Source organism: Magnolia sinica, chromosome 8 (genome assembly GCF_029962835.1).
Source record: "Magnolia sinica isolate HGM2019 chromosome 8, MsV1, whole genome shotgun sequence".
Lineage (NCBI taxonomy): Eukaryota > Viridiplantae > Streptophyta > Magnoliopsida > Magnoliales > Magnoliaceae > Magnolia > Magnolia sinica.
The window spans coordinates 24060995-24205173 of NC_080580.1; the positions used below are offsets into that span (position 1 = coordinate 24060995).

General features: G+C 39.7%; 2 protein-coding genes, 1 long non-coding RNA gene and 1 other non-coding gene across 8 annotated transcripts; 2 read left to right on the forward strand and 2 right to left on the reverse strand.

Annotated features, from left to right (window-relative positions):
* Positions 1–20875: 20875 nt before the first annotated feature.
* On the forward strand, positions 20876–53934 carry LOC131253107 (protein GAMETOPHYTE DEFECTIVE 1). Of its 5 annotated transcripts, none has more exons than XM_058253933.1 (7): positions 20876–21406; positions 30423–30500; positions 30661–30741; positions 31554–31708; positions 32184–33057; positions 33148–33523; positions 53717–53934. In XM_058253933.1, exons 1-7 carry the CDS (start codon positions 20975–20977, stop codon positions 53815–53817), a joined length of 2097 nt encoding a protein of 698 aa, XP_058109916.1. In that variant the 5' UTR covers positions 20876–20974; the 3' UTR covers positions 53818–53934. The 5 variants fall into 5 exon arrangements, with proteins under 5 accessions (XP_058109916.1, XP_058109917.1, XP_058109915.1 ...); XM_058253934.1 differs by having other exon boundaries at positions 32184–32329; positions 32420–33523; XM_058253937.1 differs by adding an exon at positions 31383–31443 and having other exon boundaries at positions 21343–21406; positions 32184–33523.
* On the forward strand, positions 41685–45664 carry LOC131253108 (uncharacterized). Its single transcript, XR_009174920.1, has 2 exons — positions 41685–43301; positions 45207–45664. It is a non-coding gene; the product is annotated as an uncharacterized LOC131253108 (long non-coding RNA).
* A 14031-nt stretch (positions 53935–67965) lies between the features above and the next one.
* LOC131254404 (small nucleolar RNA R71) lies at positions 67966–68072 on the reverse strand. Its single transcript, XR_009175520.1, has one exon. It is a non-coding gene; the product is annotated as a small nucleolar RNA R71 (small nucleolar RNA).
* Positions 68073–90193: 22121 nt separating this feature from the next.
* Positions 90194–91527, reverse strand: LOC131253909 (two-component response regulator-like APRR5). The gene is made up of 3 exons (XM_058255019.1): positions 91184–91527; positions 90736–90906; positions 90194–90591 (listed from the first exon to the last, which is right to left on the reverse strand). The coding sequence occupies exons 1-3, from the start codon at positions 91511–91513 to the stop codon at positions 90409–90411; spliced, it is 684 nt and encodes a 227-aa protein (XP_058111002.1). The 5' UTR covers positions 91514–91527; the 3' UTR covers positions 90194–90408.
* Between the last annotated feature and the right edge of the window lie 52652 nt (positions 91528–144179).

Here is a 144179-nt window from a genome sequence, read left to right on the forward strand (position 1 = left end):
CTACCATAAAACAAAGGTCTAGATGACCATAGAAGGGCTGAGATTATGAAATACATTATAATGGGGTCCATGGAGAATGGCCCCGTCATGGAGTGACACATGCATGAAGGATGGCCAATGGCCTCATCCAAGGGGTTAGATGGGGCCCTCCACCATGGATTGGTGGGTCCCACATGTCCGAAGCATGAAGAAACAAAAGAAATAAGAGAGACAAAGGAGATCAGCAATTGTAGGAACACCCACCTTAAGATCACTTCTTCCTTCTTCAAGGACTAACTCCAAAGCTTCAAGGGAAGGCCCCTAATGGTGGTGATAAGGATTGGAAGATGGGATTGGGAGAGAGAAGAGGGAGAAGTTGCTGGAAAATGGGGAAGATGGTGGACGTCCCACCTTGCAAGAGAGGGAAATGAGAGAAATGAAAAAGGAGAGAGAGGGAGAGAGAGTTGTAGAGGGGTAATCATGAGCTCTCTTGCCTTGGGTAGGAAAACTCATCATGGCAAGTAGGGTGATATAAATAAAGTTGTAGACTTATAGGTTGGGTGGTATCTAGAATGGGTGGTGTTTGTTCCATAGAATTTGTAGTGTGTGAGTGGTGTGCATGGGAACTTGTGCCATGGGGGTGATCCATATGCTTTTATACAAAAAGTGGGCCACATGATGAAATGCTCATAACTTTTGATCTATAAGTCGAATAAACACACAAGATGTGTCGTTAGAACCGCAACAATGATACGAACGAGATGACATAAGTCTAGAGTCGATCCGAGTTGGGTCCACGTGACCCGACTCAAGGATGACCGCAAACACAATCCGAGGGTCGCGGGTCGCCGAAATTTGACCGGTAGGACCACAGGACCAAAATGAACAAGATGCATACTTACACACACACACATGCACACATGGGAACTAGGATCGGGTCTCACACCCTTTTTATCATAAATTTTTTCTCTATTCTTCTTGAAGAACCTCATAAATTCTTTAGTGATTGAGGTCATTTCTTCATCTTCATATTCATCTTCATCATCACTATCATTTTTAGATTCTTTTTCTGTGCCTATGTGAAGATTTTAGGATAATGTTTCTGTTCTTAAATGGGGTCTTAAAGTGTAGTTCAAAGTACATAGGAAATTTACAAGTCCTTCTACTTTCATGCTATTTATATCCCTACACTCTTCAAATGGATGTTATTTTGGAGGTGAATCTCTCCTGTAGAGACCTAAGGATTTTCTAAAAAATATGGCTCTTTGGGACTCGTTTTCCTAAACTTCATATGGAATTGCAAATGTCATTCAGTTTAGAATAAAACTCCATACAAAATTCATCCTCCTCCATCTTAATATTTTCAAATTATGTGGTTAAGAGCTGAAGCTTAAAATGTTTAATTGTGCTTGTTCCCTTATGGGTAGTTTTTAAAATATTCCATGCTTGCTTACTAGTTTTACATGTACATATTCTTTTAAATTCATCTTATGAAACTGCACAATATATAACATTGAGAGCTTTTGACATCATGGTCATATTTATTTCTCTCATCAACACTCCATTTAGATTTCTTTGGGAGTCATAATGGTGACACCATTTACCACTACTTGTTCCACCGATATATGCCAACCTTGGTTTATGATCTTCCCAACCATAGGGTTAAGGGATCTCAAAAATATCCTCAGTCTTGCCTTCCAATAAGTTAGACGCATCAAAATACTGTGGCCGTAAGATGGAACTCCCCTCATTGTTAGAGATCATTGTAAAGATCTTACATATCACACTCTAGAAAGTTAAGTCCTTAAAGAGTAACCCTCTCTGATACCAATTTAAATTGCGCGGAAGCTTCGGGAGCTTAGAATTATGGCTAAGTTCTAGAGGGGGTGAATAAGACCACTTAAAATTATTTACCAATTAAGTCAATTAAGCACAATTATATGTGAAAGGTGTTGGAATATTTGGTTGAATTAAATAGACTATTAAAATTGAGAAAAAAAAAAAGAAAAAAATTTGAGAAAGAAGAACTTATTGAATTGAGTCGAGGCGTGACTGAGTCACTCGGCTTGAAATCGAATTCGCTCCCCTTGGACAGCGTCCCAAGTACAACAGGTTTCCAGAACAATCGACCTTCGGCATACAGCGACTATGACCCGGTCCCAGAGGTGCATTCACTATACGCGGGCTCGAACCACTTGCAGTTTAACCCAAAAGTGCTGAGTTGACTCAGCGATGAACTCAGTAAAATTCTTAAAACCATGTCAGAGAGAGTTTTATAAGAGAGATAATATTTTTGTATTTTTAAAACTGGAATGGTAGTCTTTATATAGACTCCGAAGTGGTGCATAAGAACCCTAAATAAAAGATTAGGTCCATTGGGTTTAAACCCAACAAGTGCGACCAACTGAAAGGGATGCATCTCTCTGGTTTAAAACGAAAAGGCGCAAGTGCGAGTACACTCTCGCAAATAAAGTCCTACGAGTACTCATACACACACACACCCATGCGAGTACACTCACACCACACCCACATCCGCGCCCACGCCCAGCCCAGCTCATCGCGTCCCGCACGCCCGCACGTACTCAGACTTAGACTCGGACTCGGCTTGGCTCGGCGCGCGCGCGCGTGTGTGGTCAATGGCATAGATTAGAGTTTTGGCATAGCGCCCCCCCCCCCCCAATAGGACCAAATTCACATGCCTCCTAAATGGGGCTCAAGCCCAAGGTAAAAAGACTATCTTATATACAAGATAGTTTTCTTTGTCAAATCCGATGTGGGACAAAACCCACACCTCAAAAACACCAATATTTAAAGGTGGAGGGAAACCACCGAAAATTTGAAAAATCAAATTTTAATATTATTTTAAAACAAAATATAACAAAAGGTAGCATATGATGTGGGACCGAGATATCAAGTGTGTGCGCACTAAACTAAACACCTAGTATACAATCTTTTCATGCATTCATATACATTGAAAGAATCAAATCATAAGCATAATATAGAAATGCATACATATCAACAATTGCAAACACAATGATGTATAGTGGTTCAGTTAAATCCCTACTCCACTCTCAGATGACGAACTCAAACTCGAGTTTTTCAAATTTTATTATCTCAATGATTTTTTATAGGTTAACCATTAGCCTTTACAATAGTTTTGTATACGTTCACCACTAACATTTGCCATCTTACACAAGGATCCACATACACTCCTACCGGAGGCTTGCACAAAGACTACGTACACTCCTGTCGGAGACTCATACAAAGACTAACAAAGGTGTTCTACAGGCTCACCAATAACTTTTACGTACACACCGTTACTCACTCACACAAAGACTTAGTTGATTTGGGGTTTCAAACTCTATACTCAAATTTATACAAGACTTGACTATAGTTAGATGAACCTCGTTGATAGTGTCTTTCTTAAGATGCTTCTTCACACCTGTATTAGCTTCTCTTCAGTTCCCCCAATCTTCGAAGTGAATCTTCTTCATCTCCTTCGATTGGCTACCTTGCGATGATCTTACTTTTGATAGTGCCAATATAATAGGAGAGGGGGATGGTGGAATCTCCTACAACTAATGGGATAGTTGGTTCCAATTAGGGATTCACCTAGATAAGCATTTTAGACGATGAGAGAAAAATGATTTACCTATAGGATTAGTATCTAACTTCTAAAGAATGCAATAGAACATGTACATCTTCAAATGGAGCTTGGAATGCTCATTAGAGTGATGAATCATAAGGAAGATAATATGAACTTTTTTGTTTAGAGTCTAAATGTAGTGGAAAGGAGTTGTAAGCATAGAGGCTCTAAAACCATGAAAAATCCATCTGATTTACCAAGGTTCGAGTGTCAAATTTATAAGAAAAAGGCCCCAATGGATATTTAATGGCTAATTGTTCGATTGGACTTAAGAAGGTTCGGTTCGACCAAAAATAGCCAAGGTGAGTCCAGTAAGTTGCTAGAGCAAAATCAACCCTTTCAGTTGGACAGAATGGATATTTCGGTTGGAACGAATCAAGCTAAAGGTTCAACCATTTGGACTGAAAATGCCGAATTTTCTAATTGCTTGTTAGACTCTTTCTTCATTTACGGCTAGACCGAAATTGTCCAGGTCAAATTAAAAAACCCCAAAATACCTCTCCTAGCCTAATGAACTTGTGCAATTTTGGTTCTAAGGTTTTAATTATCAATCAAGTGTTTTCTTATTAAATCAAATTGTCTAAAAGTATGTTGTTTTGGAACTAAAGGGAGGCTAATTTCACTAAGGCACTTCAATTTACCTGTATCTTCAAGCCTTGATGTTGTAAGTCTTTAAGTTTTCAATTGTCTTTGTCTTCCAATGAGGCTCAACTGACTCAAGACATAAACACATGCTATTGAAAAACCAAGGCACATACAGAAATATGTGGTATATAGTGATGCGTTGAAAACTGGATTGGGTTGTGTGTTGATGCAGAATGAGAAAGTGACTGCCTATGTTTCAAGGTAGTTAAAGAAACACGAGGATAATTATCAGACACACGATCTAGGGCACACCGTATTGATCTTCTCATTAACAATCTAGATACACTACTTATATGGAGAGGATTTGAGATGTTCTGGGACCATAAAAGCCTAAAAAATATCTGAACATGCGTTAGTGTTGGTAAAGACTTCCATTTTGAAGTGTCTTACCATTCGAGAAAGGAAAATCTTATAGCCGACGTCTTGAGTTGCAAGAAGAAACATGAGATGATGATCCATCTTATAATTAAGGAATGGGAAATGATGGAGTTCATTCAGGACTTCAATATTCAACTAACGTTAGATGAACCAAATACATTTCTGGCCCTGTTGAAAGTAGAGCCAACCTTGGTACGTCATATTCTCACCGTGCAAGATTATGATAAATGGCTCAAGAAGATGAAAGATAAAGTCAAGAATGGTGATGCACCCGATTGGTGAGTCGACATTGATGGCAGATTTATATACCAGGGTTGTGTATACATACCTAATATTCCAAAGTTGAGGCAAGTTGTTATGGTCGAGGCGCACCACTCCAAGCTTGTTATTCAGCTAGGCAATATGAAGATGTATCGAGATATAAGGCGCCGGTATTGGTGGAATAATATGAAGTGAGATATAACCACTTTCGTGGCGAAGTATATAGTATGTCAATAGGTAAAGGCAGAGCATCGCAAGCCTCTACACCTTCTTCATCCCTTGTCACTAGCCGATTGGAAGTGGGATAACATTTCCATGGATGTCTATAAGTTGTCTTATCTGTAACACACATAAGTTGTCAAATTTTGTAGACAAAGATACCGGTTAGATTGCAAGCACACTTCAGTCTTCTATGACATCTCATGAAGATCGGCTCAACATCTCAAAACTTAAAGACAACACACAGTTTCAACATTAAGATCTCTATATATGCCAACCACCAGGTGGAATAACCCTAGAAAGACCTTAGGTTAGGTCCTTTCAAAAAATGGTTTAAATGATTAATATATAGTGTAAGTTCACTGAAGTTCGGCCGGCCCAACTTACTTCGGCTAACCTAACTTAGTTTCGGCCAAGTTTTCAGATTTAAAAGTTTCAAAAATAGGGACCTTCTCTCATTATATTCTCCAACGAAATTCAGTGATAAATCTTCTACAAGTTAGAGAGACTGAGGTCCTCCCCAAGCTATCTGTGTGGTAATTATTATTTATGTTTAGCTTATTCAATTTCCTTTATCAAGTTAATATTAAATGCAATTACAGAGTAATCTATGCTCTACTTTAAAAATAGATAATCGAATCTGTAGCATTAGGGTTTATATTCCTTGAAATATATTAGATCTCTATATTCTTTCTTGTTGAGCATATACCACCTCTTCGACACTTAAGAAAGAAGAACGCTACTTCAAGCCTCGCTACATCTTCAAATCGTCATTTGAACATAAGTTTAAATTGTCAATTATTATTTCCTTATTTGGGTTTGTCTGAGATAACCTGAAAATCTCTGTGGGTTAATTTGTGATAGTCCGTGAAAATCACAAATGAGATTTTTGTTATGATAGCCCGTGAAAATCACAAGAATTGTAAAGAGGTTATTAAGGTAAACCTATGAAAACCTTGAAATAGTGAAAGACAAAATTACGAGAGTAATTATTTTGGAACTGGAGTAGGTGTGGGTTTAAGCACCAAACCAATATAACATATTGTGCCTATGTGGTGATTGTTTATTTCACTATTTGTTGTGAATGTTGTATTTATTTCATTGTCTCTTGCTAGTTTGAAAGTTTGACTTCAAAGACACTGTGATATAAGCTTGTCCTGCGTAAAATACTAGGTGAAGGTTGTTTTTTGTTCTACAAATTATTTTAAATCAAGGTTTCAATACTTTGTACGATTGAGATTGTTTATTCTGCTTTATTTCAAAGAATTTGGTATTGTCGTATTCACCCCCCCTGGGACATTTATAATTCATCTTTCGATATTAAAGTGAGGTTGCTCTTTTTGGAATTTACCTCCTAGAACTAGATCCATAGCCATAAGATGTTAAATTTTGAAAGTTAATCCATTACCAATCCACCTCTCTTTGATGGATCAAACTATTCATATTAGAAAGTCAGGATGATGATTTTCCTCAAATCTATTTATGAGAGTGTGTGGCAAGCCACTATAACTCAATAAATCTCTCCTATGAGGAAAATATTAGCTGAGAATGGAACCACATCCATGAAAGAAACTGCTTATACTTTTTGGACGACTATTCAGAAAAGTGAAAGTAGTGTTAATGTTAAAGCCTTAAATGCAATAACTTGTGATCTATCAGTAAATGAATTCAAAAGAATAATTTCGTGATACAACTAAACAAGCATAGGATATACTTTAAATGACACTTGAATGAACTAACATTGTGAAAAAGTCTAAGATCCAAATCCTCAGAACAAAATTTTAAGAAATTCGTATGGAAGAAAATGAGTCATTTATAGATTTCTATACAAAACTAAATAGATATAGTCAATTCTATGTGGGGTCTTGAAGATAGAATCCCTGAAAGTAAGGTCTATGCAAAAATACTGCGATCACTTCCTGATAGGTTTAATTCAAAAGTTACTAGTATACAAGAATGGAATGATACTGATACTATAAAAGTTGAAGAGTTAGTTGAATCTCTTCATCCTTATGAGCTGAATTTCAAGGCTCCTAAGAACAAGTCAATTGCCCTCAAATCTTTTAAATCTAAATCAAAGGATTCTAATGTAAATTCAGATACTAACGAAAATGAGAACGATAAGACTATGTTGGCAAAGAAATTCTATAAAAATTTCAAAAATAAGAAAAGAACAAATTTTAAAAAACTATTTAACAAAAGAAAAGAAAAATCAAACTTTGGAAATCTAAAACTAAAGACACCCAATGCCTCAATTGTTCTGAATATGAGCATCTCATTTCTAAATGTCTTTAAAATGATAAATTGAGAAGAAAAGGCATGATTGCTACTTGGGATGAATCATCAGAATCTGAAACTAATTTAGAAACTAACGAATTAGACCAGGAAACTGTAAATGATCTGAAAGCCTTTATGACTATAGCCAGAATCACTTCCTCATATGATTATGAAACATCTGATTATGAAAATTCAGGAAGTGACTTTAAAAATGAAGATGATCTTCAAGTTGCACATGTGCCCTATACGAAGAAAGTTATATGATTGTGGACAAATTAAAAATTCAAAAATAAAAATGTGCAAAATTACAATTAGAACTTAAAATGGCTATTTTAGAAAAGTCTTATTTTTCTGATTGTTTTGAAAAAGCTAAATTAGATTTAAGTCTGAAAAATTCTAAATTGCAAAATCTTACATCTGAAAATGAGATATTATAAATTGAAGTTTCCTCCTGTAAGAGTTCAAAGGATACTTGGAAATATACCCAAGGTGACTAGAAACTTGAAAATTTATTAACCTCATCTCGCTGATGTGGTGACAAATATGGACTAAGTTATATTAAAAATAACATTTAAAAATTTAAGGATTCCGCTCCTACTTTTGTAAAAGGAAAATCCTCAAACTCTAAAGCAAAAACTTTTAAAAAGTTAAATATAAAAAAAATAACTTCAAACTTGCAAAATCCTTTCAAGAAGCCTCTAATGTAAAAATATATGCCAACTACCACAAATATCAAAGGAGAGATAATAGAAATCCTCCTCTAGCTAATAAAATTGTGGACTTACTCAAAGAGTTGTTGAAATCCAACTCTAGTAAGAACAAAGTAAACAAAAACAAAAAAATTCCTAATTCTCAGACATAATAAAAGGTTAGAGACCCTCCTAAACCTAGAACCATAATGAAATAAGTTCCAAAGGTTGAGTGTCTTATTATCCACACAGCTTTTAAACAAATAGTCATTCAAGATGGTACATGGATAGTGGATGTTTTAGACATATGACAGGTGATGAAGTTATTCTATCAAACATCAACCAAATCAATGGCGGCTCAGTTACATTCGGAGATGGTAGCAACTGTAAGATTGTATTATGCAACCTCCCAACTTACCTATCTTCGAAAATGTTTTATTTGTTGAAGGCTTAAAACGTAATTTTCTTAGCATATTTCAAATTTGTGATAATAAACATAGTGTGAAATTTTTAGATTACAGATGTGAGATAATTAATAATAAAGGACATGTGATATTAAATGGTCGCAGAACGTCTGAAAATTGTTATATAATTGATGACTCTTACTCAACAAATCATTCATGCTACATGGTCCAAACAAACGAGACTGAATTATGGCATCAACATCTTGAACATATAAACTATAAAGATTTATATAAATTGAGCAAAAGAGATCACTTGCATGGTTTACCTAAATTGAAAAAAAAAAAAAACAAATAGGCAAGCAATTAGGAGTAGTCACAAGAAAGTGAACCTTTAACCACTACAAGATCTCTAGAACTACTCCACATGGATTTAGTATGGCCAACTAGAATGGAGAGTAGAGGTGGAAAGAAATATTTCCTGGTTATGGTTGATGACTACGCTGGATATTTATGGGTAGCCTTTTTAAGAGAAAAGTCTAATGTTCTTGATGAAGTCAAAAAACTTATAAAACGCATCCATATTGAAAAGGAATTATCCGTGATAAGAATTAGAAGTGATCATGGAACTGAATTTGAAAGTAGCAATTTTGAGAAATATTATAATGACCATGGCATATTACATGAATTTTCTACTCAAAAAACACCTCAGCAAAATGGGGTTGCTAAAAGAAAAAAATAGAATTTTATAATAAATGGCTAGCATAATGCTAAATAGTATGAAATTGCTTAGAAATTTATGGGCCGAAGTTATGAGTACTACATGCTATATAATTAATCATGTTTACATAAGAGCAACTAGAAATAAAACACTTATGAATTATGGTTTGACAAAAAGCCTACTATTAAATATTCTCACTTTTAGAAGTAAATGCTATATTTTACGTGATTGAGAAAATTTGGACAAATTTGAAACTAAAAGCAATGAGGGAATATTTTTAGGATATACTTATAGTTGAGCATATCAGATTTTAAATAAAAGAACCGAGGTTATACAAGAATCTATAAACGTTGTAATTAGTGATCAACTGATCATTCCCAATCTTGATTAAGATGATGGCGATAATGATGTCATTTTGATTTATTAAGCAAAATCATCATCTAAATCAGATAATATCGAGTTAAGGTTAGTCACAGATCATCCGATTGATCAAATACTTAGTAACCCTCATATTGGTGTTCAAACTAGACCTCAGCTTGAAAATGTATACAATCATGTTTGCTTCACTTCCCAGATTGAACCAGCTAATGTAAATGAAGCACTGGATGATGAAAGTTGGATCATGACCATGCAAGATAAATGGACACCAATTTGTGAGAAACGATATATGGTATCTTGTTTTCAGACCATTTGATAAACATGTAATTGGAACCAAATGGATCTTCGAAAATAAATCTGTTTAACTTGGACACATTATCAGAAACAAGGCACGGTTGGTTGTATAAGGTTATACTCAAATTGAAAGTATTAATTATGATAAAACCTTTGCCCTAGTTGCGCATATTGAATTTATCAAATTATTTATTTCCATTGCTTGTTACAAAATTTTCAAAATATATCAAATAGATGTTAAGAATACTTTTCTAAATAGTGATTTAAATGAGGAAGTTTACGTTAAACAACCAAAGGGTTTTGAAGATCCCAAACTTACTGATTATGTATACCGTCTTAAAAAAGACATTATATGGTTTAAAACAAGTCCTTAGAGCATGGTACGAAAAATCGACTTAACTTCTTCTTAGTCATAATTAATTTCTTCTTAGTCATAATTTTCTGATGGGTAGTGTTGACAAAACTCTGTTTGTCAAAAAAATATAATGATGATATCTTAATTGTTCAAATATATATTGATGATATTATATATAGATCTACTTGAGTTGATCTTTCTTCAAAGTTTACAGATCTTATGAAATTTGAATTTGAAATGAGTTTGGTAAGCAAACTAAATTACTTTCTTGGACTACAAGTAAAACAGCCCGAAGATGGAATATTCATCTCCCATACCGAATATGCATTGACTTTAGTAAAGATGTTTAGATTTGAAAAGGGTAGAAAGTTTAATACTCCTATGAGTACAACGTTGAGATTATCAAAAGATGAATTAGGTAAAAGTGTTGATTCTCAACTTTATCATAACATTTACGGTAGTCTACTTTCCTTAACTGCCAACAGACCTGATATTTCTTTTAGTGTCGGCATATATGACAGATATCAATTTGACCCTAAAGAATCTTATTTATTCGTTGTCAAATGGATAATCAGATATGTTGTGAATACTGTTAACTTAAGTTTGTGGTATCCACATGATACTTCTGTACAAGTCATAGGATACACTGGTGTAGACTGGGCAGGTAATATCGATGATTGAAAATCTACAAGTTGTGGATGTTTCTATATTGAAAATTGTCTTGTATCATGGATGAGCAACAAGTAAAATTTTGTATCATTATTTACTGCAGAAGTAGAATACACTGCTGCAGGGAATGTTTGCACTTAGCTTATGTGGATGAAACGTATGTTAGCTAATTATAGAATTACACAAAATATGATCAATCTATATTACGATAACATAAGTGCGATAAATATATCAAAAAATTCAATTCATCATTCTTATACAAAATACATTGACATAAGATATAATTACATACGAGAGTTAGTTGAAGATAAGACTATCATGCTGAATACATTCAAACAGAGAAGCAGCTTGCAGATATCCTAACTAAGCTGCATGACAGTGTCAAATTCTATAGTTTAAAGCAAGATATTAGATTATGTGTTATTAAATGATGATAATATTATTTTTGCATTTCTTTTTGCGTGAAAATAATTTGTAAATGAAAAGAAAAATAAAAAAATAAAAAAAAATAGATTTTTCAACCAGCCCAGTGCTGATCGAGTTTTTCCCAACTGAGTAAATATTAGGGCTAGCCGAATCGGGCGTGGAGTGATTCAAAAGTTGGAAAAACCCCATTTTCACGATTTTCACTTCTTTGGTCCGCCAGTACTCCATTCGACCAACCCATCTCTCTAACTTTATTATAAGTTGATTTTAAGCATTTTCCTTCTAGATTTAAGTTCCCAGTTGCATTATTATATATATTTTATCATTTTTCTTGAATCTAAAAACCCTTTTGCTAGTGGATTCTGTAATAGCCAGAAATTTCACGGCTAGAGTTTATACTCATGCCCGAGAAAACCGGGTGTTAATAATGTATAAATTGGATGTTTTGAAATCACATCCTATTTTTTTCGTTTAGATTACATCCAGATATATTCATGAAGGTACTCATTCACGAGAACAAATTAACTGTATTGATTATATTCCATCAGAGTAAAAAGAATAATCAAATGCCCTCTCAATGGGAGCTTATTACATTTGTCAAGTTCGCAGCGGATGTATAAAGCTTAAGTAAATAAACTATCTTCGTATTCTTTCGATGTAGCCTTCTATGGGAAACTAATCCTCTAAGTCTTCAATTTGTACGTCACCTACAACATCTGTACAGTTGGGAGAGGGTCAACGCCCGACTCATAGTGATGGTTATCCTTTAAGATTAATAATAATTCAAGAGATTCATAAAAGCAATGTAAATGTTCTAATATGTCAAGTACTTCACACTACAAGAGGTATCAATGCACAAGCAATCTATATGAGATGCATGCATAGTAAAGTATATGTGATGTATTACACTTAGTGATTGCCACAATGTGGAATGTGATTATAGTTATCCGACTCGCCCCGCATCCCATACTACGGAGATTCGCCGGTGTGTCCCACGTTTAACATAGATTTATGCGGTTATCCCAAGACGAACACCACACATGACCAGGTGAATCTCGCAACCCGAATTGGAACGATTAATTGTGACAACCAACCCCTAAAAGATCAAAAATTGAGCGACTAAATGCGACATCCAATTCCCCCAAAAGAAAAGACCGGATTGGAGCGACTAAATGCGACATCCAACCCCTAAAAGAAAGAATTGATGTGTCATGTGTATAGAACGATTTACACACACCAGCTGCTGCACCATCACCCGTGAAACATGGAATTACGTGTCGCCCCAAGGCCGCTACCGAAAACGCATTACGTCCATGATATTTAATCGATCCCTAGAGGAGGTATTCCCAACATGGTACTTGCATTAAAGAGCAACCTTAATTTATGAAAGGTTAAGAATATCAAGACACATGTCGAGCCCTTAAGGAAAAAGAGGTGAGTGACAATAACCAACTTGAATAAGAAGCGAGTGACGAAGGTCAACTCGAATATGAGGAGAGAGGTTAAAGCCAACTCAATAAATAGAAGAGCGGCAACGACCAATTCTTTAATAAGGATGGTGCCAATGACCAACTCCATAAGTAGAAGAGCGACCACCATCGATTCTTAGATACGGAGAGTGGCAGAGCCAAATCAATGGTAAGGCAAGAGCAGGACTTGTATCCATAGCCTCTCATGAATTTGGGAAAGCTACTTACAACAGATATTAGGTAAAAACTCAAAATGGCCAATAATTGATGATAACAATTTAAAATGAAAACAGAGGGAAAGTAATGAAAATATGAGGACAGATAAAAGGCAGGTACAGGACAAGTGTAAAGGAAAGATAAAATGCATCAACTCAATTAAGACAAATGGTACGTAAAAGGCGCGATAAAATAGCATGAAGGCATGAAATATATCAACTTAAATTAACGTAAGCTTAAAGGATAAAACCCTCACCTGACCTCGACTCGAACTCGGCGAGTCGACTTGGTTTTCTTCCTCTTTTTCTTTCTTCCTTTCTTTCTTTCTTCCTTCCTTTCTTTCTTTCTTGTTGACACGTCCAACAGGGGATGGCCTGCTCTCTCTCTTTCCTTTTTGTTTTCTCTTCCTTTCTCCTCTCCCACCATTGGATTTTCTTTCTCTCTCTTGCTTTCATTTTTTTTGCAAATGGAGGGCTCCTCTTTTATAGGTTGTTTGACTGACATTACGTAGTAAGGCGGTGCGTAAAACCTTACGCAAAATCATCTGCACAACCGAATGATTTCAGTTCTCTCCCTCTTTCTTCCGGCTGATCACACCGCTTGGGGAATGTTTTCAGTGGCAGTTGTTAGATGGACATCTCTGATTGCCTCTTGAATGGATGTCCATGGTCCCACTGAAATCCACGACCTAGCTGCGTCTGGGTAGGATGCGCAACAGAGTTCCGCGAATTCATTCCCAACATGAGAATCAGTGGAGATCTTCGTCCGATCCTTGTTTCTTTCTCTTTAGAGAGCTTAGCTGTGATCGGACGTGGTTTCCCCTAATTTTGGATGGTCCAGCTCACACCACGTCTTCCGTCCCAGGTTCTCTTATGCTGTGGAACGTAATCTCATCGTTGCCTTCTTTTCCTTCTCTTGTGGACGGAAATCAGAAAAGAATCAGTTGGCTTTGTGTGTTAGATGGATCGTAAAAGGGCTAGAGATTGATCAGCTTTCTTCCCTAATCATGATGGATGGTGTTGATCCTCCATCTGATAGTCGAAGTGGGCCATCATGCCTTCCAGCGGACACTATTCGTTTGTGCATCCGATGCAGTCAAATCCCGATCTCCCTAAAGTGGCCTTGGGGTTCTAATCAAAGGTGGAGATTGCATGGGTCCTAACGGATTTTCCTTTTGGAGGCTTTGGACGGTTTAGATCATCCATATGGACTGTGATTCAGGGCCACAACGTTACCAACGGACGGTCGTCTGATTCTCCTGCGAACACGGGAGAGAGTTCTTTCCCAGTTTCAAATTTCTGTCAGGTCAAACTAGGTTTGACTCGACTCTTGATTTGGTGCACCACTGATGCACGTGAGTGGTGTACACGCACTATAAGTGGGGCCCCCCGTGATGTTTTCAAATGAATCCACACCGTTCACTGGTGTTGTCCCTCAGATTTAAGGGTTGAGGCGAAAATGTAAGCATATCCAAAGATCAGGTGGCCCAAACCGACGTTTAACGACTGATCTGTCCATCGGGTCCTTTCTTCAATGATCTAAGGGCTGAATTTCGACATGTACGGTATAGTTATGGTATAAGATTTCTCACTGACCGGATTATAGGAACTATGTGATCTAGTATTTAGGGGTCTAGGGTGATGGCGTTTTCATAATTAGTTATGATATAGGAGTTTTGGGAGATCCAACGGTTCCGCATGATTGTAGACATGTTTCTAAGCAATTTTTATAAAAGAACTTACATCTAAATCCTTATGGATAAGGAGTTATTCATTTAAAGGAAGGTACACACGTCAAATTACATGATGGATGGTCTTGTCACAAAATCAACGGTCAGATGGCTTGATCTATGAATAGAGGTCATCCCCAATGGTTAGGTTAGTGTCAAGGCAAGGATGTGAGGCTAGAATAGTTGGATTGGTAACATACATGCGTATATGTTATGTTGAATCTTATGGTAACGCTCGAGGACTTTCGATGCTCGAGTATCGAAAAGTTTGGGGCGTTACAGGTTCTCTCCAAAATCTGATCTACATTGTTCTAGCCATCTATTTATGATTTTTTCTTTGTTCTAAAGTTTGAAATCAAGATCTAAACGTACTGTACGCAAGGTTCAAGCGGGTTCCTCATCTTGTTCAGGTCCTCGTGATGTGCAGTCCCTACGCGTACCGGAGGATGACCCAAAAATATATGGATTTTAAAATAAGAAGTATATCATAGAACGCTCAGTTAATGTTAATCATATTGCTCAATTTGGTATAGTTGAACTCTTTTCCGAGGTAGGATGAAAGAAAGTTTTACAATGGGGCAGGACGGCTTACTAGTCCATTGTACAAGGCATGTATACATCTATATCTGAAGTTTCTTTAGATGTTTTATTTTTTAAAGTTAATTTGTTGGAAGAAACTGTCACCATAACACCTTCCACCACATCTATGCTGATAGAAATAGAAATGGCAGAAGATGAGATTCCTATTTTCACTCTTTCAAATAAAATAAACAATTCTGAGAAAGAGGCTATTACCTACGTTTTATGTGGCTTTAATGCTGAATGGAGGTCTGGTAACACCCTACCCACTAGTCAGTTATTTCCTAAATATCGCGTCCTTCATCGAATTTTTACTTCAAACGTTTATCCAAGGGAAAGAAATAAAACTGATCTTACTCCCTTCATGGTTAGAGTTGTTTATGCTATTGCCAAAGGTGTTCGTTTTTGTCTTCCTTCCTTGATTAGTTATATGATCATTCAGTATAGAATGTATCCTAAACATGGTATGATTCCATTTGCTCATCTTATTTCTTCCCTTGCTTTACAATATCGCGCTCAAATTCCTTGGTTTGAAGCACCGAAATTTGAACTACCATTTAATAATGCTAATCTTAACATGATGTGGTTATCTCCTCTTCCTGAGCAAAGAGGCAATCAGGAAAAAACACAGGAAGAAGACATTAATATGGATGATATTTTTGATAACTTGGAAGATTCAAAATATGCTACAGACTCTGACTACCAATCCCTCCCAATTTCATGAGAGGTTATTAGCCTTACAAAAGAAAATGGATGCTTTGCAAGTGTCCCAAGAATCATTAGCTCATATTTAGAAAAAGAACATGAAGTACATTAAAAAGTACTTTCATCGATTTAATAGGAGTTTGAAGATTAATGATCCTGAGATGCCTGCTCCATCCTCTTTTGAGTCAGAGTGATATTTGCTTTAGTTTAATTTGTAATAACTTTATATTTTGATGGTTTGGTGTGACTTTATACACTCTTTGAAGCACTATTTACTACAATTAATGTTTACTATTCCTTATTTTGAGATAAACTACACTTAACTTATGGTTATTTTACTTATGCTTCATTCATCTGTCATATGATAATGTTCTTTTTTATCAATTCTTCCTTTGTCAACTTGTGATAAAAAGGGAGAGAAGGTGATGATATAAACATTGCGATATGATGATTATATGTGATGCATGTGATGGTTAAATGAGATGCATGTGATGTTAAATGATGCTAACTTCGTAACATTTTCATTTTTCATGATACATCTTGTGAATGTATTTATATGAGAGTCAACCTAGTATATTTCTTAGGTGGAGCTATTGGTGTACAGATGATTTTCAATCTACAGGTAATTACAAAATGATTGTTAAATCGGAGCTTCATTTTAGATGATTGGGATCATGAGTTGTGGTTGATTGATGTATATGTATGGTTGATGTGATGTGTATGTTGTATATGTATTTTGTTATGAAATTGACAAATGAGGATATTGTAAGTGCTCTTATTTGTAATACACATGAGTTGTCAAATTTCGTAGACAAAAATAATGGTCAAATCGCAAGTACAATTCAGTCTTCTACGACATCTCATGAAGATCCGCTCAACATGTCAAGACTTAAAGACGTCGCATGGTTTTAGGATTAAGATCTTTGTATATGCCAACCATCATGAGGAATGACCTAAGAAAGACCTTAGGTTAGGTCCTTTCAAAAAATGGTTAAAACAATTAATGCATAGTGTAAGTTCACTGAAGTTTGGTCAACTGAACTACTTCAGCTAACCTAACTCTAGTTTCGACCAATTTTTCAGATTTAAAAGTTAGAAAAATCTGTTATAAATTTGGTCAGCCTAATTTTGAGTTCAGCCAGCCTTACTTGAAGTTCGGTCAGCCTGAAGCAGTTTCCAACAATGAATTCTTGGATTTTCAAAGGGATTTGGCCAACCGAATTTCAGCTTAAGCCAACCAAATTTTTGATAAATCTTATCCCGGGCAATTTAATAGCCATTGGAATGGAATTGTTAGAATCCAACCAGCCGAACCGATTTTTAACCTAACCGAATTTTCAAATCCTTTGGCTATAAATAAGGGGATTCTCTCATTTTATTATACAACGAAATTCATTGATAAATCTTCTGCAAGTTAGAGAGAAAATCAGGTCCTTTTTAAGTTACCTGTGTGGTAATTATTATTTATGTTTAGCTTATTCAATTCTCTTTCTCAAGTTAATGTTAAATGTAATTATAGAATAATCTATACTCTATTTGAAAAATAGAGGATCGAATTTATAACATTAAGGTTTATATTCCTTCAAATACATTAGATCCCTATATTCTTTTTGGTTGAGCATATACTACCTCTTTGACACTCAAGAAAGAAGAACCTGCTTCAAGCCTCAAGTATATCTTTGAATCGTCATTTAAAGATAAGTACAAATTGTCAATTATTATTTTCTTAGGTTTTTTCTGAGATAGCTTGGAAATCTCTGTGGGTTGATTTATGATAGCCCGTGAAAATCATAAAAGGAATTTTCGTTGTGATAGCCTGTGAAAATCACAAAAAATTGTAAGAGGTTGTTAAGGTGAACCTATGAAAATCTTAAAATAGTGAAAGCCAATATTACGAGGCTAGTAATTTTGGGAGTGGAGTAGGTGTGGGTTCAAGTATCGAACCACTATAACCCCTTCGGCCTATGTGGTGATTATTTATTTCATTATTTGTGGTAAATGTTATATTTATTTCATTATTTGTGGTGAATGTTGCATTTATTTCAGTGTCTCTTGTTAGTTTGAAAGTTTGATTTCAAAGACATTGTTATATAAAGACGCCTAAAGTACTAGGTGAATGTTGTCCTATGAATTATTTGGAATTAATATTTCAATACTTTGTGCGATTGGGATTGCGTATTCTGCTTTATTTCGAAGAATTTGGTATTATCCTATTCACCCCCCCTCTAGGACATCTATAGTTCATCTTTCAATTTCATATATAGACTTCTCAAAACTTAAAAGAAGCAGACACAATTTGGGTTATAGTTGACCAATTGACTAAAATGACATGATTTTCGCCAATTTGTATAACCGCCTCTGTGGATGAGTTAGATCTGTTGTATTTCAAAGAGATTGTGTACTTGCATGCATGGGTTGCCATTGTAAATTATCTCTGATCGCGACTCTCGTTTCACTTCTGCATTCTAGAGGAGGTTGAAAGAAGAATTGGGCACCATGCTCAACTAGAGCATGACATTCCACCCTTAGACCAATGGGCAGGCTGAAAGAGTCAATCAAATTCTGAAAAGACATGTTGAGAGTGTCTATACTTGACTTCAAGGGGAACTGGGATGATCACCTTGCTCTTGCTGAAATTGTCTATAATAACAATTGTCAGTCAAGCATATGCATGACTCCATATGAGATGCTTTACGTTCGTCGATGTCATGCTTTGCAATGTTGGGCAGAGGTCGGTGAGAGAAGTCCATTAGGACATGAGCTTGTGTAATTTACATTCAAGAGAATTGAGGTCATTTGCAAGTGTTTTCGTTTTGCGCAAAGCAGGTAGAAAAGCTATGCAGACAATAGAAGACGGTATCTTGAGTTTGTCGAGGGGATCACATATTTATGAAAATCTTTCCCATGAAGGGCATGTTGAGATTTGGGAAGAAAGGGAAACTTGCGTCTTGTTACATTGGTCCCTTTGAGATTTTGGACCGGGTTAGACTGGTGACGGATTGCCGCTGGGCTTAGTGAATATCCAGAAGTTTTTCACATTTCCATGCTTAAGAAGTATGAGCCCGGTGCTTCTCATATTGTCTATTGGGAGTTGATTGAGTTGAGCGATGACGGATCTTATGTTGAGCATCCGTTTCACATTTTGGATTGTAAAGAGCAAAATCCTTCATACCAAAATGATCCCATTAGTTAAAGTTGTATGGTCGCAACGCGGAGAATATGGGGCTACATGGGAGCATGAAGCAGAGATGAAAGAAAACTATCATCATCTATTTGATGACTATTCAACTAATTTCGAGAACAAAAATTATTTTCCCTAGGGGGGTAAACTGTAACACCCCAGCCCTCCAATACTCGGGTATTGAATGTCCCCCAATTAGCGCATGCATGTTTCTTATCCCCTAATCGGCACATACATGTAGTTTACACATTGCTTCGTGCATAGCAAGTTTGTGAGGTTTTGTTTGTTATAAGGATCTGCCAACCGCATTCGAGCGCTCGATCTAGGGCCTAGTTAGGTCAATCCCTATCCAGCTCAAATTGAGTTAAACTCTCAAGGGTATGTGATCTTCTAGAGTCATAATCCAAATTGATAATTTCAAATCCTACATGGGAAATTAATTTCCTTTAATCTCTTTTTTAGGTCCATCGTGTTGAACAAAAAGTTGGACCTAGTTTGAAGATTGAGTTGAGTCAACTTCGATCTTGAGGTGAGTAAAGCACTAAACCTCCAAATTGAGCTCCAATTGGGGTTTGAATTAAAGATTTACTTAAGTTTTAGTTGATTTGATTTGGATACACGAGCTTTAGTTGTTCTTAATATCCACACAATAGGTGCATCCTATTTAAGAGAAATCTCATCTTTAAGGTGAAGATCTATCCATCGAGCTTTCCTCAACATGTTTAGTTTGGTATTGGTTTTCATATATGCAAACAACAAATGATTCAAAAGTAGCACGTGATGATAGCAAGCTTGAGGGCACTCTCATAGAGCCTAGTGCGGAGCACTGTACTTTTTATATGACATCCAATATGTTAATTAGATCATAAATACCCATATGAAGGGAAAAAATAAATATTAACTTGATGCGAAACTTTTATGGCTTCCCGCGGGTTTTTAAAAGTCCAAGTTCATTCAACACTTGTTTCCTGCAATGTGGTCCACTTGAAATTGGGATGCACCATAAAATGATCTCAAAAAATAGGTGGACGGCAAGGATGAAACACATACACCCACAGAACACTGTCCACCAGCCATTGGCCGGTGGCGGGGGGAGTAGCCAATCATGGCTGCATCTTTTTAGGCCCCAACGGTTACTTATCTTGTGATGACTCAAATCATCCATTGTTTTATATGGCTCGGTTCAGTTGATGTGTAACGGTTGGATCACATAATAGCAAACATAATCGGGCAAACCATAGAAAGCAATGGACAGAAAACTTTGGTTCCAGTGGTGGCCCACGTTACCTTGATTTGGCAGATTTTTGACCGTCCCAAATTTACGGTGAGGCAACCCAAATGCCTTAAAATCGTGAAGCTGGCCCCAAACAGTCGATGAAGTGTAGCCCAAAGATTGCACCTACGAGGCGATGGTCATCATCTGGTTTTCCCATGGAATCTAGACCACTCTCTATCGTACTTTCAATCTCCACTTGGTAGCTATCAATCGAACGGTCAGGATGACTTTAATTTTACAGATACGATCCATCCAAACGGTCTCTCGAGTGCCACGTGTGAGGAGCATGCGCCAACACCACTTTAAAAATGGTGGACTACCACAGGAGTCCACGCAGCTCGAACAAATAAAGTCCCCCAAAAAACCCTTCCCTCTTCGCTTCCTTCGGAACAGTGGAACCCTCTCTCAAACCCTCTCCTCTTCTCTCCCTTGAGAGTTAAGAATAACAGAACTCTCTCTCTCTCTCTCTGTCTCTACAACAATGCTCTTCTTCGACCTCAACATCCCTTTCCTGCCGGAAGAATCCAACGAATCTTCCAAGACCGCGCGAAAGAACGCGAGGCTAAAGGTTGTCGTCAAGAGCATGGAATTAGGTTACACCGGCATTGCCTACAATCGTTCGATCAAAGGAGTCATGTCCGATTCCGACCGTTGCACGATCCCTCTCCTCCCCCTTTCTTCTCTCCTCAAGCTTGCCCCCACTCTCTCTACCACTGTTCGATTCCACAGGGAGCTCTTGGGGGTCCCATTGGACTCTCCCTTCCGGCAATACACGCGGCTGACGGTCGCCGTCGATAGCGCGGCCCATGCTGCTGCCCTTAATTCTGGAAACCCAGTTCTCAAGACGTACGATTTGGTCGCTGTCCGACCGTTGAATCAGGTTGCGTTCGACCAGGTTTGCAAAGTTTCCGAGGTATGTAATTTCGATTTCGTTTATTTTCTTCTCGAAGTTATAGAGTTTTTTTTTTTCTTTGAAATTGTTGTGTTAGTTGTTGGAACTCTGTGGCGGTCACGATGAAGCGTTGGGTTTGAAGAATTAATTGGGATGAATGATCGCATGCAGCCAACTACACTGTGTAGCGATTCATGTGTGGGGCCCACTCAGTTGGACTGGGTCTCTACACCATGAAGATTAGGTGCCCTGAAAAATCAGGCTGATCCAATCATTGGCTGGGCCCCACATGTACTTCCGAGGGCTTTTGGGAGGTCATGCATTGTTTTAAATTGTGTGACCAACCTGATGATTGGATTCGCCTGGCTTTCGCACCGGGTAGCCTTTGTAGTAGGGCTCACCTGTTGGATGGGTTGGACACATGAGGCGGGCCCCACTAACAGTTGACTACAGGGTAATTTATCATTCAGACGACTGCAATTTGTATTAGAGATTTACTTAAGTTCAAGGGTAGTTGATTTGATTTGGATATACCAGCTTTAGACGACTGCAATTTGTAATTACTCATTAATTCTCACTTACTTACAATGCGCCATTTTGTATTTCATTCTGAATTTCTGATTCTATAAGCAACATTGGTAAGGCTGTGTTTGGATGCACTATCGAATTGGAGTGCAATAACTAGTTCAATGGGAATGACCAAATAGTTATCATGGAGAACCTTGAGCCTGAGGATATGCACAATATGTCTGAGCCTTGAGTTTGGACAAGTAGTTCCCATGGAGATGAATTATGGGATCAATGATGCTTTGTACAGAATGGTCCAGCCAAGTTGACTTGGCAGAGCCGTCCTACACAGGTTCTCTGTTCTGACAAGTGGGCCCACGTTTTGGTAAATTAGATGTTTGGTTTGTTTTGTCCCGCCATGGAGATCTCCTCGATAGGACATTCTTAACCTCCCAATTCATGCCGTTGGAATAAACCAGGAAGAAGAGAAATACATAAAAAGAAAGAAAAGAAAAGAAAAAGAAGAGAAACATAACAGAAGTCCACATCTAACTGAAAAAAAGGTACAAGATTGGCAGTTAGGATCTTCCAATGTGGGACATTTTGGAGCATGGTTTGTCCATGGTGGGACATAAAACAGGTGAATGGTCTAGATTTCCCATAAAGTCTTGGTGGTTAGATAAAGGCATACACCATATATGAAACAGGAGGATTAGAAGGGATATAGGAAGTGAGGAGTTAAAAAGCCAACCTATACAAATCTTATGTTTGGGAGTCTATATGGTTCCCACCAATAGTAGTAGAAAAAGACATCTCAATTTCCAATTTCAAACAACAAGTGAAACATATTAAACAAGGCTTTTACCAGTCCTACATTCAATTGGCTATTTGTCACTCTCTCTCTCTCTCTCTCTCTCTCTCTCTCTTTCTCTTCTTTTCATTTAAAAAAAAAAGTCGATTATTCATTATCAGTGTTTAAATTATCGGCTATATTATCGAATTATCGCCGATAATTTCGGTATCGCTGGAGTTTCGACACCGAAACTCCCTTTTTTCGTTTCTCTTCCTAATATCATCGATTTTTGAGCGATTTTATCGATTTTTTGCGAAAGTCCAGTTGTTAGTGAGAAATCGCGGGATAACTGTAGCAAACAACCCATTTTCAACGATAAAAGGACCGATAACATAGGAGCGTTGCGTAAATACGCAAAATATCCCAAAAAAAAAGGAAAAAAAATGAGGAAACTTGCAGATTTCCGTACCTGTAGAAGAGGAGGGCTAATCGCAGAAGAGGATGGGTGAACGGAAATTGCGGTGGGCCAATTGATTGATCGGTGTGCCATAAGTGCCATTCAATCTTTACTTTCCACTTTTTTTCTTCGAATACTCAAAAATTCCAAACCGTAAGATGATTTTGGTGAAGAATCTGTTGAAGATTAGGGATTTGGAGAGACTTTCTTTCGAAAATTTAGGGTTTCGAGGGATCCCTTCTGAAACCCTCTTCCGTTTCGAAAACCCCCTTTCGTTTCGAAAACAGCCTCGGTTTTTACAGGCGCTGATTGGCTACTGACAGGTTGAGCAGCGAGACTGCTACTGAAGTGACATCACCAAGTTCTTTGGGCCCCACCATGATGTATGTTTTGTATCCACGCCGTCCATCCATCTGGAGAGATCATTTTAGCATAAGATCTAGAGAATGAGTCACATCCAAAGCTCCAGTGGACCCCACCACAGAAAATAGTGGGGAGAGTGACACCATTAAAAACTTCCAAAGGCCACAAAAGTTTTCGATCAAGCTGATATTTGTGTTTTCCCTTCTTTAATGTCTTTGTTAACTTTTAAACAGGTTGGATTTTGATAAAACATCATGGTGGGCCTTAGGAAGGTTTCAACGGGGTACATCAATCTTCCCGCTGTTTTCTGTGGTGGGGTCCACTAAAGCTTTGGATCTGCCTCGTTCTTCTGGTAATGCCTTAAAATAATATCTCCAAATGAATGGACGTTGTGGATACAACACGTTCATCATAGTGGGGTCTACAGAACTTGGTGACGTGTAGCGAGTTTTGCTACTCAACCGGTCAACATCTAATCCACGTCTGGGAAATCAGATTGCTTATTGAGTTACTCAGTATGATAAGCTCTGTTAGGCCCACCATCAATGTATCTGGTCTATCCACGCCGTCCATCCATTTTTCCATCTTATTTTAGGAGTTGAGACCAAAATTTAAGCATACCCAAGGATCAAGTGGACCATACCATTGGAAACAGTTGGAATAAGAACTTCCACCGTTGAAACATTTCTTGGGCCCACAGTGATGTTTATTTCTCATCCAACCTGTTCATAAGATCACATAGCCATGGATGAAGGGAAAACAGAAATACAAGCTTGATCCAAAACTTCTGTGGCCCCCAAGAAATTTTCAATGGTAGATGTTCAATTCACACTGTTTTCCATTGTGTGTTCCACTTGAGGTTTGGATATACTTCATTTTTAGGCTCAAGCCCAAAAATTATTTATTAAAATGGATGGACGGAGTGGATAAAATACATAAATCACGATGGGCCCCACAGAATTTACTCAGTATGCTTAGCCTCGGTACGCAATCCGCTTCCTTTCATGTGGTGTGCGGGTGCGAACTTCAGTGGCGGCTGGATGTCACCAAGTTCTGTGGACCCCATCATGATGTATGTGTTATATCCACATTGTCCATCCAATTAGCGAGATCATTTTAGGTAGTGAACCCAAAAATGAGGCAGATCCAAAGTTAGGGTGGACCACACCGCTAAGGCAGTGGGGACAATGATTCTTACTGTTGAAACCTTCCTAGGCACTATGGCCCACAGTGGTGTTTATTTGTCATCCAAGTTGTTCATAAGATCACACGGAGATGGATGAAGGTAAAATACAAAAATGACATGGACCCAAAACATTTGTGGCCCCTGATGATTTTTCAATGGTAGGCATGTTCAATTCACATTGTTTCCTGTGGTGTGGTCCATTTGAGCATTGGATATGCTTCATCTTTGGGATCAAGCCTTAAAATTATCTTGTAAAATGGATGGATGGGGTGGATAAAATACATAAATCACAATGGGCCCCACACAATTGACTTAGTACGATAAGTGTACTGATTTATACGGCGCGCATGCGTCACTTGTTTGTATCCGTGGATTGATGGGTCGATGTTATGTGGGCCCATCATAATGATAAATATTTTATCAATGTCGTCCATTTATTTTGATAGATAATTTTAAGGCATGAGTCCAAAATGAGACAGATCTGCATGACTGCATCTCAGGTGGACCATATTAAGGGAAGCAATGGTAATTAAATGGCCACCATTAAAAACTTCATAAGGCTATTGTAATGGTTTTTTTTTTTTGCCATCCAACCTCTTGAGTAGGTCACACAGATCTTGATGAAGCGAAAACACGGTTTAGATTATGTTAGAATTTGCCACATGTACCATTTTCAAATGCTAGGTATCAAGTGTCATACGTAGCCAGAGTATCAAATACCACACTGGTTGGATAATCCAATCCATCCTTGATTTGACATCTTTAAGTTCATTTACTTTTACATGTCTTAATTACTGTATGCCAGCTGTATTTGTATTATATAAACTCATTTTGGTTACTATTTGAGTGATTTTTTATGACAACGCATGCCTTTTGGCCCCCATTAAATGGAAACTTCTACTTTAATGCATTCTTTTTGCAATTTTTTCATTCCTGAATATGTAAATATGTGTATTTAGGCATGTCCTGAAGTTTCACTAAAAAATTCTACCATTTTCTCCATGTTTCCCCCTTTTCCCTGCATTTCCGGTTATCGGCGATAACGATATTACATCTTTATCTCTGGCCAGCGAAACTTGTAGCGATACCGACAACTCAACTCAAACACCGTTCATTATAAAGTATAAACCTTCCAATATGATCTTCTTTACTCGCCTGTGCGGCTTTTCAATAAAATTGTTGTTCTCTCTAAAAAAAGAAGCTTACAATATGATTAGACCCTCATTTAAGCGACCCTTTGCAGTCCAATCTAATGAGATTACAAAAACTAGATCTCCTAGAGTCTTTGTGATTTGCCACAAAACTTATCAATTTCCCACAAGATCTACCATTGAACAACCTTTGAGCTCCGACTTTGCTAAAGCCCTCTATAACCATTTGAAAAATGTTCCTTTGGGAAGCTTCGACTGACGACATGGAATGGGCTGCCCAATCATTCCATCACCATGTTCCTTATTGAGGAATTGAATGCCTATGTCACCCCAAAACGAGATAGGAAGAAGCTCCACACCGCCCTCACTGTAGGGCAATGAAGGAATAAGTGATCAACTGACTCTTCTTCCCTTCTACGCATGGCACACATGTTTGGAAGGGCCATATTCCGCTTCTTCAAATCATCTATTTTGAGGATTTTGGCTGTGGCTGTCCATGCAAACACTTAGACCCTTGGGATACTTTTGAGCATAATGGAGAATGGCTGAGAACTGACCATTTGCTAGCCATCTCCACGCTTTGTTATCATCTTTTGATTGATTGATGTGCACCACCCACGGTTTTCTAAGAATAATCCTGTACATGTTTAATTCCTCTCGAGATAAATTTCTTCTTAATCTCATGTTCCACGCCAAAGAATCCCCAATATGTCATAGTTGTCTTTGATCTTTGCCTCCTCGTCTATGGCCAATTGAAATAGATCTTGAAACTATGATTCCAAAGTTACATCATCTAATCAAGCATCTTTATAGAAACATGCTTGCTCTCCTTTCCCAATCAAGAATCAAACTTGTTTCCCTAACACTTTGGCCATGGTTTTGGACATGCACCCCATTTGCTCCTCATTGCATTTCCCCACTCTACTTATCTCACTCCAAATTTGAGAACCACTTGAGCTGCTCCCTCCTCTTGGAAACCATTCTCCCTCTGCCACCCCATATTACGCTGCTATGAAATCCCTATGTAATGCCTCCAGTTCTTCCCCAAACCTTCACCACCATTTACTCAACAAGGCCCAATTTCTCTCTCTGACCTTGCCAACTCCAAATGCTCCTTTCCTCACGGTCTTTTGAACTTCTAATTTTCAAGATGATTTTTTTCCCCCTATTCATTTCCTTCCTATGGGAAGTTCCTTTGCAGTTCTTTATTTTTATACCACTACCTTTGGCGTTTTGAAGAGACATGAATTATACAGGTAGGATTGAGATTTGAGAGGGCGGCTTTGATAAGAGTCATTCTTGCTCCAAGATTTTTATTTTTATTTTTATTTTATTTTATTTTATTTTTTATTTTTTTTAAGTTCTGTAACTGGATACCAAAAAGATGCACTATTCGACTAGCCACCAAGAGGATTAATTACAACATTTCCAACTCATGTGATAAACTTAAAATTCCTACTTGATTGGCTACTTAATTCAGACCTCCCCTTCCTATGGGTTTCTGTATAGTGGGACTCACATGACTAATAGGACTGAGTACACGGCTTCTAACTTGTGTGTTAGTTCCTAGTCTTTGCATAAAACCCTAAAACAATAGGTGACCAAGAGCTAGACTCCCTAAAATAGGTATGGACAACCAGCTAATCTTTAGTTGCCTAAAAACCAGTCAATTTATGCTTTTAAAGACTCTTAACCCCGACTAACTTCACTAAACACACTTATGACCCCTTACTAAGTACTTATTAAAACTAGTTGAGCCAATGTTTTAAATAGCGTGCAGCGTTTGACCCTCTATAGCGTGTAGTGTATATTACATGATACTTAATATATATATATTTTTAATTAAAATAATAGAAAATATGATAAAATTTACAAAATGCATAATTCCCATGAGTTCTTGACTGCGAATCTGGATTGTCAACCACATATTTCCATGCAAAATTTCTCTGCCATTTTGCCTTCATTGCCTTTTTCCCTTCAAACATCTCTAAGTGTGACTTTTTATTTATTTATTGAAACATCACAAATTCACGATATGGACCACACTTTGGATGGTTTGGATTGATCTAAGTACTCTATCCACGATATAGACCACAATTTGGATGGTCCATATTGATCTAATGTGGTGCCACATGTGATGGGGATGAGTCACCACCATTTAAAAATAGGTGTTAAATTAACATAGAAGAAACACTAAAAGAAGAAGATTTTAGGTTGCGTACTGTCACACCCCCAAATCCATAACTAGGGTTAGGACTAACCATAGCCTCGAGTTTAGAGTCGTGACTGGGGTTAAGTTACAAAATAACCATTCATCACACATACACATCCAAATCACAAATATAAAAGATAATTACTACTGATATAATTCAATCATACCCAATAATCATCATCCACATTGTTTCAATCATCCAACCCAACTGTAATATCCAAAATTTAAAGACAATGAATCAAAGTTCCTCAACCTCCACTATTCTAAATTCAATATTCATGAAAAGTAAATGATCTATGATGTCGATCTCATCCGACCAACTCTTGAGCATTGCAACCTACTCCTTAGTCTGTGGTTTTTTCATCAATGAAAGTATGAGCAAAAATAGCCCAGTAAATGGTTTTGAATACAAGAGATCAACAATCTTGCAATTGTCGAAATTCAAGGAAAAACGTAGAGAAATAATCATGATTTATGGAGATCTGTAATTGCAGCAAAGTATGGGCCAGACATAGGTGACTGGAAAACTAATTATTTGCCTTGTTATAGAGCTTCCTTTCTATGGAAAGGAATTGCTAAACTGTTCCCAAAAGTTATCTCAAAGCTTAGTTTTGCTTTAGGAAAGGGAGATCGAATCAGATTTTGGTAAGGTCCCTGGTGTGTTCCTTTCCCCCCTCAATTCCTCCTTCTCACCATAGCTTCCTTAAGCTCAGTTAAAGAAATTTCTGTGAAAAGTGTTTTCTCGGGGCTTGCTGAAAATGGTGTTTGGGCTCCTCCGCTCTGTAGGAACCTTTCTGATGAGGAGTTCTTAGCATTTACGTCTCTCCTATCTCTGTTGTAGGGTATTCCCCCTTCTCCTGGTGAAGAAGATTCCCTCTCTTGGAACCTGTCGAGCTCCGGCAAATTCTCGGTGAAGTCATTTTATCTTCATCTAGCCTTTTTCGACTCATTGGGAGTTGATAGCCATACGGGGACGGTTTGGTCCTATGGTGCTTCTCTTAAGGTGGCAGCCTTTGCTGGGCTTCTTGTCAGGAACCAAATTCTGTGGACAATCTGAGGAAAAGGGGTATGGTCCTGCTTAATGCTTGTACCGTAGTCATTGTCTCGAGGACGAAGAATCAATCAATCACCTTTTCATCCATTGCTGCTATTGTACGGAGATCTAGCATCGAGTGTTGTAGAAGGTTGGATTGTCCTGGGTTATGCTAGAAGAAGTCGAAGGCCTCTTTCAATTGTGCCATGCTGAAGGAGGTCTTCTGGGCAGAAAGAAGTGGCACATCTTGTTCCTTGCTTCCCTCTGGTCAATCTGGTTGAAGAGGAACGACCGTTTCTTCTGTAACCTGAGTATTTCTTCGGCAGGGGTCTTTAATAGAGTCTTGAGCCCTTCAAGGATTGGGCTCCTTAGCTTTTGGTTTTCTGGGGGCAGCCAGCTTTGGAGCTGGGGGTTGTATACTTTTTTTTCTTTCCTTTCGTTTTCTTTTGTTTTCTCTGCTCTTCTTTTTCTGTTCTGTTTGCTTTTTCTTCTGTTTTATTATTATTATTATTATTATTATTATTATTATTATTATTATTATTTTTTAGTTAGAAAGTTCATCATTATATTAAAAAAAAGGCTAAAGAATGCTCAACACAAACATTTAAACGTAAAAGTAGGCAAGAATTGGGTAATTGTTTCCAATTCTTGCAAGATTTGAAGAATAATGACCTCTTTCCCAAATGTTCTTGCATCATCCCTCCAGCTGGCCCTTTATTTTTGACATTTGGATTGTCTATTGATGAAAAATATTTGATTTAATAGATTAGAAAACGGAGGATGGTTGTGTCAGCACTAAGAGCAAAGTTTAAAAAATCCAAAAGAGTCAGCAACATGCTATTCGAAAACAGTTTCTGTAACGGCCGTAAGTAACAGTTAAATGGCTAGGATAAAAATTAGAATGTTGGAATAGTTAATGGTTGTGGTTAGAAGTTAGGGTTCTTTTCAGCCTTATATAAGATGTAAGAATAAGAAGAAAGACACTTATGATTTTAATTGAAATTAGGCGTTTTGGGGCTTTCGTCTATTGCCCTTGTAAGATATTTTACCAAGTTTCCCTCTTAGAAACCTAGGAACTTTTGAGGATTGGTATTTTTATCCCTTGTTTCATCCCCTGCTGATTTTGCTGCATGACCAAGAATGTATGCATCCTGTATCATGTCCCTTGCTCCATATGCAATTATGCATTCATCTTCTCTAGGCCTTTAGATTCTGCAGTAGTTCATAAAGTTCTGCGTTTTATTTTCCTCAGTAACTGTCATCGCTATGGCATAAACAGAGGCCACCATGCTTCATGGTCAACCACTCTAAACTTGAAATATTGTACTTGTGCAGGTAGATTTAATTGCAATAGATTTCTCCCAGAAGCTACCATTTCGTTTAAAGCTTCCCATGGTCAAGGCTGCAATTGAGGTATCTTTGAGAGCCATACACCATCATCTCCCCTTTCATATGTTTCCAAGGGCTTGCATCATCAACTTGAAGAGTGCATTCTCTTGGGGAGATAACTGACCTGTAACTTGGGATAAATTGTGGTTGTTCTTAATTCCACTTTCACACAAAATGTATGCAGCGTGGTGTTTATTTTGAGATCACATACTCTCCGCTTATATCCGATATTCATGCCAGGAGACAAATGCTTCCAGGTGCCAAGGTGAGAGTACCTACTCATCACAAGTATTCTGATTGTACCACCCACCCAAATAGTAAGTTGTATTGTCATGCTCTTGGAAACTGTAATTTATATTGATGAGAATAAAATTGCATGATAAATTTGATGTTTTCAGCATGTATTTTAGGGTTTATGGAAGTTACATTACCTAAATTGATTATTGATACAAAAAAAAAAAGAAAAAAGAAAGAAAAAAAGAAAACAGAAGAAGCACAATGGCCATACTCTCAAATGGCAAGTGAGCTCGTTTCTTAAAATCAATTTAACAAGTTTGATGGACTTCCTCCATTTTGCTCAGTGCATAATGGGCTTCCACACTTTCCAAACAAGATGTTATTTTCGATTTAAAGTGGGTGCTGTTCACATTGGCACCATTGCAATTTGCACCCTCCCTTTCCCACATGGTGCCTCAGTTTGTTGACAATAATTGAACAAAATGAGCACACACTTGCCACTTGGATCCAGTTTGATGGACTTTCTCCATTATGGGGAGTGGGGTTTCTGCACTTTCCAAACAAGGCACTGATCTAATTTAAAGTGGGTGCATCTACTATGAATCAAGATGATGCAGTTGCCATTTGTGCCCCTCTCCTAATGGTGCCTTACTGTCTTGACAATAATAGAGTTTTTCTGAAGCCGGAGAGAATGGAATCAAGATCTGTTACTTTTGTGCAACATCAATATGTATCGGTGTAAAATTCTTATGAGTTCAGATATTTCCATTTTTGGGATGCTATTTGTGTAGATCAGGTGCCAAATTTGCAATCTAAGCGGCATAGCACTTGAATTTGCAGTTACTAGTGGATTGGACACGAGGGAAAAATCTAATTTTCTCAAGTGCTGCCCCTACTGCAAATGAACTTAGAGGGCCATGTGATGTTGCAAATTTATCATCTTTGCTTGGACTCTCTATGGAGCGAGCTAAAGCAGCTATTTCCAAGAACTGCAGGTATGCAAACATCTGCGGTTACCTATGTTACTGTTGCCTTAAGCTTTTGAAAAGGATCTGGTGCTAAATGCTCTTATTCAAGCACTCTGTCTCTGTGCATGTGGCACACATGTACGAGATCCAGAGTGTTCATCTATCAGCTCTTTTTGTGGATGGGAAATCACAACAGTCAGACAATCATTGCTTTCCATTGAACATCAATGGTTGTTCGGGCCTTTCTGAACATCTGTAATCATCAAAAGTGTTCCAATTGGTGATTAGGGTCATGTGTGCTGTGTTTTCTGGGGTATTTTTTGTTCATGGTAAGGCATAGCAAATGAAGTCTGACAATTTGTACATCTGTACCACATATAGAGATGAGATGCTTGATAACTAAACTAGATATCGGTGATTGCACTAGTTCCTTTCTCATAAGATATTGAGACTGATGAATCGGGGTAGTATGGTTCATTTACTCTATTTCATTGCCATCCAGGTCTCTGATAGCGAGTGCTCTGAGGAAAAAGCAGTGTTATAAGGAGGTCATCAGAATTGAAAGAATTTCAGATGATGAACTATTGGATTCCGAAGGAGCTTGGTTTGGTGATTGGAACAACTGGGATCCCATCTCTAGTGGTGAAGGTGATCTGTCATTGGATGATATTGCAACATTCTTCTCTGCTGCCAGCAACAGATCTAAAAGTTCAGATGCCACTGACAAATCTGTTGCAGGAATGCCATTGAATACCACACCATTAAAAGATCAGAATAATCGGCTCTCTAGCAGTGTTGGCAATTTTCTATCACTGGATACTAGCTCCCTTTTCTTTTCTGCCAAGGGAATTGGGTCATCTGTTGCTGCAGATAAAATCTCCAAACATTCAAATGGGTTTGATGTAGTTTCCAATGCAGATTGGATACCATTGAATGGGACCCCATTAACAGGTGGAAACTCTGAACTTGAAGCTAATATGCCATCACCAAATGACACTGCAACATTTGTCCCCGAAGTGAAGGAATTGGAGATGACTGCCGCCTGCAATGAACATCCTAACATTTCAGATGGGCTTGAAGGAGTTCCAGTTGCAGTTGGGATGCTGCTGGAGGACACACCATCAGGGGATTGCGTATTTGGTGGCAAAGGCAATTTGAAGTTACTGGATGATAGTGCACCACTTTTCACTGCTGCCAAGGACATTGAGTTGTTTGCTGCACATAATGAAGGCCCCACACTATCGAATGACCACGATGTAGATTTGGGTGCAGCTGGAACCCCATTGGATGGTATGTTATCAAAGGATTGCATATCTAGTGTTGAAGTCAATATGTTGTCACCAGATGAGTCCATGACTTTTGTTGCTGCTGCCAAGGTAATTGATCTTTGCGAAGCTTGCAATGAAGATTCTGGAAGATCAAATCCGCTTGATTTAGTTTTGGTTGCATGTGATATGCCAAAGCAGGAAGTTCAAATGGTGACAGAAGAGCAGGAACCAAAAGATGTAGTTTCAGTTGCATATGATGTAATAATGGAGGAAGTTTTGGTGGCTGCAAAAGAGCGGAAACCAAAATATGTTGCTTCAGCCACATCCAAAATACCTTCGCAGGATGGTTTTGCCAAAACAGAATCTCAGGAATACAGAGATGACAGAATTCTGTTTGCCAATTTTACTCCATTGGAAGAAGCTTCTGCTAAAATGGATGAGGCAAAGAAAAGGGACATAGTTTTGCCAGCAGATGATGTGACACTGGGGGAGGCTTTATCTGAAATGGTAGTACGAGAACAAGATGTTTTGGTTGAGCACAAAAAGGAGGTTTCATTGCACAAGGCTAAGCCAGGTTCGTACCAAGTAATTTAGGAACCAATACCATAATCCTTTAAACCATGGCTTCTTATTACTATTGGACCTCATTCAAGATTTGTGTGCTGTCTTCTTTGTAGTTCTGATATTTTATTGTTTTCTTTATTAGAATTTGGCTGCTGGGAGTTTGTGAAGCATGATTCTATTTTCTTATTACTTTCTATCTTGAGACGTATCCGATCCCAATTATCTGGGATAAGGCTTTGATGAGATGATGATTTTATCTTGAGACATGCTAACTGTTTCAGGAAACTTAATCAACATTTGATGCCAACGGAAACATAATAAGTTATAAATATCTCTTAGATTTGTTTAAGTAAAAAAATCTTGTGGTGCTTTAATTTTGTAGCTATTTCAAGGCTAGAAGTTATATTGATGGCAATCCTTTACTCTATTGAAGTTTGTATTGATTGACATTCCTTCTGCTTTGTGCATTTCTGAGTTTTCTCTTTTATGCCTTGGGCATCTCATGATATAGACTCGACTTTTTCTTTCACTATCAAATAACAATTTTGTAGATTAAAGTTTCTGACTGAAAGCCTGTAAAAATTTCTTATTCAAGATCCCTCTTAAGTCTTATTAACAGTCTTGAATCTTCTCAATGAATACACAGCATCATTTGAAAGCAATTTCTGCAGATTTCTATACTGTAATCAGTAAATGTCATGAGTATCTAAAATTGGTCTTTGACTGCAAATTTTGTGCTTCTTGCCAGTTGCCACACCACCACGTCGATTTTTTTGCTTCTCACTGCACAGTGCTCACCGCTCAAACTGGAATTTGTATCATACATAGCCTTCATAGGATAGAATTCTGGTACCGCTTTGAACCATGATCAGAGAAGAAAATTGACTGTCTTTTGGTACTTGACAATGTTGCCTTTCTGAGAAAATGACGGATTAGAATTGCAATTAACATGAGATCTCTAGTTCTTATTGTTAGCAATTAGTGGGTGTTGCACATGCAATGCACATGAAGAGAGAGACGTAGGGGTCTGCAGGGTTGTAAAAAGGATTTCTTCAATACTTTGGCAGCGTGTGAGGGTTGATGCTCGGTCACCTTGAAATTTACACATAGCATATATTAGCTCAATCAAATCAAGCTGTATGATTTACATTAGATAGGTTATTTTCCAAGTTTCATATTGATTTACTTATTCTAATCTATGGTTAATCATCATCATCTAGTAATTGGGGTTGGCTACATGAATCCAATTCCACCATTCCACTCTATCAAGGGCCATAACTTCAGTTAGACCATAGGTCATCAACTTTTTTCTTTGTGCCTCCACTCACGTCCTTTTGGGCCTTCCCCCCGCCCTTATAGAGCCCGTCAACTTGCATGAACTCAAATATCCGACGATCCTATTTCCACAAACAGGTGTCCACGAATTAGAGATTAGGACTATTTGAACAATTTGATGACCTATGGTTTAACTGAAGAGTGGTCCTTGATAGAGTGGACTGGTGGAGCATGATTGTGTGCCTTAAACCAATTAGTTGGTATAAGGTTTGATATTGACGATAATAATGACGATGATGAGGATGATGGTGAATATGTACACATTTAGATGATCGATTTCCACCATTAAATGTTCCAATACTTACCTATTGATGCAATGAAGCATCAAAATAAGGAAAAAAGGGAAAATGATAACTTTGTTGAGTCACACCACATAAAACCTTAGGTAAATTTCTCCCAAAAGGGTTGTAGAGGAATCCCACCATTAGTTCCTAGAAGAATATCTTTTTTAGGCTGTGTATACCATCTCAGGGAATGGAAGAATAACTTTTATTCAATTTAAAATATCATAGCTGTCATTCAATGTTCCATATATATGGCTATGTATATATAGCCCATTTTACAAAGACCTACTTAAACTAAAAGAGGCCAAGGCTTAAAGCCCATCGGCCCAAAATTTCTTTGCTAACTTCACTCAATCCTATCCTAAAACTTGGGATTGCTTTAAAAGGATTAACTAAATAGGGAAACAGCCTTAAAGAGTCCAAAGTCTTTTACCGAAAGACGTAACGAAAGAATGTAACTAAATTAGATAAGGAAACAAATGTACAAGAGTCCAAATACTTGAGGCAATTGCATACATAATATTATGGGGGGTGTATAGGATTTGTGTGATTGTAGAAGGACCTTTTAAACTTACACGGTTTGTATATCAAGCTCAAGGGGCATCCAGTTGACTCTATTGGCCCACAGGTCAATCGGTCCATCGGATGGCTTGTCTGATTGGATCTATAGGCCCCACAGTCCATTCAGACCATTAATTTGTTACAAATTTGCTATCATATATTTGAGCTGATCAGATACTTAATAAGGTCGATCTGGCCCTTAATTTGGTCTAGATATTCAATCTGGATGGTTGATGGTCCATATCTCCAATTTTAAATGTTGGATAGGCTTGATATGTCGTATGGACCCTTTGATGTGCCTGATCTTCAATCGACCACAGTGGGATCACTCTTGGTCTCCTAGTGGATGATCACATGGTCTTGCATCATTCTCCCCGGCTTGAAGGAACACGCCCTCAAGTTGTTTTTTGACAATCTCCAGTTGCTGCTTTTGTACCACGTCTTCATTGGCTCTAGGGCTAATGATCAAGGCCTAACTGGGATTGGTTTGATTGTCAAGGGAGCCCACGTTAACGTGTATTTGTTGCTTCTGCGTTCACAGAAATTGAGATATTCTCTTTTAACTTCGCCACTAATCTTCAATTTGCATGCTTTCATTGTCATGGTGATGGGACTAATTTGTCCATCTCAACTTTAGCATACTCAGACTTTATCAATCTAACCTTTGAGTTGTCCCTTATTAGTTTCTTCAATTTGGCTTTCAATCTGTTTGCAGAGTCATCTTCTAATCCACGTCTGATCCATCTTTTGGTACGTCTTCTGATTCTTTTGTAGATGTGGAGATCAATCCATTGTTAATTTTCTCAGTTGATCCATCTGTGGATCTATCAAAGAATCCAATGGGATGGCCTTCTGTTCGTCATTGTGGATCGCGATGCTTGTACCAGACAGGCAGATGGATCTTCCTTTTGATTTTTTAGACACTAAAGAATAAGATGCACTGTGATTGGTCTTTCGTTCATTGACCATCAACGTTGTCATGGAGTCGTTCATTCAGTGTCCATACGACCATTCAAACAATCCATGTGAACCTTCATGGCACCTGTATCTTCATATATCTTTTCTATTACTCTCAACACATCACTTTGCTCTTATTCCACCATTCTATGGCTAAAAAAATAAAATAAAAAAATAAAAATCCCATATTGAGTGGACATCAATACTTGTTATCAATGTGGGTGTGGAATAGGATGTTTGGAGACAGTTTTAGGCTGAAATGGATTGTTCAAAAGACCGAAGGGCTGAGATTAGGGACTGGATTGGGGTTCCGTTTAGGGGCTGAGATTGGGTTAGAATAAGGACCCTTATGGAAGAAGAGGATCGAAGAAAGGAAGGTTTCTAGGATTTTTGTCTTTCTTTCTTTTTTTTTTTTTGGATGAAGAGAAAAAAGAAGAATGAAAGTTGGAGGCTTACCATGGAGAAGACGAAGAGATAGGAAGAGAGGAGCACCCTCGGGCACACCCTCTCCAATCCCTGGAGATCTTCAAGAGTTTACCTGCAAATCACATGCAGAAGGAAGGAGAGAGTTCTGTTCTCCTGTATTTTCTCAAAGAGCATGGGCTAGGGCTGGACGTCCACACCCCCCCTCCACTTATATTTCCAGATAATGAATTTTACAAAAATACCCATTGTCTCTTGAACTAAAGTGCATACTAAAAAATAAGAATTGTAAACTACCAAATCTTAATCCAAACCACTAATCAAGTCCAAAAAACATGAAAACATAAATGCTTACTGCTAGGGACCCATGTGGTCCAAAATCTAAGAAGATCAACGGTTCGATGGCCCACAGATGATGATCTGACAATCAGATGGGCTAATGGGTGTGAGCCAATGGTCCAATACTCTTATGATCGCAGCCCACACACACCTTCCCAGTGTGGGGTCTTCCAGATGCACATGCTATGCATGTGAGGTTTTCAAAATGGCCCGCTGGTGGGCCCCATGTATGGATCATCCATCCACTATGAAACTGGGGCTCTCCTCCTCTGGTAGACCCTATATGATGGTCCGATGTCCTCATCACATTGCATGCGATGGAGGATAGATTCAGACAATACACAGGGATGGCTGTGGGTTTTTGGACTGAAGTGGACAGATTTGTAGGGACAGTTTTACGGTAATTTGGGGGCATTTCTGGATGTTGATAAAAAAAAATCTGGGCATGTTTCTGGATGCATTATGGGTTATTTAGTTGCTGGGTTATAGACTAGACGTGGGCAGATTGTGAACAGCATTTAGGATGGAAACTGTGTCCAGTTGCGCTTGGGAATGGTCTGCAGTTTGGGTTGTAAGTAATGGCTAGCTGCAGGTTGAGTAAGGGCAGGGTTAGGGACTGGTTAAGGACCTGTTAGGACCTTTGTGTGGAAAGAATTGACGCCAAATCTAGGGTAGATTTTGGCTTGGGTCTTCCTGCAATTTGGGACCATTTTAGGGTTCAGTTGATAGGCTGAGTGATTTTGGATGAGGGTTGGGATTAGGGGTTAAAGTTTGGACAGGTCTGGATTGATTGTGGGTTGGTTTAGGGCTGTAGAATTTCATTTGGCTAGTTGCAAGGCTGGGTTTGCTGGATTAAGGCCTGAGGTGGGGTGGTTAAGTTGGAGATGATTAGGCTTTGGGTTATGTGACTGATGGAGGGTTATGGTTAACCAGCGTATGGGTGTTATGAACTTTACTCAAGATTGTTGGTGAGTTAGGTCTTGAAAATAGCCTATGGTTGAAGTTGGGTATCAAGTATAAGCTTCAATTGGGTCTAGGGACTGTTTATAGGGTTAGGCTTCAGGTATGGGGGTCAGATAATGGCTTTGGTTGAATTTTAGGGGCAGTAAGAGTTTGAGATTGTAATTTTTGGTGCAAACCTCTGGTTAGGGTGTTGAGGTGTAGGGGGGATGATGGATGTTAGGAATAGGAATGGGTTTTAAGGGTTGGAAATTAGGATTCTAAGTGCAAGTTTAAGGCAATTGGTGAAAGATTGCAGTTAGGTCAATTGGTCCATTAGATGGGCCATCTGATTAGATTTGTGGGCCCCAAAATCCAATTGGAATGTTGATTTGGACCAGATCTGTCATCAGTACCCTGATCTGAGCCAAAAAAATTCAATCTAGTCAAGTTGGACCTTTACATGGCACGTATATTGAATCAGAATGGTTGGATGGTATAGATTGTAAACATGGATGGTTGAATAGTCCTGAGCTGTAGTTTTGACCCTTGATGGGACTGATTTAGGGCTGGTATTCAATAGACCACCAGCAGGAGCACTCTTGCTCTCCCATTGGATGATGAGATGGTCCTACCAGTCATGTTTTGTCCTTTGGATAATTCGGGGTCACAAGGGGCTTTCCCCCCTTAGGTTTGAAGTGTGGCTTGATGAGCTTGAATTGAAAGGTTTAGTTGAAGAATTGTGGAGTGTACTTGAGGTGGATGGTTGGGCAGGTTTCAAAATGTTTGGAAAAATTGCAATTGCTTGAAAGCAAATAAGATTATGGTATTGATCTGAACCCACCATGGAAACTTTTATCATTTATTTACCATGATTAAGAGTCCACACATATGATGCAATCTCATCTCTAGCTGCAGCAACAAGGAAGTATGGTAATGACAATCTGGAATCCCAAAATAAAACCATCATGGTAAAAGCTAGAACATTTCCAATATCACAAGCCAATATTCAGACACAGAAGAGTTCCATGATTTAACACTCTTAAGGGAAATTTCTGCAAATAAAGAGAGAGAACGTCAGTTGAGTTACTATATCCGAAGTAACTTGGATCACAAGTCTCAAACAAGCATAAAGCATTCATGTCTCAAACCCTAGAACAAGAGGTTCAAAAACCTTTCTTGTGTCAGTTTTATACCCAGAGAAGGTATGCACAAATGGTTTCCTCAGTCAACCAGTGTACTTTGAGGCTGCCTTGGCCTATTCAGGAGTGGAGAAAAATCATCATTATCTAAGCCTAATCCCAACTAATTGGGGTTAGTGATGTGAATCCTGTTCCCCCAATCCACTCGAGCTTGAAATGTTAGATTGCTAGGAGTGGAGAAAAATAATTCATTAATATGGAAATTTCACTATTCACTCCGCTAGTGTGAGTTTTTGCACTCCTATTGCTAGTCTGAAGCTCGGATAAAGGAGGGTTTTGTTGGGTAGGTAGCCGGCGTAGAAATTGTGATGGATTTTGACATGTCTTTCAAACTTGTGCTAGGGCATCCCCTACTTGTGATGTGCTTCACTAGCACCGGTCTGCAGTGAGAAATTGGTAACAGTTGGCTAGGGAATTTGTTGGGTAGGCAGCCGGCGTAGACTTGTGATGGATTTTGACCTGACGTTCAAACTCGTGCTAGGGCATTCCCTACTTATAATGTACTTCACTAGCACCTGCTTGCGGTGAGAAATTGGTAACAGTTGCCTAGGGAATCCCTTAGAAGCGACGTGGTCCAATGATGTCTGGTTGAGAAGTAGCCAGGTTCCTATGCCATTTTGGACAAGCATGGGAAAGAAGTTAGTCCAGGAGAATAAGATTCATCCTTTTTTTTTTTTTTAAAAAAAAATAATTTATTTTTGAAGGATAATAGTATCTGCTTTTATTGATAAGTTGCTATGACATCGCCAAAGGAGAAAAAAAATACATCCATGGAAAATAAGAAAATTACAACCCACTCGTAGCCCAAATAGAGACGATATTTCTTGAGAATTAGCTTCGTTGACCCCAGATATTTAAAACATCCAATCTACAACATCTCATTTGGATGGCCCGCTATCTCTTCCCAACACTGACGCTTGTTACAAAAACACCGATTTTTGCACTCTCTAAGTAGTCCATAAGATAGCTAGCAACACGAGACGCTATGACGGAATCAAGGATTGCGGAAATGGGTTCCCATGCAATGCCAAAAATAGATCTGTAACTGATTGCGGCATTACCCATCGAATACTGAAGATTTCGAAAAAAGAGCACCATATATGACGAACAAACTAGCATTGAATGAAGATATGATCTGTCGACTCTTTATCCCCCATACACAACATACATATATTGGTGAGTAGCATTGACCTTTTCTGAAGATTATCTATTGCCAAGATTCTTTTTCGACTTACTAGCCAAGCAAAGGACACCACTTTAGGGGGTGCTCCATAAAACCAAAATGCATGAAAATAATCTAGTGGTTCTGAAGAATAAAGATTCCCTAAACCATATGTAGAAAGATTTGACTGAGAACTTCTCGCTGGGAGATGACTTCCACACAAAGCAATCTTTAGAAGTTGAAGAAGGATGGACATTGTGAAGCCTTTTCAAAAGTGATGCTAAATTCGATGCCTCCTCATCTGATAGAGTTCTCATGCAAGGAGACACCACACTCTTTCACCAATTGAGGAAAAATGGTCGACCACTAACATATCATAAGTGGGAGCCATCATTGCCAATGATGGGTAATCAGCCATTAAGGGTCTCTCACCGCACCAAAGGTCCTCCCAAAACTGTATACATGAACCATCTCCAAGGGAAAAAGTCATGCTCGATTTAAGCAAAGGTGATGTAGGACAATTAACCACATGCTCTAAAAGCTTGAACTGATAGAGTGCGGCGAATCAATCCCTTTATCTCATAGCCCAAGGCCCACATCCCACGGGTTAGGTCCTCAGCCGAACCCACCTCGTGGGCCCCATATCACATGGGTTCTCACCTGTCTCACATGGGTGGGGCTGGCCTTACATAGGCTGCCCACCAGAGTGTGCCCCTGTATCCCATAAGCCACCCCACCCACTCGAGCCCGGTGTGAAAATGCCCCTGCATTAATCACTCTCGGTGAGGAGTCTTGAACACGAGACCTCCTGCTCTAATACCACTTTGATATACGACAACTAATCATTTGCTCTAAAAGCTTGAACTGATAGAGCATATGGCGAATCAATCCTTTTATCTTGTAGCCCAGGCCTCACATCCCATGGGTTAGGTCCTCGGTCGAACCGACCTCGTGGGCCTCACATCACATGGGCCGCCCACCCCAAGTGTGCCCCTGCATCCCACGGGCCACCCCACTCGAGCCTGGTGTGAAAATGCCACTGCATTAAAAGGTGTGATTGAGTTGATGGCCTTCCAAATGCCAAAGGCTTGAGAATTGGAGGACATCTTGACCTCCCAACCCCCCTTTGGACACCATATTTGGAAGTTAAAACTTCTCTCCATAAACTATTGACTTCAACTCCAAATCTCCATAACCATTTACCAAGGAGAGCCACATTCATTCCTCTAACACTCTAATTCCTGTGCCGCCTTTTGATAAAGGTTTACAAACATCTTCCCATTTAAGCAGATGGAATTTGTGCGTCTCTTCTACTCCGTGCCATAGAAGGTCACGTCTTAATTTCTCTAGGCTGTCTAGGACTAATTTCAGGCTTTGGAATAGAGTCATGAAGTAAAGTGGGAGATTAGATAAAGTTGCTTTTATGAGTAAAATGCAACCTGCCCACGATAGATGCCGAACTTGCCACTTGGATAGTCCTTTGGAACCTTTCTATGACCTTGTTCTAGAGATGTTTCGCTGGCTTTCCTATGCATAGCAGGAGCCCCAAGTGAGAAGAAGGAAACTCTCCAATACCACAACCGAATACATCTACATAGGCATGAAGATCTTCTTTGGAGATATCGATGCCTAACATTTCACTCTTTTTTACATGATTTTTTGTCCCAATACCTCTTCAAAGCACTGCATAATCTTCCATAGATTGTCCACAATTGTTTCATCTACCTTGCAAAAGAGGATGGTGTCATTTGCAAATAGAGATGAGATATTGACCCCCTATATTGAATTCCTTTGAAGCCCTCTATAAGACCCACTTGTTGACCTTTTTCTAACGTTTTTGTTTAGAGCTTCCATTATCACCACAATGAGAAAAGAAGAGAGCGGATCTCCTTCACGTAATTCCCGCAAAACATTAAAGAGGCCTTTTGGAGACCCGTTTACCAGGATTGAAAAGGAGGTGAGAAGCATTCCAGCATCTAAAGAATCCATTTGTTTCTGCAACCAATTCTTTTCAGCATATACTCGAGGAACCTCCAGTCAACATGATCAGAGTCCTTCTCAATGTCCAATTTATAGACCGCCCCTCTTTTCCTCTCCTTGTGCCTTGAACTAGTACATTCATGAGCCAGAAGAGTGCTATCTAAGGTATGTCTATTTGCAACAAAAGATCCTTGATTCTCCGATATGACTGAAGGTAACACCATCTTAAGCCTGGACACAGATGTTAGCCAAAATCTTATACGGGCTCCCAATTAGGCTGATTGGGTGAAAGTCCTTTAAGTGTCTTTGCTCCGTCTTTCTTGAGAATAAGATTCATCTTGCCACATGAAATATAGTAAATTTGATAGGTAAGAGTATCGAGTGGAGTTAAGTGAGGAAGAATTAACATAGATTGCATACAAGAGGCCAAGTTGAAAGGGGCTAAAAGCCAAGTAAATTGATGGGATATATAAATTTTGGTATATATGAAGGGACAACAATAGACATGGGCTAAGGGTAGTGGTAGACAATGATTTAAAGGATAAAGTTACATGTGTTAATAGAGTAGGGGATACGCTTTTATTAATAAAACTTATACTGGGCAAGGTGTGCCAAAACGGTTACGTATCGGCCGTAACGGCCGATACGTAACGGTAACGGTGGGAATTGTTACACGTTTCGGGGTCGTATCGGCCGTTACCCGATTTTGTACCCGTATCGGCCGATACGGGCCCGTTATGGGCCCGTAACGGTAATTTTTTTTTTTTTCATTTTAAGTTCTGTTTTTGCTGTTTTTTTGAAACCTCTTGCTTCCAAACTATTTCTCACTCCTTCTACTACTAATTTTGACCAACCTTGGCTAGGTATTTGAGATAAAAACACATTATATTACTGATATTTTTGAATCAAAGCTCGGTGGGCCATTTTTCAGAAATTCGTCAAAAATAGGTATTTATACTTTTTTTAATATGTTTTGCTGTTTTAATCATGTCATATAATGGGTTAATCATAGTAGAACATGTTAATGTGCATTTTACAGATTTGGGGTGCCATTTAATAATTTTTTTTTATATTTTTTTCTATTTACGCATGAATTTTGGCCCCTTTTTTTAAAATTTGAAAAATCATTTTTTAATGGTTGTTTTGCTGTTTTAATCATGTCATTTCATGTGTTAATCATAGTAGAACATGTTAATGTGCATTTTACAGATTTGGGGTGCCATTTAATAATTTTTTTATATTTTTTTCTATTTACGCATGAATTTTGGCCCCTTTTTTTAAAATTCGAAAAATCAATTTTTAATGGCTGTTTTGCTGTTTTAATCATGTCATTTGATGTGTTAATCATAGTAGAACATGTTAATGTGCATTTTACAGATTTGGGGTGCCATTTTATATTTTTTTAATATTTTTTTCTATTTACGCATTTATTTTGGCCCTTTTTTTGAAAATTCGAAAAATCATTTTTTAATGATTCTTTTGTTGTTTTAATGATGCCATATGATGTGTTAATCATAGTAGAACATGTTAATGTGCATTTTACAGATTTAGGGTGCCATTTTATATATTTTTTATATTTTTTTCTATTTACGCATTTATTTTGGCCCTTTTTTTGAAAATTCGAAAAATCATTTTTTAATGATTCTTTTGCTGTTTTAATGATGCCATATGATGTGTTAATCATAGTAGAACATGTTAATGTGCATTTTAAAGATTTGGGGTGCCATTTTATATTTTTTTTTTTATATTTTTTTCTATTTACGCGTTTATTTCGGACGTTTTTTTGAAAATTCGAAAAATCATTTTTTAATGATTCTTTTGCTGTTTTAATGATGCCATATGATGTGTTAATCATAGTAGAACATGTTAATGTGCATTTTACATATTTGGGGTACCATTTTATATATTTTTATATTTTTTTCTATTTACGCATTTATTTCGGCCCTTTTTTTGAAAATTCAAAAAATCATTTTTTAATGATTCTTTTGCTGTTTTAATGATGCCATATGATGTGTTAATCATAGTAAAACATGTTAATGTGCATTTTACATATTTGGGGTGCCATTTTATATTTTTTATATATATATATTTTCTATTTACGCATGAATTTTGGCCCTCAAAAATAATTGCAAACACCTAAATGTAAGATATTTTCATATTGCATTCATTCTAATATATCTATCATTGATAGTAGATAGTTAGAAAATTAAATATATGAATTTTGTAGTCAAATTCAGGTTATCTGGTTCATAAATTCATCAGACAGTCCGATACAACTTCTCACCAAAGAGTGGACTGTTACACCACCATAAACATGTTCCAATTTATAAATGAATGCATATTTGGAATGCTTAGAATATTCCGGATTTAATCCATATTTTTTCATATTTTTTTGGCAAAATTTTTTTTTTTTGCGCCGTACGGGCCGTTACGCCCCCGTATCCGTATTGGTTTTGGAGGTCACCGTTACGCCAACCGATACCGATACGGGACACCTTGGTACTGGGAGAGGAGATAATCAATGTCATGAGTGCATATATAGGATACGAGGAGAGAATTAAGAGACCATTCTAGTAGGAGATGGATGGATTAATACTAAGAAGAGGCTTGCTTGAATACATCCCGACGTATTGCAATACAATACATTGGAATTTTAGCCTTGTATCTGGGTCATTTTCTAATGATCCAAATCGTTGATATAATGAGTCTCACTTTGTAGGTGGAAAGTCAACAAATAAAAGCTCTCATTTGGATTATTTCAACCTTTTGATATTTTGGCACTTTTGTAGTGAACATAACGGTCATCATAACCTTTGGATAATCGAAGGGCTAAAATATTTAATTTCATTGAAGAGGTTTCTTGGGCATGCCCTATCCAAGGGGAGCCCTATCAACATGGTATCCAAAAACGGTTATGTAATGGTAATTGTGGGTATCATTATGTGTTATGGGGCCATTACACCTCTTTTTTTTTCACTAATTTTTATTTTTTAAATAACAACCATTATGATCCATACCATAGCAATATATTGAATGCGTTGCCTACCAAATGAATGGTTGGGGTCATTGGAAGAAACCCAACCCAAATAGCTAGTCCCAACGTATCATATTGACTCATGGTGTGCCGTAAAGGCCATTATGGGGCTGTAAAGGCCGTTACATAAAGGTAACGGTGGCAACCGTTACACGTTACGGGGTCGTAACTACCATAACAGCTGTTATGGAAAAAAATGACCCGTAATTGCTGTTAATGACACGTTACGTCCCCTATAAAGGCCATAACAACCCCGTAATTGTTTGTTATGGGGAATATACAGGTTTTCCATACTTTTTAATCAACATTACAGGGCAAATATAATTTTTTCGGGATTTTTTTTCAATAAAAAAAGAGACCATAACGGCCGTTACGACCACTGTTACCGTGACAGAACACCTTGCTTATTGTAATACGTGGGGATGTATTCTAGCAAACCTGTACTTAATAGGAATTCCAATTAAGGAGTGGATATTTATAGGAGGAGACTTCAATGATCATGTAGGAAAAGGGTATGCTTGATATGGTTTTGGGAAATGAGATGGGGGATGCTATCCTTGATTTTGCCACGGAATATGATCTTGCAACAACAAACACATACTTTAAAAAGAGATGACCATTTAGTAACTGTTCACAACCCCAAGTGTAGGGTCGTGATGTAGTATTAATCTTGATAAGACCGAGGTCGAATCCACAAGGACTAATCTTGTGAGTATTTTGAAAGCAACGAGAAGTAGGACTAGAAGAAGATGTAAATCTAAATCTGGAATTAAAGGGAGCAATTGTGAAAGTTTTAATTAGAAACTTAAGAATTCAAAAGTGGGAACTAGGGTTTCCAAGGATCCACTTGTACCAATCAGGGAGATCTATTACTTGATTCAAGGACACAACTGGAATTGGAGCCCTATCTTATCCAGTCGGAAGATATCTCAATAAAACCGAATCTGAATTTCCTTTGACCTAATTCTCAACGGATGAGAGTTGTGAGAACTAGAAGTGATTCCATCACCTAGCCATGTCCAGGAGACAATGGCAAACAACAAGATATACCAATTCCACAATCAAACATAGGAGAATTGTGAGGGTTAGAAGGGATTCCATTAACCAACCATGCCCAAGGGACGATGGTGAACAACAGGATTTGCTACACAATCTCAATACATGAAAAGAAGATACTCAAAGCTATTGTAGATCTATTGTAATTTGAGTAACAACAAACCATTAAGAACTGAAAGTATTCCTTAAATATTAAACTAGAATCAAATAGAATTCAACATAAACATGAATCAAAGCAATAAAAACATCCCATCACGCTACAAGCTTCACCTCTTAGCCCTAGCTAAGATGTTTAGCCAACTATAGACATGATTGGACCAAAGTCTCTTAAGAAAAACATGAAAACAACTAAGGAAGAAGAAGAAAAACTCTTGGTAACGGCTTCTCCACCCTTTTGCTCTACTCTTTAAACCCTAGAAGATGCCTAGGAACATCTTAGGGAGTCTTATTTATAGTTGTGAAACTCCAACTTTTGACCGCCTCTCAAATTTACGCAGTTTGCTAAAATAGACTTCACTCTGTGCAATTTCACAAAATGACCCAGAGTTTCAGAATATGTTTTTTCAGGACGATTTCAGGATTCCTTTTCTTCACTTCAAATCTTTGATTCTCTTCATTCCTTACTTGGTTTTCTTGGATCTTTGGCATGTGAATTCTTCAATCTTGGTCTCCTAAGATCCATCCCTTGCCTTGGTGATTCTTGAGCATCAAATCCATGCTTTTAGCACTCTTTTCAAATGAAGCTCTTAAATTCACCTTGCAACACAAACACGAGTAAAATAGAACATTAAGCATTATCATGTTCATAAAACCACGATATAAATAGAGGATAATATGCAATATTTGACCCTCAACAGTAACCTTGAAAAGTGGATCATATCCAACTAGACGGACTTTTTTTAAATCCAAACTAGACTTCTTTCTACTCAGGAAAATATAGTTGTGCCGTTGCGGATCTATTTATGTCTTTGACTTGTACAACAACTTCCACACAATCAGAGACTTGTCGTGATTTCCAGAAGTCCATTCACCTTCACCGTCATCCTCAGCATGTTCAACGCCATCGACTTTTGGACTATTTTCTCCATCTTCTGTTTCCCCATCGTTCATGCCCAAATTAGCCATTTGCCTCTGAGGACACATTGGATCGGTGACCAGGTTGGCCACATCAATAACACTTGTCCGGCTAAGGCGAAGCATAGCGGTTAGGGTTTTTACTCGAAGCAACAACATTGGTTGTTGCCCTTTAGGGTCTAACTTGGCCACTCTTTGAGTCTCGGTGTGTAGTTGGATGTCAAGAGCGCCTCCCATAGGATTCTCCCCCTGATTGTGCCGCATGGCGTGAAGGTTTAATAGTAGTCACCCTGTTTGAAACATAGTTTAATGGATTGGGACGCTCCAGTTGTATCTCTACTCGGGTAGTCAACTTGACTGTCTTGTTCATCGTCCAAATGGGCTGCATCTGGACCCGATCTTGGATCATCGTACATAAACCACTAGTGAATCCAACGACTTGCTACAACTTGATCTCGGCTAGGTCATTTCTCGTAGATAGGTGATAGAATTCCTCTGCGTAATCTCTCATGGATCAGTTACCTTGCTGACAAATCTAGTATCGCTGGAACAATACTTGGTCATAGTCGATCGATAGGAATTGTGTCTATATTAACTGCTTCATTTGTTGGGTCCTTACTCTTTCTCCAGTGGTAGACTCTTAAGGAGTTTCAACACCTGGTCAAGGGTTTAAGTACCCATAGGTGGTGAAATCCTACTACGGTGTGAGTATGTGGGGTGTGTGTTAAAAAAAATTGATTCATTTGTTGCCACGTGTGGATTGATGCTTTTAGTTACTTGGTCCGTGAAAGTTGGAGTTGTTCCCACCAAAGCCGAGGCTCCACCCTCCAACTTATAGGCCACGAGTTTGACTTTTTTCTCCTCAAGAATCTCCGTATAGTTGAAGAATCGTTCAACTTCATGAAGCCAATTGAGAAAGTCCTCGATGTGAAGTTGGCCGTTAAAGCTACGGAGGCCAACTTTCATCCTGTAATCCCTATCTCGCTCCCGTCTCGCGCTTCTTTATTCTTCTCGTTGAAGTATCATATCATCAATCTCCTCATCGCTAGACTCACCATTATCGGGTGGTGGTTTGTGACTCATTACCAAATCCGCAACATGAACATAACGACTGCGATTTTCATTGCCAATCTTAAGTTGCTCATCATTACGGACATAGTTCTATCCTAAGTCCTCCGTCAAATGGTTGATCACAGTCTAGTCCTTGCATAGCTTGCAGATTCTCCCGCTGGAAAGCTACAAACGCCGCCACTATCATAGGATTGTTCCTTGGAGCATTGTCCACGAGGTTATTGCCCAAACTATTGTTAGATGCCATCAAATCTAGGAAAAGCCTCGCTTTTATGTTAACTGATGTAGGGAAGAGCGTGTAAAAAACAATGAAGAAGATCACTGTCTTCCTTAAGTAGTTAAAACCTTGAATCCACACAGTAGTTTTTGAATCCACAAAAAATAATACGAGGGAAAACTTGAATATTTTATTGCATAATAATCTGAGATCACTTGATTACATCACTTGCATGAAAGACCCAAAATCCTAATTCGAAAATATCCAAAATAGTAAAAATTCTCCCAAAAGGCTAAATTTGCCATTAATAGAAATGTCAAATAAATCTTACTGGAGTGTTCTCGACATTATTACAAGCAATTTTCAAAAAAGATGAAAATCTTGAAACTGCGAGAATAGGAAGATATGATGAAAATGGAAAATTCTAAAAATAATAATGTTTTTTCCTTTTAAAATCTCGATTTTGACCCTCAAGATGAGCTTTTCTTACAAAATGAATGTCTGTGACCTGTTGTGCAAGTCGGTTGACCTCGGGACCACAATTACATAAAGATTGATAGGTCGTACGTTTCGTGACAATGCTCAAATCAAAAGTTATGACAATTTTACTGTGAACACTTTGGACAATAATTTCTCCATATCTGGAATGAATCTCTTCAAACTAGACATGCTTAGGACCCAGTTACGTCATGTCATACGTAGGACTGGGTCCAGTTCTGATGGACTACTTCCGCTTTCGTTTGGGCTTCTTTTGGTCCAATTGTGCTAAGAATGCATCTGTGGTACGTCTAACATCATTAGCTCAATCTAGATGATCTAATAGAAGTCTATATAGGTCAATGATGATGATTCACATGCTATGCATTGAAAAGTCAAGCCTTTAGACGGTAAACTTGCAAACCATTTGAAGATTAATGGTAAAGATTGACCCTAATGCTCCCTGCATCAGGCTCCTAGGTTAAAGAGAACTCAGCCTTGAGGCCTTGGGAATTCATGCTATGCTCAATGTCAATAAGATGGAATGGATAAGAATACTCAGTCGCTTGTCGACTACATTGATGATGCACTTTGGGTGCTCAGTGAATGGTGGGGGCAAAGGACGCAATAGTGGTGACAACGGTGGATTGGAGTCAATAATAGAGACAAAGCGATGGACTTTGACGTTAATGATGTCCTCGTAGAAGTGACTAGTGATGATTAAGATGATCTCTCCATGTTCCTGGTTGAAAATCGAGCCTTTGTTATGGTCAAAGTCCCAATTGTATATATGAGGTATATCTTCTACATTAAAAGATCTAATCCATTTGAGGTAGATGAATTGGCCTAGATGAATAAGATAGTGATGGATGATGATGGTGGTAGTGGAGATAATGCTCATAAAGGTGGCAACAACAATGGGATGGGGCACAAGTAGAATAGTAATGTGTGACGTGGTTGATATGGAGGCTTGTCACATGTTACTTGGTTGACCATGACAATACGATGTTGATGCCACATAGAGGCCAAGATAATGTCGTTGTCTTTTTTAAAGATGGTAGAATGATTATCTTTGCCCTTATGAGAATAGAGAACCAACCTATGACTTCTAAAGTGGAGGGTTCGTTTCTCATAACTGTACAAGATTTTGTTAAAGAATTTGAGGATACAGGGGAGATTTATGCATCGGTTGTAAAGGGAAAATAAGTAGAATCCACAAACATTCCAAAGAATTTACAGGAGTTTAATGCCAAGTTCAAGGAAGAGGCTAATAAACATCGGCATTAGAATGGTGTTTGAAGTGGGTGATAACGTGTTAGGTCACCTATGCAAGAAGAGGTCTCTGACTGGGACATATAATAAGCTGAGGAATACGAAGATAGGCCTTGTTCCGATCCTTAAGAAAATCAATGATAACGCATGTGTTGTTGATCTTCCTGAGGGGATGGAGATCTCATGGACTTTCAATGTGGCAGACCTGTATGAGTATCTTGAGCCAAGTTTGTTGAATAGCTTGAGGACAAGATCTTTCCAAGTAAAGATGACTGATGTAGGATGTGCCAACAAATGCATTCTTAGCACGACTGGACCAAAAGAAGTCCAAACGAAAGCAAAAGTAGTCTGTCAGAACCGGACCCAATCCTACGTTAACGTAACTGGGTCCCATGCATGCCCGGTTTGAAGAGATTCATTTTGGAAATAGAGAAATTGTTGTTCGAAGTGTTGATTGTAAAACAATCGTAACTTTTGATTCAGGCATCGTCACGAAACGCACGACCTGTTGATCTTTACGTAACGGTGGTTCCGGGTTCAATCGATCTCTTAGCAGGTTGCGGATGTCCATTTCACGAGAGGTGCTCGTCTTAAGGGACAAAATCGGGATTTTAGAAAAAATTGACTATTTTTAGAAATTTCTGTTTTCATTGTATCTACTTATTCTTGTAGTTTTAGGATTTGTCTTTTTAAGAAATTGTTGGTAATAATGCCGGGAATGCTCCGACCTCTCAAAAAAAATATGCCGAGATTGCTTCTTTAAGGTTTATTTGACATTTCTATTTTTGCAAATTTAGTCTTATATATATATATATATATATATATAAAACTATTTTGGATAACTTTGAATTAGGGTTTTGAGTATTTCATACAAGTGATGTAATTGAGCAATCTTATATCATTATGCAATAAAATATTTGAGTTTTCTTTCTTATTATTTCTTGTGAATTCAAGAACTACCTTGTGGATTCAAGGTTTTGACTACTTGAGGAAGACGGTGATCTTCTTCATTGTTTTTTACACTCTTCCTTGCGTCAGTCAAGGTTGAAGATTACATGGTTCTCAGAAAGATATGTTTTCGACTCAGGTAGAAAGATTTGACGGTTTGAATTATTTCTAGCTTTTGGACTACTTGGGCTCATCAAATCTGGGAATGGAGATCATCATGAGGTGAGACATGATCTCAAGCACATTGGGATCAAATTTCAGCCCCAATAGACCCCGGATCAGACTAGTGGGCCCCATGGCCCAACCATTTATCCAAGTCTTGTCTACAAATTTGTGGCCCACTTTTAGCATACGCAATGGATGTCTAAATGGTGCAAGATTGATCTCATTTGAAAGCTCTCCAAGGAGTCTAAGAACATTCAATTCCAATGTCGTATGGCTGAAATATGGTCGATTTAGTGGACGGTTGTCAAGAAGTTGTGATTTTCGCAAGTATCGGTTCTCACCGAAAATTTCAAGTTGAGGCTGGTCTTCACAAAATTCTTATGCTGAGGAGGATGTGGTATGTTATGATTGGAGGGCCCCACATGGAGAGTTTTACTTGGATCTTTAAGTTGGTGTATGGACATTTTGATTCATCTTGATGGGTTGAGTTTTGGGAATAGATTGATTGGGTGATACTGCATTGGAACGTCCCAAGGTGTGCCTATGGGGATTTGGATGTTGTCTGATTACCCCTCGAAAAGGATTTTGATAGAATTATAGTTGATATGCAGGAGTTCTTTGTTTGGATTGACAATCACAAGTTGATGGGCTTGTCATTGTGCAGTTGCAGTTTTACCTGCTTGAATGGTCAAGCTAATCTCATTAGGTCGTCCTCTCTTGACACGTTCTTAGCTTCTTTGGGTTGGGTAGAGTATTTTCTGCTAGTCTGTCAATGCTGTGCCCCAAGGCCTGTTTTACATCATTTTTCGATCGTGTTGGATATTTGGGAGACATATTGGGGTTCCATTTCTGATTCAAGTTGATGTGGCTTGAAGAAGAGGGGGGTTTGCTGAAAAGTCAAGGAGTGACTGAGTTCAAGCTCGGTTTTGGGGTGGGCTGGGCGTAAGTTGATCCTTGCTCTAGATCATAAAGTAGATGTGCGGGTTGTTTGTTGTTGCAGGAAAGAATCAAAAGGGATTCTCTTAGGTTCCAGTTCAATTAAAAAAAATAAATCTTGTGAAGAAATTAAATGTGCACCATAGGTCCAAAGCAGTTTGGCTAGAGGGTGATTAGAATGTGAAATTCTTTCACGGCTTAACAAACATGAGGAGAAATTCAAAAAGGGATTCATGGTGTCTCAAATGATGGGAGATGAAGACATAAGGAAGAAATTAGTGACGTGGTTTTTGAGTTCGATTCAGAGCTCCTCTCCAATGAGGGATGAATTCAGCCTAATGTGGACAATTTGCAATTTGATAAGTGAAGAGGAAGCAAATTGGCTAGGGTGTCTTATCGAGGAAGGAGAGGTGAAGAAGGCAGTGTCGGAATTGGGTTGGGATAAGGCATTGGATCTGACATACATTTTCCCATAGCCTTCAGTGCAATCTTCTGGGAAGATGTTAAAGCAAATGTTTGAAAACTGTACACGTTGAGAAGTCATGTTGCTGCTCTCTCTCGAATGTTCGAAAACTTTACATGTTAAGAAGTCTTGCTGCTGGTGCTCTCTCTCTCTCTCTCTCTCTCTCTCTCTACACACACGCATGCACGCATTGCAACATATTCAATGGTTGAAATGATGAGCTGACACCTGTTATTTTGCAACAATGCACATTACTCGCAGGTGACCAATTAATGGATTTGTATGTTCTTTGGGTTTTTTCTCTGCAGGGAAAGGCAGATTCAAGCTAAGGCCACCTCGCCTATTGCCCTTCAAGAGCATGTTGAAGCCTCAACTTTTCAAGAAGAGAATGCGGCGGTTGAAACGATAAGAAGGAAATCACCTGTGTATTAACTAATTTTTGATCGGCAGAACAATCAAATTTTCTGAGGAATTTTTTTCCTGTAATTGGCAGAGCAATCAATTATCTGAAGGTTTCCTTTTGTTATCTTTTTTTTTTCCCCTTGTAATATTCTTCTCTTTCGATGCACAAGCTGGTCTTAAGCCTGGGCAGGGTAGGGTTGACGATCAGGTGGGATAGCTCGTCATTAGAACTGTTGGCAATCAATCTTGAGCATGAATTTAAGTAGCTGTTTTAGACCCTGAATCGTCAGGAGACCTAAACTAGTATGACCCCACTCCAACTCGATTTCATGTCTACTTCAGTCTGTTTCTGTCTTGTTGCAGTCTGGAACTGAAACCGGGAGTTACATTGGACATTGCTTTGAACCATCATCTTTGGAATTCCTATTTTGGATTTGATTGGCAAAATAGGATCTGTAAAGCTGACCCAAATAGCTGAAAAAAATCTATTATGATATTGAAGGATTTTTTTCCCCCCCTTTTTTGCGAACTTGATTTTTTTTTCTATGGCCCCTTTTGCAAATTCTGTTTCTTTTTTATTAGGAAAGGATTCGAGATGAAGCTATTGATCAATGAGAGTTTGAGCAGCCATATTCTTGGACAAGGCGAGCTTTGGGTTTGACCATGGTTCAAAACTCAAAAGCTCAAAACTCCAGAAAATTCGTCTAGATGACTAGGTAGGTTGAGTTGAGCTGGATTGAGTCAACGAGTTTCGGTCTGCATTTGGAAACTGTTGAAAGTCGATAAAAAATAAAAATACCCAAGACAAAGCACCACTGTCCATTGTACTGCAGTGGTGGAGGTTTGTAGCTTTAATAGGTTGGAAAACGGATTGCGTAGTGAGTTACTCGGTATGCTTTTATCGTACTGAGTAAATTCTGTTGGGCCCACCGTGAATTCATGTTGTTTATCCACGCTGTCCATCTGCTTATATTTCTCATTTTAGAGGTTGAGCCCAAAATTGAAAGATACACAAAGCTCAAGTGGGCCATACCACAGGAAACGGTGGGAGTAATGATTTCCACCGTCGAAACCTTCCTAGGGCCCACAGTGACTTTTATTTGTCATCCCACCTGTTCATAATATCAAGAGGACATGGATGAAGGGAAAACACAAATATCAGCTTGATACAAAACTTCTGTCGACCCAAAGAAATTTTCAACAGAAGTTCAATTCACACTGTTTCCTGTGGTGTGGCCCAGTTGGGCTTTTCATGTGGTTGAGTTTTACCATCCCATGCTAAAATTAAATTATAAAATGGATGGGCCGAGTGGATAAAATAAATACGTCATGGTGGGTCCCACATAGTTTACTCAGTACGCAATCCGCTTCCGATAGGTTGGTAGCCTCTTGGATTCCTCCGTGAATCCTTGAAAAAAATAAGTTTTAAAGCAAAACCAAGCTGACTGGGTGAGTTACTCGGTGGAGACATGTTGATTTGTGTTTGAGTCGACTGTGTTTTATTGAGCAGTGAGTTACTCGGTTGATCTTAAGCTTGCTTTGCGTGTTGTAAAATAAAAGAGAAAGGACCCGAGAGGAGGTTCACCAAGCAGATATATGGATGGGCCACATTGCAGAAAGATGAATGCACTGTGCAAGCAATCCCCACGGTTCAATGTAGGTGAATATATGTATCATTCTCTGATCCAAAACAACAGGGAGAGCGTGCCAATGGGGAAAACCATGGTCCGGGCTTGGGTCTGTTATGTATTGCTCAATCAATCTTTGGACTTGGCTTGGGCTCAAGTCATCTTAGCCTGGCTCAGTGAGCCTCAGCATGACTTCATATTTACGCATTTTATAACCTAGAAATAAGTCATTTTAATCCTCGATTTTGCAACCAAACATCTATAATGTAGACCATTGATTTCGTAGTCTTGGTGTCTATTTCTTTGCGCATGTGTAGCCTACTTGATTAATAGACAGATCAGAAACATCCAAATCAGAAACAATGTTCAAAGAATAATCCGAAACTGGTATGTATTGCCCAATATGTAGTGGTATCACCCATGAATGATGCGGGTGTATCGGCTTTAACACCAAGTCAAGCTGGCCTCAGCTCGACTCGGCTCGGCCACTAGCAGACCCCAGCTTGACCTCGGCTTGGCTCGGTCCTCGAGCTTGACTGGCTAGCTCGGCTCGGTTTGGTCCGCAGCTCGGGCCGGTTCGAGCTGAGTTCAAGCCAAAATCGAGCCTTTGCGGCATTTTCACAAACACATGCAATGCACTTTCAATTTCTCACTGTATGTAAAGCAGTAGCAGTTGTTTACAAGTATTTCATCAAGCACCTTATTGGCAACATCAAAATCAAGGAAAAATGGTATTTGTTTCATATACATACCTTCCTTGCCACTAGCTGACACTTTGTTGAGTCATTTCATCAAACAATTGGTGAGCAACGTCAATATCAAAGTAAACGAGTCATTGAACTAGTTCAATCCGAGTCGAGTTGAGCTCGGCTTTGGTTTTTGTTTTTGTTTTTGTTTTTTTTTTTTCCAGCTAAAAAAACAGCTCGACTCAGCTCGAACTCAGCTTCGAACCGAGTCGAGCGAGCTAACTCGGTTCGTGTACACTCGACGGCCTGATACAGGGCAATACAGGATGATATGTAACAGTATCAGTGGTGAATGTAACAGCTGGAGGAAAATAGGGATTTTAGCAATTCTCAGGCTGCGTTAGGTTGGGTTGGGTCGGTTCTAAATCCACCCTAATTTTTTAGGCTCAGGCTAGGGTCTGTTGGGCTAGGCTCAAGCTGCACTCGGGCTTGGACCTTAAGCTTAAGGTCAGGCCTGGGGCTAGCTTGGCCCTTCCAAACCTGGCCCACTGCGAACCTCTCGACATCAGGTGAGAGTCTAATTTCAGGTTTTTGATCTAATGATTCAACGGACACACATGGCCCACATGATGATTGGTATACACTTCACATGTTGGCAGATTTAACAAGCTTAAGATAACCTATAGCCGGTTGTAGGTTATCATTCCACTTCTTTTCCTTAATGTCTTTTCTTCATTATCTGTGGGATCTCCCTCAACTAAAATGGCGAATAGAAATCAAGGCATGTGGACTCTTGTCCACAGCTGGATGACCTTTAAAAAAAAAAAATAATTTTTTTGATTAAAAATTGGGGCATTAAAATAACTCCCTAACCCCAAAAAAGCTCCAATCATACAACTTAATATTATTTTTAATAATAGAATCGATGGACCACTTACATCTTAGTGTCGTCACACACGATACCATACTTTTCAAGTATCGGTTACAAGGACATCTTGTTATATCATTTCGGCCGAAATTCCACAAGCATCATCCTACATTGTACTGTTTGGCCCACTGAGTCTGTTTGTCCATCATTTTACACAACAGCACCAGCTTATTTATATCCGATTCATTCATCAGGTTGGCCCCACCTTACACATTCTCTGGTCCAAAGTTTAGGAGAGTCTGTTCATCAGGTGGGTGACCATGTTCTAAACAAATGGACAGATAAGAAAGTTCGAATTAACTATCAGTTTGTTTAATATTATCATGGCCCACCTAGTAATCTGACCAGCTTGATTTTTGGGCGAGGGCACCTACAAACTAAGGTCCACCTGATGGACAGATTGAATCTTTCACAAGTGTGCCATCTTAGCATGTGGTTTATCAATTTATTTATTAGTAAAGAGTTTTTAGTGGTAAAATGTAATAATCAAGAACATGTCACCAGACAATGGATTATAAATAAAATAAAAGAAATCACGGTCGTCCGTTAGTGACTTAGTCAATTACTACGTTATTAAGAAATTATAAAATACTACAGAAAATCAAAGGTTAGTAAATTCCACACACCCCATAGGCACACGTGCTAGCATGGAACGCATGCACACCTGAGGTTTCCATCAGGTAGGGCAAACCGTTTAGATCTTCTGGCCTAAATTTCAGTCTATTTCAAATCTCAGGCGGACCACACCATATGAAATAAATGGATGGCTAGAAAAAAAAAATCAACCATAGGTTTACTTTGTAATCATGGCCGGCCCACCTGGGAAGTGAAAGTGCCCGGCTTGTAGGCGGATCATCCAATAAATATTTCCAATGAGATGGAAAGCTTGGATCTTGCACACATATTCTATATTTGCACAAGTGCCTGCGTGTGTATAGGAAGGGCTCCATATGGGTGTGGAATTAGCAAATCTCTAGAAATTTATATGGCATCAATATAGAATTCTTTAGTAATTATATATTTTAAAGGGCTTGAACTTAGTGGGGTATCCATCAGTGCCATCACATGGCTACAAGAGTTTCAATATTCAATCTCCTACCTATAGGGAACTTCTAGGCCTGTCCCAAGGACCATAGCCTTTTCCTAAAATCAGATTCTATACATGTATTATACTAGGGCTGAACCATATGGTGTGAGTTTGTTACCACTTACTACATGGTCGCAACTGATCTGTCGCACACGTGGCATCCATCTAGATCAAATCCAGACTGTCCAAACCACAACCTCCAGTGTTGATAGAGGATGGCTGGAAATCCACACTAATCAGGAGATAGCAACCATCCAATTTTGTAAGCCAGTTCAGACCGTCAAAAGTTTTCTTTTTAAACTTTCATCCGAAGGTAAGAAATTGTACGGTGAGGATTATCCATTTAAGTACAACATTCTACTGTGATCCATCCACAATGGGTCCTACCATTTCTACGATCTTGATCAGTGCACATGTGTGTCACGTGTGCGACAATTGAAGTGCTACCGTTGACTAAATGGTGGCACCTTTCTCTGACCCACATCATACTCAGAATTTTTTTATTTTTAAATCATTGGAGCTTTTGCTTTTCTTTTATTTTCCTTTTTTAGTATACTTTGAAAAATAAAAATAAAAAATAATAAAAGAGAGATGTTATTGCTTCCAAAGCTATATACGCTTAGCTGCCTTCCCCTTTATACATGCATGCGGTGAGTGCAAGACATACGCTAGTGGACAGCCTAGAACTTTTTTATTTTAACATCATTTTCTTATGAAATTGATATTTACACCCACCTCATTTGATAGCTATACCCTTTTTTTTTGTTAATCTGTTTTTGAAATTATGATAAAGAGGGCTCATCACATGCAGCCCTATCTATGCTTTGCTTACCATGCTGCACCATTTTCCCCCGCCAAATTGTCATGTGTTGGACGTTCCAGCCATGCAAACGGTAGGCCCCACCATAGTGATTAACCTGCTATTTCTTGGCCCGTGAATTTCCGGGGAGATTTTCCAAAATTTGCAATTTTCTTATGATATATGGAGAAAATCTTGCATAAGGTAAATAATATAAGAAGGTATTTGTTATAAACTAATAAATATTTTACAACTTTAAAATATAGGAATAGAATGATTTGTGTGCTATGTGACAACAAATATTAGGAAATTTCATGATAATTTATGATTAATCAGTCTAATTCAGTACAAAATTTTGTGATATTTCTTGAAATTTGGTGCAACCAAGCACACCTAAGTTTTGCTTTAAAATCATGACAATTGCAGATAAAATAGTAAAAAAAAAATGAGAAAAATACTACGATATTATCACTATATTAATTTTAATAAAAAAATTTCATGATAATATCATGAGATTTTTAAATATTGGAAATATTTTTCATAAAGGACGACTGCGAAAAACACCTGCAGAAAAATCAGACCGGTCCACTTATCAAGTTGGCTACACAGTTGAAATCAATGGATGGGTAACAATTTAAACCAATGTACAAGTACGGCCCATTTGATAAGTGGATTTGATTACTTTTTGCATGAAGCTATCTTCATGTCCATACTTTAAAACCATCAAAATTGTGAGTCCACCTGAGCACTTGAAAACTCGAATGAGTATACAAGTTTTTTGGACTTTTTTCAACACTACATATATTACGGATAATGTTGTTCATGTGCCCATAACGTAGGTAGTTAAGTGTAATTTGAAGTAGAAAATTAATTAGGAATCAAAAGAAAAAAATAAATTAAAGCTTGCGCACTTGATTTCTCCAGCAAAATAATAATAACAAAGGAAAAGAAAACCAGCGGAGGTACGGAATAAGGTTACTCTCCTTAAGACAATTCGTGCCTTATTCTAAAACTAGAAGATCCAGATTCGATGTTGCGGCTGCCTTTGGGATACAACCATTCATCGACTATAATGGCCGACTTTAACACCACAATGGTTTAATGATTAGTATATGATTGAAAACGGAAAAAAAATTAATCGTAATGAAAAGGTTCGGTAACGTTTTTTTTCTAGTTTTCAAAAAAGGCAGAGAAGAGAAAATGTGGCTAGAATTTTCTCGTTAATCACACTTAAGTTTTCTCTTTAAAAGAGATTATATAGTAATGCCCAACGCCCACGTGGTAGACACCTAGCGCTGACGTGGTTTCTAACATTACAATAAACGATCACAACACTATTACAATAATGTACATCTAGAATCCGCAAGGCTTGGTCAAAGAACACAAAATAAACTGAGAAAAAAAATAAAATCAATCATGTTGACGAGCCCGAGCCTAGCCTGGCGTACGACACGACGCAGTGGGTGAATAGGCACATGCGGTCTTTGACATACCATACCTAAGAGCTAACAAAAGCTATATACATGAATATCAATATTAAAAAGAAACAAAATCACCATTTTTATCCGATGTGAGACTATTCCCACAAGCAACTTTTTAAAAGGTAAATGATAACTTTTCACACACTCTTTTAGTTTTAAAAAATAACTATTAAAACTACTATTTCTCCACTATTTTTAAAATTAAAAGATATATTAGCATCAGATCTAGGGTGCAAAAATAAATGTGTTACGTAGACTTGAACATTTGTTTAGTAAGAAGCAATCCCTTATCATAAATTTAGTAAACAAAACCTTACAAAACTAAACTATTGAACAGTCTTGCCTCTTCGCTTTGGAAAAGAATTTTGGATCAGCTCCCTCTCCTTGACTCTCATGTTCAGTGGAAAATCGGGTCAGGTAGTTGTAATATTTGGAGAGACAATTGGATTTGTTTGAGCCCTCTCCAGCAGCTCATGGAGGCTGAAGTGCTAGAGGCGTTGCTCAATTTACAGGTTAATCAGTTCATTGGTTCGGTCAGCCCCATCCCATTGTCAATAGTCTTTCTTTTCCTCCCCTAGAGCATTCTAGACTTCGTAATTTAGGCCGGTTTCTTCCAGATGTGCCTTTCTGACCGCTAACTCCTTCAGGTGAGTTCTCTATGAAATCAGCCCGGGGAATCTACAGAGTTCCCAGCTCGGGGAATAACTAGTCTAAATGGGTCTGGCATTCAAAGTTGCCGTCCAGAATTTCCATTTTCGTCTGGAGAGTGCTGCATGATGCGGTTCTGGTGGAGTGTGCGGTCCAAGCCAGGGGTATTCACCTTGCTTCCAGGTGCAGATGTTGTGATCTTTATGACGTCCAGTCCCACACGCAGGAGTCCTTGTTCCACCTGTTCATTGACAATAGATTGGCACAACGGCTATGGTCTTCGGTTGGGAGGATGTTCGATATCCAAGTTATGGCAGCATTATCCATTGAAACTCGGTTGGTGCAGTGGTGGAGTGCGGCTGTTGTCAGGTCGAGAAATTCAGTGGCCCATATGCTTGCCTCCTGCATAATCTTATGGGAAATCTGGAGGGCCCGAAATGCAACTATTTTTGACAGAAGACCAATCTCCATCTCTATTGCCCAGTGCAAAGTCAAAGAGTGGATCTCGAACTTGACCTCGTCTGATGGTTGTGCAAGTGCCCCTCCGTTGGGCCGCAGGCTACAACAAGGAATCGGTGTTGGTTTGTTGATCGGTAGTAGCAATGGCAAGGCATTGTTGGTCAAGTGGATGAGGCCCTCCCCTCGGTGGGTAAAAATCAACGTGGATGGCTTAGCCAGGGGAAATCCTGGAAACTCTGGTGGTGGGGTTGTATGCGGGGGATAAAAGGGCGAGTTTTTGTTTGCTTTTGCATCAGGCTATGGAGTGGGTTCGAACTCATATGCTGAGTTGCGCGCCATCTACGACGGTTTAGCCCTCTGCCTCCAAAAAGCCTTCTTCAGGGCTATTATTGAATTGGACTTGCAGTTAATTGTGGATGTGTTGAATGGGGAATGTAAGTTGGGTTGGAAATGGGGCTCCTGGGTGTATAGGATCGACCAGTTGAAGCGTAGAGGTTAGTTTCTTTTTGTACATACCTTCAAGGAAGGAAATTGCCCTGCTGATTATATAGCCTGTTTGGGCAGTGCTTTCCAACCTTCAGCCTAGTTTGATCGGTTTTCAGAGCTTCCTTTATAGGTCAGACGGCTGCTATTCTTAGATAAGGTTGGGCTGGGCTTGATTAAGATAGCTTAAGGATCCATTTTTGTACTTTTTCTTTGTTTTCTTTGTTTTGTTTTTCCTTTGCTTTTCGCCATGATAGGCTGTCCCAGTATTTTTTTTGTGACGTGAGATGACCCGAGTGTAAATTTAGCTAATTTGTGAATGTAAGTGAAGGTTTTGACTAATAATAATAATAATAATAATAATAATACTTCATGTACATGGAAGATCATAACTTCTTTAGTGTATATAAATATAATGGATTTTAAGGCTATGTGCCAATTTCAATTTCATGAGTGCTTTAGAAAATTAACTAAAATTTCATATTAAAAGGTGGCCACACATTCAAATTCATATAGGTGATTCTATCAAGAACATACTCGTGACCACGCATCGCATCTACGGGGACTATATAACTCATTAAGAGGTTTGACCTCATCCTCTAATCTGTCACAAGTAGCACTGATTTAACATCAAAATGGGACAAGAAACACGGTTTCCTTAACCCAGTGCCACCTAAAACTATTTTGTAACTCGTTTGTCCCATTGAATTTGTTTTCCGGGATATCCAGTTATTTAGGTTAGGTTGCCATCACAAGTAGTTTACTCAATTGACTAAAGGATCTGTTAGATTTATTAAAAACCACTCATTCTTTGAGTAGTTCTCTAATTCTACTATGTTTCTGACTTATTGGTATCATTTTACCATTATACTGTGCATTTTTTTTTAAACCAAAATTTATTTATTGTTAGAAAAAATGTCACAATACAAACAATATGGCATTTAGGTAGGCCCCCTAGAGAAAACATCGGGGCTCATCTGTTATATAACCCACTCTCTACACTGCACACTTTCTTTTTCTCTAAAGCTTCCCACCCTAGCTATGTCTAGGTGCAAATTTAGCCTTATTAGAGATGGCAGCTCGAAAAGCGACTGAAGGATCCGCTTGGTTTAAGTCTTGCTACCCATCTCACCAGACCATCCTCCACCCTATTTGCTTCTCTCGGGATCGCGAAGATCCTAATTTCAACAAGCCGTCTGAACGAATACACCTAATACCATTATACTGTAAATTATTTGTACACTTGATAGATGCATCAGTATCATAGTTTAATTTAAGAGTAGAAATTAATTTATTCCAAAATAGAATATTATCTAATAGATTTCATAACCATTTACCTTCTTCTGTAGCAGAGGTCAGAGCTATAAGTTCAGACTTCATAGTAGAGTCAGATATAATAAATTATTTTTTGGATTTTCAAGTTACAACTTTTCCTCCTATGAGAAAGATATAACCACAGGTTACCTTGCAACAATAAAAAATAAAATTCCAATCAATATCAGAATATCCTTCTAACACAATTAGATATATCTACCATAGTACAAATCATAGTGTCAAGTCCTTTTCAAGTATTTAAGTACTTTATGAATAGCTTCCCAGTGCTCCTCTTCAGAATTACTAGTGAATCTACTTAGTTTTCCCATAGCATAAGCTACGTTAGGTCCGGTGCAGTTCATTGCATCGATGAGATTGCCTATTACACTAGCATATCCATTCTGATCTACATTAGTTCTTGTATTAGAATACAATCGTATACTAGGGTCAAATGGTGTGCAGGCTAGTTTATTATCTGTCACGCTATATATATATATATTAGAATAAACTCTATAATGAAATTGTGAAAGAATGATCTCATCTACTTTTCTAATAATTTTGATCCCGAAGATTACATTTTGCTACTTTTAGGTCGTTTATATCAAACTTAGATGACAAAAAAGCCTTAATTTGATTAATGACCTCTATGTTAGATCCAAATATATGTAGGTCATCAATATATAAGAAAATAATGACACTCATTGATCCATTACTCTTATAGTATATACATCTATCTACTTCATTGATTTTAAAGCCACATTCTCTAACTATAGAATCAAACTTAGCATGCCACTTCTTAGGATCCAGTTTTAGACTATAAAGAGATTTAATCAATGTATATATCCTATGTGGTTGAGAAGAGTCTATAAACCCTTTGAGTTGCTCCATGTAAATCTCCTCATTGAGATCTTTGTTGAGGGTCAAATATTGCATATCAGACCCAGTTATTACCTGGATTTATGAACATGGTACCGTTTAATAACCCATTTTAATCATGTTTGTGTTGCAAGGTGGAATTACGAGCTGGGACTAGATCGGGATACTTAAAGCATGGATTTAACGCTCTGATGACACCAAAGCATGGGATGGACCCCAGGAGACCAAGATCGACAGATTTACACGCCAAGGATCAAAGAAAATCGAGAAATTGAAGCTCAAGTGGCCTGAAAAGTGTCCAGAATGCAAGATCATAGGGTTCCCACCATCTGATCAGTTCAAAACTCCATACGTGGCTTGAAGACCTTAAATAAGCTGTACAAATCAAAAATCAGCTATCAGACCGCTGTGAAAATGGCCCAACGGTTAGATCAGCCCCTTAAAACCTTAAGTGGGTCCCACCTGATATCTGGATATTCTCAAGTTTTGGTCTCAACTGTTTAAATGAGCTGACAAAACGGATAGACGGAGCGGATCTCTCAAAAACATCATAAGGGACCCCACTGGAGTATGCGTGTGCATAGTGCATAAGTGCACTGGCCGTGCACAGGAACGAGAAGTCGGTCAATCTGACTTCTGACCGACTCCTTCTTCCAATTCCAACCAAAACGCAACAGCGCTTTACGCCGTGCATCGCGGTTTCGAGTTGTGGGCCCCACACACCATCCAAATGGATGATCAGTGCCGTCTATTGCGTCCATAGGGGGGCGAAAACCCTCTCCTAGGTGTCCATTTGTCCTCATGCAAGCTACGGGAAGATCGTAACTATAAATCGCAGGTTGGACGGCAGCGAGCAAAGTTTAGTGGACCACACCAACTACACTCCAAAACCGTCCATTCCTGATTGGTTTTTCGTCAGTAACTCAGTGGACGTGGTAGATTTTATCAAAAACATCACTGTGGGGTCCATCAATCAATGGATATTCCAAAGCGGAAGCTCTGTTTCGCGTCTGAGGCTGCGGAGAAAGCTTGTGGGCCACTGTCGTGACTTATCAGTCGGATCTGGACCGTTCATCAGACGCCCATGCTCCCTGAAAACAGCGCCTAGGTGGTGGAATTGCAGAGGACAGTTTTAATCGGATTTCGACCGCCGAAACTCATGATGGACGGCGGAATAGAATATCCAGTGGGATGCGTCAGAATCAATCCAAAACAGGCCCTCTCCGACCGAAATTTCTTCCAACATCCGATGGACGGCGTGGATTTCGTTGATAAATCCGATCATGGACCCCACCGTCAGCCAACGGAAGCTTCAGTGCGTTCGAAAGTTCTGTATACGCAGTCCGGGAAAATCGAGACTTTCGGGCCGTTTTGCAATCAGGGGGAGGATCGGATTCTCTATCTGGACCGTCCAAATTCTGTCCATGGTGGGTCTGATTAAAACTAAGACGACTGAACGTCTTGGATCAAGTTTTGTTGCAGAAAATTCCATTTCAAACGGAGGTCTTTTGCTCTGCTGCGTAACAGAGAGTCAGTCCTCTAAACTGACTCTTCTCCAGCCAGATACGGAAGGTGGAAGACTCTGTGGAAGGCCTAGTTTTCGCACACCAACCTCGGCCTATAAGAGGAGAAAAGCTTGGGCTGGCCAGGGGCATCTACGGCTGGGAGTTGGGCTGAAGCAGGGATATGGAGAGAGAGTAACAGTTAGTTTTTTTTTTCTACTGGTTTCCTTATTTATTCTTTTAAGATGTATAGCCTATCCATGCTAGGCTAAACCTCTTAGCTAGGGCTAAGAGGTGAAGCTTGTAGCGAGATGGGAGATTCTACTTTGTGCCTTTAATTCATAAACTGAATTTGATTTAGTGATTATTAAAGGAATATTTTTTAGTCTTTTATGGTCTGTTGTGACTGAAATTACAATGGGTTTGCAATGGCTTTGAGTATTTCCTTCCCCTTTTTATGTTTATGAAGTCAGGAAGCCCTGTTGTTCATCATTGTCCCATGGGCATGGTAGGATGACAGTACCCTTCTTGATCTTCATACATTGTTGGTTGGTTGGTAATTAGTTTAATTCTGTTGTTTACTTTATCTCCTGGGCATGGTTTGGTGATGGAATCCATTCTAATTCATATACCTTTCATCTCTTGAAAACTATATCAAAGGAAGTCTAGTTGAAACTCCATGATTTTCGAAGCAGGCATAAGATCTCTCTGATCTCTACAAGTGGATCCTCTGAAACCCTAGTTTCCTTCCTCTGAATTCCTTAAAGTTTTAGATAATTATTCCACAAATATTTCTTAAATTCTATTTGGTTTAGATCACATCTTAGTCTGGTCCTAGTTCTACTTGGTTTCAGATAATGTACAGGTATCAGTCCCTGTGGATTCGACCTCGGTCTTACCGAGTTTATTACTACATCACAACCTTACACTTGGGGAGTGAACAAGTTTTTGGCGCCGTTGCCGGGGACTGACGGTTACGATTCTCTGAAATTAATTGGTTTTAGGATTAGTTTAAGATTAGGGTTTTACTAACCTTAGTTTATTTATTTATTTTTATTTGAGTTCAAAACTAACTTGTTTCCTGTTTTATAGGACCTTGACATAAGTTTCTCAATTGGTAATTCCTTCCTAATCTCTTTACTTTTTCCTATTTTTAGAATTAGGGTTTAAATTTTAGAAATTTTCTAATTCTAGTATCCTCCCTTCTGTAGGAAATAGTTTATTTTTAGAAATTAGGTTATTTCTTTCCCTTTTTAGAAATTAACTTTCTATTTTAGTAACTTTCTAATTTTAACTCTTTTAAAATCTAATTTGTTTCCTAATTTATTTTTAGAATTTTTGTTTAGAAACTAACCATCCTATTTTGTAGGCCTTTAAGATAGAAATCTCTAATTCGGTACACTCCTTCTCTACTTCCTATTTTTCAGTTCTCTTTTAATAATTTACTTTCTAGTTTAGGTCTTTCCTAATTTATTTTAGAAATTTCCACTTTCTTTTAGGAATTCCTTCTTTTAGAAATTAATTTACTGCTATTTTTCTTTTAAAGGATCGTTCTTCTCTTTTTAAAATCTAACTTATTTTGTTTTATTTTGCAGGTTTTAACTTAGGACTCCAATTTGGTAATTTCTTTCCAACTCTCTCTTTCTTTCTAGATTTTCTTTTCCTTTCTTAGGATTAGGTTTTTAATTGAGGGCTGCGAGTGTTTCATGCCCAAGTGGGCCCGTGACAATACTCGACGTCTCTTGACTGAAGGAGGATTGGTTGAGGGGTTGACTATCCATCGCAGGACTAGACACCACTCGAAATTCCCTGAGTTAAGTGAAGTTATGGCTGAAGACCAACCTCCTCTACTCCCACCCAGGGTGGAGGATACCCAAGATGAGAATGAGGTGCAACAGGTACCCCCGCCTCGTACTTTACGAGATTATTTACAACCAGCGGGAGTGAATATGCCCTCATGCATGATTTTTCTTGAAAACACAGGACAAATGGACATCAAGCCGAGAGTTATCCAACTCCTTCCTAAATTCCATGGACTCGAATCAGAGAGTCCATATTTACATTTGAAAGAGTTCGATGAGATTATAGCTACATTATGTTTTCCTAATGTATCTGAGAATACAATTAGGCTGAAACTCTTTCCTTTTTCCTTAAAAGAGAAAGCTAAGACGTGGTTACATTCACTGCGTCCTAGATCCATTGGCACATGGAACGACATGCAGAGGGAATTCATAAAAAAATTCTTCCCACATCATAAAACAATTACCCTCAGAAAAGCGATCATGAACTTTGCCCAAAAGGAAGATGAAACATTCTTCCAATGTTGGGAAAGGTTTAAAGATTTGGTCAGTTCATGCCCACAACACGGATTTGAAATGTGGCGCATTACAAATTTTTTCTATGATGGACTGACATCTTCCATGCGCCAAATGGTCGAGACAATGTGTAATGGAGAGTTCATCAACAAAGATGTTGATGAGGTATGGGATTACCTCGATAGTCTCGCTGAAAAAACACAATCATGGGACTATTACCCAATGGCGAACACCACGTCTAAGCCGCCTCAATTAAAGGAGAAAGGTGGATTATATCTCTTGAAAGAAGAGAATGATCTCAAGTGTAAAGTGACTATGCTCATAAGGAAAGTTGAGGCCATGGAAGGAAAGAAGGATAAGGTCAATGAAATTATTTGCGGCATCTGTGATTGCAACATTCACACAACTGAAAACTGTCCTACAATACCCGCCTTTCGAGGAGTGTTGAATGAACAAGCCAATGCCATAAACAACTATCAAAGACCTTTTACTGGACCTAACTCCAATACATACAATCCTGGCTGGAAAAATCATCCAAACTTTAGTTGGAGGAATGGACAAATGGCGACTCCTCCAGGTTTCTTCAATCAAAATCCAAATCAAGTGAAACCTCAAGAAGAACCGGTTCAAAATCCCATACAAGAGCTGGCTCAGGCAATGCGGGGAATTACAGATTTTATGCAAAAGATAGATTCTCGTATGACGGTTATAGAAAAGGGGATGCTTCCTGCACAACCTCTCCCCAATCCTAAACCGCAGTACCAGATTAATGATCCCAGCTCTTCAAATCAGATGGGGCATGCTAAATCCATCACCACTCTTAGGAGTGGGAAGATCATTCATAAAACTCTTCCGGTTAGACCCGAGAAACCTCAAGAACCAGAAGAGGACAACAATGATGGAGCTAGTGATGCCCCACAAAAATTAGAACCGGAACTTCTAGAGAAGCCAGTTGCTCCATTCTCCCAACGGTTAGTTTCACCAAAACCTCTCTCTAACTCTCAGGATATCCTAGAGGTGTTGAAACAAGTGAAAGTCAACATTCCTCTACTTGATGTCGTTAAACAGATACCTTCATATGCCAAATTCTTGAAAGACTTATGCACGACCAAACGACGGAAAATTATTCAAAAGAAAATCTTCTTGACTGAGAAAGTGAGTGCCATCCTGAAGCAAGACGTGCCGCAGAAATTCAAGGATCCCGGTAGCCCAACCATATCATGTGTAATCGGGAACCATCGAATTGATCACGCACTTCTTGACTTAGGAGCGAGCGTCAATCTGATTCCCTACTCGGTATACAAACAGTTAGGTTTGGGTGAATTAAAACCCACCCTAACCACACTACAACTTGCTGATCGCTCTGTTCGTGTACCAAGAGGGATAATTGAGGATGTGTTAGTCCAGGTCGATAGATTTTACTACCCTGTAGATTTTATCATCCTGGACACCGAACCCATCAATAACATAAGCACTCAAATTCCCGTCATTCTTGGTTGCCCATTCCTTGCCACATCAAATGCAATTATCAATTGCAGGAATGGTGTCATGACTATGTCTTTTGGAAATTTGACATTGGAGTCAAATATTTTTTTCAATAACGGCAGCAACTTAGAGGATGATGACGATTTCTACGACATTAACATGATTGACTCTTTCGTGGAAGATACGACACCGCTGACCTTATCCTCCGACCATCTGGAGACGTGCCTGGCCCACTCCCATGATTTTAATGATGACATGATTAGGGAGACGTGCGCCTTGCTTGATACTGCACCGGTACTTGAAGTTAACCGGTGGAGGCCACAATTTGAAGAATTACCACAAACCGATGTAGTGCCTCTACCGTCTAACCTCAAGCCGCCGAAGCTTGACCTAAAACCTTTGCCCTCTGATTTGAAATATGCCTATTTAGGTCAAGATGAGACATACCCGGTGGTGATCTCCGCCCACCTGGAGAAAGAACAGGAGAGTATGCTCATATATACTCTCATTGAGCATAAAGGAGCCCTGGGATGGACGATAGCGGACCTCAAGGGAATCGATCCCTCGATTTGTACTCACCGCATATATCTTGAGGATAATGCAAAAACCGCTCGGCAACCACAACGTAGACTAAATCCAAACATGAAGGAAGTGGTTAAGGCCGAGGTTCTTAAACTATTGGACGTAGGTATCATATACCCTATATCTGATAGTCAATGGGTGAGCCCAACTCAAGTGGTCCCTAAGAAGTCCGGAATCACCATCGTAGCCATGCTAATAATGAACTCGTGCCAACTAGAGTCACTACTGGTTGGAGAATGTGCATTGACTACAGAAAGTTGAATACCGTCACGAGGAAAGATCACTTTCCTTTACCATTCATTGATCAGATCCTGGAAAGGTTAGCTGGTCATTCCTATTATAGTTTCCTTAACGGGTATTCGGGCTACAACCAGATAGAGATAGCCCCTGAAGACTAGAAAAAGACCACATTTACATGTCCCTACGGCACCTTTACCTATCGAAGGATGCCATTCGGACTATGTAATGCCCCTGCCACTTTTCAGCGATGTATGCTTAGTATTTTTTCTGACATGGTGGGGCAATATCTAGAGGTCTTCATGGACGACTTCTCTGTTTATGGTCCATCTTTCAGCAAATGCTTGGAAAGTCTTAAATGTGTGCTAAAAAGATGTGAAGAAAAGAACTTGGTACTTAATTGAGAGAAGTGCCATTTCATGGTTCAGAAGGGAATTATCCTTGGGCATATCATCTCGTCTAAAGGAATCGAGGTAGATAAGGCAAAAATCGATCTTATCTCTAACCTACCTCCACCCAAGAACATCAGAGACGTGCGATCCTTCTTAGGACACGCAGGATTTTACAGGCGATTCATAAAGGACTTTAGTCTCCTCTCTCATCCTTTATGCACTCTTCTTCAAAAGGATGCTCCGTACGAGTGGACTGAGCAATGCCAGGAAGCTTTCACCAAGCTTAAGGGCACGTTAACCACTGCACCTATCATGCAGCCACCCGACTGGAGCCTTCCTTTTGAGCTTATGTGCGACGCTTCTGATTATGCTCTTGGGGCAGTCCTAGGCCAGAGAAAAGATAAGAGGCCCTACGTCATTCATTACGCAAGTAGAACTTTAAATTCTGCCCAGGTGAACTACTCGACTACGGAAAAGGAACTCTTAGCTGTAGTGTTCGCCTTGGATAAATTTAGGTCCTACTTGATCGGATCCAAGATCATTATCTACACAGATCATGCGGCACTTAAGTATCTTCTCTCTAAGAATGATTCTAGGCCCCGTTTGATACGATGGATCCTTCTACTCCAAGAATTTGATTTGGAAATTAAAGATAAAAAGGGAGTAGAGAATGTAGTGGCCGATCACCTTTCTCGCCTTAATACCTCTGAGTCCCTTGAGACGACTCATATCAATGACATGTTCCCTGATGAACAACTGTTCCGAGTTTCTCATTTACCTTGGTTCGATATTGTTAATTATCTTGCTACAGGTGCCATACCGACACAGTGGACTGCGCAAGATAAGAAGAAATTCTTCACCGAGGTGCGCAACTTTTTCTGGGATGATCCTTACTTATTTAAATATTGCCCAGACCAAATCCTAAGGAGATGTGTACCAGACGATGAGCATCAGAGCCTCATCTCCTTCTGTCATTCACAGGCCTGTGGTGGTCACTTTTCTGCTAAAAAGACCACGGCCAAGATGCTGCAGTGTGGCTTTTACTAGCCCACTATGTTTAGGGACACTCATGAGTTTTGCAAAGCTTGTGAGCGTTGTCAGAAATTGAGAACATTGTCCCGTCGAAATATGATGCCTTTGAATCCCATCCTTATCATTGAAGCATTTGATTGCTGGGGCATCGATTTCATGGGACCATTCCCCCAATCGTTTGGGAATCTGTATATTTTGCTCGCCGTGGATTATGTCACTAAATGGGTTGAAGCGATTCCGTGTCGAAAGAATGACCATCGCACGGTCATTAAATTCCTAAAAGAAAACATCCTTTCTCGATTCGGAACACCTCGAGCCATCATTAGTGATGGGGGCTCATACTTTTGTAATAGACCATTTGAGAGCTTAATGAAGAAATACGGTATCTCTCATAAAGTGAGCACCCCATACTATCCACAGACAAGTGGACAAGCTGAGATTTCCAATAGGGAGATCAAACACATTTTGGAGAAAATGGTTAACCCAGATCGTAAGGATTGGTCAATCCGATTGACCGATGCCTTATGGGCATACCGTACTGCCTTTAAAACCCCTATTGGAATGTCTCCCTTTAGACTTGTCTATGGGAAAGCTTGTCACTTGCCTGTGGAGCTGGAACATAAAGCGTACTGGGCGATCAAAAATTTAAATTTCAATCTGAACAACGCTGGCTCGCTACGCAAACTTCAATTGAATGAACTTGAGGAAATCCGGAATGATGCGTACGATAATTCGAGAATTTACAAGGACAAGATGAAAGCATTTCATGACCAACACATTTTGTGAAAATCATTCACGCCTGGTCAGAAGGTCCTTTTGTACAATTCTCGATTACATCTCTTTCCGGGTAAGCTTCGATCTCGTTGGACTGGCCCTTACATTGTTGTCACTGTTTTTCCGCATGGGGCCGTTGAGATAAGAGATCCCGACAATGGTAAGGAGTTTAAAGTCAATGGACATCGATTGAAACCATTTGTCGAGAAATTTGATTCAGAGGACATGTCCATGCCTCTGACTGATCCTGTTTACCAGGATTGATCTCCTAGTCTGATGGAGGTATAGGTAAGTTTCCCGCTTTCATAGGACTAAGGTAGTTGCTTTATTTGTCTGGCTGAAGACGGTAAACTTAGCGCTCCTGGGAGGCAACCCAGTTCTTCATTTCATTTCGTTTTTATCATTAGTTAGTTCAATGTTTGTGGGTAACATTACTGCAAACCCTCACGAGACTACAACTCGTCCACTAGGGGCAACCTAGGGGTTTAAAGGCTTGTTGCATATGCTAAATGCAATCGAGAGCACCTGCGAAAGTGGTATAGGTAGGATTTTGTCTTTACTTTTGTTGGTTTCTCTCTTGTACTGACCCCCTTTTACGTAAATAGCTATGGAAAGCCTCTTGATTCTTTCAGGTATTATCTTCCTATCACTTCTCATTTACTTATTTTGTCCCATGTGCATTGCATGTTTATTTCTTTTACATTGAGGACAATGTAGATTTTTGGTTGGGGGTGGGAGATTAGGTTTCCTAATCAGTGTTTCTTGGTCTTGAGCAAAAGTTGTGAAATTTTTTAATTTTTCAGGCTTTCTGATGAATTCGAAGTGATTTTGACGGCCATCTAGGGCACTTAGAATTTCAAGATGCGTAATGTTGGTACTTTATGACTCTTGGATTCAGTTATCTATTAAATTTCACAGCTAAGTTTGAATTGTTAATCCATTACTAGAATTTGTAAACATTGATTGAGACATGAATTCGCAGGACACATCTCGCGTGCATATTAAGGTTTCAGTTCGATATTGAAGGATTAACTTGGTAATTACTAAATATGAAAGGAACCAACTTGGAAAATTGAATGGATTGGGCGAACAGTCTTCACCATAGGTTTGCTCCCTATAGGTGAGGATTCGATTCCCCATGGATGATATTTGAAAAAGAGTTGGGTGTACAGTCTTTACTTTAGGTTTGCTCCCTATAGGTAAGGATTTGATCCCTCTTCTTGGTGTCACTTCTAAGAAAAAAAAAAGGTCAAAAATTAAAAGAATAAAACTATAAGGTGTGAGGTAAGTTCTGGTTGTCGTAAGTTCTCTTATTGGTTACCAAAGATATCCTTAAATAGAGAAGTGAATTTTAATGTTGATAAGACAAGATTGGACTATACATCCATGAAATTCAATATTTAGAATCGTTCTAATTAATGGATTAATATTTGAGCTTGATTATGAAGTACCGTGAGTTTGATTCTAAGGGAAAGTAATGCCAACATTCATGAATCTTATAATTCGAGTATCTGAATTGTTTTCATAAATCTCTTGAGTTTGTAGAAATTGTCCTGTAATTCTCAATTTATTTTTCGCATACCTTGCTCGGGACTAGCAAGATGCTGGTTAGGGGTTGTGTTGAGGGTCAAATATTGCATATCAGACCCAGTTATTACCTGGATTTATGAACATGGTACCGTTTAATAACCCATTTTAATCATGTTTGTGTTGCAAGGTGGAATTGCGAGCTGGGACTGGATCGGGATGCTTAAAGCATGGATTTAACGCTCTGATGACACCAAAGCATGGGATGGACCCCAGGAGACCAAGATCGATAGATTTACACGCCAAGGATCAAAGAAAATCGAGAAATTGAAGCTCAAGTGGCCTGAAAAGTGTCCAGAATGCAAGATCATAGGGTTCCCACCATCTGATCAGTTCAAAACTCCATACGTGGCCTGAAGACCTTAAACAAGCCGTACAAATCAAAAATCAGCTATCGGACCACTGTGAAAATGGCCCAACGGTTAGATCAGCCCCTTAAAACCTTAAGTGGGTCCCACCTGATATCTGGATATTCTCAAGTTTTGGTCTCAACTGTTTAAATGAGCTGACAAAACGGATAGACGGAGCGGATCTCTCAAAAACATCATAAGGGACCCCACCGGAGTATGCGTGTGCATAGTGCATAAGTGCACTGGCCGTGCACAGGAACGAGAAGTCGGTCAATCCGACTTCTGACCGACTCCTTCCAATTCCAACCAAAACGCAACAGCGCTTTACGCCATGCATCGCGGTTTCGAGTTGTGGGCCCCACACACCATCCAAATGGATGATCAGTGCCGTCTATTGCGTCCATAGGGGGGCGAAAACCCTCTCCTAGGTGTCCGTTTGTCCTCATGCAAGCTACGGGAAGATCGTAACTATAAATCGCAGGTTGGACGACAGCGAGCAAAGTTTAGTGGACCACACCAACTACACTGCAAAATCGTCCATTCCTGATTGGTTTTTCGTCAGTAACTCAGTGGACATGGTAGATTTTATCAAAAACATCACTGTGGGGTCCATCAATCAATGGATATTCCGAAGCGGAAGCTCTATTTCGCGTCTGAGGCTGCGGAGAAAGCTTGTGGGCCACTGTCGTGACTTATCAGTCCATTCCGTACTAGTTTCTATGCATATATGTACGATAATCGACATCCTTAGCTAGACCTAGATTAGCCGTTCATAGTACACACCCAACTGACCGGGACCTCAAGACCTTGAAACCTATCTCATATGAACCGCCCCATCGCCGCGATCGTGGCGGTACCACCCGTGCGTCGGTATGATACTCCGTTAGTGAGATATGCCGTGAAGGATAATAAGTGTATCATGTGCGCATGGCACCATGTATTTCATTCCACACATGTGCACAACACATGTCATGCACACATGTACATGCCACACATGGGTGAGAGAATCTCTACCCATGTGTGTGATGTCACATACCCATACCTCTTCTCTCTCATGTGCATGAAAGTCAACCTTTCTCCATGCCATACACTATGCATGACATCACCACACCATGCCATCCCATGCTCCTTTAATCCACTATTAATTACAAAGCATGAATTAAGTACCATAATCCTAGCCTAAGATAATATTAATCACATTAGCTTAACTTAACCAAATTTTATCCATTTCTTTATAAATATCCTTCCATCCCTTAGCATTTCACCATTTTTTTTCATAAGAGAGAGAGAGAGAGAGAAAGAGAGAGAGAGGAGTGATCTTGGTGGGCCATCAACTCCATCAATCCCATACCTTTCATCAATCTCAACCATCAATTTCATCCCTTCCATACATCTCAACCATCCATCTAATTCATCAAGGTGAGTACACCCACCCTACTCACTCTTATTTTATTTTTGTTGTGTTTATGTAGGGTGGAAATGATATTAATGATGATGTGATTAATGGTGTGGATGGTGAAGATAGTATGATTGAAGGTGAAGATAATTGCAATAATGATGATGATGCTATTAATGGTGTGGATGCATAGGAGAAAACATATAATAAAAAAAAAAATCAATTTATTATAGAGCTCATGTGGGACCCATTGATAGTAGGACCCACCAAAATGTTTGCATGGCATCCAAGTCATCCAACCATTGGCCCATTGGGCTGGCCAAACTCACACACACCTACACGTATAAAAAAAAAAAAGAAAAAAAAAAGAAGAAGAAGTGGTGTGCCACTCATGCAGGCCCCACCCTGATGTATGTAATCAATCCAAGCCGTCCATTCCATTTTCCAGTTCATTTTAGGCGTTGAGCCAAACTTTGAGGGTAATCTGACTTTTGGGTGGGCCATACCATAGGAAATAGCAGTATCACCCTTGAAACCCACCTAGATTCTTTTATTCTCCAAAAACAGGCCGTATATTGGACTCTTTTGGTCGGTCTTAGACCGTGAAATCCAATGAATGGAGCAATGCGGGCCCCACCTACGAAGATCCGTAGAAAATAAGATTTAAAAAGAAAAAAAAAGAGAGGAGCAGCACTGACGCTGCTGCAGGGCGACCGCAGGCAGCGCCTGGGCTGACGCACGGACGGACGAGGCAGCCTCACGGCTCCAGCCGTGGGCCCCACTGTGATACGTTTCGAACATCCACTCCATGCATTGGATGGGTACCCACAGAACAGATGTCCACCCCAAATATCAGCCTTATATGGATCTCAGGTGGGCCACACCATCTAAATTCATGTGAACACACACAAAAACATATAAAATCACTTGGTGGGGCCTACCGGAGTTTTGGATGTTGCTGAAACTTGGTGTGGACGGTCAGAAAAGTGAGACTCATATAATGGGTGGGCTGGATTTCACTGATGAGGGTCCCACCTAGGAAATCCCTCGAAAAAGTAAATTTTTAAAAAAATAAAAGCAGCAGCAGCAGCGTCCGCCGCTGCCGCGTGGAGGACGAGCAGGGCCTCACGGTCCCAGCTGTGGGTCCCACCGTTATGCGTTCGAAAATCAACGCCGTGCATTGGGTGAGTCCCCTCAAACTAGGTGGCTGCCCCAAAACTCAGATGTATACGGAACTAAGGTGGGCCACACTATCTAAAGTCATGTGAAGACATGCCTAAACACATAAGAACACTTGGTGGGGCTTACCTGAAATTTGGATTAGGCTGAAACTTGGTCTGAACCCTCAACTAAGTGGGATAATGGGTGGGCTGGATTAATAAACCATGTTGCGGTGGGCCCCTGACCAGACCCTATCAACAGGCTATATGGGCAATAAACGGTTCAGTAGGCCCTACCCCAAGGTCCCTGTGAACTTATAAACAGTTGGATGGCAAATAAATAGCACGGTGGGCCCAGTCCCACCCAGGTCCAAGTGGCCTTATGCACAGATTGGATGAAAATAAACATTACAGTGGGCCTTGGTTGGGTGAGAAATGAATATTAATGTGAGCCCCAGATCTGAGTGACCTTATCAATGGGTTAGATGAGAAACAAACATTATGGTAAGCCCCACATGGGACCCACTTATGTATGTATTGTAAACCATACCCTCCATTAGAGACGGTGCCACTATGATGCATGTGTTTCATCCAACCGTCCAACCATTTTTTTTGGGGAATGATTTTTAGGTTTGGGATGAAAATAAGACAGATTTATTTATCAGGTGGACCATAGTGCACGGTGAGGATCGAACGGCTACCTTCGAAATCCTTGAGATCTTATGATTTGATTGGATGGGAAATAAATGTTATGGCGGGCCTTGGAAATTTTAGTAGTGGAAATCATTATCACCACTTATATTTGAGTGTGGCTCATTTGATATACATGTGGCCCATGTGGTGTGGCCCACTTATCATATTTATGGCCCATTGTTAAGGCCCACCTTGTTATGTAGTTGAGACCCGTGTGATGTGGCTCATTAGATGTATTTAGGGCCCACGGGTCGAGGCCCAATATGATGTATATAAGGCCCATTTCAATGTGTGATTTCGCTATGATAAATGTATTGTATATCCACACCATTTAGCCCGCTGGATGGTGGGACTTTCCCCCGATGTATGTATTTTATATCCGCACTGTCTGCTCGTCTTGATGGCACAGGGCCTGCTTGCTGCATGTGTTGGGCCCACCTACACTGTATAGGCCCACCATGCTATGTGTCCTCCATCCATACCGTCCACTTGTGCAGCCCGCCTAGATGTTCGTATTTTGTATCCACACCGTCCATAGTGTTGAGATAGTGCAAGACAATGTTTGATTGGCGCCGATTTAGATGGATATGTTTGGACAGTGCTGATCATCATATGTGGGCCATGAGTGGAGTAATACACATGTTATGCCTACAACTATTGAAATGATTTTTGGTGCGGCCCATATAATGAGGCCCACCTTGACAAGTATATACGAGACCCATGTATGAGGCCCATTTGATGTACTGGAGGCCCATGGGTCAAGGCCCAATAAGTCGTACATAAGGCCCATTGTAGTGTGATTCCACCATGGTATTTATGTTGATTTTATAGTGGACTATACCTTGGGAGCAATGATGGTTTGATGTCCACATTGTAAGGATGATGTTGGTTTAATGTCTGCATTGTCACTCTCTCCCTAGGGCCCATTAATAGGCCCATACCTGTAGCATATAGTCTGTCTAGGCCCATATTCGTTTTGATCAGAGCCCACCTCATATGTTCCACCCTGACCGTCCAGGTCATAGAGGACTAGCCTCGATGTATGTTTTATTCACACCGTCTGTGGAATGTGTGACCCACTAGATGTATACATTTTATGTCCTCACTAACCATCTAGTGGGGCCTATCTGCTGCGTGTGCAGGGCCTACCTATTGTGCATTGTACGACTCATTGATGCGGCCCACTTGTTGTATATGAGGCCCATTGGTACGGCCCAATGTATCGACCGCCATGATGTGTAGGTCCAAGTGCTTCATGTGTAAGGCTCACCTGTGATGACGAATTAAGACCACTTATTGGATATTTGGGCCCACCTTATAATTAACTCTATGTGGACCACTGCTTGGAGAGCAGTGTTGGTTGAATGTCCACATTTTTGGGTAATGATGGTTAAACGCCACATGGTGACCTTTCCTTAAGCCTAGTTAGACCCATTCTCATCGATACTTATTGTATAGGCCGATTTATTGAGGCCGATTCTGATTGTCAAGGCCGACTATCGAGCCCGGTTCCGAGTGTCAATCCGATTATTAAGGTCGATTTCGTTTGTCGAGACCTATTTGATGTATATGCAGCCCATGTTTAAGGCCTAATATGAATATGAGGTCTATGTAATAAGGCCCATTGAGATGTGTATTAGGCCCATGATGCATGACCTATTTGATGTATGCGAGACTCATGTGCAGGGCCCATATGTCATGTATTTGAGGCCCATGAGCAGGGCTTGCATACATGTGACCCTTGAGTGATGCTCATTGTGTTGTATATTAGGCGTTTATGTAAGGCTGTGGGCCCATTATATGTTTGGTTTTATGTGGGCCATACCTTGGGGGACAATGTTGGTTAAATGTCTACATTGTTGTGATTGATGGTCGATGCCGGTTATTGATACTGATTATGAGTATGTGACAACATAGCATCATTATACATGCCCATACGCATCATCTGCATGCTTGTTATGGGATGTGGTTGACCATTGCATATGTCGTTGGGCAGATTGTTATGAGACTCCCTGATAGGCGGAGGTTATCTCACATGAATGCACGGTATGCGCAGGATTGATGCATGATCGTATTGTATGACTCATGCATCTTGCATTATGTGCCCTAGTGACATCAGGCCGTAGCCTCCATGACATATCGTGGATGGCCGGATGGGACACCGGAAATATTTGGTTCTAGCATACGGCGCCATAGATGTCCTTGGGTGAAAATCCCTAAACCTCCGAGGCCGGAGACGCCCAACGTCGAGACCGAGTGGATACATGAGCGCCCGAGTGCCGAATACCGTGAGGCGCGTCTCCCACCGTGTCGTGGTCGGTTGGGAGGGGTGTGGCCTTACCCGCCGAGGGTAGGGGCATTACTAGGCCGAGTTTGACCAGCTCGTAAATGGGTCCGCTATCGACGTGCGGATAGGTATTGGCGACTATTGGCCGGGCGGATAGTGAGGTTTCTTACGCTCACTTGACCGTGCTGGGAGAGAGACAGTGTCATTTGGAGTGTACTAAACCCTGATGATCCCAGAGATAAACTGATCGATATGTGGACTTATTGAGCGGGAGTTGCATACTCATTCATTCATTCATTCACCATCCACTCGGCCGGTGGTGCGCAACTATTTGTTACGTGTACCTTCGCAATGGCCGGGATTTCGGTTGGGGCGCGCGACTAACCCGAGATCGGGAGTTTACCACATCGAGTCCGACTATCCGAATTAGGTATGGGACTAGTTTGGATAGAAGTCCTTTGTGATAGACCCCATAGTCTGCGATACTACGTACTACCATCCCGACTTCACTCCAGCATAGTCATTTCATTCGCATCACATGTTGCATTGCATTAGTAACATTTAGCATTTCGGGTTACGATGTTTCAGTATTTAGATACGGCTGATGGTATTCGTGAACTCATCGGGAACTGTATATTGCATTGCATCCTCGACATCTGATATTTAGCTCTTTATCACTCATTATTTACATGCTGATTTATATTGCGTACTCTAATATTGTATGACTCATGGACTTTTCAGTATTTTCGATATTGTATAATTATGGCATGACAATATGATGATGATGATGTGATTACGATGCATGTACTATGGTTATGGCTGTGGTATGATTTCCCTGTAGCATATTTATCTTGCCTGCATGTAGGATACACTGCACATACGTGTGTACTCACTAGGCTTTTTGTCTAAGCCTCCTATTTCCCATTTTTTTCAGGGCAGGAGTAGCTTGGAAGACTTAGCTTTCTCGATGCATTGTATCTATTTTTCGATTTGGCAATGTTAACGTCGTGTACCCTTGGAAAGCATGGTACTTGTAACCATCGGGATTTATAATGCAGAGTGTTGCTTGGTATTTTGATCATGGATCTTCATATTCAGGTATTATTATATGTATATACAAAAAAAAATTTAGTCAAAAATCTTCCTTGTGGTGCGCCGAACTCGGGACTTGGTGTATGGAAGTCGAGTGCGGATTCGTGGCATCACGAAAGCTGTCCGTCCTCGGGTTTAGGGCGTGACAACTGCTATCCAAAAGTCGGATCTGGACCGTTCATCAGACGCCCATGCTCCCTGAAAACAGCGCCTAGGTGGTGGAATTGCAGAGGACAGTTTTAATCGGATTTCGACCGCCGAAACTCATGATGGACGACGGAATAGAATATCCAGTGGGCCGCGTCAGAATCAATCCAAAACAGGCCCTCTCCGACCGAAATTTCTTCCAACATCCGATGGACGGCGTGGATTTCGTTGATAAATCCGATCATGGACCCCACCGTCAGCCAACGGAAGCTTCAGTGCGTTCGAAAGTTCTGTATACGCAGTCCGGGAAAATCGAGACTTTCGGGCCGTTTTGCAATCAGGGGGAGGATCGGATTCTCTATTTGGACCGTCCAAATTCTGTCCATGGTGGGTCTGATTAAAACCAAGACGATTGAACGTCTTGGATCAAGTTTTGTTGCAGAAAATTCCATTTCAAATGGAGGTCTTTTGCTCTGCTGCGTAACAGAGAGTCAGTCCTCTAAACTGACTCTTCTCCAGCCAGATATGGAAGGTGGAAGACTCTGTGGAAGGCCTAGTTTTCGCACACCAACCTCGCCCTACAAGAGGAGAAAAGCTTGGGCTGGCCAGGGGCATCTACGGCTGGGAGTTGGGCTGAAGCAGGGATATGGAGAGAGAGTAACAGTTAGTTTTTTTTTTTCTACTGGTTTCCTTATTTATTCTTTTAAGATGTATAGCCTATCCATGCTAGGCTAAACCTCTTAGCTAGGGCTAAGAGGTGAAGCTTGTAGCGAGATGGGAGAGATGTTGCTTGTGCTTTTAGATTAGATTGAAGAGATTTTTGATTTAATTTTATGGGAATATTTTTTAGTCTTTTATGGTCTGTTGTGACTGAAATTACAATGGGTTTGCAATGGCTTTGAGTATTTCCTTTCCCTTTTTATGTTTATGAAGTCAGGAAGCCCTATTGTTCATCATTGTCCCATGGGCATGGTAGGATGACAGTACCCTTCCTGATCTTCATACATTGTTGGTTGGTTGGTAATTAGTTTAATTCTGTTGTTTACTTTGTCTCCTGGGCATGGTTTGGTGATGGAATCCATTCTAATTCATATACCTTTCATCTCTTGAAAACTATATCAAAGGAAGTCTAATTGAAACTCCATGATTTTTGAAGCAGGCATAAGATCTCCCTGATCTCTACAAGTGGATCCTCTGAAACCCTAGTTTCCTTCCTCTGAATTCCTTAAAGTTTTAGATAATTATTCCACAAATATTTCTTAAATTCTATTTGGTTTAGATAATATCTTAGTCTGGTCCTAGTTCTACTTGGTTTCAGATAATGTACAGGTATCAGTCCCTGTGGATTCGACCTCCGTCTTACCGAGTTTATTACTACATCACAACCCTATACTTGGGGAGTGAACAATCTTTATACAAGAAATCATTTTTTTACATCCATCTGATGTATAATAAGATTATTTAATGTTATGATTGCTATAAGAACTTTAATTGACACAATTCTAGAGACTAGAGAATAAGTGTCGAAGAAGTCCATTCCTTTTTTTTTGTTTATATCATTTCGCTATAAGCTTAAATTTATATTTATTGATAGTTCCATTGAGTTTTAGTTTCTTTCTAAAAATCAATTTACACCCAAGTGATTTTAACTCACTTGCTAAATCCACTAGGTTCCAAGTATGATTTGTTATAATAGAATTTATCTCATTATCTATAGCCTCATTCCAAGAGGAGGCATCATGAGAAGACACAACCTCCTTATATGATACTAGATCACCTTCAGTGATATAGACATAGAAATCGGGTCTAAAATCCTTAATGAATTTGGGCATTTTATTGGCTCTAGAAAAGGCATCAAGTTTATCCATACTCAAGGATTGCGATGTTGGCACATCTTTGGGTCTTGCGTTCAGAGAATCACCCCCACAAATTTATAACTTCTAAGGAATTGTGTCTTCTATTTGTTGGATCGTCTGGAGTTAAATATCTATGATCCTTACTATTAAGTGCGTATCCAACAAATATACTGCCAACAATTCTATTTCCTAACTTCAGTCTTTTATGATAAACCAATCTAACATGGGATAGGCATCCTCAACTCCTAAAGTAGTTTAGGTTAGGTATTTTATCTTTCAATAGCTCGTATGGAGTTTTATTTGATTTACTAACTAGAATCCTATTTAGGGCAAATGCAACGGTTAGAATAACATCACCCCATTGATTGTGAGGTAGACCTAAAAAGCTAAGCATAACTAGATCTATCAGGGTCCTATTTTTTCTCTCAACAACTCCATTTTGTTGAGGGGTATAGGGTGTAGTGTACTGATGTATTAGCTCCTAGGATTCACAAAAAATCATTGAAGGCTTGTGAAGTGCACTCACCTCCCCTATCACTTCTAAGAATTTTGATCTTATGGCTAAGTTAATTTTCTATTTTAGCCTTATAAACTTCAAATATATTTAGGCCTTCACCTTTGAATCTAATAAGATATAAGTGACAAAAGCTACAATGGTCATCTATATAAGTAATAAAATACATTTTACCACCTCTAGTTTAGATTTCTTTTAGGTCACAAATACCTAAGTATACTAGGCCTAATAGTTCAGAATTCCTTTCGACCGATTGGAAAGGTTTCTGGCTATTTTAGTCTTATTATAGTGTACACATTTACCTAATGGACATATGTCACTTAGTTTAGGAATGAGTTTTAAAGAACTCATGCGTTTCATATATTTGGTATTAATATGACACAACCTGCAATGCCAAACATCCTCATTACAAATGCAAATGATGTAGGCAGCAGAAAAAGAAGTTTTATCACAATTAATAGAAAATTTGTTCATCTCATTTACTTTATAAGTTTTCCTCACAAAATTTTCATTCTTGAAAAAAATTATTAGTCTACTACAGGCACCCCATTTACACTAATTACACTTAATTTTGTACTAAATTGGGTGTACTCCAGTTTACACACTAAAACGGTGGGGTTGTCACCGTCTTTACATGAAGATGGCTGGGCCACAACCGTTTCAATATAAAAATGGTAGCCCCCAGCTGTTTACGACGGGTTCTGACTCCTGCCAATCTAGACTAGCCTTGTGTTGATAGGTCAATGTTACACAACACTCAACCAACACCCACAATGTACCTTTTGACACAATTCACGCAAACGCCCAAGGCTATGTTCGTCAATGACTATGCCATCATCCATGTCATCATCCATGCGATGACCCATGCCATCATCCATGCCCATCCATGACTCATGGGATGATATCGTTCACATAAACCTAACCTTGCATCCAAACCTATGTAAGCTCCAAACCCGCCCTCTCAAATGGCTATAAAAAGAGATGCTCGGCTTCAGAAAGAGGAGAGGAAAATTTTCAGAAGAAAGTGAGAGACTCCAGAGAGCGGAAACTCTAGAGATTTAGAGTCCAAAGATAATTATTCAGAGGATAAGCCCTAAGATTTCAAGAAACCCTCTAAAAGGAAAGTCTTCTTTTCTTCGATTTTCAAGTCTCATTTTCTCCACCCACTGCTTAAGTTTTTCTCATGCTTGGGTTTTCTTTCCACTTATTTACTCTCAGCTCTTATTTTATCTTGAAACTCAACACTTTCTGTTTCTTATTCCAAAATTTGATACGCATTTTCCATTTATCATTTTTCAGTATGAATATTCCAACCTCTCCCCCCCCCCCACTTTGAACACTTGAGAAAGTAGGCTCTGCTTTAACATCACATAAAGAATGTTTTATAGCCGTCTCTCTTGAGGATCTTCTGTATCCGAAAACGTGGCCTAAAGGTGTAATCGAAAACTTGTGTTATTTTCTTTTCCACTCTCAGAAAGTTTCATTTTTATTTTTATCGTTTCTATTTCATTTTTAGTTTATCTTTTGTATCTTAATATAGTATCGTATTGGAAGTTCTTTAAACCTCATTTGAAAGAGTATAGCCTGGCAAAGTAGAGAGCGTGTATGACACAGACAGTAAAATGGTGCTTAGCCTATTCCTTTTCTATAACTAAGGCCCTTACCCAGAATCAACGACGTAGATCTATCTAAGAGTCATTTGAGGTAGGAATTCTTTAGTTTTCTTGATCTCTAGGCGATTCCACGGATTCTAGCTAACCATGAATTTTTGAGCTTTCATTTTGGCTATTGGCGACTCTGATCAATACATGGACATGAGTGCGTTGCATGAGGTTCATGAATGGTATACATATAAATATTAACCTTCTGTTCTCAACTCTTCTACTAGGTTCGGATATGAAGTTCTTAGCTATGGATTTCACTAGATCTGGATAGACTTTAGATTTGGACCTTCATATGCTATCGCTTGTATCAACCAAATACCTAAAACTATTAACCTTCTCTTCTTAACCCTCCGCAAGGTTCGGGTATGGAGGTCTTAACTATGGGTTTCACTGCATTTGGATAAACTTCAGATCTAGGCCTTCATATGTTATTATCCGTGTCAATTGAGCATACAATATGCTAGGTTTATGAAAGACGTATGCTCTGTGACTTTCTGAATATCGGGATCCTATCACATCAGAAATCTGAATAAACTCTAGCTCTATACTTATCACCACACACACACACACACATTGTTCGACTCATGCAACCATCAAACGATCTAACATGAATGCCTAGTGGGCTATTTAGTGAAAAATCACCCATTAACATACACATCTACACTCAATTACAACCTTAATGCCAGCTTCATTTAGCAGGTGATGAGAAACAAGTTTTTTCTTAAGATTTGGGACATGCAAAACATCATTTAGAACCAGTTCTCGTCCAGACATAAACTTTAGAACCATCGTTCCTTTTCCAGCTACCTTTGCAATTATTGAACTAGAAAGATGAATAAATTGGTGATGCTTAGATTGTTCATATGATTTGAACCAATTTTGGTCAGACCCAATGTACCTTGTCATTCCTGTGTCGAGCCACCATCATTCATTTACTTTAACTACACAAGTCTCATTGCTCATTACCACCAGTTATTCCTCCTTGTCAGCTTTATCAGCTTCTACAACGTTAGTATGAGTCCTCCTTTTATGATTTTTTTTCAATTCTGTGCATAATGGCTTGGAATACCACACATAAAGCATCTTGATTTAGCCTTAAATTTCTTAAATTTATTTATTTATTATTATTATTATTTTATTTTTTTATTTTTCAGGTCATGGTTTGCCTTGGTTTTATGATTAGTTTGGGATGATATATTAAAGTTTTTTTTTTTTGTCTCAATATTATGAACCTTAGTGGGACTGTCTTCCTTGTGAACTTGCAGTCGTGCCTCTTCTTTAATATGATTGTCCACTATCAGCCTTTCCATTGTGAGTTCATCAATCTTTTGTCTAAGGTCTTTATGAAATTCCTTCCATGCAGGAGGTAGCTTGTCAATGATAGAGGCTACAAGATATTGCTTATCTACCTTAATATCTTCTTGTAATACTTCATTGAAGAGTAGTTGGATTTCTTCATTTTGAGTTACGACAGATTTTCCATCTACTATCATGTAGCGGTTAAAATGACTAATCACGTATTTTTTAGATCCAACTCTTCAGTGGGATATTTATTAGTTAAGGTTCTATCAGTTCTAGCATAATTGAGTCAAGTTCCTCTGAGTGTATAGAGTTGTTGTTCTTTTATTTTTATTTTTATTTTTTATTTTATTTTAAAATTTTTTTAATGAAGGAGAAACTCAATCTTTTTCTCATATCTTTTGAAATTAGATATTCAAAATAGATCTATAATCAAAGAAGACTAGGAGTGCCATTTGGAAGTTGCCATTTTACGGTTTCAACTAATAAACAATATAAATAGATTAAAGAACAACACAAGTAATGTTGGAATAAATGAGAAATTAAGCAAACTGATATGAAACAAAAATTTAGACAGCAGCGAATTAGTTCTGCAAGAATAATAAATAATTTGTACTACAAACAGATCTAATAGTTGTGCTCAATTTTGATGATATACAAAGTATATATAGATCCGATCACGGTACAGATTATTGGCTCTATATGCAACAAATGAATTATATTTAACAAAATCATTTATACTTGATTGTCTATGCAAATAAAAAATATCAGATGTAATAATATATTTAATTTAATAGGTTATATCAGATCGAACGACAAATCAGATCAGATCAGATATAAGGTTAATCAGATTAGAGATCAGTCCAGATAAATTAACAGGTCAAATTAAATGATAGATCAAACAAGAGATTATGTATGATCAAATCAGACCAAATCAACAAGCATGTATGGCTTTCAAATTAAATTAGCAAACAAATTCGAATTATAAATTAAATTAGCAAGCAGTTCCGAATTTAAACAGTTATGGAATTACAGCGGATTACAGAACAAAATAAAGGATGGAAAAGAATATTAACAATTAAGTGTAATTCAAGATAGAAAATTAATTAAAAATCAAAAGAAAGAAAATAGTTAAAACATGTGCACCAGATGTTTTCAGCAAAATAATAATAAAAAAGGAAAAGATTTAAAGAAAACTTGAATATTTTCAAGTTTCGATTCAAGGACAAAATCGAGTCTCTTGTAGTCCTTGATAAATTTGGTTGGGTTGAGTAAACTCCGGCTATTCGAATCAACTCAGTGAGTCGAGCCAAGTTTCTTTCCAAGTTTTTAACTACATTTCTGATGGTTCACACCTTATGCACAGCTTGCATACATGACACGTTGGTGAGAACAATGGTGCAGCATGGTATGCTTGCTGGGAGCTAGGTATGATCATTCCTCAAGCAATGATAAAGCTCTTTTACCAGAAGGAGTAAAGGGGTGCATCTATCAACCGGGTGGGTGCACTTGGAACCTTTTCAGCTTTTATGTAAGAGAGTGCACGTTTCGTTCCATACACACGTGTGTCTACTGTGTCAGTAAATACATGCATTGTTGTATTCATAATAATACCTGCATGCAAGCATTTCGGTACACGTGGTCCCATTGTGAGGCTCACCACCATTTAGTGGGATGCATTATTAGTGAATCTAGACCGCCCATTTTTTGATCCTATATGTCGGTTTAATAGACCATATATTTTCCTTGTTAACGTGGACCGCTGATCTTTTCCATGCATCTTCATTGTCAATTTGAAAGGTCACAGCGGCAGCTGTATTGACTAATTTGAGTTTTTTCTTTATTTTATTTATAAATATATAGAATAATATGGAATTTGTTTAAAAATAATATTAAAATGATGTTTTTGCTCTTCACTTTTTTTTTTTTGGTGGTATTTTTCAACATGAGAAATGCTTGATACTCTGGCATGGTTGGCCGTTCCATATGCACGCATACTGGCCACTGTCAATCCAGGCCATGAAAATTGTGGATGGATTGTCATCTAAAAATCATATTGAATGGATAGTCCTAACGCTTGATCTGGTGGCCATCAAAATTGGACAAGCATCAAGGAAATCAGTGACTAAAACATAAGAATTGTAGAATCAATCTGATTTTGGGTAATCTTAACCGATGATCTGATGGTCCCACGGTAGACAGACGTTGCACCAAGAATCTCCTCATGGGTCAATCCAAACCTTTTGACGGTGGCCTCCAAATAGGCGGTTATGGATGGAAATACAGGAACGGTCCACATCCAACTGGAACAAACGGCTAAAGATCCAGTGGCTAGGATATATCCATGTGGCAGAATTTTGGTTAGGGTCCTTTGACGGTGGGGCCCATCAGATGATCAGTGTAATAACTAAACCGTGGGCGTGGACCCGAGCGTACCATGCATAAATGGGGTTGAGAATCATGCAATTCCCTGTCCACCCATTCACTCGAAAAAGTGGGCCAACTCCAGTTTTGGACTGCACCTCTACATGGCGGGCCCCACATTGGATTTCCCATGACTTGTCCAATCATGAGGTCTTTTCCTGTTTTGACAGTTCCTTTTAGAGGGAATGTCAACCTATGTATGGCAGGGCCTCCGGAGGAATCCCAAGTGCATTCGCACGGGTCCACTTTCCAAGTAGCTCACCATTCTCACGTACCAGTGCAGGACACGTGTGTAAGATCCAAGATGCACATCAGGAGAGCCCCACCATTTAGATCTCCTTGGCAGAAAACAAGGGTGGTTCTGGTGGGTCCCATGTGTATATTGAATGTGAACCACTGCAATTGATTTTTCACCTTCCATTTCTTTCACACATATTTTCCACAGCTAGTAAGTCCAATAACCTGATTTTTGGGCCAAGTAATGAGCATAAGGGTCCCACCAGGTGAGTGGCTGAGGAATCGCATAATCCATTTCTTTCATACACATTTTCCATAGCTAATAAGTCCATCAGGGCCAAGTAATGTACATCGAAGGTCCCACTAGATAAGTGGCTTAGCTATCGCATAATCTTGACACGTGGCATGCATGGGATGATCTTACGAGTTAACCTTGGTAGTTGCACTGTGCTAGTAAATAATCTCAACGTGCAGTACTAAAGAGAGATTTTTTTTTTTTAAATTTTTTTTATAAATACTCCGGCAGAGGCTGTTGGATGATACGCAGGCACTTAGAAATTACTTAGAAATTGCGTACGTGGCATTAACTAATTCAATTTAAAATTTCAAATTTACGGTCCCTGGTTAGATGTACCATGAATCAAAAACTACAGTATCGACTTATCTAATGGTGTTTTTTTGGACAGTTAAAAATGAAAAAAAATATCTAATGGTCCTGGTTCAAAAAACAAGTGTCCACGAAAAAAAAAAAAAACCCTTAGGTTATTTAACCATTATGAATTTTCAGTGTAACTTAAAAAAAAAAGTAAGTTCCGCTTAATGTATATATGCCATATGTACAATTTCTGAGTGCCCAAGTATCAAGTCCCGTACTCTGCTCGACTATCGACCTCCTCTTAGTCTAAGGTAGACCAGATAGCCGACTCGAGTGAGTCCGAGTTGAGTACTCAGAGGAATGAAAAATGTTAAAAAAAAAAAAATCCAACCCAAAAGAATAATTGCAACTGTTAGGTAAGTGGCCCACCCAACAAGGCTAACTTCTATTTACATCATCATGAAATTCCAAACTTAGATACTAAATCCAACACTTTTGCTTTGGTAAAAAAGCAGCAAACAACCTAAGATCTTACAACAGCATACAATGCATTGTTAAGATCCTTTCTTCTAAGCTTTCTTTTTTTAGCTCAAGGAATAAGATTAGTGGAGAAAGCATCAAGGAAATTGATCCAAGCTTCATCATCCTCTTCGTCGTCGTCCCCACTGGGCTGACCCCACTGGCTCTGAGAACTCTCCCCTGTCTCTTCATTCCTCGCGAATCGCCCTCTAACACGTGGTCGGCTATCGGCCAAGGTCTTCCTACATGCATACTGATTGAAACAACACAAAACAACCATAAGCATTAGCTATTCTGATAAATCGCTCTCTCTCTCTCTCGCTCTCTCTCGCTCTCTCTCTCTTTCATTCTTTGATTTTGGGATTAATGCAAGTTATTATCAAAGCTATAACACTACCTTGATCTTCTTATGGAAGTTCCTTTGGTTTCTCTTGCTCCTGTATCTCTCAATCCTCTCTCTCCGCTCTTCGGGGCTGTAGCGGCCGACTTTTGTTACACTTTCATGGCTACAATTCTCATGTCCAAGAGGGCTCTCTGATCTTCGGTTATGTTGGAAATTGTTGACTAGCTATTGAAAAAAAAATAAATAAAAGAAAGAAGAAAACCAACCAAATAAAACTCGTTAGGTATTGTAAAGTACAGAACTGTCTCATTTTAAAGTATTTCAGTCCACTAAGTTGGAAATTCAAGAGATTTTAATTACAAAAAAAAAAAAAAAAAACCAACTAAATAAAATATTTAGGTGATTGTAAAACCAATGGTCTCATTCTAAGTATATTAGTCCACTAAGTAGGAAAATTCGAATGATTCCAGGTTGGTGGACGTGAATTAAAGATTATCAGTACCTGTAAGTCACCAGTACTAAAGACCCGCCTCATCGATTCATCGCAAGACGAAAATGGGGGATGGAATACATCTTTTCGGAGCGCGTGGCTGCTTACGCTCCGTTGAATTGCAGCGGGCCGTTGAAGGTAGCTCGGGAGGGAAGATGGGGACATGTAGTTGTTGTATCCACTTGCATCAGATTTGAGAGTCATGAGGGCCTCACGGATGGAATCGAATGCATTGGTTGTGAATTGGTCAGGAGGTGGAGGTGGGAGGATGGTGATCGTTGGAGTAGCGACCAAATCCAACGGGTGGCCGAGGAGGAGATCAGGGGTCGAGTAATCATACATGGCTAAAGGTGTGAGTGTGGAAGGAGATAGTGATAAAATTGAGTTGGGGTGGACGTTTTATGGGCGGGGAATAAAAGATGGATGATGACGTGGACAATGACGTCTTGGTATTGGGGGGGTGACTTTCTCGTTGAGATGAGTTTGACTCTTTGGTGCATAGACGTTCTCTTTCACACGTGGTAACTTGGAACATGTGTGATAGCTACTATCTGTTTAGTTGGTGGGTCGAGGTGAAATTCCAAACTAAAAGTTGGGCTAGTGACTCAACTCAGAACTCAGTAGCGTCAACTCGACTGATGACATGATTTCCAGCCGAGTCAACCTGAAAGATAGATTGAATCGGTCAAGACACTCAATCGAGTTTTTGGACTTGGAATTTATGGTCCATGAATCCACATGTTAATAAACAACGGTGGAGATTGAATGAACATGTTGATTATGGAATAGGGATTGTGATAATCATACCCATAATCACGCATGTTAGACGTATTCTAAAAAATATAAGAAAAAGAAAAGATCTTAATTTGTCTTGTTTTTAAGTTCATTTCTTTAGTCCGTATGAAAATCATTTATAAAATACTCATTTATTAAAAGCACCGGGAGACATCTGCATTGGTTCTTCACACTAGTGGACAAACCATCTCAAAGATTATGGTATTGTATAACAACTTATGTACGTAAACCCAGTAAACCCGGAGGAATTACTCGGCTTGCATGAAATGGTCGGAGGACTTCTTCGAACATGAGTCAATATGGCTATGGCATATGTGCATGATTTTCAAGCCATTCATCACGTGGGTCCCACCATTAATGTATTTGGGCTAAAAATGAGGGCGGTCAATTCATTTGGGCCACAATTAATATATTATCAAAATGGAGGATTAGGTCGCTTTTAGAAAAAAAAAAGAAAAGTAACCTAACTGTCTATTCAGGCACAAGTGGGGCCCACCTGAGTAGCGTACTGGCATTAATATTTGTGCCATAACATACCATGATATGACTGCCTAGTGAATGATATCCATGACAGATGTAACTCAAAGCCAACCGTCCATCTCATGCTATTCAACTACACCATGGGAGAACGCCAAGTGCACTCACTACAATTTAGATGGAACCGCACACGCCCTCCAGATCAGGGCCGTTCATAAATGTATAGCGCTTGCGAGGATGTATCAGATCGGTTCCCTCACAATGTTGGCCACGGCTCACCAGAGGAGAAAGCCAGTTTCTTTTTCATCCAGGGCATACTCACTTCGCGTCATATCTGGCAAATGGTCCCGATATCTAACACATGTTACATGTTGGCACGCGTGCCGCGAAGGCTCCCATCCATCCACCGCGGGATACTCCACTTGGCATTCCGCACTCCTCTCGCCTGTGGTGTCGTATTCGGCGCGAAGTTGCTTTTACCAGGAGCCAATTAGGTGCGGCGCCGGCCACATCCATCAAAGTGCAGTCCTGATCGTGGGGCCCACATTGACGTATGTATTGTATATCCACGCTGTCGATCCGTTTTCCCAAATCATATCAGTGCATTAAACCAAAAACTGAATTAGATACATATCTCATATTGACAAAGCCATAGTAAATAGTCTTTATTGAAATCCCACCATTGAAAACTTTCCAGGACCTACGTTAATTCCCACCTTAATTTTTATTTTCCATCCAACCTTTTGATAAGGTCACGCAGACTGGATGAAAGGAAAAAGAACATATCATCTTGATTCAAACCTTTTCTAGCTCAGACAAAAAGTTTTTAATGGTAAATCACCACAGTTTCATGTAAAATGGTCCAAGTTAGATTGGATATGCTCTATTTTTAGGTATCGTGCCATAAAATAATATTTTAAAATGGATGGACGGTGTGGATATAGAATAAATAAATCAAGGTGAGCCCCAAGATCAGAGATGCACCGTGTTCAGTGAGGCCGGGGCCACACCTACTTCAATCCCGCTTTTACCTAAGTGGGTTTTGATAGAGTATGATGCCGCCTACTACTGCGGTATGGGGCCACTTTCACCTACACAGTGCATCTTAAATGATAATCTGAACCGTTCATAGTATGTATTTGCTGTACGAATGACTGCATATGAAGATTCATATTTAATGGCATATTCAAATCCAACTCAACGGTAAGAATCATCAATGAAGCATAACTGGTATATGATAGTAAAGATAACATCAGCGGTTCGTATCAATATAAGGGTGCATCGTTCACCCCCTAAATGAGTTTTATCTACGCCGTCCATCCATTTAAAAATATTGTATTAAGGCATAAACCAAAAAATGAGGCAGATCCAAGGCTCAAGTGGACCACATCATAGGAAGCAGCGGGTGACAATGATGCCTACCGTTGAGACTTTTTTAGGGTTACAATGTTGTTTATTTGTCATCGAACCTGTTCATAAGGTCACGTGGACATGAATGAAGGGAAATCACAAATACCAGCTTGATCTAAACTTTTCGTGACTTACAAGAAATTTTTAATGGCGAAAGTTCCATCCCTACTCTGTGGTCCACTAGAGCCTTTGATTTGCTATTTTTTAGGTTCATATATTAAAATAATCTTTCAAAATGAATGGACGGCGTGGATAAAACCCATACATCACGGTGGGCCCCGTAGAGAGCCGGACGCGCGCAATCCGCTTCCCATTCGGTGGGGAAGCCTACGTAACGCAGTGAGGTAAGGGGCAAGAAGCCCCTCATAATTACTTGTCGAACACGTGGCATTCTTCGATTTGACCATAAGTCTCCACGTGTGCGGAAAAGGATTTCCCGCTCTCAAGGCCCCGCCCTTCTGTGCTCTCGCTTTCTCGTTGAGGAGTTAAAGTCGGATACAGTGCACGTCGATAACATTCAGTAATGTACTAATCCTATGGCTCAATGGGTTGTCCGGTCATGAAATCAATCCGAACCATCCAATTTCTATATCAAACAGAATAGATGGGCCATTTAGACAAAAAATAATTACGTTATTAGTTACCTTTTAAGACCACTGATGTAAAACAATTTTCAGCCGTTCTAAAATAGGCCATGGATGTGATACATAAAAAATTCGGATTAGTCCAACTTCGGAACATAGCTAATCCATGAAACAATCCAACTGATTTAACGGCCTGAATTGGAGGACCTTTTTGAACAGTGAGCACACAGGTGCCGACACGTGCCGAAATGGCACATGCATATAGGGTGGTTCCCACGTCCTATTCCATAAATCAAGCGGGCCCACTGGTCAGGCGGGCAACACATGCTTGTTGATTGTGAACCGTCAGTTGCCATCTTTTAACCATCCATTTCCTCGTGTGCTGAATGATATTTTGACTTAGGAGAGTGTTCATGGGGAATAGCCTACTGATATTCAGGATCCCATACATGTATTTGTTGGCACTTGAAGCGTGCGGAACACTCATTCCTTTTCCATCCAATGGCAATGACAATTTCCAAGACCCACCTTGTAAGAATCTTTCTTCACAAGGATACCTTTGAGTTCCTCAATGGCGCACTGGCGTATCAAGAAAATTACAACTACTTTCTTCTTTGAGAAATTGCAAAAGCTTCCTTGCTTTATGCTTTGATACCTAATTATAATCAGTTTTAAAGATGATCCTGGTGACCATAGTTACAAATCTGATTGTTGGCAATTTATGGGCCCAAGAATTTCTTGAGAGATTTTAAAAGAATTATGTTTTTCTTATGATTTTATAAGAGAAATCACTGAATATAAAATATTAAAGAATGTTTATATTAAATTAATAAACAATTTTAAAATTTAGAAAATATAAGTAAAATGATTTGTTTAAACTTTCAAATATGATTTTCAATAAAATTGTGAAAAAACTAAAAACTGACAAAATCTTGAAAAAAAAAAAAAAACATTTGTTCAAAAGATCACTATAATCTCGGCAATATTTGCCTCATTGCTAGTAGCCCTTGCAAGCATGGCTTGGCCAGCTAATTAGGCATGTGGATAGGTCTAGGGCATAGATCCATAGGCAAGAGATGAAGATGGGCGCTCCAGTCGTACAGGTAGTGATACCAGCCAGAAGGGGTGTCGACGAGATGTATTCACGTCCAATTCATCGATCATATGGCCGACCTCAGAAAAGCCTTGAGCCTAATACTCAGCGAGGAGGTTTGTAATCCAAGGTGAGAGCTTGGATTACACCTAAAATCATTTGAATAGTTGCATGTATAAATGTATGTCATTGTACACTATCATTCTACTGGGCACATGGCCCACTAACGATGATCAGCACCGTCCAAACATTGTTCATGTAGATCAACACCGTCCAAATATTGTCCAGCACCGTCCAAACATTGTCCATATCAATCAACGATTAAAAATCGTTGGTTAGTCACTCAAACATAATCTTGTGCTTGCGGTCTATCTGAGACTTGGAATTTCATCACTTTTAGGCAAAACATATATTTTAGCGGGCTTATCACAACCATAGTGTCAAAAATTATATATCTCACTAATTGAGGATATTAAAGTTGATTTAGTAATTAAATTCAAACCCCCGTGATTATACCATGTATAGGTATTTTTGAATTAAAGTTGAGTGATACCAGCCAGAAGGGGTGTCCACGAGATGCATTCACGTCCAATTCATCGATCATATGGCCGACCTCAGAAAAGCCTTAAGCTTAATACTCAGCTTGCTCCAAAACTAAAGTGGGATATGACACAAAGGAAACGAGCTGAGAGGGAACACCCGCACCTTGAATTACGCGGGACACACTTAAGTTGTAAAATATTATGACTTTTTGGCTCACCCTTCATGGAGTCAATTTTCTATATGGCTCACCCTTCATCCAGTGGAGGCAAGTCTCTCTCTCTCTCTCTCTCTCTCTATATATAGTTTTCACGGGATTCGTGCAAACTCTTTTGAGAACTCATCATAGGTGATGTGACTCTAAAATCTGAACGGTCCACGTGAAGTAGCACCTCATGAAACTACTTGGGCCCAATTTGTACTTTGATCCAAAACTTTGGTGGGGTCATGAAAAATGAAAACAATTTCCTCCCTTGATTTGCATTTCTCTTTGCTATGGCCCACCAGAATTTTATATTAAGGTGAAAATTTGCCCGTGGGGTTTCATGGGATTCCACATCACATGGACCATTCGGATTAGACACCTATGACACGTGTGCAAAGGAGTGCACGTGCATGAATATATATATATATATATATATATATATATATATATATATATATATATATATATATATATATATATATATATATATATAGCGTTGTAGGGCTTTTTTTATTCCTAAAAAAAATAAAATTGAGACCTATTTATCCATATTATAATATATACGAGAATATTCTCTTATAGTACAAGTACTCACTGTATCAATACGTATAAGTTCCCAGCGGTCCATTTTCAATTACCACAAATGTATCACATTTAATTTTTAAGTGGACTCATGTACGCATTTGACACATGTGCCTCTTCGTCCTCTACTACGCTGGATAAAGCCAACCGCTGCTGGACCAGATCTTCACCTTCTGGAAGGTCCCTTATCCTAAAGGGTCTTATTCCCATTTTCCTCCTCTAGGAGCTGTGGAATGCTATGAACCTCGCCCATTTTAAAAATTCCGTGATGCATCTTGTTGGGGTGATCTCCAGGACTCGCCTTTGGATTCGTAGGGTTGGCTCCCTCTTGGCGATGCCCATTCCCCTGAAGATGTTGATGAGGATTACCGTAAATATCCTGGGAATTGTAGTCCCTCCTATCAAAACGCCTAGGGCCGAAGTGGTTAAGTGGGCCAGACTCCAACAGGGGTTGATCAAGATCAATGTGGACGGTTTTGCCTGGGGTAACCCAGGCCTGTCTGGGGGAGGTGGAGTGGGAAGAAACAGCTCCGGGAACTTCATTTTTGCATTCTAGAAAGGGTATGTCTTTGGCTCCAATTCAAGGGCTGAAATCAAGGCGATTATTGGTGGGCTTTCCCACTGTGGAAGCCTGGGTTTCACCAGGGTGGAAGTGGCCAGTGACTCCAAGTTGGTGTTGAAGATCCTCTCCAACCAGGCCCTCGGCTCTTGGCCTACGTGGTATTGGAGGGCTTGTTTTGAATTCCTCAAACATAGCATGGAGATTGCCTTGTCCCAGACCCCGAGAGAGGCCAACTCTGTTGCGGATGACCTGGCCTGTTTAGGGAGTGGTGGTCAAATGGACCGGTTCTACAGCTCGGTGGAAGACCTCCCCCCCTCAACTCATGGAACCCTATTCCTCGATAGAGCTGGGTTGGGCAGCCTTCGTGTGGCTATTCATAACCCCAAGTGTAGGGTCGCAATGTAGTAATAATCTTGGTGAGACCGAGGTCAAATCCACAGGGACTAATCTCGTGTGTCTTTTGAAAGTAACTAGAACTAGAACTAGAAGAAGATGAAAAATCTAAATCTAGAATAATTGAGAAAATAACTGTAATTAAAGTAATTAAAACTAATGAATTCAAAGGTGGGAAACTAGGGTTTCCAAGGATCCACTTGTAGAGATCAGGGAGATCTATACTTGATTCACGAACACAACTGGAATTAGAGTTCTATCTTCATCCAATTGGAAGATATTTTATTAAAAATCAAATTTGAACTTCGTTTGATATAGTTCTCAATGGATGAGAGGTATTAGAACTAGAATTGATTCCATCACAAAACTATGCCCATGAGACAAGGCAAATAACATAATTTACCAATTCACAATCAATCTGGGAGAATTGTGATAGTTAGGGAGAATTCCATCATCCAACCATGCCTAGAGGACGATGGTGAACAACAGGATTTTCTAAAATTACAATCTTAATAATGAAAAGAGCATACTCAAAGCTATCGCAAATCCATTGTAATTTAAGTCACAACAAATCACTAAAAGCTATAAGTATTCCTTATAATCAAACTAGAATCAAAGAGGGTTTAACAACATGAATCAAAGTAATAGAAACCATCCCATCACGCTACAAGCTTCACCTCTTCGCCCTAACTAAGAGGTTTAGCTAATCATGGACATGATTAACTAGAATCTCTTAAAAACATAATAAAAACAACTAGGAAAGGGAAGAAAGAAAAACTCTTAAAGATGACAGCCGCTCCACGCTCGTTCTCTCTCTCTCTCTCTCTCTCTCTCTCTCTCTCTCGCTTCTTGCTTCCACCATTTTTTCTCCCTTTTCAATGTCAGGTGGTTATGTATTTATAGGGATGTGGACTTTCCAGACCCTTTCTGCGTATAGGAAGGAGAGTTGCGTAGCTTTCCTTATCTGTTTCCACGCAGTAATCCAGACTGCTATGGGAAAGATGGATCAGTCATCAATCTGATCAAGAAATTCAATTTCGGCTCACCTCATCCAACAGTTGAGGTTCTGGATGATTTTGAATCACCATCCGAAGGTCTTGGCCGATAGATCTACGGCCTATGCGATCCCGCAAGAGGTTCTTTATGCAGCAGGATTACCGCGTTTTGCGAAACGGAAGTCGGTGGGGTGTTTTCCTTATTTCGGACGTCATGGCGGTGACCGGATCTCTGTCTTTCTTGATTTGGATGGCCTGGATTGAAGGTAATCTCTGGGCGTTAGTCGCCTTGCGTGCGGAAGTCGGATTGTGTTCGTTTTCTCGCTGTTTGCGGAAGGATTTTTGAACTGAAGTATGTCCAGTTTCTTTATCAGATTAGGGGTGAAACAAGCATAGTTTTGGTCCGTTTCCTCCTATGGACACTGTGGACTATTCAGATCAATCTGAATGCTTATGATGGTGGACCACCAGCCTCTTAAAGCAGAGGCTGTTTGTTGTGTCAAAACGTAAAGGCTCCTTCTTTGCTAGGAGTTTGGTACACCTATAGGTACTGTATGACCCGTATCCTAGTCCGTATAGTTCCGTAGACCCTCGTGATCATCCCCGTCGAATTTCGGTGACCTGAGACCTCTAATCGGCATTTGCGCGTGACCCTAAGTTGCATCCCGTATATCAGAGTCGACCCGACCCGAAACTTGTACCCTATCGACTGCGCTGTGGCTGCGTCTCGTGCGCCGATGCGATACCCAGGCTAGGAGATGTGGGCCCACATTTATTTCGAGAAAAACACCGCGCAAGAAAATATCTACCAAATATCAAATCAATCAATCAATGTACAAGTCAAGTACATATCCCATCACACCCATTCCTCTCTCATCCAAAGTCAACACAACCATACCTCTCAAGTACACCCATCACCCATCACCCATCACTCACCCATCCCTCTCTCCTTACATTCCTCTCTCTCTCATTCTCCACCCATTCTCCCAAGCAACTCAAGGAGATGAAACATTCAAGGGAGAGGAGAAGCAACTTAGGAGCTCGGGAGATCAAGGAGCTTAGAAGATCCAATAGTGGGTGTTCATGGCGCTAGATTTTAATTTTTGATTTAGGGTCTACACGATTTTTGGGATCCATTTTGATGTATGTACTTGCATGGCCCACTTAGGGAGGGCTCATAGTGGTGGAGCCCCTCCCCTCCATTGTCGTTTCTCTCTCCTTCTCTCTCTTTCTCTCTCTCTCTCTCTGTCTCTCTGTCTCTCCTTTTCATATGATGGCTCACTATGATGAATGTATTTTATCCATGCCGTTGTCCACCACGTGGGACCCACCCTGCTGTAGTGGTGCGTCCAGCACCGTCCAGTTGGTGCATGTGTTCTATCCATGCCGTCCCTCCATGGATGTTGGATGAAGAAAAAACACGAATATCTACTTGACCCAAAACTCTAGGGCCACACCCCGTGGCACCACCCTGATGTATGTGTTTGCCACACCGTCCAGACTCTAGACGGTCGGGCCTACCTTGTTGTATGTATTTGCATCTAGGCCGTCCAAGGCTTGGACACTGGACCAAAATAAAAAATATAATAATAAATATATATTATATATAGCTGTTGATGAGGTAGGAAACGGCGTGAAACGGAAGGCTAGTGTACCGCACACAACTATATAGCTGCTGATGACATCAGCAAGTTTCATGGACCATACCTTAATGTATGTATCTGATCCACACCGTTCACCCTATTTCCCAGCTCATTTTAAGCGTTGAGCTGAAAAATGAAGCAAATTCGAATCCCTGGCGGACCACATTGTGAAAAACAGTGGTTTTGGTGATATGGACTGTTAGGGCCCGATGTGATGTTTTTACACACCGAAATATTGCAAATATTGGGCTTGTTAGACCCGTCTCAAGCTCGGGAACCCAACCGATGGGGTGGATTCTCCTGATATGGGCCCCACCTATGAAATCCACCAGATAACAAAAAAAAGATATGGACGCTATTGCTGCTAGCGTCCAGAGAACGCTGCAGCAAGCAGCATCCTTGTTGCTGCTTGTGTGAAGGGTGGAACCATGGGTCTCACCACAGGTCCCATAGTGATGTACGTCGATCATCTATACCGTGCATTTGATGGGTCCCCCTTTTGGTATGGGATGTCCCTAAAAATCAGCCGTACATGAAACTCAGGTGGTCCACACTACAAAAAAAGCAGCAGGGGATTGAACGTCTATCATTGAAACCCGTTTTGGGTCACAGAAGTTCTAGATCAATATGGAATTTGTTTTTCCTCTTAATCTAGGTTTTTGTGACCTTATGATCAGATTGGATAGGAAATAAACATTATGATGGGCCCTGTGACTTGTTTAACAGTGAAAATCATTATCTCCACTGTTATTTGTGCTATGGTCCAGATGATCTTTCAATATGACTCATTTTTGGGTAATGCTCTATAATAATCTCTAAAAATAGATGAATGGGGTAGATGGACCGGCCCATATGATGAGGCCCAACGTGTTGTATATGAGGCCCATATGATGAGGCCCAGTGTGATGTATGCGAGGCCCATGTGATAAGGCCCATTGTGATGTATGAGACCCTTGTGTAAGGCCCATCGTGATTGTGCAGGCCCACGATGATATATTTGCGGCCCATTGTGATGTTTATGTGGCCCATATGATGAGGCTCGATGCGATGTTTATGTGGCCCATATGATGAGTCCTGATGCAATGTTTATGTGACCCATATGATGCAGCCCACTAGATGTATATGAGGCCCATGTGATGCAGCCCACTCGATGTATGAGACTCTTGTGTAAGGACCATTGAGATTGTATATGGCCCATTATGTTGTGTATGAGGCCCTTGTGTGAGGCCATGGGCCTACTATACATTAGGCTCTATGTGAGCCACTCTTTGGGAGCAATGTTGGTTAACTGTCCACATTGATGGGCAATGATAGTTAAATGTCCACATTGTGACCTTCCCTTAGGCCTTATTAGGCCCATTCTCATCGAGGCCGATTATCAATGTTGATTATCGGTGTCGGTTATCGATACCGATTATGAGTATGTGATAGCATAACATCATGATACATGCCCATAAGCATCATTTACATGTTTGTTATGAGATGTGGTTGACCATTGTATATGCCATAGGGCAGGTTGTTCATGGGACTCCCTGATAGGTGGAGTCTTCTAACATGAGCGCATGGTATGCGCAGGTTTGATGCATGATTAGACTGTGTGACTCATGCATCTTACATTTTGTGATATGACTACTATACACCCTAGTGACATCAGGGCTGTGGCCTCCACAGACATATCATGGATGGCCAGATAGGACACCAAAAATCTTTTTCTACATGGGGTGTCATAGATGTCCCTCTGTGAAAGTCCCTAAACCTCTGTAGCTAGGAGACGCTCCAACGTCTAGACCGAGTGGATACATGAGCACCCGAATGCCAAATACCAATGGGCCGCGTCTCCCACGGTGTCGTGGTCGGTTGGAAGGGGGTGTGGCCTTACTCGCTCGAGGGTAGGGGGTATAGCTAGGCTGAGTTTGACCAGCTCGTAAATGGGTTCGCTATCGACGTGCCAGGTAGATATTGGCTGACTACTGGCTAGGTGGATAGTGAGGTCTCTTCCACTTGCATGGTTACGTGTCCAGTGGGCGGCAATCGCGTGTAGAGTGTACTAGATCCTGGTGATGATCCCTGAGATGTATAAAACTGATATGTGGACTTATTAAGTATGAGTTGCATACTCATTCATTCACTATCCACTCAGGCTAGTGGTGCGTAACTAATTGTTATGTGTATCTTCGCAATGGCCAGGATTTCGATTAGGGCGCATTACCAACCTGAGATCAGGAGTTTACCACATTGAGTCAGACTATCCAAATTTAAGTATGAGACTGATTTGGATAGAAGTCACTTGTGATGGACCTTATAGCTTGCGATACTATGTACTATCATCCCGACTTCACACTCTAGCTTGGTTATTTCATTCGCATCACATATTGCATTGCATCCTCAACACATAACATTTAGTTTATTATGCTTCTGTATTACATAGCCTGGATAAGGCTGATGACATTTATGGACTTACCAGCATGTTTCCGCATTGCTTTGATATTGCATACTTGACACTTACCTTGAGCACACACTTTCACCACCCTTTAAGTTTTCTATAAGCTTATGTACGATAGATGCGTGTAGGTGACATTAGGTTGCAGCAGCGTTGATCTTGAAGCGTGCAGCGGTCTTCTGGAGCTTCGATTTTTGACATATATATTTCCCTTTCAGCATTGTATTCAACTGTTCATATTAGTGGATATGTGATGATGATGTTGCCTTTGTGATTTGGGTAAACTTGGGGTTATGCTTGTTATGAAACAAATGTATGTTAAAAATCTTCCTTGTAGGATCTCAGGATCGAAATTTGGCGTATGGGTACTGGAAGCCGAAAATGGGGTACTACAGAGGCTGTCGGCGCCGGATTCGGTGATCGAGAATTTTGTGAGCCCAATTTCTGATTTTGGGGCGTGACAGAAGTTGATATTAGAGCATAACTTGGGAATACCTAAAGATAACATCACATATCTGCTGATAGCTACCCTACACTTTATGGTTGTTGAGAACTTAGAATGGTTAGATCCCCGAGTTCGAATAACTTAGAAACTTTATGATATAGCTCCCTACCATTGAGATTGTGAGGTTACATAATATTTCAGTTTCAATCGTTTTTGATCCGGGATCCGAGGTTCAGTAAGGGTCACCATTCAATTGAGGAGGCGTCTGAGGAGTGTGAGACTGAGATTAGATTGCGTTATCCCCATTTATTTGTAGATTGATTATGCCTTGTATGGTATTGATTATTATACGTATATGACAATGCTTCCTTTTCCCTTGCTTTGTCCTGCGTGATAGTAAATTTTGAGGATGAAATTTTTATTTAGAGGGGAGAGTTGTAAGACCCGTATCCTAGTCTGTACCGTTTCGTAGACCCTCGCGATCCTCTCCATTGAATTCCGACGACCCGTGACCTGTAATTAGCTTTTGCATGTAACCCTAAGTTACATCCCGTATATCAGAGTCTGCTCGACCCGAAACTTATACCTTAGCGACCGCGCCATCGCCACGGTTCTAACGCTATGTCTCGCACGCCGATGCAATACCCAGGCTAGGAGATGTGGGCCCACATTTATTTCAAGAAAAATGCCGAGCAAGAGAATCTCTACGAAATATCAAATCAATCAATTAATGTATAAGTCAAGTACATATCCCATCACACCCATCTCTCACCCAAAGTAAACACAACCATACCTCTCAAGTACACCCATCACCCATCACTCACCCATCCCTCTCTCCTTACATCTCCTCTCTCTCTCTCTCTCTCATTCTCCACCCATTCTCCTAAGCAACTTAAGGTGATGACACGTCCAAGGGAGAGGAAAAGCTAGGTGTGGCCCACTTCCTACCCCCCTCAATCCTCACCATCCAACCCTTATATTCTCATCATCCTCCATCAAAGGGGAAGCTTAGGAGCTTGGGAGATCAAGGAGCCTAGAAGATCCAACGGTGGGTGTTCATAGCGCTAAATTTTGATTTTTAATTTAGGGTCCACACGATTTTTGGGATCTATTTTGATGTATGTACTTACATGGCCCACCTAGGGAGGGCTCATAGTGGTGGAGCTCCTCCCCTCCATCACTGTTTCTCTCTCCTTATCCTTTTCATATGATGGCCCACCATGATGAATGTATTTTATCCACGCTGCTGTCCACCACGTGGGACCCGCCCTGCTGTAGTGGTGCGTCCAGCACCGTCCAGTTGGTGCATGTGTTTTATCCATGCCGTCCCTCCTTGGACATTGGATGAAGGAAAAACACGAATATCTACTTGACCCAAAACTTTAGGGCCACACCTCGTGGCACCACCCTGATGTATGTGTTTGCCACACCGTCCAGACTCTGGACGGTGGGGCCTACCTTGATGTATATATTAGCCTCCAGGCCGTCCAAGGCCTGGACGATGGACTAAAACAAAAAAATACATAATAATAAATTTATATTATATATAGCTGCCGATGAGCTAGGAAACGGCGTGAAACGGAATGGCTAGTGTACCGCACACAACTATATAGCTGCTGATGACATTAGCAAGTTCCGTGGACAATACCTTAATGTATGTATCTGATCCACATTGTACACCCTATATCCCAGCTCATTTTAGGCATTGAGTCAAAAAATGAAGCAAATCCGAATTCCTGGTGGGCCACATTGTGGAAAATAGTGGTTTTGGTGATATGGACTATTAGGGCCCGCAGTGATGTTTCTACACACCAAAATTTTGTGAATCTTGGGCTTGTTAGACCTGTCTCGAGCTTGGGAACCCAACTGATGGGGTGGATTCTCCTGACATGGGCCCCACCTATGAAATCCACTAGATAACAAAAAAAAAGATATGGACGCTGTTGCTGCCAGCGTCCAGACGACGCTGCAGTAAGTAGCGTCCGTGCTACTCCTTGTGTGAAGGGTGGAACCGTGGGTCCCACCATAGGTCCCACAGTGATGTACGTCGATCATCTATACTGTACATTTGATGGGTCCCCTTTTGGTATGGAATGTCCTCAAAAATCAGCCATATACGGAACTCAGGTGGTCAACACTACAAAAAAAAGTAGCAAGGGATTGAACGTCTATCATTGATACCCGTTTTGGGTCATAGAAGTTCTAGATCAATATGGAATTTGTTTTTCCTCTTAATCCAGGTCTTTGTGACCTTATGATCAGATTGGATGGGAAATAAACGTTATGATGGGCCCTGTGACATGTTTAACAGTGAAAATCATTATCTCCACTGTTAGTTGTGTTATGGTCTAGATGATCTTTCAATATGACTCATTTTTGGGTAATGCTCTATAATAATTCTAAAAATAGATGAATGGTGTAGATGGACCAACCCATATGATGAGGCCCAGCGTGTTGTATATGAGGCCCATATGATGAGGCCCAGTGTGATGTATGTGAGGCCCATGTGATAAGGCCTATTGTGATGTATGAGACTCTTGTGTAAGGCCCATTGTGATTGTACAGGCCACCATGAGATGTTTGTGGCCCATTGTGATGTTTATGTGACCCATATGATAAGGCCCATTGCGATGTTTATGTGGCCCATATGATGAGTCCTGATGCAATGTTTATGTGGCCCATATGATGAGGCCCGATGCGATGTTTATGTGGCCCATATGATGAGGCCTGATGTGATGTTTATGTGGCTCATATGAAGAGGCCCGATGCGATGTTTATGTGGCTTATATGATGAGGCCCATTGTGACTATATAAGGCCCCTTTGAGATTTTACAAGGCCCATGTGATGAGGCCCATTGTGATGTATGAGATCCTTGTGTAAGGCCCATTGAGATCGTATATGAGGCCCATGCGATGCGGCCCACTTGATATATATGAGGCCCATGTGATGCGGCCCACTCGATGTATGAGACCCTTATGTAAGGACCATTGAGATTGTATATGACCCATTATGTTGTGTATGAGGCCCTTGTGTGAGGCCATGGGCCTACTATACATTAGGCTCTATGTGGGCCACTCCTTGGGAGCAATGTTGGTTAAATATCCATATCGATGGGCAATGATGGTTAAATGTCCACATTGTGACCTTCCCTTAGGCCTTGTTAGGCCCGTTCTCATCGAGGCCGATTATCGATGTTGATTATCAGTTGCGGTTATCGATATCGATTATGAGTATGTGACAGTATAACATCATGATACATGCCCATAAGCATCATCTGCATGTTTGTTATGAGATGTGATTGACCATTGCATGTGCCATAGGGCAGGTTGTTCATGGGACTCCCTGATAGGCAGAGTCGTCCCACATGAGCACATGATCACTACCAAAAAAACGGGTAAAGGCTACGGACTTAATCCGTAGCCTTAGGTCTATGGCTACGGATTAAGTCCTTAGCTAGTCCGTAACACGACCGTCGTCGTAGGTGCCATAACGATAGGTCTGGAACCTATGGCTACGGATTTAATCCGTAGCCATAGACCTAAGGCTACGGATTAAATCCGTAGCCTTTTCCCGTAGCAAAAAAAAAATAAACAAATATGTATATATATTTCAGATGAAAGTCCGTAGCAATAGGGCAAAATTCAAAGGCTATACCTATCGATTATTGGCTACGGATTTAATCCGTAGCTATATTGTAAATAGCTACGATATAATCCATAACAATTATATCTGGTAGAAAACTTCAAACAGCTACGGATATTATTTTTAGCTGAAAGTCCGTAGCAATATGCCAAAATTAAAAAGTCTACACTGTTTGACTAGTGGCTACGGTCAATATCCGTAGCTATTTTGTACATTGAAAAATTAAATCACTGTTCATTCAATTACCACCTGTTCATTCAATTACCACCTGTACAATCATTCATTCATCATTCAATTACCACCTTCATAATCATTCATTCATTCAATTACCAACTGCATAATCATTCATTCATTCAATTACAATCATTCATTCATTCAATTACAATTACAATCCTTCATTCATTCAATTACAATTACGATCCTTCATTCAATTAATTACAATTACAATCAAATACAGTTACAAATATAATAATGCTGAAAATACAAATCTTTGGCTTCATTAGAGAAATGTGCTCGACTTCACCGAATTTCAGCAGCTTCGTATATTCCATCATTCTACAAACAGTCATGTCATTCATAAATTAGAATGCCCATTAGAGAAAAGAAAGACAGTGAAAGAAGTGCATCACGTATAACCACTTTTTTTCTTAATGAATTAAAAAAAAAACTCAAAGAGGAATGAAATTGACACAAAAGAAATGGTCTCACCATATGATTATAGGTTTAGGTTTGGTTTAGGTTTAGGTTATAGGTTTAGGTTAAGGTTAGGCTATAGGTTATAATTAAGTTTAGGTTATAGGTTAAGGTTTAGGTTATAGATTTTGGTTTAGGTTTAGGTTAAGGTTTAGGTTATAGGTTATAGCTTTTGGAAACTTGATTACAGGTTAAGGTTTAGGTTCAGGAAATCAGGTTCGGGTTCGGGATCGGGTTTAGGTTTGGGCTTTCAAGTTTAGGTTTAGGTTAGGGAGTTGAGATTAGGATTAGGTGTAGGTTTGGGTTTAAGAATTTGAGAATACATTTAGGTTTTAAGTTTAGGTTTAAGTTAAAGGTTTTAGGAAAGGTTATAAGCTTAGGTTAGGTTTATGTTTAGGTTTAGGTTTAGGTTATAGGTTATAGCTTTAGGGAATTGAGAATGGGTTATGGTTTAGGGAAAGGTTAGGTTTAGGTAATAGGTTTTGGGATTTGGGAATAGTTTTAGGTTATAAGTATAGGTTTAGGTTAGGTTATAGGTTGAGGTTTAGGGATTTGAGTTTAGGTTTAGGTTTAGGATTAGTTCTAGGTTGAGGTTTAGGGACTTGAGTTTAGGCTATAGGTTTAGGGGATTGAGTTTAGGTCTAGGTTAAGGTTTAGGGAATTGAGTTTATGCTATAGGTTTAGGTTTAGGTTTAGGTTGAGGTTTAGGGAATTGAGTTTAGGCTATAGGTTTAGGTTTAGGTCTAGGTCTAGGTTAAGGTTTAGGGAATTGAGTTTAGGTTTAGGTTTAGGATTAGGTCTAGGTTGAGGTTTAGGGAATTGAGTTTAGGTTATAGGTTTAGGTTTAGGTTTAGGTTTAGGTTGAGGTTTAGGGAATTGAGTTTAGGCTATAGGTTTAGGTTTAGGTCTAGGTCTAGGTTAAGGTTTAGCGAATTGAGTTTAGGCTATAGGTTTAAGTTTAGGTCTAGGTTGAGGTTAGGTTATAGGTTTAGGTTTAGGTTTAGGTTTAGGTGTCGGTTTGGGTTTTGGTTATAGGTTTAGGATTAGGTCTAGGTTGAGGTTTAGGGAATTGAGTTTAGGCTATAGGTTTAGGTTTAGGTCTAGGTCAGCGGTTAAGGTTTAGGGAATTGAGTTTAGGCTATAGGTTTAAGTTTAGGTGTAGGTTATAGGTTTAGGTTTACGTTTAGGTTTAGATGTCGGTTTGGGTTTAGGTTATAGATTTAGGTTAGGTTATAGGTTAAGGTTTAGGGATTTGAGTTTAGGTTTAGGTTTAGGATTAGGTCTAGGTTGAGGTTTAGGGAATTGAGTTTAGGTTATAGGTTTAGGTTTAGGTTTAGGTTGAGGTTTAGGGAATTGAGTTTAGGCTATAGGTTTAGGTTTAGGTCTAGGTCTAGGTTAAGGTTTAGGGATTTGAGTTTAGGTTTAGGTTTAGGATTAGGTCTAGGTTGAGGATTAGGGAATTGAGTTTAGGTTATAGGTTTAGGTTTAGGTTTAGGTTGAGGTTTAGGGAATTGAGTTTAGGCTATATGTTTAGGTTTAAGTCTAGGTCTAGGTTAAGGTTTAGGGATTTGAGTTTAGGCTATATGTTTAGGTTTAGGTTTAGGTTGAGGTTTAGGGAATTGAGTTTAGGCTATAGGTTTAAGTTTAGGTTTAGGTTGAGGTTTAGGGAATTGAGTTTAGGCTATAGGTTTAGGTTTAGGTCTAGGTCTAGGTTAAGGTTTAGGGATTTGAGTTTAGGCTATAGGTTTAAGTTTAGGTCTAGGTTGAGGTTAGGTTTAGGTTTAGGTTTAGGTGTCGGTTTGGGTTTTGGTTATAGGTTTAGGATTAGGTCTAGGTTGAGGTTTAGGGAATTGAGTTTAGGTTTTAGGTTTAGGTTTAGGTTTAGGTTGAGGTTTAGGGAATTGAGTTTAGGTTATAGGTTTAGGTTTAGGTCTAGGTCTAGGTTAAGGTTTAGGGATTTGAGTTTAGGCTATAGGTTTAGGTTTAGGTCTAGGTCTAGGTTAAGGTTTAGGGATTTGAGTTTAGGCTATAGGTTTAGGTTTAAGTCTAGGTCTAAATTAAGGTTTAGGGAATTGAGTTTAGGCTATAGGTTTAGGTTTAGGTTTAGGTTTAGGTTGAGGTTTAGGGAATTGAGTTTAGGCTATAGGTTTAGGTTTAAGTCTAGGTCTAGGTTAAGGTTTAGGGATTTGAGTTTAGGCTATAGGTTTAAGCTTAGGTCTAGGTTGAGGTTAGGTTATAGGTTTAGGTTTAGGTTTAGGTTTAGGTGTCGGTTTGGGTTTTGGTTATAGGTTTAGGATTAGGTCTAGGTTGAGGTTTAGGGAATTGAGTTTAGGTTATAGGTTTAGGTTTAGGTTTAGGTTGAGGTTTAGGGAATTCAGTTTAGGCTATAGGTTTAGGTTTAGGTCTAGGTCTAGGTTAAGGTTTAGGGAATTGAGTTTGGGCTATAGGTTTAGGTTTAGGTTTAAGTCTAGGTCTAGGTTAAGGTTTAGGGATTTGAGTTTAGGCTATAGGTTTAAGTTTAGGTCTAGGTTGAGGTTAGGTTATAGGTTTAGGTTTAGGTTTAGGTTTAGGTGTCGGTTTGGGTTTTAGTTATAGGTTTAGGTTAGGTTATAGGTTAAGGTTTAGGGATTTGAGTTTAGGTTTAGGTTTAGGATTAGGTCTAGGTTGAGGTTTAGGGAATTGAGTTTAGGCTATAGGTTTAGGTTTAGGTTTAGGTTTAGGTTTAGGTTGAGGTTTAGGGAATTGAGTTTAGGCTATTGGTTTAGGTTTAGGTCTAGGTCTAGGTTAAGGTTTAGGGAATTGAGTTTGGGCTATAGGTTTAGGTTTAGGTTTAGGTCTAGGTCTAGGTTAAGGTTTAGGGATTTGAGTTTAGGCTATAGGTTTAAGTTTAGGTTTAGGTTGAGGTTTAGGGAATTGAGTTTAGGCTATAGGTTTAAGTTTAAGTCTAGGTCTAGGTTAAGGTTTAGGGATTTGAGTTTAGGCTATAGGTTTAAGCTTAGGTCTAGGTTGAGGTTAGGTTATATGTTTAGGTTTAGGTTTAGGTTTAGGTGTCGGTTTGGGTTTTGGTTATAGGTTTAGGATTAGGTCTAGGTTGTGGTTTAGGGAATTGAGTTTAGGTTATAGGTTTAGGTTTAGGTTTAGGTTGAGGTTTAGGGAATTGAGTTTAGGCTATAGGTTTAGGTTTAGGTCTAGGTCTAGGTTAAGGTTTAGGGAATTGAGTTTGGGCTATAGGTTTAGGTTTAGGTTTAGGTCTAGGTCTAGGTTAAGGTTTAGGGATTTGAGTTTAGGCTATAGGTTTAAGTTTAGGTCTAGGTTGAGGTTAGGTTATAGGTTTAGGTTTAGGTTTAGGTTTAGGTGTCGGTTTGGGTTTTGGTTGTAGGTTTAGGTTAGGTTATAGGTTAAGGTTTAGGGATTTGAGTTTAGGTTTAGGTTTAGGATTAGGTCTAGGTTGAGGTTTAGGGAATTGAGTTTAGGCTATAGGTTTAGGTTTAGGTTTAGGTTGAGGTTTAGGGAATTGAGTTTAGGCTATAGGTTTAGGTTTAGGTCTAGGTCTAGGTTAAGGTTTAGGGAATTGAGTTTGGGCTATAGGTTTAGGTTTAGGTTTAGGTCTAGGTCTAGGTTAAGGTTCAGGGATTTGAGTCTAGGCTATAGGTTTAAGTTTAGGTCTAGGTTGAGGTTAGGTTATAGGTCTAGGTTTAGGTTTAGGTTTAGGTCTCAGTTTGGGTTTTGGTTATAGGTTTAGGATTAGGTCTAGGTTGAGGTTTAGGGAATTGAGTTTAGGTTTTAGGTTTAGGGAATTGGTTTAGGTTGAGGTTTAGGGAACTGAGTTTAGGCTATAGGTTTAGGTTTAGGTTTAGGTCTAGGTCTAGGTTAAGGTTTAGGGATTTGAGTTTAGGCTATAGGTTTAAGTTTAGGTCTAGGTTGAGGTTAGGTTATAGGTTTAGGTTTAGGTTTAGGTTTAGGTGTCGGTTTCGGTTTTGGTTATAGGTTTAGGATTAGGTCTAGGTTGAGGTTTAGGGAATTGAGTTTAGGTTTTAGGTTTAGGTTTAGGTTTAGGTTGAGGTTTAGGGAATTGAGTTTAGGCTATAGGTTTAGGTTTAGGTCTAGGTCTAGTTTAAGGTTTAGGGATTTGAGTTTAGGCTATAGGTTTAGGTTTAGGTCTAGGTCTAGGTTAAGGTTTAGGGATTTGAGTTTAGGCTATAGGTTTAGGTTTAGGTCTAGGTTGAGGTTAGGTTATAGGTTTAGGTTTAGGTTTAGGTTTAGGTGTCGGTTTGGGTTTTGGTTATAGGTTTAGGATTAGGTCTAGGTTGAGGTTTAGGGAATTGAGTTTAGGTTATAGGTTTAGGTTGAGGTTTAGGGAATTGAGTTTAGGTTATAGGTTTAGGTTTAGGTTTAGGGAATTGAGTTTAGGCTATAGGTTTAGGTTTAGGTCTAGGTCTAGGTTAAGGTTTAGGGATTTGAGTTTAGGTTTAGGTTTAAGATTCGGTCTAGTTTGAGGTTTAGGGAATTGAGTTTAGGTTTTAGGTTTTGGGAATTGGTTTAGGTTGAGGTTTAGGGAATTGAGGTTAGGCTATAGGTTTAGGTTTAGGTCTAGGTCTAGGTTAAGGTTTAGGGATTTGAGTTTAGGTTTGGGTTTAGGATTAGGTCTAGGTTGAGGTTTAGGGAATTGAGTTTAGGTTATAGGTTTAGGTTTATGTCTAGGTCTAGGTTAAGGTTTAGGGATTTGAGTTTAGGCTATAGGTTTAGGTTTAGGTCTAGGTCTAGGTTAAGGTTTAGGAATTTGAGTTTAGGCTATAGGTTTAGGTTTAAGTCTAGGTCTAAATTAAGCTTTAGGGAATTGAGTTTAGGCTATTGGTTTAGGTTTAGGTTTAGGTTGAGGTTTAGGGAATTGAGTTTAGGCTATAGGTTTAGGTTTAAGTCTAGGTCTAGGTTAAGGTTTAGGGATTTGAGTTTAGGCTATAGGTTTAAGCTTAGGTCTAGGTTGAGGTTAGGTTATAGGTTTAGGTTTAGGTTTAGGTTTAGGTGTCGGTTTGGGTTTTGGTTATAGGTTTAGGATTAGGTCTAGGTTGAGGTTTAGGGAATTGAGTTTAGGTTATAGGTTTAGGTTTAGGTTTAGGTTGAGGTTTAGGGAATTGAGTTTAGGCTATAGGTTTAGGTTTAGGTCTAGGTCTAGGTTAAGGTTTAGGGAATTGAGTTTGGGCTATAGGTTTAGGGTTAGGTTTAGGTCTACGTCTAGGTTAAGGTTTATGGATTTGAGTTTAGGCTATAGGTTTAAGTTTAGGTCTAGGTTGAGGTTAGGTTATAGGTTTAGGTTTAGGTTTAGGTTTAGGTGTCGGTTTGGGTTTTGGTTATAGGTTTAGGTTTGGTTATAGGTTAAGGTTTAGGGATTTGAGTTTAGGTTTAGGTTTAGGATTAGTCTAGGTTGAGGTTTAGGGAATTGAGTTTAGGCTATAGGTTTAGGTTTAGGTTTAGGTTGAGGTTTAGGGAATTGAGTTTAGGCTATAGGTTTAGGTTTAGGTCTAGGTCTAGGTTAAGGTTTAGGGAATTGAGTTTGGGCTATAGGTTTAGGTTTAGGTTTAGGTCTAGGTCTAGGTTAAGGTTTAGGGATTTGAGTTTAGGCTATAGGTTTAAGTTTAGGTTTAGGTTGAGGTTTAGGGAATTGAGTTTAGGCTATAGGTTTAGGTTTAAGTCTAGGTCTAGGTTAAGGTTTAGGGATTTGAGTTTAGGCTATAGGTTTAAGCTTAGGTCTAGGTTGAGGTTAGGTTATAGGTTTAGGTTTAGGTGTCGGTTTGGGTTTTGGTTATAGGTTTAGGATTAGGTCTAGGTTGAGGTTTAGGGAATTGAGTTTAGGTTATAGGTTTAGGTTTAGGTCTAGGTCTAGGTTAAGGTTTAGGGAATTGAGTTTAGGCTATAGGTTTAGGTTTAGGTCTAGGACTAGGTTAAGGTTTAGGGAATTGAGTTTAGGCTATAGGTTTAGGTTTAGGTTTAGGTTGAGGTTTAGGGAATTGTGTTTAGGCTATAGGTTTAGGTTTAGTTCTAGGTCTAGGTTAAGGTTTAGGGAATTGAGTTTGGGCTATAGGTTTAGGTTTAGGTTTAGGTCTAGGTCTAGGTTAAGGTTTAGGGATTTGAGTTTAGGCTATAGGTTTAGGTTTAGGTCTAGGTTGAGGTTGGGTTATAGGTTTAGGTTTAGGTGTCGGTTTGGGTTTTGGTTATAGGTTTAGGATTAGGTCTAGGTTGAGGTTTAGGGAATTGAGTTTAGGTTATAGGTTTAGGTTGAGGTTTAGGGAATTGAGTTTAGGTTATAGGTTTAGGTTTAGGTTTAGGGAATTGAGTTTAGGCTATAGGTTTAGGTTTAGGTCTAGGTCTAGGTTAAGGTTTAGGGATTTGAGTTTAGGTTTAGGTTTAAGATTAGGTCTAGGTTGAGGTTTAGGGAATTGAGTTTAGGTTTTAGGTTTTGGGAATTGGTTTAGGTTGAGGTTTAGGGAGTTGAGTTTAGGCTATAGGTTTAGGTTTAGGTCTAGGTCTAGGTTAAGGTTTACGGATTTGAGTTTAGGTTTAGGTTTAGGATTAGGTCTAGGTTGAGGTTTAGGGAATTGAGTTTAGGTTATAGGTTTAGGTTTAGGTCTAGGTCTAGGTTAAGGTTTAGAGATTTGAGTTTAGGCTATAGGTTTAGGTTTAGGTCTAGGTCTAGGTTAAGGTTTAGGGATTTGAGTTTAGGCTATAGGTTTAGGTTTAGGTCTCGGTCTAAATTAAGGTTTAGGGAATTGAGTTTAGGCTATAGGTTTAGGTTTAAGTCTAGGTCTAGGTTAAGGTTTAGGGATTTGAGTTTAGGCTATAGGTTTAAGCTTAGGTCTAGGTTGAGGTTAGGTTATAGGTTTAGGTTTAGGTTTAGGTTTAGGTGTCGGTTTGGGTTTTGCTTATAGGTTTAGGATTAGGTCTAGGTTGAGGTTTAGGGAATTGAGTTTAGGTTATAGGTTTAGGTTTAGGTTTAGGTTGAAGTTTAGGGAATTGAGTTTAGGCTATAGGTTTAGGGTTAGGTCTAGGTCTAGGTTAAGGTTTAGGGAATTGAGTTTGGGCTATAGGTTTAGGTTTAGGTTTAGGTCTAGGTCTAGGTTAAGGTTTAGGGATTTGAGTTTAGGCTATAGGTTTAAGTTTAGGTCTAGGTTGAGGTTAGGTTATATGTTTAGGTTTAGGTTTAGGTTTAGGTGTTGGTTTTGGTTTTGGTTATAGGTTTAGGTTAGGTTATAGGTTAAGGTTTAGGGATTTGAGTTTAGGTTTAGGTTTAGGATTAGGTCTAGGTTGAGGTTTAGGGAATTGAGTTTAGGCTATAGGTTTAGGTTTAGGTTTAGGTTTAGGTTGAGGTTTAGGGAATTGAGTTTGGGCTATAGGTTTAGGTTTAGGTTTAGGTCTAGGTCTAGGTAAAGGTTTAGGGATTTGAGTTTAGGCTATAGGTTTAAGTTTAGGTTTAGGTTGAGGTTTAGGGAATTGAGTTTAGGCTATAGGTTTAGGTTTAAGTCTAGGTCTAGGTTAAGGTTTAGGGATTTGAGTTTAGGCTATAGGTTTAAGCTTAGGTCGAGGTTGAGGTTAGGTTATAGGTTTAGGTTTAGGTTTAGGTTTAGGTGTCGGTTTGGGTTTTGGTTATAGGTTTAGGATTAGGTCTAGGTTGGGGTTTAGGGAATTAAGTTTAGGTAATAGGTTTAGGTTTAGGTCTAGGTCTAGGTTAAGGTTTAGGGTATTGAGTTTAGGCTATAGGTTTAGGTTTAGGTCTAGGTCTAGGTTAAGGTTTAGGGATTTGAGTTTAGGCTATAGGTTTAGGTTTAGGTTTAGGTTGAGGTTTAGGGAATTGAGTTTAGGCTATAGGTTTAGGTTTAAGTCTAGGTCTAGGTTAAGGTTTAGGGATTTGAGTTTAGGCTATAGGTTTAAGCTTAGGTCTAGGTTGAGGTTAGGTTATAGGTTTAGGTTTAGGTTTAGGTTTAGGTGTCGGTTTGGGTTTTGGTTATAGGTTTAGGATTAGGTCTAGGTTGAGGTTTAGGGAATTGAGTTTAGGTTATAGGTTTAGGTTTAGGTTTAGGTTGAGGTTTAGGGAATTGAGTTTAGGCTATAGGTTTAGGTTTAGGTCTAGGTCTAGGTTAAGGTTTAGGGAATTGAGTTTGGGCTATAGGTTTAGGTTTAGGTTTAGGTCTAGGTCTAGGTTAAGGTTTAGGGATTTGAGTTTAGGCTATAGGTTTAAGTTTAGGTCTAGGTTGAGGTTAGGTTATAGGTTTAGGTTTAGGTTTAGGTTTAGGTGTCGGTTTGGGTTTTGGTTATAGGTTTAGGTTAGGTTATAGGTTAAGGTTTAGGGATTTGAGTTTAGGTTTAGGTTTAGGATTAGTCTTGGTTGAGGTTTAGGGAATTGAGTTTAGGCTATAGGTTTAGGTTTAGGTTTAGGTTGAGGTTTAGGGAATTGAGTTTAGGCTATAGGTTTATGTTTAGGTCTAGGTCTAGATTAATGTTTAGGGAATTGAGTTTGGGCTATAGGCTTAGGTTTAGGTTTAGGTCTAGGTCTAGGTTAAGGTTTAGGGATTTGAGTTTAGGCTATAGGTTTAAGTTTAGGTTTAGGTTGAGGTTTAGGGAATTGAGTTTAGGCTATAGGTTTAGGTTTAAGTCTAGGTCTAGGTTAAGGTTTAGGGATTTGAGTTTAGGCTATAGGTTTAAGCTTAGGTCTAGGTTGAGGTTAGGTTATAGGTTTAGGTTTAGGTTTAGGTTTAGGTGTCGGTTTGGGTTTTGGTTATAAGTTTAGGATTAGGTCTAGGTTGAGGTTTAGGGAATTGAGTTTAGGTTATAGGTTTAGGTTTAGGTCTAGGTCTAGGTTAAGGTTTAGGGAATTGAGTTTAGGCTATAGGTTTAGGTTTAGGTCTAGGTCTAGGTTAAGGTTTAGGGAATTGAGTTTAGGCTATAGGTTTAGGTTTAGGTTTAGGTTGAGGTTTAGGGAATTGAGTTTAGGCTATAGGTTTAGGTTTATTTCTAGGTCTAGGTTAAGGTTTAGGGAATTGAGTTTGGGCTATAGGTTTAGGTTTAGGTTTAGGTCTAGGTCTAGGTTAAGGTTTAGGGATTTGAGTTTAGGCTATAGGTTTAGGTTTAGGTCTAGGTTGAGGTTAGGTTATAGGTTTAGGTTTAGGTTTAGGTTTAGGTGTCGGTTTGGGTTTTGGTTATAGGTTTAGGATTAGGTCTAGGTTGAGGTTTAGGGAATTGAGTTTAGGTTATAGGTTTAGGTTGAGGTTTAGGGAATTGAGTTTAGGTTATAGTTTTAGGTTTAGGTTTAGGGAATTGAGTTTAGGCTATAGGTTTAGGTTTAGGTCTAGGTCTAGGTTAAGGTTTAGGGATTTGAGTTTAGGTTTAGGTTTTAGATTAGGTCTAGGTTGAGGTTTAGGGAATTGAGTTTAGGTTTTAGGTTTTGGGAATTGGTTTAGGTTGAGGTTTAGGGAGTTGAGTTTAGGCTATAGGTTTAGGTTTAGGTCTAGGTCTAGGTTAAGGTTTAGGGATTTGAGTTTAGGTTTAGGTTTAGGATTAGGTCTAGGTTGAGGTTTAGGGAATTGAGTTTAGGTTATAGGTTTAGGTTTAGGTCTAGGTCTAGGTTAAGGTTTAGGGAATTGAGTTTAGGCTATAGGTTTAGGTTTAGGTTTAGGTCTAGGTTAAGGTTTAGGGATTTGAGTTTAGGCTATAGGTTTAAGTTTAGGTTTAGGTTGAGGTTTAGGGAATTGAGTTTAGGCTATAGGTTTAGGTTTAAGTCTAGGTCTAGGTTAAGGTTTAGGGATTTGAGTTTAGGCTATAGGTTTAAGCTTAGGTCTAGGTTGAGGTTAGGTTATAGGTTTAGGTTTAGGTTTAGGTTTAGGTGTCGGTTTGGGTTTTGGTTATAGGTTTAGGATTAGGTCTAGGTTGAGGTTTAGGGAATTGAGTTTAGGTAATAGGTTTAGGTTTAGGTCTAGGTCTAGGTTTAGGTCTAGGTTAAGGTTTAGGGAATTGAGTTTAGGCTATAGGTTTAGGTTTAGGTCTAGGTCTAGGTTAAGGTTTAGGGAATTGAGTTTGGGCTATAGGTTTAAGTTTAGGTCTAGGTTGAGGTTAGGTTATAGGTTTAGGTTTAGGTTTAGGTTTAGGTGTCGGTTTGGGTTTTGGTTATAGGTTTAGGTTAGGTTATAGGTTAAGGTTTAGGGATTTGAGTTTAGGTTTAGGTTTAGCATTAGGTCTAGGTTGAGGTTTAGGGAATTGAGTTTAGGCTATAGGTTTAGGTTTAGGTTTAGGTTGAGGTTTAGGGAATTGATTTTAGGCTATATGTTTAGGTCTAGGTCTAGGTCTAGGTTAAGGTTTAGGGATTTGAGTTTAGGCTATAGGTTTAGGTTTAGGTCTAGGTCTAGGTTAAGGTTTAGGGATTTGAGTTTAGGCTATAGGTTTAAGTTTAGGTTTAGGTTGAGGTTTAGGGAATTGAGTTTAGGCTATAAGTTTAAGTTTAAGTCTAGGTCTAGGTTAAGGTTTAGGGATTTGAGTTTAGGCTATAGGTTTAAGCTTAGGTCTAGGTTGAGGTTAGGTTATAGGTTTAGGTTTAGGTTTAGGTTTAGGTGTCGGTTTGGGTTTTGGTTATAGGTTTAGGATTAGGTCTAGGTTGAGGTTTAGGGAATTGAGTCTAGGTTATAGGTTTAGGTTTAGGTCTAGGTCTAGGTTAAGGTTTAGGGAATTGAGTTTAGGCTATAGGTTTAGGTTTAGGTTTAGGTCTAGGTCTACGTTAAGGTTTAGGGATTTGAGTTTAGGTTTAGGTTTAGGATCAGGTCTAGGTTGAGGTTTAGGGAATTGAGTTTAGGCTATAGGTTTAGGTTTAGGTCTAGGTCTAGGTTAAGGTTTAGGGAATTGAGTTTAGGCTATAGGTTTTGGTTTAGGTTTAGGTTTAGGTTTAGGGATTTGAGTTTAAGCTATAGGTCTAAGTTTAGGTCTAGGTTGAGGTTAGGTTATAGGTTTAGGTTTAGGTTTAGGTTTAGGTGTCGGTTTTGGTTTTGGTTATAGGTTTAGGTTAGGGTTTAGGTTTAGGTTTAGGTTTAGGAAACCGGTTTTGGGTTCGGGGTCGGGTTTATGTTTGGGTTTTCAAGTTTAAAGATAGGTTTAGGTTAGGGAGTTACGATTAGGATTAGGTGTAGGTTTAAGTTTAGGGAATTGAGAATGCATTTAGGTTATAGGTTTAGGTTTAGGTTTTAGATTTTAGGTTAAGGTTATATGTTCAGGTTTAGGTTATAGGTTTAAGTTAAGGTTGAGGTTTAGGTTATAGGTTAAGATTTTAGGTCATGGATTTTGGTTTAGGATATAGGTTATAGGTATAAGTTAAGGTTTAGGTTTAGGTTATAGGACATAGGTTTAGGGAATTGAGAATAGGTTAAGGTTTAGGTTTAGGAAATCGGGTTTGGGTTCGGGGTCGGGTTTATGTTTGGGTTTTCAAGTTTAAAGATAGGTTTAGGCTAGGGAGTTACGATTAGGATTAGGTGTAGGTTGAGGTTTAGGGAATTGAGAATACATTTAGGTTATAGGTTTAGGTTTAGGTTTTAGTTTTTAGGTTAAGGTTATATGTTCAGGTTTAGGTTATAGGTTTAAGTTAAGGTTGAGGTTTAGGTTATAGGTTAAGATTTTAGGTCATGGGTTTTGGTTTAGGATATAGGTTATAGGTATAAGTTAAGGTTTAGGTTTAGGTTTAGGTTTAGGTTTAGGTTTAGGTTATAAGACATATGTTTAGGGAATTGAGAATAGGTTAACGTTTAGGTTTAGGAAATCGGGTTTGGGTTCGGGGTCGGGTTTATGTTTGGGTTTTCAAGTTTAAAGATAGGTTTAGGCTAGGGAGTTACGATTAGGATTAGGTGTAGGTTTAAGTTTAGGGAATTGAGAATACATTTAGGTTATAGGTTTAGGTTTAGGTTTTAGGTTTTAGGTTAAGGTTATATGTTCATGTGTAGGTTATAGGTTTAAGTTAAGGTTGAGGTTTAGGTTATAGGTTAAGATTTTAGGTCATGGATTTTGGTTTAGGATATAGGTTATAGGTATAAGTTAAGGTTTAGGTTTAGGTTTAGGTTTAGGTTTAGGTTATAAGACATATGTTTAGGGAATTGAGAATAGGTTAAGGTTTAGGTTTAGGATATCGGGTTTGGGTTCGGGGTCGGGTTTATGTTTGGGTTTTCAAGTTTAAAGATAGGTTTAGGCTAGGGAGTTACGATTAGGATTAGGTGTAGGTTGAGGTTTAGGGAATTGAGAATACATTTAGGTTATAGGTTTAGGTTTAGGTTTTAGGTTTTAGGTTAAGGTTATATGTTCAGGTTTAGGTTATAGGTTTAAGTTAAGGTTGAGGTTTAGGTTATAGGTTAAGATTTTAGGTCATGGGTTTTGGTTTAGGATATAGGTTATAGGTATAAGTTAAGGTTTAGGTTTGGGTTTAGGTTTAGGTTATAAGACTTAGGTTTAGGGAATTGAGAATAGGTTAAGGTTTAGGTTTAGGAAATCGGGTTTGGGTTCGGGGTCGGGTTTATGTTTGGGTTTTCAAGTTTAAAGATAGGTTTAGGCTAGGGAGTTACGATTAGGATTAGGTGTAGGTTTAAGTTTAGGGAATTGAGAATTATAGGTTTAGGTTTAGGTTTTAGGTTTTAGGTTAAGGTTATATGTTCAGGTTTAGGTTATAGGTTTAAGTTAAGGTTGAGGTTTAGGTTATAGGTTAAGATTTTAGGTCATGGATTTTGGTTTAGGATATAGGTTATAGGTATAAGTTAAGGTTTAGGTTTAGGTTTAGGTTATAAGACATAGGTTTAGGGAATTGAGAATAGGTTAAGGTTTAGGTTTAGGATATCGGGTTTGGGTTCGTGGTCGGGTTTATGTTTGGGTTTTCAAGTTTAAAGATAGGTTTAGGTTAGGGAGTTACGATTAGGATTAGGTGTAGGTTTAAGTTTAGGGAATTGAGAAAGGTTAAGGGTATGGTCCCTGCAAAGCAAATACAGATATAAACAAGGCCATCCGACGCAAATGCCAGGCCCCTTCCAATGCTGTCCATAAAAAAATGGACAGCTTCATCATGGTCATAATAGCGGTTCCCTCTTTCCAGGGAACCCCGCTCTTCCGAATAGCTCCGACGCACATCCGGGACTGCTCCATTAATTTCGATCAAATACATAAACACTGCCTATCCAAGTGGACAGGCCCCTCCAACACTGTCCATAGGAAATGGACAGCTTCATCATGGTCATAACAGCGGTTCCCACCTTCCAGGGACCCCCGCTCATCCGGATAGCTCCGAAGCACATCCGGGTCTGCTCCATTAATTTCGAGCAAATTTAATGGAGCAAATACGTAACCACTTGGTCCCAAATACTTACTTTATAAAAGAAAATCTCCCCTATTTTCTTAAATTTTCAAGAGACGTACCAGATGCTTAAATCTAAAATATGCAGCTCCAACCCTCCCACATGCAACATCCACCTGAAAGAATGCGCATAACCGTCATGCTTGAGTAATCAATATAGGAATGTACAAGTAAAACTATAAAACCAGAGATACTCATTGCATTTTCAAGATCTCCTCCATAGTTGACGATTCATTCTAAAGCCCTTCTCCCTCCTCCTTTACCCGGGCTTGGGACCGGCAATGCAAGGAGTTGCATTGGTGGAGTTAAAAAAGAGCTTAGGCTCCATTTGGTTTTCAAAAAAAAATATTTTTATAAATACTAATGTGATGACCAAATGGAGCCTAAGACTATAAATACGTTCAAATATAGAGTACAAAATTCATTCAATATTAAAAGAAAAAAAAAAACAAGTGCCAAATTAGTTCAAAATGCACACAACAAGTTCAAAATTAGTTCAAAATGCACACAACAAGTTTAAATTGAGTTCAAAATGCACACAACACATGTTCAATTATACAGTACCAAATTTGTTCAAATTATTGAATTCTCAAAGCCTCTTTCCCCCATTGCACAAATGATCCTGGACCAGCCTCTCCAAGTGTAGATGCGAACCCATCTTCTTTCCACAAAGGAGCGTGAGGTTGTATAACCTCAGTCAGGACAACAACAAAAGCTCCATCCTCCAACGGCTCGCAATGGACAGTTGCATTTGGATTAACTTCGTGTACTTCACCACGAGCAACTACACCACGTTTTCCAAAACCAAGCAAGTCGCATCTCTTACCGATATATATATAATATCCGGCTACATTTACACATAAAATGGCATTGGTATTGTTAGCGTTTATAATATAATTGTAAGCTCATTATAGTAAAAAATTTATACTTGCATACCGACGACGCCTGAGTAGATTTAGCGACTGTTGGTGATGAGAGATTTTGAGTATACTGTCTATCTTTCTGCATATCAACCAATGTTTTCTTCATCTCAACTATATCTTGGGTCATACCATCCAATTTTTTCTTCACCTGAGATAACTCTTGAGTTACGCTCTCTTTTTCTTTTGTCACATTCTCTACCTTTGAACGAGCAGGGGCTGACTTCTTCAGTCCGACCTTGCTTATTGAGCAACCTAGACCCCGCATTCGCCCTCTATTGTCAGACCTAACCAACTGTAAAACATTGTAAATTAAGTTATTAGGATATTCATAATTACCATAAAACTCTACTAATTTTTAAATTTTATTACTACCTCTATAAGGGCATCATCCATGCCGGTCATCCTAGAAAGGATTGCTACTATAGAGCTCATCTAGTTTTTCCTGTGAAAAAATACAAATGAATGCAATATAATTCAAAGTTATACTTAGGCTTTTCACAAGGGTACTAGTTAGTGGTACGAGGGATACACTTACAGCAAGTTCAGGATATTGGACAACTTTGTCCTTTCTTGTATGGGCTCTTAAGAAGACTTCACATCTACCTATCTCGACATCAGAGGTAAGATTCTTCTCCATCGCCTTTGGCACATTATATATCATTGAAATACACATCATTAATAGATTTAGATGAATGATAATTCAAATTTAAATTCAATTTTAAACTATAATATCTATTTTTAAATACATACCATCTTATGGCGAGTAACAGCCATGCTGTGCCTCCCAAGACACGCAGGTCCTTTTAGCTTGGCTCGATTGACTTTATTCCTTGCACTTACCCTCTTGAATTCCTCGGTGGTACGTTGATCCACGAAGGCCTTCCAATCCTCCATAGGGATACCTGGGGGGGCAAGACTATCTCTTACAGCAATAGGATCCTTGTTTGTAATATATTTTGCAGTCAATCTTCTCTTGTAATTCCTCCACGCTTCATTGATGCGTTTTGTAACTTAATCAAGACTTGCAGCCCAACTTTGACCCTCAAACTCATAAAACTGTGACAATCTTTCTGTGACCATATGAATTTATTCATGAGGCACTTGGCGAAAGTCCGGGTATATGATCGGGATATGAGAACGGGTGAGGACACCGACATGCGATGCAAAGTCCCTGTGATCGGAACAGTCCTTATTCGGTTGCCCGAATTCATTCATCTTTAGGACTTTTTTCCTATCAGGTGGCACAAGTAAAGAAACCCCCCTAGTAATGCCCCTTTTTTAGATGAAGAAGAAGCTGACACAATTACATAAAAAGAATAACAGTTATATATACACATTATTGATTACTGCCAATATATAAGGAAAAGGAAATTTACATATATAATTAAGGAGAAGTATCTTATTACCTTTGGTATTGCTTGAATCTGTACTCCCAAGCACCTGCGCACCCAATACCTCTGCTTGTGAATCCATGTGCCTATTTCTTCCCTAATATGAAAAGATAAGAAAAGATTTTTTTAAAAAAAAGCTAATAGTTAAGAAATAATTTAGATCACAGATAAAGTACAAAAAATTCACTATATTATCCAAACCTTATTTAAACTTCCTCCAATAAATATCATTCTGTTACATTCTTAGAAAATACAAACAAATCAGTAAATTCTCTTTGATCGTTTTCTTTTCTTTGTTTTCTCGACCACAACACTGACATCTTCAGATTCATTGAATATCAATTCATCAACCATTGCTAATGAGGTGAGATCAGGTCCTGCATCGGCATTACTTACAGCCCTTAATCGTTCCGATAGAACGCACGTCTCTTCTTTGACAAAATTTTTTTGGGGAACCTCCAAGACCACATGCCAGTCAGGATTTTTTGGATCTCTGGAGTAGAAAACTTGCATGGCATGCTCTGCAAGAATGAAGGGCTCGTCACCGACTTTGTCTGAGTTGTAAAGACTAGCCAAATTTACTAATCTCAAATTCGCTTCTGCATTAAAAGAAACACCATGATGTGTCACTTTCACCCAATCACACTTAAATAGGATGGGCTTGTACCCTGTTCGGTACTCCAATTGGATAATTCTACGAAGGACTCCGTAGTAAGGTTGATTTTCATCCACTGTATTGATATCCTTAGCACTTGATCGAAAGGTTGTCATACCCTCTGTCCTAACCCCACTGTTTTGGTTCGTTTTATTCTCCTCATAGTCCTTAGTGACAAAGAGGAAACCATTAATACAATATTTATTGTATTGCATAGAAAAAGCTAGAGGTCCTCTCACAACATCTTTAAATTCATTATCGTCAGATTCAATGAACTCTGGTTGCCTCTTCAACCAAGATATGAATTCGTCCTCATTAGGCACCCTGTTGATCCTCTTATAGCATCGCTGCAAGAAATCTTTGTGCTTCCTGCGCGATATTCGATAACATTGTTATATTGAAATCGCATAAAGTAAAGAAGATAAATATATATATACATATATATGAGCTTATTATACATATCATTCCCACTCGTCGTAGCTGGGATGACTCTTCAGTACCCATCTACGAGCTTGTTCGTATTCGATACCCGCTAGGATAACACTTTGACCCGTACCTACTGGACCAACATCGTCATCATTAGAGTCATCATCAACGATATCTTCCAACTTACGTAGTCCTGGAATGACTCTGTTAAACCGTTTTTCCAGCTTTTCCAGTAGGCTTATTTTCTGTTTTCCTTTATATTGATTGCAGAATATAACTGTCTCCTCTTGGATGTACTGCTCTGCAATACAACCCTCAGGTCGTGTCTTGTTATGGATATAGGCCTTGAATGTCTTCATGAACCTGACAAAGTTAATGATACATTATATATACATGCAAATGTAGATGTTAAGCCGATTTATTCTTATTAAGCTCACAGCGTACCTTTTGAATGGATACATCCATCGATAGTATACAGGACCACATATGCGAGCCTCGTAACCCAAATGGACCGACAAATGCATCATAACGACAAATATCGATGGCGGGCATATAGTCTCAAGCTGACATAACATCTTAGCCATGCCCCTCTCTAGAGTAAGCAGTGTTTGAAGGTCTACAGTTGTCGAGCACAAGGCATTAAAGAAGGTTCAAAAAGCTTGTAATTATAGGACGAATGACCTTCCTATCCCTGAATGCATGTTAGATGAGAACTGGGAGCAGATGTTGCATCAACACATGGTAAGAATGAGACTTCATTCCCTTTAAATCCACGCAATCTTCCTTTACGATGGTCCTCCAATTCGCACTAAAACCGATCGGAACACGCAGCTCATGTAAAGTCCGGATGAAAAGTTTTTTCTCTTCTTTTCTTAGACAGAAAGGACCTTATTTCTGAATCACTTTGACATTGTTCTTTTTCAGCCATAGACGCTTCTTAATTCCCAATTGTTTCAGGTCCCTGCGTGCATTAGCATCATCCTTGGTTTTACCAGGCGTGTTCAACATCAAGGCAACAAGGATTTCACATATATTTTTCTCAATATGCATGACATCAAGGTTGTGACGCACGGGAATATCTTTCCAATACTCCAGATCAAATAATATAGACCGTTTGAAGAACTACGGTGATTCAACATCATCCGCTAGCTCTTGTCGCCCTCCATCAATACCCCTTATATTACTCTTCCTAGTCTTCCCCCACTGCATATTCAAGTTCGCGGTTTGTCTTTCAACCTCAATCCCATCCAGACGGATCGGTTGACGTCGTATCTCCACCTTCTTGTTGAACGTGCCAGTACTTGTGTCCTTCCTAGCCTATTCTGACATTGGCAACCATCGTTTGTGGCCCATATAAACATGTTTCTTTCCATATTGGAGTCTCAAAGAATCTGTGTTAGGACCATATACAGGACAACCATACTTACCCTTTGTCCTACAACCAGAAACGTTACCATATGCTGGAAAGTCATGAATTGTCCAAAGCAGAACAGCACGCATGTTGAATTTATTTTTATGGTATGCATCGAACGTCGTGACCCCTTCTCGCCATAACTTTTGCAGTTCATCAATCAATGGCTGTAAATAAACATCAATATCCTTTCCTGGTTGTCGCGGTCCCTCAATGAGCAAAGTCAACATAGTAAACTGAGGTTTCATGCAAAGCTTTGGTGGAAGGTTGTACGTCACACACATAACGGGCCATGAACTATGCGACATACTGAAAGTGCTGAACGGGTTAAACCCATCTGTAGCCAAACCCAATCGAACATTGCGAGGCTCAGCTGAAAAATCTGTATACTTGTCATCAAGATTCTTCCATGCAATAGAATCAGCCAGATGCTCCATCTTTTCATGTTGAAATTTTCTGGTTGAGTGCCAAGACATTTCTTTTGCCAACCATGGCACACTGAACATTCTTTGTAGCCTTGGTGTTAATGGAAAATACCTTAACACCTTCCTAGGTATTGTAGATCCTTTTTTCTCAGAACCCATTTTAGTCTTGTACCTAGAAGTTTTACAATTTGGACAAATGGTTTTCATCTCGTTCTCTCTCCAGTATAAGATGCAGTCATTTGGACAAGCATGGATTTTCACATAATCAAGACCCAACTTTGTAATGATCTTCTTCGCTTGGTAGGTATTAGTTGGGGCCTTGTTACCGGAAGGTAACACCTTCTTTAGTAGTTGAAGGAGCTTTGTAAAGCTTTTTTCACTCCATCCATGATTCACCTTTAATTTGAAAAGCTGTACAATGAAAGTCAGCACGGTGAAATCTTGGGCCCCAGGGTATAGCTCAGTCATTGCGTCTCGTAGATTTGCTTCAAACTCATTAGTTTCATTTTCTCCGAAGACGCCTTCAACTATAGGGGTCATGTTGGGCTCATCCTGTACAACTTCATCTAGGTTATTACCACCAAGTTCTTGAATGATCGCGTTGTGAACCTCATTTAAGTTCGAGACACTATGATATTGTTGGGAACTTGATTCACGTACAGTACACTTAGGTGATACATGTTCCCTATGCATGTTCCAAACCCTATAGCTTGGGTCGAATCCATTTTTCATTAGATGTATTTCCATATCATCATAAGAAACCGGAAAACGTGCACATCTGCAAGTGGTGCATGGACAAGGAACAAATTCTCTACCAGGAAGGTTTTCTTGTGCAAACTTTGAAAAACTTCTGATTCCAGAAAGAAAACGTGGGTCAGGGAAACTTAGTGTCATCCACTCCCTATTCATTACAGCCAAATCTCGATTAACCAATGGGTCCATTTTCAACCTGCACCTTACCAAAAATTAAAGTTGGAAATTAACCTAATGCACCATCCTCCTCAAAAGTTGAAAATGAAGAAAGTGCTATCAGATGATTGGACCCATACAGATATTATCTACCAAATACAATATATTAAGGAGTTTGCCATCATTGTATTTTTACAAAAAATTAATAATGCAATTAATAAGTATAATATTAAACCACTTGCATAGATGAAAAGTCTCGCATGCAATTCTAATATATCAAGCTAAATGATGGATCGTACCAGTCAAAGACTTCACCACACAAGGGCAATGGAATGCTTACAAAGACCTAGGATGAAGAAACCACACAAATATCAGCTCTATCCAAAATTTCTTCAACCCACATTAAGTTTTAATGGTGAATTACCACTGTTTCCTATGCATCCAATCCATTCATATAGTATTGGCTCATCATGATGAAAAAAACTACCCAAAAATTGTATTATTCCGAGATTGAAGTGGACCATATGATGTATATTTACAATTTTTAGGTATAATTTTATAAGTGGCCAGACTAGGAGTTAAAATAGCCTGAGTTTTTGAATAAAAGCCAAAAATGTTTACCCCCAAGCTTGATTCCTGATGAATGCAATGCAGTGGATTAACATGTTTTATGACACATGTGGTGGATGAGTCACCAACATTTAAAAAAATGGTGTAAATGCACATGCTAGTCCAACACTTCAATCATATTTCTCAATATATATATGAATGCCTATGCCAGTAACATAAAAGACATTGTAAATAAAAAAATTTAAAAAAAATAAAAAACATAGAAATGCCAAACAGACGCAGGATCCTGATCTCATGATATAGCAATCCCATGGATCTTAAGACAATCCACTGACATCACCATCATTACCTTTAAATCCCATCCAATCCACCCTAATCCCTTTAAAATTGCTTGGGACGTGTTTGGTTCAAGGGATTAAAAGGGATTGGAAAGTTTAATCCCAGGATTGGCCAAGCGTCCCAAACAGACCAGAAATAGCAATCCCGGGATATAGCAATCCCATAGATCTTGCACCAATCTATTGACGCAACTATCATTACCTTGAAATTTGTACAATCTACTCTAATACCATCCAAATCCATCCAATCTGCCCGGCCAAACAGGCCCTAATGGTGGGCATTCAATCACCACAGTTTCCTATGGTGTGGTCCACCTGAGATTTGGCCCTAAAGTGAAGTTGAAAAAATGAAATAACTCATGTTTGAAGTCATCATCCCAATTTTTTAAAAAATAGGGGCATGATAACTTTCTTTAACTTAGTTTCAAATGGGGCCACCATATTCTCTTCGTTAAATCCACTCCGTCCATCGGGATTATCCTGCAATGTTAGGTACCGGGACAAAAACTAACCCGATCTAAAATTTAGGTGGGCCACACCACAAGAAACTATAGGGGCAAGATGAGCATGATCAGTTTATGTCTAGTACGTTCCATCTAAACTGTTCATCAGATACCCTTCGCCCCTCCAATAAATATTTCCATATTACAAAGGAAATATTAATTGTTAATTCCATACATCCTACTGCTGGATACATAGGCACCACATGGTACCAAAATAATTTCTCAAGAGAATTTTATTTTGCCAAATATATGATTTGGAAACAAACCTCGATTTTCTTAAGAAAATGTTTTATTTATTTATTTATTTTTTTTATTTTTATTTTTTACACGCGCGCACACCCCCACACAAACCTCAATTTTCTTAAGAAAATGTTGGTGATGATAAACAAACATGATAAACACTATTTCCTTTCCCACATTTTCTTGAAAACAAGGTTTCTTTGGAAATACAATTTCTTTTCTCACGCTTTTCACAAATCTAAATTAATGGGCCCTTAGTTCATTGTGGATTACTCTTTCTTTCTCGGCATCATGGTACCACTTTTACTGTTGTTTTAGTTTATGTGGACAACGTCCTTGTCATTGGTGGCAACGACAAAGTCATCTCTGTTTTAAAGACCTTACAACATCAATTTCATATTAAAGACCTCAGACCATTTAAGTACTACTTGAAAATTGAAGTTTCTCACTCCCATCGACCATTTACCTAAGCCAACGAAAATACACTCTTGATATCTCATCCTATGTTGGTTTACTTGGTGTCCGTCCTACAAACTTGCCTATGGATCAAACTTCAAACTCATGGATGTAGAAGGGGATCTTCTCACCGTTTCGATTCCATATTGTCGATTGGTTGGATGTCTTATCTATCTTACTATTACTCGGCTGGATATTGTATATTCTGTAAAATCCTAATCAATTCACCTGAGATGTATTGTGGTGCCGCACTTTGTGTTCTCTGATTTATGAAAGGATCTCCGAGCCAAGGTTTACTTATGTCATTTTCTAGTTCTCTTATGTCGAGAGGCTATTGTGATTTTGATTGGGCTAGTTGTCCTATTACCAGCTGCTCTCTAACTGGTTATTACACTTTTCTTGGCAATTCTCCTTTCTGGTGGACAATAAAGGAGTAAACCATTGTTTCTTGATCCTCGGCCGAAGTAAAATATGGCTCCATGGCTACTACCAGTTGTGAACTAACTTGGCATATCTATTTCCTTCACAATCTTCAAGTTTGCAATTTTCAGCCAACTTCTATTTTTTGTGACAATCAAGTCGGTTTTCACATTACTAACAATCAAGTCTTTCATGAATGTACAAACCACATTGAGCTTGATTGTCACATGTTTATAAAAAGATCAAATCCAGTTTTATTCATCAACTGTCTTATGTTCCATCATGATTTCAAATCCCCGATTTATTTACCAAAATGATGGTGATGGAATATTTCCAACAGTTGAGCTCCAAGTTGAGTGTTCTTAATACTCACTCTCCAACTTGAGGGGGGTTTCACATTGTAAATATATAAAATTTATAAATTGATCTTAATTACATTATAGGATTTGTAACTAGCCTTGTACAACTAATCTTAAATTAAGAGATTGATGAATGTACGTTTTGTTTCTTTTATAAGATGACATTTCCTCTTTCGATGCAAGAAATAAGGGAAATTTCCCAACTTAACAGTGGTGCGTCAAGGTGCCTCCTGTATGGATGGTCCCAAATATGGAACCGTTCAATTCATTCAAAGAAACCACACAAATATCAACTCTATCCAAAATTTCTTCAACCCACATTAAGTTTTAATGGTGAATTACCACTGTTTCCTGTGCATCCAATCCATTCTATAGTATTGGCTCATCATGATGAAAAAAACTACCCAAAAATTGTATTATTCCGAGACTGAAGTGGACCATATGATGTATATTTACAATTTTTAGGTATAATTTTATAAGTGGCCAGACTAGGATTGAAACAGCCTGATTTTTGAATAAAAGCCAAAGATGTCATATTGAAAAAATTAGAAGGATATAAATATCGGTGGTCCACACCCCATGAAAACAATACGATTGGATATCCACCATTAAAATCCTCCTAGGGCCCACTATCGTTTATTTGACATCCAATCTGTTGATTTGGTCGACAGACCTAGATGAAGGGAAAACACAAAAATCAGCTTGATCTAAAACTTTTATGGCCACCAAAAATTTTTAATGGTCGACGCTCATTCAACACTGTCTCTGTAATGTGGTCCACTTGAGATTTGGATATATCTCATTTTTGTCTCAAATATTACAATTATCTGTAAAAATAGATGGGACGGCATGGATGAAACACATACATCATGGTGGGGCCCACAGAGCACCACCTAAATCTAGTGTCGGGGAGTAGCGATCCGTTCCCCGTTTGGGTGGAGTGGATTGAAAGGGATTGAAAGGTATTATGGTGGATGGCCCTGGATTTCTAGGTATTGATGGTGTTGACGGTGGATTGTCTTCGGATACATGGGATTGCTATATCCCTGGATTGATATATCCGATCTGTTTGGCACACCCGGCCATCTCGGGATTAAACCTTACCATCCCTTCCAATCCCTCGAGCCAAACGCGTCTCAGGCATTGGGATCTGATCACCGACTCTGTTTGGCACGCCCGACCAATCCCAGGATTTAACTTCCAATCCCTTCTAATAACATCCAATCCCTTCCAATCAGACCGGCCAAACGGCCCTTAGATTTTAGAAACAGAAGGGGCAAATCCTTCCAATCCCTTCCAATAACATCCAATCCCTTCCAATCCGACCGGCCAAACGGCCCTTACATTTCAGAAACAGAGAGGGGAATGCGGATTGAACCTCTGAAAGATTTGAGAAAGAGATAAAGAGGGAAAAAGAAATATACTCACCGTACGATGCTTCTTCTTCTTCTACTTCATGCAGCGAAATGGGTTTCGGGAGATGCGGAATGCGGCCTTGAGACAGTGAGAGAGGGTGAGGGAGATCGGGAGATGAAGAGAGGGCAAGGGAACGAGACAGACTGAGTGCGAGAGAGAGAGAGAGAGATGGAGACGGAGATGGAGAACGGGTTTCGGTTTTGAAGGGCGGGAGAAAATGGAGATGGGTTTCAGTTTTGGAGGGAGACGGGGTTTTGGACCGGCGCGTGACGGACGGCCCTGAGTTGTTTTAAAATTTTAGTTACGTGGGGCCCACTGTGATGTATTTCATATATCTACTCCATCCAATAAATTTAAATTATTATTTTAAGGATGATAAAAAATTCATTTAGATCAAATCTTTAAGGTAACCACACAATAAATTAACAGTACACATTTAATTTATATTATTTCTTATGGTGTGGTCCACCTAGATATTCAATCCACATAATTTTTGGGCTCATGCAACAACATTATATATCCGAATTTTTAGACGGCTTAGATCAAATACATATATTCCAGTGGACCTCATGGATCCCCCTAAGCACCATATAGGTTATAGGTTGAAAGGTACGTTTTAGCTACAGAGAACCTAGGCTATAGCTACGGATTAAATCCGTAGCTATTTTCTACGGATTTAATCCGTAGCTAAAAGCTTTCAACTTCCATAGCCTTTACTTGATTTTTTGGTAGTGGATATGCGTAGGATTGATGCATGATTGGACTGTGTGACTCATGCATCTTACATTTTGTGATATGACTACTGTACGCCCTAGCGACCTCAGGGCCGTGACCTTCACAGGCATAACGTAGATGGCCAGATAGGACACTGAAAATCTTTTTCTATACGGGGTGCCTTAGATGTCCCTGTGTGAAAGTTCCTAAACCTCCATGGCCAAGAGACGCTCTAACGTTTAGATCGAGTGGATACATGAGCGCCCGAGTGCCAAATACCAGTAGGCCGCGTCTCTCATTGTGTCGTAGTTGGTTGGAAGGGGGTGTGGCCTTACCCCACTGAGTGTAGGGGGCATCGTTAGGCTGAGTTTGATCAGCTCGTAAATAGGTCTGCTATTAACGTGCTAGGTAGATATTGGCTGACTACTTGTTAGGTGGATAGTGAGGTCTCTTCCAGTTGCATGGTTGCGCGTTTAGTGGGTGGTGATCGTGTGTAGAGTGAACTAGACCCCGGTGATGATCCTAGAGATGTACGGTACTGATATGTGGACTTATTGAGTAGGAGCTGTATACTCATTCACTTATTCATTCACTATCCACTTGGCCGGTGGTGTGCAACTAATTGTTATGTGTATCTTTGCAATGACCATGATTTTAGTTAAAGCGCACGACCAACTTGAGATAATGAGTTTACCACATTTAGTCTGACTATCCAAATTTAGGTATGAGAGTGATTTGGATAGAAGTCCCTTGCGATGGACCCCATAGCCTGTGATACTACGTACTATCATCCCGACTTCACACTCTAGTTTGGGCATTTCATTCGCACCACATATTGCATTGCATCCTCAGCACATAGCATTTGGTTTACTATGCTTCTATATTGCATAGCCCGGATAAGGCTGATGGTATTTACGGACTTACCAGCATGTTTTCGCATTGCTCTGATATTTTATACTTGGCACTTACCTTGAGCACACACTTTCACATCCTCTAAGCTTTCTATAAGCTTATGTACGATAGATGTGTGTAGGTGACGTTAGGTTGTAGTAGCGTTAAGCTTGGAGCGTGCAACAGTCTTCTGGAGCTTCGATTTTTGATGTATGTATTTCCCTTTCAACATTGTATTCAGCTGTTCATATTAGTGGATATGTGACGATGATGTTGCCTTTATGATTTGGGTAAACTTGTGGTTATGATTGTTATGAAACAAATGTACGTTAAAAATCCTTCTTGTAGGATCCTTGGATCAGAATCTGGTGTATGGGCATTGGAAGCCGAAAATGGGGTACTATGGAGGCTGTCGGCACTGGATTCGGTGATCGGTGAGCTCAATTTTTGAGTTTGGGGCGTGACAGGTACCGTCTTATGCGACATCGACTCTGGTTGGGCTGAAATTAAATTCTTAACATGATGGATGGTATGGATCTGATGCATGAATGATCCAGGTGGGCCCACAACGTCCATCAAACGGACAACCTCCATTGTTGTGCGCGGCTATGAAATGGAAAGGGGCTTCTTTCCTTATTCGAATAAGAGTTGGGTCAAACGGTGTTTGACCCATCTCCACGTCTGTGCACAACTGGTGCCTGGTTGCTAGTGTACGTGCACTGCAAGTGGGTCCACTTGTGATGCCCGTGAGAAATCTACACTGCCCATTTGTTTCTCCACCTGATTTGAGGGGTTGAGACCAAAATTGAAGCATATCCAGAGCTCAGGTGGGCCCTAAATCATCAATGGTTGGTCTGTCCACTGGCTTTGATGATTCGTGACTGTTAAATCCATGCCTTTTAGCATCTTTTTCAATCCAAACTCTTGAATTCACCTTGTAACACAAACATGATTAGAATAAAGCATTAAACATTATCATATGCATAAGACCAAGTAACAAATTGGGTCCAATATGCAATATTTGACCCTTAATAGTGGCCTGACCTGGATCCCCGCCCCTCTCTGTTTTCCCCCTTTTCTTTTTCCTTTTTATGATAGGCGGGCCAGTGGGCGTTGGCTTCAGGCCCTACCGAAATAGTTCATTTTGTCTTGTACAGTGGGGTGTGTTTCACATCCTTTTCCATATAAGCTATCTTTTAAAAAAGGATAATATAAAAAAAAGTTGTACATGCAATTAATGCATGTGTTACATGGGATGATGATCTACATGTGTTACATGTGCTGGCGCGCACGCACACACACACACACACATATATATTCACGTATCTCGTGTGTGCCAAATATGTCATTGTACATTTTTAAATGCCACACATGCATCAATAATCATTTCTTATTCTAAGTTTTTGACAAACAACTTGATAATAATGAATACAGTATACATTGACAAGATGAGAATTATTCAAATGTAGAAGGTTGCTCAAGACAAAACCTTTGTTGCTACTAAATGGGCCCTTAGGTCCTCTCTAAGAAGTCTCCCTTTCGTGCATGGTCCCGGTGGTATTGGCAAGGTAGGATCGAGTCTCTTAAACATAGAATGGAGGTTGGCATCTCTCATACCCCTAGGGAGGTTAACTACATAGTAGATGGTCTAGCTTGATGGGGGAGTGATAGTCGAGTGCATCATTAGTTCTGATTGTCCGCAGAGTTACCCCCTATCATTAGGGGGCTCTTATTCTTGGATAAAGTGGGGTTGGGTAGCCTGAGGGAAGGCTAGTTTTTTTTGCTTTGATTTCATGATAGGCGGACCTGCGCTCTTCATGTCGGTGGGTCCCCCCAAATTTAGCTTGTATAGTTGTTTCTTTAAAAAAAAAATATATTTGAAAAAATGAAGAAGCTTAGAGCGGGTTGGATTGACAATCCTATAAAAATCTACCTTCAAAAAGTACTCAAAGATGAATGATCACACAAAGTTGACTCTACCACAAGTACTCAATCTAAAAAGTTGAAATCAATCAATTCAGAATGTCCATTATGCCCTACATACATTTCATAAGCTAGTATGGAAAATCACACTAATTAAACCATTCTAAGCATTTTATAAAAAATGCAAAAATAGACAAATAAGATCATTTATTTAAAAATACATCCAATCAATATTTAATACATTTAATTTCTTGAGGTCATCATGGAATGGTTATGGTTTCAAAGCATCACTTCCATTAGGTCAATCAAACCGTCCCATATATGCATTAGAAAAGGTCATCTTAATGGACGTGAATTTTTATGGTCGCTCATGTAGTTATTGTTAGACATAATGGATAGTACACATTCGTTGATAGACAGTCTAAGTGTCCCAATTGTTCTTGGCTCCCCAATTGATCTTGGCTCCAAATTTGGCATTCTCCTTAAAAGATTCACGAGATCATTCTCTTTAAAGAGAATTGATCACCTATAGGTGCATTGTACCACACAACAGTACAATGTGTTTTCATCCATGAAAAAAAATAGGGGAATAAAAATATTATTTTAATTTTTTAACTAAAAACACATCATGACATTTTTGTTGTAAAATGAATCTCATTACTCATACATTATTTGACTTCTAATTCATTTACCCTCAACATAATATTGTTATGCTCCTTATTGTAGTTGCTACTTTTAAGGCCTGTTGGGGAGCCATGAAAATCATGTCCATATAGGCCAATTTGGACACATATCCACAACATGCTTATATGGACACATAATTTTATTTTGTGTATTTACTACTATTTATTAAGTACCTTAAAAGAAGGGTAGATGGTGTTAAGATTTTAATCTCTTAACACATGTATACCATGCAGATAAAATTAGATGAAATCAATTTTTATATAAAAAAGTACATACAAATATATTATTTTATTAATTTAAAATCTATAAAATATGATGCTCCTATAACAGGACTTAGAAGTATTCTTTCACATGATCCCATGTTCAATGTGCCTCTGTCTAATGTTGTGCACATTCCTGTATTGATGTCAATACTCAACTTAAAATTTACTAAGACAAGGCTAATACTGCTTTTGCAATCATTTAGTACCCTGACAATCTCACACATGTAATATGGAAGCACACGTCCGGTTATGAATATCATTATAATGGACATGGAATTTTGGCATCCTATTTCTCTATTGACATTGTCTTAGCCACATGTATAAGATTTGATACAACATCCAAGATAAATTACATGTATCTAAGCAATATTATATGGACACATATAACCCATAAAGATAAAAACACATATAATGATTGTTGGTGAAAAAATCTTGTTCACCCGTCGAGTTCCGAACAATCTCTCCGAGCTTTGTGAGCCTGCACAAGAGAAAGGCAAAGAAGACCCTGACTGGAGCAGGGGACCCTCCGATGCCAAAGTCAGGCTTGGAAACTAGGTCTAAGTAGTGTAGATGGTGATTTGGGTGTGAGATATTGCATACCTGTTCCCTTGCATTTGATGGATATTTATACCTTTTGATTGGGACAGACATGTCCACATTTCTTGATGCAATCTTAGCCACTAACCACGTCTGGCGAATGTGCAAATGTTGGCAGTTGTGCAGTTATCCCAGAGATCGTGTGATAATGTAGTGTTAGTCGCCTCCATTCTTCCGGCTAAATTCGAGGGATGACGATGACGTCACACCTCGGAACTGATGCCGAGTAGTGTATGACCTCGTCAAACATCTCTGGGACATTCCTCTTGGGCTTCAACACTCAGGGACCTCTCTGAGCCTCACTACTCGGAGGCCACACCAAGTCTCGCTACTCGGAGATCAATCCAAGTCTCGCTGTGCTCCAGATTTTCCTATAACAGAAGCCCCCTATTCTCTGAGTATGGAAACGGGCTCAGAGAGTAAATACATGGGGAAAATCATTCGCATTCATAGCCACTTGAGCTATGACGAGTCAGTTCATTTAAAGTGCACGGCTGTAATTATGATTCCTTATCGTCGAGAAGGCATATCGTCGAGACTCTTCAGTTGCGAACCTATATGGGACGAACACGTGGTGACGGTTGCCGATTTGAATTGTTACAGAGCTATCGCGTTGACTACGAGGGACGGAACATTGCCGCTACGGCTACCCGATACCTATAGCGCGTGGCTCGAAATTCCTCGGCTAACAGCCCATCGCCACATGTCTTGCAGGGTCAGCTCGTGATGGTTCGGCTGGGGACGTGTCGATTCGTCATGATTACCGAGGACGTCTTCAGGCTATAAGTCCTCATACCCTTTTTTAGGGCAAGCTTTACCTTTTCCTACGAAGGCGTTTGCTGTAGAAGTTCACCTGAGTAGGCGATTTTCGGTGAGTTGAGCAGGCAATTTTCGGTGAGTTGAGTAGGTGATTTCCTGTGAGTTTTTCCTTCTCCTGGCCTTCTTTTGGTTTTCCTCTTTTCAATCCCCAATCCTCTGCAATGTCAAACGGCTCTGACGAGATCCGAGAAGGATATACATACGAGGGCGACTCCGGGTAAGAGAGCTCAGACTCCAGGCAAGAGGCTTCTGAGGGTCTCTTCGATGCAGTACCTCTCTATCCTTCGCCTAGAAGGGGCAAAGAATCTAAGTCCCATGCTCATTCAAAGGGCACAAAAAGGATACCTCGAGATCTGATGGGGAGGACTACCGCGGGGCCTTCAGTGGCCGAGCTTTGGAGCTCATCTTGGGGGCTTAGTGCTCATTGAGTCCCAAATGGACTGGGTTCGAGAGGAATTTCAGATCCCTAACTTTATCTAGATACGCGCGCCTGCCCCCCACGATGCCCCTGGGGACCCTGCCGAGGGTGAAGTCGCCATCTTCGTCTGTGCTCTGTAATGCGGGCTTCAACTTCCGTTGCATCCTTTTATATGTGCCTTGACTGTATGCCTATGGTTAGCCCTAGGCTAACTCGTCCCCAACACTTGGAGAATTCTGATGTCGACATACATAATATGGCACCAAGCTAAGAACTAGGAGTTGACGCCTGATGAATTCCTGACGCTCTACCATGCCAAGCACGATTGTACCGAACCGTGCTGGTACTACTTTGTAGCTCAGGCCAATCAGGGTTCAGGCCTTATCCCCCGACTTCCTTCTTCTAATAAAGATTGGAAGAACAAGTGGTTCTGGGCCTCGAGTAAATGGGGAGCACATGTGGCTAAGCTCAGGAATCAACAAATTCGAGTTCCCACCCAATTTTTCACTCCAGGTCAGATCCCAAGTGATGCTTATCTCTTCCCTGATCTCTTTTTATCTAGCCCCATTCTGATTGATATTTACTCCTTTTTTGTAGATTACCCAAAGGGTGCCCCCCGAAATCTCTTCTCTTTTCAAGAATCAGATTGCCAAAGCGAGACTGCGTACGAAAGAGCAGCGTGTTTGGCACTATGTGATCACTTCGGACAATCTACATCAGTCCGGACTCTGTAAACTCAAGCCGCTCCTCTCTGCTCTAAGTCAGTACATCTTCATTATACCGAAGTTCCTTGAAATAAAAAATTTTCTAATCTTCTGTTGCTCGTATAGGTATGGTTGAAGCTTTTGGATCTAGGAAGAGGAAGCCTTCACCCCTCAAAGACATGCTGCTTGCTGAACCCCGAGTGAAGGTAACTCCTCGGAAGAGGCAGGAGACTTCTCAAGGTGAGGCTTCTGCTGCAGCTCCAATTTCTGTTGCTGTAGCTCCGGCCGACGTCGTGGGAGTCGGCATTGCAGTCATGCCTGGAGCCGAGATCATTCAGACCTTGACCCTCCGACCTGTCGCCGCCCCTCCTCGAGCCTCTGGAATGCCCCTAGCATCCTCCCAATAGCCTTGCATCGCTATCCCATCTTCTTCCGAACACGAGGAGTCCATCCGAGCTACTGACAGAATGCTCTCCCCTCCTGGGGATAGAGGCGCCACAATGGCCGAGGCTCAGGTCTTGGCTGCCAGTGGTACTGGAGAGGCGACGGGGTCTGCTCCCCTTCCTGAGGCTGGAAAATTAAGATTTCCTCTGGGCTATCATATTTCCAGTCTGGTCAACTAGGTGACGAGACATGCCCTCGAGGAAGAAATCACCGACCTCCTCACCAAGCAACACGAGTCCTTTATAAATGACATTGCCTCCGTCTGCTACAAGGTAACTCTCGTATGAAGATTTTCCCCTATTTGCTGTTGAATTGCTCCTAGCTCACACTCTCATCCCGATTCAGGCACTGCCGATGTTCCTGTCAACTTGGGAGAGATTGAGGGAGATAACTAGGAAAGACATGGAGATAACGGCTCTCCAAGGCGAGGTCGGATCACTCTGGGGGGAGTGGGAAGAGCACCACGGCTTGTTAGGCTAGGAGAAGGTGAGGGGATTGTTGTACTAAGGGGATGTCAATGAGCTCCAAGCTCGTTGTGATGATGTTGCGTCCGAGATTTTTGAGACCAAGGCCCATCTAGGTTCGGCCAAGGAGGATAATGCTCGGCTGGTGGCTAAGCTAAAGTAGGTTAACATCGATACTATGGAAGGGTTAAGGCTCGCGGTTGAGGAGGGGAAGGCGGCTTAACGCGCTGAATCCGAGGCTTCACCTCGATGATTGCCGTCACCATTGAAGAGTTTGAATCTTTAGAGGAAAGGACTACTGAGGCCAACATATTTTACTTCTATTATTACAATATGCTTGCATTGACGACGTCCAGGAACTATACCTGGACCTCAGTCTCAATGCACTTGCCGATGGAAATGCCGAGGAGAGGCCAGCCGAAGGAAACTTCGAGGTCCTCCTCCTGCTCCTCAGCCTCTCGACCCTAAACCTCCTGTCGAGTAGTTCTTAATCTTTTTTATAGTTGATTTCACTAGATATTTTTGGTTGATGACTTTTGGATGATGATTTACGCCCTTTTATATGCTGATGGTTGAATCATAATTGATGATTCTTGATATGTTGAATGCTTTGTCGAGTGTCGAGCTGAGTCTGCTCATCGAAGGACTTCACCTCTACTCATGAGAAGCGGTCGCTCATAGTATACTCGGGAGATGAGTCGACCATCTGATTAGATGGCTGACCTTCCCACATGACCTTTTTTCCTTATGGGGGTCCCTGTAGATTGTGTAGAGTTGGACAACTATTTGTAGAAAGACGCTTCTTTTATTAAAATAATAGACTTTCAATTACATGGGCCAACCCTTACACTACTCCCTTTAGGAGTAGATTTTTAGATGCTCAGCATTCCACGGATGCGATAGAGAGCGCCCTTCCAGATTCTCTAGTTGGTAAGAACCAGGTTTTGTCGAATCGACAACTCGGTAAGGACCCTCCCAGTTGGGGCCTAAGGATCCTACTCCGAGCTCCGATGTATTTTGGAACACACTACACAACACGAGATCTCCTAGCTGAAAACATCGTGTTTTGGTCCTAGAGTCGTAGAAACGGGCGACCTGTTGGTGTCGATCTGCGATTCGTAGTATGGCAACCTCTCTCAGTTTTTCAACAAAGTCGAGGCTCATTGCCATGTGATTAGTGTTCTGCCCATCGTGATATGATTGCACTCGGGCGGTGGGAAGCCCTATCTTGACCAGAACGACTGCCTTTGCTCCATAGGAGAGGGAGAATGGTGTTTCCCCTGTCGCAGTTTGAGCTGTCGTTCTGTACAGCCACAACATGAATGGGAGCAAGTCAGCCCATGCGCCCTTAGCTTTTTCCAACTTAGTCTTGAGATGACTCTTTATTATTTTATTCACCGCCTCTACTTGACCATTAGACTGCAGATGCCGAGGTGATGAGTAGGTGTTCCTGATGCCGAGCCGTTGACACATGCTTCTGAACCTGTCATTATCAAACTGTTTCCCGTTGTCCGAGACAATGATATGTGGAATACCAAATCGGTAAACGATGTTCTTTTAGACAAAATCTGTCACCTTCTGCTTAGTGATCTTGGCCACAAGTTTCGCTTCGGCCCACTTGGTGAAGTAATCTACTGCCATGATCACGTACTTGGTCTGTCCCTTGCCCTGGGGCAGAGGGCCGATGATGTCGATCACCCACTGGTGAACGGACAGGGTCTACTCATGGAGTCAACTCTTCTGTTGGTTGCCTAGGGATGGCCGTGAACCGTTGGCATTTATCACACCTCCGAGTGAAGTCTCTGGAGTCGTTTTGGATAGTTGGCCAGAAGTATCCCTGATGGATGATTTTCTGAGCTAGGGCTCTGCTCCCGAAGGGATTCCCGCATATTCCTTCGTGAATCTCTCTGATCACATACTCTGCCTCATCCGGTCGTAGACACCTCAGATACGACTAAGAAAATCCCTTTTTGTATAGGGTATCTTCGATGATGGTGTATCGAGCCGATCTAACCCTCAAGCGTTAGGCTTCTGCCCTATCCTCGGGGACCTTTCCATCCTTGAGAAATTCGACTATCGGATCCATCCAACTTAGAATCACTTATATAGGTTGGATGACCTCATGCCCATTGATACTCGTCTTACTCATGAATTCCACCGGGACAAACCTCGGGATTCTTCCTTCAGTTGCCGAAGCGAGCTTGGCAAGCGCATCGGCCCAAGAGTTCTCCAACCTCAGAATTTAGCTGATGTCACACCCTTGGAATTTTCCCATTAGGCTCCGAGCTTCACTCAGGTAGGCTATCATTATGGTTTCCTTTACCTCATATTTCAAAGATATCTGATCCACGATGAGCAGTGAGTCGCACTTGACGTTTAGGATTCAGACTCCCAGGGTAGCTGCCAACTTGAGTTTGGCCAATAGGGCCTCATACTCTGCTTCATTTTTAAAGGCTCAGAATCTGAGTTGTATCACGTATTGGACTGTCGTCACGTCAGGTGCAATTAGAACGATTCCGGCTCCCCCTCGCTTCGAATTCGCCGAGCCGTCCACAAATAATACCCACTTGTCTTCCACCTCAGCCCCCATACATGGAGGGGCAGGGGTAGCTAGGAGATCCTCTGTTGATCTAATGAGTACGTCCGGGCTCGACAGTCCCGTTTGACTACTCTGAACAGTGAACTCCGCTATAAAGTTAGCCACTGCCTGGCCTTTGATGGCTGTTCTCAGCCAATACTTGATATCGAATTCGCTGAGCTCAATTAACCATTTGATCAACCGTCCAGGCACTTCTGGTTTCTGCAACACTTGTCGAAGGGGTTGATATGTGAGGACAATTATGGAGTGTGCTTGACAGTATGGACGTAATCGTCGAGCTGAGATGATTAGAGCTAGGGTGAGCTTTTCCATGTCTGGCTACCTTATCTCGGCTGGAACTAGTGCCTTGCTGACATAATAGACTGGGTACTACTTTCCTTCAGAATCTCTGATAAGCACCGAGCTGACAGCCGAGGGAGATACGGCTAAGTAGAGGAACAACCGTTCTCCTTCCTTTGGTTTGGATAACAATAGGGGCTATCCCAAATACTGCTTTAATTGTTGGAGAGCTTGCTCACACTTTGGAGTCCATTCTGCCTTCTTATTACCCTTCAACTATTGAAAGAAGGGGAGGCACCTGTCCGTAGCTCTGGAGATGAAGCGATTGAGCACGACCACTCTTCCTATGAGACATTGTATCTCCTTCAGATTCTAGGGTGAACTCATATCTAAGAGAGCCCTTATCTTCTCTGGGTTATCCTTTATTCCCCTTTGGCTAACCCGAAAACTAAGGAACTTACCTGAGCCCATACCAAACGTGCATTTGGTTGGGTTTAGCTTGATCCGATACTTTTGAAGGATGGAAAAAGCCTTGGCCAGGTCCGAGGTGTGGTCAGCCGACATGACACTTTTCACCAAGATGTCTTCGACGTAGACTTCCATGGTTTTCCTGATCTGTTGAGCGAACATTTTGTTTACCAGCCATTGGTAGGTTGCTCCTGCATTCTTCAACCCAAACGACATCACTCAGTAGTAGTAAAGACTCTTGTCAGTGATGAACATCATCTTCTACTTGTCCAAGGGATGCATTGCTAACTGGTTGTAACCAGAGTATGCATCTATAAATGTTAGGCGCTCATGCCCGGCTGTACTGTCGACCAATTGATCGATCCTTGGGAGGGGGAAGCTGTCCTTGGGGTAAGCCTTATTGAGGTCAGAGTAATCTATACAGACTCAACATTTCCCATTGGCTTTTTTGACGAGTACAACATTAGCGATCCAGTCGGCGTAGTTGACCTCTTTTACGAAACCGGCATCGAGGATCTTAGGAACCTCCTCGACAATCGCTGTATACCTTTTCGGCTCGAAAGCTCTCTTCTTCTGCTTGACTGACTTGTATTCTGGATCCACGTTTAGTCTGTGGACCATAACTTTAGGGTCGATGCCCGACATGTCCTGATGGGACCATGCGAAGACATCCATATGCTATCACAGAAAGCTCATCATTTGATGTCGCTGCTTGGCATTTAACGATGATCCAAGCTGGACTGTTCTAGTTGGATCGATGTCATCGAGTGGGAGAGTTAAGAGGTCTTCCACAGAGGTGTTCTCTAGGGTCGAGCATAACTATGGTCAAGAGATCCTCCACAGAGGTGTTCTCGATTGAGGTATTACCCACGGAGTTGAGTGCATCGATCGTGAGGGCTTGCTTCACCGAGCCCTTCCTGACTACTGTGGAATAGCATCTTCGAGCTTCTCATTGATCACTTCTAACATAACCCACTCCTCCGACCACAGGGAATTTCATTATGAGGTGGTATGTGGAGACTACCGCCCTCATGGTATTGAGAGATGGTCGGCCGATGATGACGTTAAGGGTGGATGACACGTTCACCGCCAAGAAGTCTACTAACAAGGTGACTTGATTTTTCCCCTCTCCTGCTATGACCAGGAGAGAAATCGTGCCCTCCAAGATCACTTTGTCGCCCATGAAGCCATGCAATGGGGTCTTTACAGGTCGGAGGCGTGACCTGTCAATTCCCATCTTATCGAATGCCTCGGAGTATAAGATGTCAGCCGAGCTCCCAATGTCAATCAAGATGCGATATACCTTGTGATTGGTTATCATCATCGAGACCACTACGGCATCGTTATGAGGATACTGAATCCCGCGTGCATCATCCTCTATGAACGTAAGATTGCAGGGGTGTTTCGAACAAGAAACAAATGCATTTGATTTTGGAAAAATT

Coding starts and splice junctions, on each gene's coding strand:
- LOC131253909 (XM_058255019.1), bottom strand. CDS start 91,513: ATGTATGATTACTCGACCCCTGATCTCCTCCTCGGCCACCCGTTGGAT. Junction 90,907..91,183: donor TTAGTACTGGTGACTTACAG/GTACTGATAATC, acceptor TTTTTTCAATAG/CTAGTCAACAATTTCCAACA. Junction 90,592..90,735: donor ACTTCCATAAGAAGATCAAG/GTAGTGTTATAG, acceptor TGTTTCAATCAG/TATGCATGTAGGAAGACCTT.
- LOC131253107 (XM_058253932.1), top strand. CDS start 20,975: ATGCTCTTCTTCGACCTCAACATCCCTTTCCTGCCGGAAGAATCCAAC. Junction 21,407..30,422: donor AGGTTTGCAAAGTTTCCGAG/GTATGTAATTTC, acceptor GTACTTGTGCAG/GTAGATTTAATTGCAATAGA. Junction 31,709..32,183: donor GCTATTTCCAAGAACTGCAG/GTATGCAAACAT, acceptor ATTGCCATCCAG/GTCTCTGATAGCGAGTGCTC.